Raw genomic sequence first — 140,722 nt, forward strand, 5'->3', positions numbered from 1 at the left:
GGTTGGTTTTTGACTGTAAAAAGTAAATGTAAAGCAACATTGTCATTTTAAACAATGTGTATAGTGCAAATATGTACAGGAGTGCATTTATTATGTTATATAATCTAAGATTTTTTGCTAACTTAAGTGTTTTTACGGCAGTTTTTACCAATCACTGTAGCCTAAAAATGAAGCAAGTAACACTAGACAATTAATGCTACCTTTTTAATCTTCAATTTTTTCAATTTTAATGTGTGCAATCTCTCTGTCTATGAATCAACTGGAGTATTTTAGAGTGTAGAATTGCTCATTAAATCTATGCCTTTATACGCATTCACAATCACTAACTGGAAAGTGTAAGAAATAATATGAATTGTTGGTGGTGGGTTATTAGCACACTATTAAGAATGTAACAGCGTGAAAAATAAAAACAACGCGAAAACTAATTAGTAGCTATTAGATGATCTCTTAAGACTAACCCCTAATATCCAATCAGTGAATGACAAACCACATTAATAAAAGAAGATTTTTTTAACACAATACATCCGTTTTCCATGTCTCGTCTTTTAGCTCTAAGTGTGTTTTAAACCCTTTTGCCTTTGTCCCTCCACACACAAGAGGGTCGGGTGGACTTTGAGCATTCAAAGAATTGTCTGTGCCTCCCAGTCTCCCAACAGGGCCCACCTGAGAGTATAAAAGTCTCAAGCTGAAGTACAAAAAAATCAGTCTCATTTCGGAGTGCTCGTTGACCCAAAAGGAGGGGGCTTCAACGAACCAATCATGGGGGACTCAAAGCTCTGCCTTTTGCTGCTCCTCAGTACATCTGCCTTGACTTGTGAGTAGTTCCTAAATTCTTTCAGTTTAAAAGAGTATTTTTTACAGCGTTAAAAAGGTTGCAATAGATATCAGTGTACTGTAGTCTTTGCAGAATTGTTGAATGAAGGTTAAAAAAAACATGCAACAAGTACAAAAATTGGGAAAACACAAAACATCTGATGGTACTCACCTATGTGTAAATCCTTGCTAGGTTATTATTAGGCTTGGTAGATGGGTTTAAGTTGTAGTGCACTGCGTTTTAGTTGTATTACAGGTGCTAAAGCAAATGATTAATCTTTGTTTTCCAGTTGCACAAGATCGGGATCAACCAACCTGTCTCTGTAAGTTCATTTTGATGTTGACATCAAGTTTGCACAGTAGCAGTAGTTTCCAAAAGATAACTAATAAATGATTTCTCATTACTCTAATCTCATCTCTCCTAGTGGCTCAAAGGTACAAGAGCCTACACAAGTATGAATACCAATATGAAGCTGAATCTCTGAATGCTATCAACGGAGCCTCACATCTCAAGAATGGACACAAGGCTTCCTGCAAGGTATGAGAAACACCTCACGATGATGCTAAATCATCAGTTTTCCCCTTTCCAATCCATGTATTTCAGAAAAAGAAATTTCCCTCCTCTCACAGGTTGAAATTGAAGTGCCTCAGACTTGTAGTTTCATTGTGCGCACTACTGGCTGCAGGCTGAGTGAAGTCGTTGACACGGACACACAGGGTAACCCTGTGTTTGCCAACAGCCCCAGCTCTGATGCCTTTGCTGCTGAAATGGAAAAGTATGTAATTTCTCCATGATAATTTAAACCATTGAAAAAAAAAAGTGGTATATTTGGAGACTGTGCACTGTTTTTTAAAGGTATCCCCTGAGGGTCGTGATTGAGGGTTTGTATGATGTGAAACTGTACCCTGAGGATGGTGAAACAACAACTGTCCTGAACTTTAAGAGGGGTATCATCTCTGCACTGGCTGTTCCTGTGCTGGAAGAAGACAAGAACAAGAATATGGTACAACACTTTAACAACATTAAACCACATTTTATATTTATTAAAAATGGTTTCGTAATCATATATTATACATCTTTATTTAGTTCCTCTAATCTTTACCATATTCGCTGCAGCCTACAATTCACGGCAACTGCAAGACCCACTACACAGTCAATGCTAGAGAAGACATTGCAACTGATGTCAGCCTAAACAGGGATCTGTCCAGATGTGACAAATTTGTCCCAATGAGAGATCACACCAGCCCCTTGGCTCTTATCACCGGCATGGTAAGGCACCCAAAGACAAGCTGTGAGCTGAAAACTTTAAACACTATGACAAATCAAAAGAGAAACTCTACCTTTGTTCGTTGTACTGTGGTATTAATGTGTCTTAACACACTGGTGGTTAAATTTGAGCTATAATGGAAAGAAAAGCCGAATTGAGTATCTTTTAAAAAAAAAAAATTGTAATGCCTTTACTTTTGCAAAAGATTACACAAAAATGTGCCAACACAAATATCCACAATGCTAACATCCTCATCTATAACTTTTAAGCACTACCCTCTTGCTCAGCTGATCAGAAGCTCCCAAACCTGCAATTACAGGTTTGACAATGAGAAAAAACACATGACCTTTGGGTCCTGCACCGAGAACCACATCCTCATTCCCTTCTCATATAAGTAAGTCAAACCTTGTACTAGACTCTATTGAATGCTCTGCTATGTAAGTACACACAGGGATATGCATTTGTTTTGTTTTTATCCCTGTTTTCTATATTTAAGGAGAGAATATGGAGTTGCCAATGTCGGAAAGCAAGAGCTCACCGTGGTTAAAGTTTCTCCTCACAATGACAGAATCTTTGCTCACGGTAAGCCTTTTCTGTTTAATTTGCTTTGTTTTGATTTGTTATAACCACAATGTAGTGCAGACTCATGATAATCTTTTTGTTTGTCTGCTAAGGTGTCATTGTCAAGGATCTCCACATGGAGGCTGTTGAGGACAAGAGTTTTGTACAGGATAAAGATGCAGTTCTGAATCTCCTGAGAGAACTGGACACTCTGTCTGAGAACGAGGGTGAGAAGAGAGCTCCCCTGTTCCACAAGCTTGTCTCAACGGTCCGTGGAATGAAAACAGAAACCTTGAGCGCGGCACTCCCTGAGGCTCTTGCGGTATCCCGAGTCCTCACCTACCAGGTACTGGCTCAATGTGGAACGCCTGAATGCAGCAGTGCCATCATGAAGATCCTCAGGACCTTTGACACCAACGCTCTTGAGGTTGATGCGACTGTCTTTGCTTTGGGACTCGTGTCCAATCCTTCTGCACTCTTGATCCACGATATGCTCGAGATGGCCAAATACAAACCCAGCAAGCCTGTCATGTATGCTCTGAGCAATGTTGTAAAGAGGTAAGCAAATTAAATCAGACTTTATTCAAGGGAAGATTTATCAATAATATTTTACTAGTTCTTTCTTTGTGAAATACTTTTAGAGGCTAAATATTGTGTTTTTTCTTTTAACAGGTTTTACAAGTCTGAAGGAAGGCAAATTCCTGAGATTCACTCTGTTGCGGAGTTCATGGCTTCCCAGTTGGGTGATTGCTCTGGAGACAAAGACAAAACTTTTATGACACTCAGGGTAAGTATTCTGCCCATAACTTCAAATTAAAATACTGTTACTGTAGAAATAAAGTTAGAGAATTACTTTTATGATAATTATGATTGTTTGAAGCAAAAATATATCAATACATATTGAATCTTGATGATACAATGTTTTTATTAGCTAGGTGGTTGCTAGGCAACAATGATTACAATGTAACATCTGATATTGAACCTTTAGGGTTCTCAGCTGTACCTGTCTGCCTATTTGTTTTCTCAACTCCTGATTGTGTTGGAGTAGTTCGCGACTACAGAAGCAAGCAAACACACACAGACACAGATTTCATGTATTATAGCAAAATAAACAGAAATCAATGATATACATTTAAAGGGTAGATCCTTTGGAGCAACACGCTAAAATTGCCCATTACAAAACAAGATATCATAATCTCACCTGTAGAGCATGTTGAAGCATGCATGAATTTTTATTCTTCTTCATGTGTTGATTATTTGCTTTACTTTTTATCTTAGGTTATTGGAAACATGGCTCCAGCTGTGGTACCTGCTAGTCCAGCACTCAGGACTGCTGTGATCAACTGTGTGAACAAACCTACAGCTTCTCTGGCCGTGCAACAAGCTGCAATTCAAGTGTACAGGCTGACCCCTCTCCCTGAGGAGGTAACCTATTTTTAAAAAAGTTTATTTTAGAAATTCTTGAAAAAGTAGTTCTCAAATAGTTACCTAATCACTTGCAGAAATTGTTTATTTGAAGAATTTCAGTCAAGATTTACCGTGCAACAAAGCACAGATAGAGCACTAGTGAAGAGTTGCAACTCAGTGTAGCATCTGATATCACTGATAACAAAAATGTATTATAAAAATTATCACATAGCAGGAGTATTAAATGAAATTTTTATGAAATTCGACAAAGTTCTGTGCGAACTTACAACATACATGTTTCCCTTGGATAACATTATTAGACAACACTACATACAATTTCATTGCTATGCAGATGACACCCAGCTTTATTTATGGATAAAGCCAGATGACACATGACTTGTAATGTTTTCTCCTGAATTTACCTTTTGACCAGGATATGTCCTTCAGTGTGAATATTAGACAAATATCTCAGACCTCTTTCTGCTTTCATCTGTGCAATATCTCTGTAATTAAAAATATCCTTACTCAGAATGAGTTGGGATACATACACTGTGAGCACTTCTTCACAATTCTACTCATCTCTTTTGTCTTTCTACATCATGGGCATGAATGTCATGTTAATTTTATGAGTTTAATGATTCCTTTAAATGCCAATAAACTACCAAAAGTATATTTGAGGTGCATCTTTCTAAGGGACATTTAATCAAATATTTATTGGGGTGTATTTATACTTGTATGCATATGTTTGATCCTGTGTAGATAATAGAAAATCTGAAATAAATTCAAATTTGTGTCCCCAAATCTTGTTTTTTAAAGACTTGAAAGATGTATGTTGTACATTCATTCCACCCTGGAAAAAGAACATTTCAAAGAAAGCATTACAAGTCCCAAATTACTGTGACATTCATGCCAATAACGAGTACATGTAAACTTTTAACCAACACTCTACCAATGCAGCATGTCATTAAATTTGGTGTCCTTTCAAGTCAGACCCATATAATTTATTTATTTATTTATTTTTTTACACTAATTTTTTTTTTATGTACTTTGGGCACAGGGCAGAGAGGAGTTTATGCAGGTTCTTCTGGACAGCACTAGTCCCATGCAAAAACGTATTGCTGCATATCTGGTACTTATGAAAAATCCTCAGCTAAGTGAACTTGCCCGGGTGCAGAATGCCTTGCCCAATATACAGGACCAACAAGTCAAGAGCTTTGTCATCTCCCACATTACCAACATTTTGTCCTCATCTGGGTCAGAGACTCAAGCGTAAGTGAGAATTATTGGTAATTAGAAAGTTGTTATTCTAATTCGGTGACAATAACTCGACTATTTTTTTCTACAGGCTGAGACATAAGCTTCAGGATGCCATTCAGGGTAATGAGATTGGGCCCATTATGGACCCCACAAAGTTCTCTCGCAACTATAAGTTTGGATCTTTGGAGGGCAATATGATCTTTGAGGGTACAAGCTACCTGCCTAAGGAGGTCATGCTTGAAATGACTCTCAAGGCATTTGGCTATGACATTGACATGGTGGAGGTAATGATTTTGGGCCATTTACTGCAAATTGAGACACTGTTTTGAAATGTTCGGTTTAACAGAATAAATCTGTCACCTTTGAAGATCGGTATGGAGGGGACAGGATTTGAGCCAACTGTTGAAGCTTTGTTTGGAGAAAATGGATTCTTCCCTGACACTGCCATGCAGACTATGTATTTTGTGTCTGACAACATGCCACAAAGGATCCGCGAGGTCATGCAGAACGTGATCCCTGCTTTCAAGGCGGACCGGATAAATAGACAGGTATTTCAGTTGGACACCTTTCACCACAACCTAGAAAACCCTGTAGCTAGCCTGGCCCCAGCAGTCAGTGCAGGTGAGGGTAGCTTAGCCACCATTCGCCCTCCCCCAGCCGACTGTCCCGAGCAGCCATAGAAAACAGGCTGGCTAGGGGACCACGAGGAGGAAACTTGATCCTAAACAGAAACCTACACACACGTTGAGGAACAAACTGTGGATATTGGTGAATCTGTTTTGAGAAGTGTGATGTTAGAGACACCTGCAGCAATAGTCAGTTATCTTCCTGGGGCCAGAGCAGGCGACATTGAAGGAACCCTGAAACTGCTCTCTAAAGACAAACGTAGACTCAGTAAAATTATAATTTATTGACTCCCAGTTCCATAAATTTGACATCTGGTGTGTAACGTTGCTAACACATGTTGGACTCTAGCTTTCTCTGTTTCCCTCCCCAATCAGATTAGGAGTGACATGTTTAGCTACATGTTGTCCTTAAATTGCCCTCTATCTGAGTGGTGTCCATAAAACAATGTGCGTTTTATAGACAATTAAGAAACTTTCTGGTGAATACCTGGTCTTGTTAGAAGGGATAGCATCCATCCCGCTTCAGACAAAGCAACTCTGATTTCTAGAAATCTGGCTAAATGTATTAAATCCCCAAAAACATGACTATGCAGAATTTAGACCAGGAAGTAGAATTGCAGTGTACACCAGTCTTGGTCAAGTTACTTGAAAAAAGTAATCAGTAACAAATTACTCATTACTTCCCCCAAAAAGTAATCCCGTTACTTTACTGGTTACTTATTTTCAAAAGTAATTAATTACTTAGTTACTTTTTAAAAACACGATTTACAACCTGAATAGGTGATAAAGCGATAGATCTTTCAGCCCAATTCTACTTTTTCTGCATAATCCATCATATAAAATGTAATCAAATGGAAAAGTCTCTTTTTAAAACTTGTTTTATTAGTTTTAATCTTTTAAAAAATGTAATTATATGCAACATTCTCTGACTGGAAGAAATTTGTTTAACATTTAAACCTATTTTCTGCACATTCCAGCACATAAAATAAAATAAAATATTTTTTTGTGTTTACACTCACTCTTTCAAATAGATGCAAGTAAAACACAACAGAAAATAAATAAAATCAAAGACTCAGCGGTCCTGTTGCTCTATTTTCACCTGTAAAGCAGGAGTGGGGTAGGCGGAGGTTTACCCTGGTGCAGGTGTGCCGCTGCAGGCAGTTGAAGAATCCGCGAGTTTCTCTGTGAATTTCCCATTACGTCGTAGCGCACTCAGTGCTTGCTTGGAAGTTTAGGGGGTTTTTTCGCAGTAAAAAGAAGTTTTCTTCCCAGGCACAACAGACACTAATGTTTTTGTCACTTTTTGTGGAATCAAACTCAAAATAAGGTCAGTACTTCCACGCTTTAAACGCTGCATGCTCATACTCTCTCCCACACTCGATATATTATCCATTGTTGATCTGCACACAGCTGTTATCACGAACGTCGCACTCGCTTATATCACTGTAATGAGATATTCTCGCAAAAAAAAAATCACGGTTTTAGTAACGCTGTAACGCAGTAACGCAGTGTGCTTATGGGAAAGTAACAGTAATCTAATTACTTTTTGCAATAGTAATCCCTTACTTTACTCGTTACTTGAAAAAAGTAATCGGATTACAGTAACGCGTTAACGCCCATCTCTGGTCTACACACATATCTGCATCTTCTCTCCTCCTGTTCTCTCCACCCCATCCCTATACCCCTTGATACTGTTGAGCACAGTGTTGTATTAAAAAGATTACAGCATTCTGTAGGAATTAAAGGTACTGTGCCACAGTGGTTTGAATCATATCTATTAGATTCCAATTTGTTTATGTAAATGGGGAGTCTTCTCACACGCTGAGGTAAATTACGGAATTCTACAGGGTTCCATGCTAGGACCAATTCTGTTTACATTACATTGCTCCTCTTAGGTGTAGCATACATTTTCATTACTATGCAGATGATACCCAGCTCTTTCTATCCATTCCCTACTTCTAAACTGATGTAAAACTTAAAAACCTTAGAAAAATGGTCTCTAATAAGATAACTGCATGAATGGCATTGACCTCCAGTGACACTGAGGACTCTTATGGTAATTTCTAACAAGGATATGTCCTTCAGTCTGTATATTAAATAAATATGTAGGACTTCTTTCTTACATTAGTGCAAGATCATTAAAAAAAAATAGGAAAATCCTGCCCCAGAGTGATGCTGAAACACTAGTTTATACACTTATTTCTTCTTTCCTGGGCCTGGTTTCTTCCGGTTACAAGGGAAGATTTCCTTCCCGCTTTAGCCAAGTGCATGCTCAAAGGGGTTGTTCGATTACTGGAGTTTCTCTATATTAGGGTCTCCACCTTATAATACCTTACAATACACCTTGAGACCACTGCTGCTGTGATTAGGCATTATATAAAAATTGAACTGAATTGAATTGAAGAGCAATCTGTTTTACGTTAGTCAGACTTTAAATTAATTATGAACTCTTTCAGTGGGTAACTTTTTAAATTGTTTGCCTATATTTTGGCCTCCTAGAACCTGATGAAGGAGATCGGACAAAATCTCAACAAACTGGTGAGAGAGCTGAAGACCATGCAGTCTCCAGAGGCAATGGTTTATCTGAGACTTTTGGGAAATGAGCTGGGATATCTGAAGACCAATGAAATGGAGGAGATAGCCTACTCTGCTGCTACGATGGTCAACAACATGTTAAAGATGTTCCCAACTGATGTAAGATAAAGTTAAAGGACATTCACAGTGAGCAATCAATTGCTAATGATTTAAAGATTCTATTATACGTGTGTTTTTATTTTCCACAGTTAATTAGAGCACTAATGGTGAACTCTGACAACACAATCTTTGCCCACTACATCTTCATGGACAATGAGTTCTTCCTGCCTACTGTCACCGGTGTGCCTCTGAGGATTGCACTCTCTGGTACTTTTACACCCGGTATCAAGGGTGGACTGAGGATTGCTCGTGACATGGTAATCCTCCATAAATATATTTAAATGCCACCTGTCATTTTTTTTCACCACATCATCACAGGTGTTAACCTTTCTCCTGTTTCCACACAGAGTGAAGTGACCTTCATGCCCTCTGCTGGTATTGAGTTTGCAACTCAGATTGGCTCTCACATCCCTGAATATGTCAACTCTGGATTAGAAATGCACACCAACATTTTCCATGAGAGTGGCCTGAATGCCAAGATCACCTTTGGTCGTGATAATATTAAGCTGACCATCCCTGCTCCAACAAGTCCAACAAAGCTCATCAAAATTACGTAAGCGAGAGCTAGATCTTTTATATATTATGTAACTTTTCTCCAATATGAATGCAGAGAAAACAGCTGATTAAATCTTATCTTGAATTATAAACTGGCCAATGTTTGTCAAAGTAAAATAAACAAAGCTTTGTTTATATGTATCTTTGATTAAATTCATTTAGGACAGAATTATATTTTTCCTTTGCTACAATTCCTACTTAGAAACAACCTTGTGGCTGTGACGGGATCAGAGGTGAAGACCATCCCTCCTATGGTGAGGGACAAGGTTGATGTTAGTGAGTGTAGTCCTGCCTTTGTGGGAATGAAATACTGCACTGCTCTGCAATACATTGACGCTTCCTCTCAGGAGACAGTGCCCTACTTCCCCCTCACTGGAGACAGCAAGTTTGTAAAATATTCTTAACCAACAGAAAATAACTGTGTCTTAAATGTAATTATTTCATAAATAAATACTGTCCATTTAACCTAACAGATATGTTGTGGAGCTGCACCCAACTGGTGAAGTTTCCGAGTACACAGCCACTATTGCCTATGAACTCCTCAGCGAGGGAGACAATGACCGGCAGAAAGTTGATTCCTTGAAGTTTATTCTAAAAGCTGACGGTAATGTACAATATTTGATTTTTTTTTTCCTTTTGATTTGTTTACAGTTAAATCATAATTTTTTGGACAAAGACAACATTTTTATAAATTTGTCTTCTTATACCACCACAGTGGATTTTAAATTTGAATGCTTTAATTCAAAGGGTTTTAACAAGTTTTGCATTAACTGCTTAGAAATTGCAGAGGTTGTCATACATAATCCTCCATTTTCAACAGCTCAAAGTTGATTGGACAAACTACCATAACTGTAATCATCCACTTGCACTGTGAAGACCTGTACAATCAGTGGCAACCCTGCAAACCTGTCCCATAACATTGCCTCCAATAGGTTTTACATATTATGTGGCATGCTTTGGAGCTTTTTCTTTCCTTCCCATACTTTTCTCTTTCCATCATTCTGTTGTCCAACAAATTATGGATGTAACTGTAACTTTAGTCATTCAATTGGTCAACAACAGGTGCAGAGCCTACAGAAGCCACAGCAGTCATGAAATATAACAGAAGGAGGCATGTCATCAGTGCCGACATCCAGATCCCCGACTACGATGTGGAGGCTGGAGTTAGGCTGGGTGTTGTGGATGGAAACACAAAGGGCAGAGGAACTCACGCCATCTTTCTCAATTTTTTAAACAAAAATGTTCTTCAGCTCTCCCTGGTTGGTCGTGCCAAGTAAGAAAGCAACTACAGATCACACACACATATTTTTTTTTAATCTCACTGCTATCATTAACAGCAAGATGTATATGTTCTTTCAGTCTGAAGGCTATGAAGGAAGGTATGCTCCAAGTCCAACTTGTGGTCCCATCAATCAGTGCTGATGCTACTGTCACAGCTACAATGAAACGTGATGAAGAAGTGGAACTGGAGCTTGAGAGTGAAATCAAGGTCATGGATGCCAACTCTCAACAGATAATCAATATCAAATATGGTAAATTGCTTTTTCAGTTACAGTGTTCTAAATGTCCCATCACAAGTTATTTAACAGTTGCATATTGTTGCTTTTTTGTATCAAGGTATGAAAAATGACATCCTCCTATCTGTAGAAATATCTGTCACTTCATCATAGTTAATAATTGCAGCCTAAAAAATGGTTTTACTGACCATTTAAAGGCAACTATGATCAAGACAGAGTGACCCATTTCTAATAGCTATATGCAGGTTATGATATGATCTTTAAAATAAACAATCTGAATTTGGTTTTTCTCATAAAGTTGTTCTGGATTTTATTCAGTGCTCTCTTCTTTATCATTTTAGATGCCACAAAAATTGAGGTTGAGGTCAAGTCGGATGTGAACGCCAAGACCACCATGTTGCCTAAAGGCGACTTGATTAAAAATTATGGCAATGATCTTCTTGACATGCAAGTGGCACAAACTGACATGAAAGTTCGTCATATCTTCAAGAAGTTTGTGGAGGTACATACATATTTGCTCAATTATACAAGTGTTTTTCTTAAAAAAAACATGAACTCAAAAACATAGTACTTTATTAATCCTAGAGGAAATTTTGTAACAGTGCATATAATAATGGTTATCTGTTTTTAGGCAGCAAACAATTACATGGAAAAGTATGGTGCTGATTTCCCTTACATTCAGAACTTCAGATTGCCTGAAATGCCAGAGATTTCCCTACCAGAGACACTATTCCTGAATACGTAAGTGTGTTAAACCTCATGGTAAATATTAAAACTGTCTAATTTTTCTCCCTAAACAACCAGATATTTACTTTTATCTTTTTAATAGTGAGGCAACAGCCATCTATTACATAAACAATAATCGCTTCACAATTGCTATCCCTGTGCCACTTGGAGGAAAGTCAACAGAAGAGCTTAACTTCCCACCAGCTTTGACCACACCAGGCCTGTCTCTACAGCAGTATGGACTGGAAATCCCCTCTATGGAGATTTCCATCCCAGAGTTTGTTGTTCCTGAGAGCATCATGCTATCTATTCCCTTGTTTGGTAGAGCTGAGGTTTCAACAGTGATGAAAAGCAACTTATATGACACAGAGGCCTCTGTGGCTTTCGGCGTAGACCAAGATGAATCACAAAGCTACTCAGCCAAGTTTGTCATCAAAGGAACCTCCCCAATTGACATTCTTTCAATAAAGCTTGAAGGTACTTCACACTGAAGATCACTGATAAATTTAAAGTTGCTAATGTGTAGTTCAAATGAAGTGCTGTTTTTTGTGTTGGAATAGTTTTCAAGAGATTCTTGATGTATATATGGATATTGTATACAAGCAAATGGATCTTTTCTGGTAAAGTAGTCACCATAGGGATTCTGAAGTTATTAGTCAGCAATTAAGCATTTTTTTTGTTTTTTGTCCTTGTGTGTGTTTTTTTAATCTAGGCTCTGGAAAAGTCGCCACTACCGATTCCATCAAAGCCCAATTTGAAAGTTCTTTGGCCCACAAATTCGTTGAAGCCAGGATTAGCATTGTTGAAGATGCAATCATCTCTGATGCAATTAATTTGAAAACAAACACCAAGATAGAAGCCAGAAGTCCACTTGGTTTCAGTGTTGTCACAGAGCACACTGGTATGGCTGGAATAAACCATGAGGAAATGTCTGTTGACAACAAATTTCAGGTGGCATTTGAAGCTGGACCCATTTATGGCAAGACTCTCTCAATCCAGTCCTTAACCATCTTCCCATTCAGGCCAGAAGTAAAGTTTGATTCTAATTTTCAGGTAGATTCCACACTTGTTAAGGCCCTGAATGTAATTACAGGAACCTATATCAATGGGGAAGTCTCAGTTGCGTCTAAAACCAGTGCCTTTGATGTCATCACTCACAATGCTGAGCTTTCTATCAGAGATAGCAGAGTGAAACTGATATGTGCTGCAAATGCCCTTGCTCTTGGCATGAAGATGCAAAATCAGATAGAAGCCTCTGCTGGTGCTGGTGAAGTCATCTTGAGGATGGAAACAAACACAGACTACTCTGAAAATCATGTTTACTCTTTGCTGACCGCCTCTCTTGATGTCAATGGTCTGGCTATAAATAGTGATGCCAATGTGAAGCTTCTTGAAAATGAGGCTACTCATAAGGTCATTCTGAGAATGAATAAAGATGGTTTCACCACAAAAGGAACAACTACTCTCCATAGCCCGCTGTCCATGGAAAACACCTTTGATGCCGAGGTTGATGCTACAAGAGCTACTCTAGCCATTACCAACAGGGCTGCGATGTATGAAATCAAGGTTGACAACACCAACAATTTTACCTTAACTCTCTTCGGCCTTAACTTCAACTCAAAGGCTGAAGCCTCTGCAAGGGATTATGCCTCTTACACTCATGATATCACCTTCGACCTGAACCCCCACAGTGTTTCTTCAAATGTTAACAACAATCTAAATCTCCTGAGTGCTAACTTTATTAATCAGGCACAGCTGCAGGTAGGGCTTGGCAAGATGGATCTGAGTGGAGTTTTGAAAGCCAACAATGGTGAAGAAGAGCTCAAGCACACCTATCAGATCAGTTATGGTGACATGAGTGCTAATGCAAAGTGCAGCACGACTGGAAAATTCCTTGGAACTCACATGAACCACAACACTGAAGTTGAAGTTGTCGGCCTTGTTGCCATGATTACCAATGATGTCCGCTTTCACTCACAACCGGTGCGCTTAAGCCACACTGTGCGTTGCAATATTGCTCCTTTTGATTTCAATTTGGATGCCATATTGAATGCTGAAGGAGATATGGCCATTTATGGAAGAGAGAGTGCCCAGATCTACAATAAGTTTCTCTTTAGAGCTCAGCCCATGGCTCTTGCCAGCTCAAATGAAGGCAGGGCATCCGTAACCCATCAACCGAATAATGGGTTTTCCCTTGAGACCACATTTGACAACAAGATGATTACTACTTTGTCACTCCAAGAGCAAAGGACTAGTTTTAAATTCAAGTCTAAAATGAATGAGCACACCTTTGATCAGAACATAGATGTTTATAACACTGCTGAGACAACTGGAATTGAGGTTTCTAGTACAATCCTTACAAACATTATTAACACAGCTTCCACAGACAACCAGGAGTTCACTGTCTCTGGCTTACTCAAATATGACAAGAACACAGATAGTCACATAATTCAGATTCCAAATCTGTTTGCCCTCCTGGAACACATCAAGGGATTTCTTTTGAATGTTGTAGATGAACTGCAGCACTACATCAACAATGATAATATAAGGGCTAAAGTTGAGGCTCTCCCGCAACATATAAGTGACCTACTTACTGAATTGAATATAGAAGGCAAGATAATTCAACTGAAAGAGCTTTTCAGTCATTTAATTCAGAAATATACTATCTCCATGAATGATGTGGAAACATTTTTGAGGAACCTAAATGTTACTATTAAGAAACTACTAGCTAATCTCTCTGTTTACATCCAGAACTTTGTTGATGCGGTGAATGAAACTATTTTTAGTGGCAATTTCCCTGAAACCACCATTCAAGCAATCCAGGAATGGCTGAATAACCTTAATGAGGAATATGATATCGAGCCCATTATTGAATATGCAACTGAAACCATAGGAGAAATCATTCAAGTCTTTGACTTGGAAAGACTAAAGGGCAGCAGCTTTGCATTCCTACATGATATTGCTGGCAAGGATGAAATCAAAGCCAAACTACAGTCAATCCTCAGAGGTATAAAAGAAACATTGGAGATTTTTGTTGCTGAGCTAAAGAGCTTCACGTCATCCTTAAAAGCTCATATCGAGTTATTAACGAGCTACATTCCCACGGAAATTGTCAGCCACATAACAGATTTTATTCAGAAAATTATTCAGGACTTTGATATTGTAAATAAGCTTAACACAATAACTTCCAAATTAAGTGAACTGATTGCAAAGCTTGAAGCTGAAAAAATTTTTCAAGCAATCTTAGATAAAGCTGTGGAGGTCGTGAAAAACATCAAGATTGACGAAACCATCACTAATCTCGCTACTGTCATAACAAACTTTTATCGTTTTTTAATGGATTGCCATGAGTTTACTATCCACTACTGGAAAAGAAATGAAGTAAAAGAAATAATTCAGGAAATTAACATGTTTATTGAAATGATTGTGGAAGAGCTTCAATCATTTGATTATAAAAACTTCCAGGAGTTTGTTAATCTGTCTGCACAGATCATGAATGAGATTATTAGAAAACATGAAATTCTTCTTGGGGCAATAAGAGATTTTGTCAATACGGTGTTATTGTCTGTTCGAGACCTTTCAGAACACTTAAGAGAAATCAAAGTAGCTGAAGTTTTTAAAACTCTAATGGATATCTTCGATGAAGTTGTGTTTAATACTCTTAAGAGAGTTGCCCAACTTGTCAAAGACAAAATTACAAGCCTTGATATTCCAACTCAGCTTGACATCCCCGAGTTCACTATCTTTGGGTTACACATTGTTAAAGCCACCACAATCTCCACTGATGACATCAAGCAGAGAATTATTGAACTTATTGATTTAATTGTAAATTTTAAGATTAGCATGTTTGACATGGATGCTTTCTTTGGAGATTTGACGATGAACTACTTTCCTTCCATCCCTGAGGTAACCCTCCCAGAGATCACTCTTTCTCAGATCTCATTCCCCAAAATTCCACAAGTCCCTACAGAAAAACTTGCCAAGTTTCTTCAAGTCCCTGAAATAAGCTTTCCAACCATTCCAACTGAAATTGTAGTCCCATCTTTTGGTAAACTCTTTGGTGAACTCAAACTCCAGACTCCCATCTACACAATGGAGACATCTGCTGAGTTTAAGAACGCAACTGAGAATGCAATGACGCCTCAATTCAAGGGATTTTTCACTTCCATTGGAAACTCTCCAAATTTTGAAATTCTCAATTACAAACTAGATTCCACTGCTCGCATTGCAATCCCAAAAATGAGACGCGTTGTCTTTGGAGAGACAGTAAAGTTCAGGCACAATTTTCTTGGAGTTGAACATCAGGCATCTGTGACTCTCTATGGCCTATCAGCTCAGGCCCAAGCAAAGACTGAAATTAAGATCACTACTAGACCTTACACTTCTACCTTTGTAAACACAGCCTTTATTGCTAGGGAAGGGGGAATGACTGCTTCTCTTGATACAACATACACACATTTAGTGGACATTCAATATGACAAGAATGTCATTCTCAGTAATGAGGTAGCTCTAAAACAGAAATCACTTGTTCGCCAAGATGGCTACACACTTACTCTAACAGCTGACAATACAGGAACGTTTAATGGTGATGACAGCCACAACAGCAAGTTAGAGTTGTCATTTTCTCCCAGCATTGTCACCATATCTTTCAGTGGTGACACAGACTGTTCCATGTTAAAGATGAAACAACATATTAGTGCTGAAGTTAGCACATTTTCCTACTTCAAGTTTAATGTTCGCAATGAAGCAGAAGCACCAATTATTAAGAACAGTCTTCTTGTTGCATCTGGATATGCAAACCTTCATGACATGAAGGTTGAGTTGAAAGCAAACAAAGACACAGAACTCTATGGTGCAGTCACTGGTAGACTTTCCAATGCAATAAGCGTTATAGCTCACCCTGGTGAGTTTTTCTTTGACTTTCAAAACAAAGGAAATGTTAAGGTCAACAGTTTTGAATTTTCGACTGCTAAAATAGAACTACAGAATGATTACTTGGCCCACATCAGTCCTGACAGTCAAAAGATGAATACAGTCATTCTGACTCGTTTTAACCAGTACAAAATCTTGTACAACTTCACTCTTGAAAATAATGTAAATGAAGTTGGAATCTTCGCTGCCATGGAAAGTGAGGCCAGTCTTGACTTTCTGAAATACCCCATCAGTATTCCTGAGATTGATCTGCCTTTTGTTGACTTTCATACTCCTGCCATCAATGATCTGAACTTGTATGATCAGGCTGGATTGGACAACATTTTGACTATCACTGACCAGTCTCTGGATGTGAATACTAAGATTGTTTACCAGAAAAGCAAGGCAGCCCCGCTTGCTGATATGATGGGCTTGATCCAAATTCCCTATGTGGGCAATCTAATAACAGAACTCTCTGTCAAGTCTGCCATTATTAATCTGATTGCTAATGCCAGAATGTATACAGAAGATGATCTTGTGTTCCGTCTTGAAGCTACCACAACCTCTATGTTTGAGGACCTTCAAGTCAAACTTGCTGGCACTACTAGTCTTACCACCAAGAGGGGATTCAAGATGGCTAACTCCCTGTCCCTAGAAAACACTCGTATTGCAGGAACTCATGACAGCACCATCACTCTGAGCGCTGATACTTATGATACTGAAGTCTCTGTGGCAACAGTTGCAAATATTGCCCTGCCAATACTAGACATGCAAGCAAACCAAAAACTGGATGCAGACACAAAAACCAAAGCAAATGCTATTTCCACCTTGAGGATAAGTGGTAATTTGAATATTCCTGTGATCAAAACTGTTGGAAAGGCTGAGGCAGACCACAGTCTGAAGCTTGAAGGAACCTCTGATTATATTTCCATGGAGTCCTCTACTAGAGCAAACATGGATGGCACAGTCTATGAAGACTACTTTCTTTATGGAATGCTAGATAACGAAGCTAATGTGTTCCTGAATAAAGACGCCCTGCGCTCAACTTCTAAAGTTATTAGTGATACCAAGTTTAACCATGGTACAACCAAAGTCATTGATATGGATGTAAATGAGAATCTTTCCATTGAAGCCTCCATGAGCCATTTGTATGCAGTGCTGACGTATACTGGCAACAATGAGGCAAACCTGTTCAACTTCAATACCAAAGGGATTCATATTGCCCAAGCCAAAATGGATTTTGCACCAGCCTCCTTGACTGTTGATATTAACATTGACGTGTCTCAGCCAACCAACATGGGTGACTTTGCTCTCTCTGAGAAGACTGTTGTTGAAGTAACAGCTACCAAGCAGCACATCTTTACTAATTCTACGCTTGTCAGCCCACTGTACACTACAAGCATGGCAGCTGAAGTAGAAAGCCGTGCTCCTGTCATCAGAGCAGTTGCCAAGTCCTCTGCAACCTCTGCTTTTGTGATCTTGGAATACAACATGGATGGTGAGTTGATTAAAAATCCCTAAAAACTTCTGTCTTTATCTTTTTTTAAGCACTGTTGAGCACTAAATTTGATGCAATTTCTTTATATAGCTTCTTCTACTGTAAACTTTGAGAATGAAGCTTTCAACATGATTAGCCAAATCACACTGACACATGCTGACCTGACTGTGAATGCCAACCATGCCATTATGCAAGCTATGAGGTAATAATCAATATGTTTGTTTTAAAATGTGTTATTTTAGGAAAATGCACAAAGCTATAATTCATGCTTTACTGTATATTTTCATATGTAAATTGCATATTTTTATATCTTTTGCATGTAACAACAGATGAGGAGCAATTGTGATTTCAATATTTCCTTTTGTTCCAGTGTTCAACAACATGCACTGAACGTGAACTTCACCAGTCATACTTTCACTGATGTGAACCTTCAATATGCTACACACAGCAATGGTATCAGTGCCTCAGTATCTTCTCCAGCCACTGGCCTTCTGGGCCTTCAGTTCAGTCGTGCGGTCCCATCCCAGATGAGTGCAAAAGTCTATGGCCGTTACCCTGTAAGTATTGTTAGCAAGATCATTTTAATACAATGGACACTAAGGAAGAAAGGCACTAGATCAAATGGCTAGACAGAGAGATGTGCGCAGATCACATGTGTGTGAATGAGAAGGAGACAAGTGGAAGGGTTAAGAAAAACAAGGTGTAGATGGGTAATAGATAGACCGTAGATGTCAAGATTTTTAGGGGCAACGCAGGTTGTGTGGTTTACATACAAAGTTAGAGACAGGATTGAGATGGTACAGAGGAGGGATAGTCGATATATTGAACAAAAGTTGTTAAAGATGCAGTTGCCAGAGACTAGGCCCTCAGAAGAGGTTTATAAATGTATTAAAGGAAGACATGGAGAGGGCTGGTGACACAGAAGAGGATCCCAAGGATAGTATGGTATGAAGGCAGATGAGCCACTGTGGCGAACCCTAAAAGGAGCAGCTGAAGAAGGAGAAGAAAAAGAAGAATGTCAGTACAACGATAAATTAAGATTTTGGTTACTAAATGTTACTTTCTTTTGTTTTGTTTTGTTTTTTCTTTTTTCTAGTCTGCCCCAGAGGTTGATGTTGACATCTTGGTCATCAGATCTACTCCCAAGGATAACGACAAGATGAATCTACAGATTGTTTACAACATGGAGACACCCACAGCAATACTCTCTCAGATCAAGATGAGACTTCCTTCCATAATTTCAACATTCAAAGACTTTACTGACAAGTATCAGTTCACAGGGTACATGGAGATGTTAAAGGACTCTGTCATTAACCACATCAATGAAGTCTATAATGCTGCAACCAATTATGATGTTCAAATGAGCCAGCTGTCAATTTTCTTCAGGAACATAATTGTACAATACCAGAAAACTGTCCAGGTCTTCCTAAATGCTGTCATTAAGGTTTTAAGGGAGACCAGGTTCAAAGTGCCTGGGTCAGATGAGACGACCACTCTCCCTGAGGTCTTAAAGAAGCTATCTAGCAGCATTGCTGCTATGCTAGAAGTAACCATTCAGATTATCTATGAAAAAATGGAGGCCACCTATAACTTTTTTGTTGAAAGGTTGAGCAATGTGAAAATGCAGATGCCGGTTGGTGATGCAGTCAATGGAGGGCAGATCATAGATCAAGTCAAAAAAGTTTCCAAGAAAATCTTTGAGGAAATGGTGAATTTTGTAAAAAACATGGAGAGTCTTGACACAATGCTAGTGAAAATAGGTGAGACCCTGGAGGCTATTGTTGAGAAATTGCAGGAATTTGTAGACTCTCTCAAGTCAGATTATTTAGATGAAATGTTTGGCAATATCAATCATCTCTATCGTAACTTTGTCACGGTCCTAAAGAACATAGTTGACCAGATCTCTGCTATGGAGTTCAACATGGTGTGCGAGTACATTATAAATGTGTTCATGTATGTAGTATATGAGTTCAATAATATGGTTCAGGGGGTTCTGCAGCAAGCTTCTGAGGAAGTTCAAGCCGACGTGACAGTCAGAGATGGAAAGCTTGAGATTGACCTTCCATTTCACTTTCAACAGTAAAGCATCAAAGAGTGAAGCCTAAGTACATAGGAAACACTACCATCCATTCAGAGCACATTCTTGGAAAGAATACGGATAAATAGCTTTTCAATATTTATAACAATAAGTTCAGCAGATACACCGGCTACACCATTAATGAAGATGGATTATTTTGTAGAAACACATGTAGAACATGTAAAATGTTGTTCAAACTCACCTTCCAGCATAGACTGAGAAGCATTAATAAAATCCATTAATGCAGTCTGTAAATGTCGGATTTATTGCTTTGTGATTTTTTTTATTTACATCCAAACTTAATTAATTAGGAAAACTGTCAAACTACACAAAAATAATTGTCTATGTTAAACTGTATCTTACAAGAGTGATCATCAGAACTGTCCGATAATGTCACTGTAGTTTGAATAAATATTCATATCTTTTAATTTCTTCAGATGCAACATTAGCTTCAGATATGGAGATCAGGACAAAGCTTTACATGAATTTCTAAAGCTGAGGTGTTAATTCATTTAAAAAATGGGCACATTGGAAACTGGGACTGTTGTAGAGGGCTGCAGGAAAAAGATTAACTCAGTTCTGCTCAATATTAATTTTATCTCTTCATAAACTGGTAAGAGTAGATTGACAGTTAAGCAATGAGAATATGAAATGAAAGGTAAGAATAAGAACATTTTATCAGTGTTTAATCAGCATTTCCAATAACAACTAGGAACAAAATGTGCAAGCTATAGCAAAATTTCAAAGACTTTAATTTTATCTATTGCTATTTTACTTGTAGTTTAACTACTTCATCTTCAGTTTTTCCAGAAAGTTTTTCTTTCTCCATGTTCTCAATGTTCTGGACTTGAATAATCCAGTGGAAATTTTATTTATATAGCACTAGTTCACAACCACAGTCACCTCAGTGCACTTTTTAGTGTAAAGTAAGGACCCTACAACAGGGGTCCCCAATCCCAGTCCACGAGGGCCAGTGTCCCTGCAGGTTTTAGATGTGTCCTTGATCCATCGCAGCTGATTTAAATGGATAAATTACCATCTCAACATGTCTTGTTCTCCAGAGGCCTGGTAATGAACTAATCATGTGATTCAGGTGTGTTGACCCAGGGTGAGATCTAAAACCTGCAGGGACACCGGCCCTCGTGGACTGGGATTGGGGACCCCTGCCCTACAATATTAGAAAGAAACCCCAAATAATTACATAACCCCCTTTGAGCAAGTACAGTGGCGAAAGTGTGGATGAATACTCCCTTTTAACACAAGAACCCTTCAGCAGAAACCGGCCAGGGTTATAACATCTGGAGTAAGTCTCTGGTTAGATACGATGTTCCTGAGATTTGTTTGGCGAATAACCTCAGTTTTATCTTTTATCTGAAGGGCGACCGTGGCTCAGGGGGTTGGGAAGCGTATCTGTAACCGGAAGGTCGCCGGTTCGATCCCTGGGCTCTCTGTCCTGGTCGTTGTGTCCTTGGGCAAGACACTTTACCCTACTTGCCTACTGGTGCTGGCCAGAGGGGCCTGAAGGAAAAAATGTCCATCCCGGTTTTCCCTCCAAGGCACGAGCGATAAGCAGAGTTCTGTCCTTTCCTTCTAAGATTCCTAATTATTTAAAGTAACACTCAGGTATGCCATTCAGCTGGGTTAGTTACGACGTCGGGAGCAGCTTGGGAGAACAAGGAAACACAGACTGCTTCAGGTTGTCTTCCCAAATCAACTCAAAGGTTTATTTAGTACATAACAGCTTATATAGAGAAAAAAAAGGTTCGTGTGTCAGCAAGTTCTCAGTTCAAACCAGTACAGACCAAATAAGGAAACGTCTTCCTGCCTTGTGAGCAAAGAAGTATCCTGTGTGTAGTTTATCAGTTCAGCTACAATTTATGATCATCCCAGCAAAATACACTCCTAGACATAAAATACAGAGTTCTTTCATTAGTGAATTCTGAAACAAACCACCTGGCCTTTAACGAGCCTTTTTCTAAGAGATAAGGAAGGGAGGATGGGAGTAAGGAAGTGGTCTCATCTCTGTGGTGTTTTCGACCTTCTGGTACCAGCTTGTGAGTCTTACACATTAATTCTTGGGTCAGAGAGAAAGAGAAAAACAACTAGTAGATGGACCTTATTGAGTAACAGTTTTCCTGTATAAAACAATATCCTGTAAATGCTAAACGTGGTATCAAAATATCATAACAGGGCCGATGGCGCGAAATGGCAGCCTCGCTTCTGTCAGTCTGCCCCAGGGCAGCTGTGGCTACAACCGTAGCTTGCCTCCACCAGTGTGTGAGAGTGAATGAATAGTGGCATTGTAAAGCGCTTTGGGTGCCTTGAAAAGCGCTATATAAATCCAATCCATTATTATTATTATTATCTTAAATTAGAAGCAGGAGGTGAGACGTAATCCAGGTCTTTATGTGATTAGACTTTAAACTCTGAGGATGCAACAACTAAAACAGTTGTTTTTTTACTTTTCCAATCATGGTGGAGAAGACAAAGAATAAGGTTTTCAAATGAATTCAAACTATTTCTAGGTCTTTAATTACCTGATAGCCTCTAGTGAAGAATTTCTGCCACTCCTCTTCATCGTGCGCTTTGAGTATTCTCAGATTTGGAAATGTAAAAAAAACACAGTGGAAAGTTGATTATCACTGAGAGGGGGTCTGTTTCTGGATTTGTTAAACTTCATTATTTCATGCATTTATTACTTCTGGGCTCAACACCTCTAATCCGGGTTTTTCTAAATGTTTTTTTAAAAGCCCTCAATTGATCAAGAATACTGTAGTGAGAGTAAAAAGAGACTAGAAAGGGACTAGACGGAGAGACCATATTTATCCCATATCAGCTTCTTGTCACTGGCTACCTGTTAAATCCAGAATTTGATTTAAACTTCTTGGCGATAGTCAGAAATAAAAGCTCCCTTTTAACAGGAAGAAACATGCAGCAGAGCCAACTTCAGGGAGTGTTCAATGCAGCCACTATATGTGATTTCTTGTCTGAAAATACCGGCTAACTGTTTGCTAAGCAGTAGTGAAAATGTGAAAATGGAATGTAAAGTGCAAACAGAGAACTCTCTGGATGTAAAGTTGCACATTGAGACATGTTGATAACTCTAATGGCAACCAATTTCACCTCGCAATGCCCTGCAACCATTGAGGCAATACAGGAAACCTAGAAACTTGTAGTTGCTAACAGGTTTCTAGATGCACCCTTATTATTTATGCACCCTTCAACTATGTTATAAGTTTCAATGTTGCAGACTATGTCCACCAAAGAGCCGCAACTTCCCAGTTGGCAGCAGATGTTTAAAACACCTCAAAGACAATTACCAGCTGATCCAAGCAGGTCCAGGAGAGAGTGTCAGTATATCAGTCAATATACCAATTTTTAAATTGCTAAATATCTGTGTTTGGTATCAGTTTTCAAAATCCTATATGAAGCATATATAACACATGGCCCTATAATTATCTTAATATTTCAGCTTTTTGGTTTTCATGCTAATAATGCAGAAATGCTTGCACATGGGAATATTTTATATCTTTTTTTTCTATATTCCGTAGTATGTGATAGATTTTGTCCTACCGCAGGGGTGGGCACCTCCAGACCTCAAGGGCCGGTGTTCTGCAGGTTTTAGATCTCACCCTGGGTCAACACACCTGTATCACATGATTAGTTCATTACCAAGCCTCTGGAGAACTTCAGGACACATTGAGGAGGTAATTTAACCATTTGAATCAGCTGTGATGGATCAAGGACACATCTAAAACCTGCAGGACACCGGCCCTCGAGGCCTGGAGTTGCCCACCCCTGTGGTTACCGATTATATATACTGCAATATTCCATTACTCAAAGTTTAGATTCAGCTACAGATGAGGACAGAATTATCCACCCCTCCCCCCATTCTTTTTGCTGGATAACAATCTGCAGTCAATTGTTCTAGTTTTTAACAAATCTCGCACACGTCTCCAGAGCAGTCCGAGCCCTTTCTTCTTTGGCGAATATCTAAGCTACTCCAGATTTGATGGTATTCTGACATGAACTTTGATCTTCTGTTCACCCCACAGATTCTTATTAAATGTGCCTTCTGCACCACAAACAGGACTGTAGACCCTATTCGAACATCACATTTTGGAACCTTTAAATCCCTGCTTTAAAGATGGACATACAGTGGCCCAGGGAGGCCAAACGGACTGCAACTTAAGAAAACACCAGCAATAAGAAAAACGCTGCAAAAGCACACAAAACAAAAACAGAAATAGGAAAAACGACAACGGAATTAGGAAAAAAGAAAACAGAAACAGGACAAAACTGATTTCCAAAAGCACAAGGGAAGTGTTTCTGGGGAGACAATAACCCGACGGACCAGTTGCAGGAACCAAAATATGCTAAGAATTGCGCTGGGAGACACTTAAAAGAAGTGGAGGATCTATCGGTTTTGTGAGGAAAGAAAAGATGAGAGGTAAGTGTGTTAGCCTAACTATTAGCCTAAAAATACGTCATCAGTAATATATGAATCATAATAAAACACACCTACCATATTTTGGGTTCCTGCAACTGGTCCGTCGGGTTATTGTCTCCCCAGAAACACTTCCCTTGTGTTTTTTTTCCTATTTCTGCTTTCGTTTTTCCTATTTCTGTTTTATTTTTTCCTCTCTGGTACTTTTACACCCGGTATGAAGGTTGGACTGAAGATTACTCGTGACATGGTAATGCTCCATAAATATGTTTATATGTCACCTGTCATTTTTTTCACCACATCATCACAGGTGTTAAATTCTGTTCCTGTTTCCATATAGATTAAAGAGACTTTCATGCCCTCTGCTGGTATTGAGTTTGTAACTCAGATGGGTTCTCACATCCCTGAATATGTCAACCCTGGATTAGAAATGCAAACGAATGTTTTCCATGACAGTGGCCTCCATGCCAAGATCACCAGAGCAGTCATGAAATTTAACAGAAGGAGGCATGTTATCACTGCTGACATCCAGATCCCTGACTACAACGTGAAGGCTGGAGTTAGGCTGGGTGTTGTGGATGGAAACACACTCTTGATTTTATAAACAAAAATGTTTGTCAGTGCGCTCTGGTTGGTCGTGCCAAGTAAGAAAGCAGATTTTCCTACCAGAGACACTATTCCTGAATACTTAAGTGCATGGTAAATATTTAAACAATCTAATTTTTATACCTCAACAACATAAACAATGCTTATTTCCCTATGCCTTTTGGAGGAAAGCCAACTTAAGAACTTAGCTCCCCACCAGCTTTGACCACTCCAGACCTGTCTTTAAACCAGTATGGACTGGAAATCTCCTCGATGAAGATTCCCATCCCAGAGATTGTTATTCCTGAGAGCTTCACTGTGTCTATTCCTCTGTTTGGTAGAGCTGAGGTTTCAACAGATGAAAAACAACTTAATGACAAAGAGGCCTCTGTGGCTTTTGGCTAAGTTGGACATTAAAATAACCTCCCCAAATAAAATCCCAAAGCTTGAAGCTACACACTGAAGATCACTGATACAGTTAAAATTAACTTGTAGTTAAAATGAGGAGCTGTTTTTATTTGAAGGATTTATTTGCGGTTTGTGACTTTGTTTCTTTTATAATGTTTTGGTACTTTAAATATCTACTAATAGATTTTGGTTATATAAACTGCAACACTAGTAACTCGAAAACACTTGCTGCTAAGCTAAAGAGGCTCTTTTCATCCGTTGACTTAAAAGCTTATATTGAGGAACTAGTGAACTACGTTCTTAGAGAGATTCACACTGACACTGATTTCATTCGGAAAGTAATTCAGGGTCTTCACATCGTGAGTAAGATCAACATAAATTCCAAAATGAGAAAATGCTCAAGCAGTCTAAAAAATTAAATATTGACAGAATTATCAATTATGTAGTTTTATGAATGCCTTTAAGGATATCAACATGTGGAAACCACTAAGTATTGTTTTCATGTTCAAACTTGAGGCCAATTTTATTGCATTGTGTGTGCATTAATTTGAAAATCAGGGCCCCTCTGTTGGTCCTCTGTGGGCTCTTGCTCTCTGGGGGGCTTCTAGGTTTCTGGGGCCTGGGTCTCCTCCATGCTTGCTTCATGTCCTGGGGGCCAGGGCTATGGCTCCCAATACCCACTAGTGTGTGTTCACAGACACAGACTATATCTTTCTTGGCTGCTGCCTCAAAGCATACATTGCATTTTCAGCCTTGTGCTTAGTAGCTGCTTAGTAGCATTCAGTATTTATTATCTATTGTTTCTTATACTTATCTAGGTTGTTGCTGTGATCTCCCTACTGTGTTGTTCTCTTTTTGCTTGTTCTTTTTTTTCTTCCGGCGCATGAAGTATTTTTACTTGGTTATTTCTCACCTCTGCATATGAAGGTAGATCCAAGGAGAACCAACATCTTCTAAGCATATCTCCTTATGTCTGGAAAGTTCTTATCTGTGAAGGAAGGATAAAAATGCAACAGTGATACTGACTTGAAAGATATTCTGGAACTCAAAGAAACCTACAGATGCACAAATGTAATGTCTATTTGCAACCAGAGGGGGTCACTGGAACCTTTTCTTCACAAAATATGTAAAAACAGTGCTACAAGGCTGTGATAGCGCATATGTTGTTGAATTAATGAGAACCAAAAATAGACTGGGCATTTGTCTTTTCATGTGTATGAGGTAGCATGCCGCGATACTTATTGTAAAAAACATAGTTAACTTATATATTAGTCACTCACAACATTTTTTTAATTCTTAACATATTTTGGTAATGGAATTTTGTGTTAGAGTGAAAAAAAAAAACATTTTAGATATAAATAGGTAACATGAAAAGCTTGAAGCTCACAGGGTTGTTGATTTTTCTCAAATATATTTCACGCGTGTGAAAAAGAAAGTATACCTTCTTGTTCTTCAGTGTTCAGGTTGTACATATCAGGACATAATAAAAAAAATTATCTGGTCAGGTCAGGTTATCAGGTTCTAAAATAATTGAAACACAATCACAAAAGAACAACAACAGAGAATTATTAAACTGTTTCATTATTTATTTAACAAAAATTAAGTCAAAATTTAAAAAAAAAAAACACGAAAAACTAAGTATACCCTTACTGCTCCCATAGAAGGGTAGGTATCAGCCCAGTGCTGCTAATCAAATACATTTAATTAACTGATCGTCAGCAAGTGTGAGCACCTCTATAAAAGCAGATGTTTGGGCAGTTTGCCTTCTGGTGTGTTAACACAGTGCCTAGTAGGAAAGACGTGGTCAGTAATCTTAAAGAAGCAATTGCTGCTGCCGATTAATCTGGCTAGGCTTATAATGTTATTTCTAAACAATCTAAAGTGCATCATTCTGCAGTGAGAAAGATTATTCACGTTCAAAACTGCTGTGTGGACATCCCAACAAATTGCAATGCAATGCTCAGAGAAACTGCAAGAAAACAACCAGGGGCTCTATTTTAATCTCTACAGGCCACAGTTAGCATCTTAAATGTTCAAGTTTACAACAGCAAAATTAAAAAAGACTGTGGCTTTTTTTTAGAAGACTTCCCAGGAGAAATATTCTTCATACCAGAAAAGAACATTCAAGAACCAAGATGGCAACACAGCTCAGGTGTAAAAGGTTGTACCTGAACAAATCACAAGATTTCTGGAATAATATATTTTGGGCAAACAAGACCAAGATGAAGATGTTTGGTCATAAAGCACCACGTTTAGTAAAAATCAAACAGCAGATTTGTACCAGCAGATCAAACCCACTGTCAAATATGGGGGTGGATGAGGGATGATTTGAGTCCTTTATATACCCAAGTATTCTAGAGTCGGATGTGAGGCTATCCAGCCTACAGCTAAAGCTTGGTTGAAACTAGATCAAACAGGTCAATGATCCCCAGCACAACAGCAAATATCCAACAGAATGACTAAAAAAGAAAAGAACAAGGTGTCTCAATGCTCCAGTCAAAGTCCAGACCTCAACCTGACTAAAATGCTGTGGTGAGACCTTAAGAGAGCTGTACATAAATCAATGCCCACAAACCTCAATGAACTGAAGCAACATTATAAGTAGGTGAAAATTCCTCCGCAATGATGTAAGAGACTTATAATGTCATCCACAAAATGATTACTTCAGTTTATTGCTGCTAAAGGTTGCTCGAAAGCTACTGAATTATGGGGTGTACTTAGATTTTCGCACTTTTTGGCTTAATTTTTGTTAAATTCCCAATTACACTGTGTAACATGTCTTGAGGTTTTTGTTCATCTGAGATTGGATTTAGATAACTGCTGAGGACCGTATGATTTTTGTTTTGTCCTCTTATACAAACTTTACAATTAAAAGAGGGTATACCTTCTTTTTTCATATGTTTGTAATTAACAAAAACATAGTCTCTGTATTTATTTCATCACCGGTGTACAAGACATTTTTTATATAAAATTAGCGTAAACAAGTCGTGGCAAACCAAGCACAGCACCTCTGATAAAACTTTGAGGACCATTGCCAGAAACTGAAATCTTTGATCCATGACTGCCCTTCCATAGCAGTACAGGAACATGTTATCAAGTTCCTGAAGATAGTAGAAGTTACTCGTCAGTGAGACGTAGGACAGTGTTTTCCCAGTGCTCTCCTTAAACAGGACAGTAAGTTTCCAGATGCTAAACAAATCAAGCCTCTTCTTGACCATAAACACGTGAACAAACATTGTGAAATTTACACAAGCATTACATTATGCAACATTTTGCAATAAATTAGACATCTAGTAAACAATAGCTGCAATTATTCATCATCTGGTGGGTTTAACATGTCTGTTGCACATCCCTATTTGGTTTTGTAAGACACATCCAAAGCCACCTTCCACAAGTTCAGTCTTGACCAAGGCAGAGAAACCTCAGATGCTCTCCTAAAGCTGCAACATCTGTAATATTCTTGTCTCTCAAGCTAAAGCAAGCTATAAAAACAAATATTGGGTAACTGCTATTACCATGACTCAAATCCCTTTTGTTCAAACATACACGCAGTAGCTGTTCAGTCGCAGTGTGTGTGTGTGTTTGTTTCTTCTATTTTAGTTTGCTGCTTTCACTGTCTTACAGTGTTGTACACAGGTTTTTACATTTTTATTTTCCGTGTTAAACACATCAAGTTCACGTATAACTAAACGTAATATTTAAATAAAAATGCCTGGTTGGTGTTTGATACCCAACTACACTGTATATAAAATGCTTGCCAAAGAAACACACAGGCATTACTTAATAGTGACCAGCACTGTGTTGTTCATCAGCTGACAGGAATCAACATGTCTGCATTGCTTTACTTTGATTCACCTGTTGCACATCTTGATCCAGTGTTGCAAAGGCCACCCAGAGCTATTGTCTTTTGCTGCAGCTGCTCCAAAGTTGTGGAATGATCTGCCCTTGCACGTTAGGCAGGCCTCTTCTCTTTCCGAGTTTAAGACTCTTCTTAAAACGTATTTATTCGATGAAGCCTTTGGCACTGTTCAAGGGGGTTGACTCAGTTTGTTTTAACATGTTTTATTTTATTTCATTTATTTAGTTATTTATTTTGCTTTATCTTATTATTTTTTATTTTTTTTATTTTACTTTGCTTATGCTATTTGTATATGTACAGCACTTTGTGAACCCTGGTTTTTTATAAATAAAGCTGGTATGGTATGGTATGGTATGGTATGGTATGGTATGGTATGGTAGTTCAGACCTAGTCAAAGAAACTGTAAAGATTTCTTCCTAAAGCTGGTTTATCTGCTACTCTGTTGATTTTAAACTCTGACATAAGTGTGGTAAGCTACTTTATAGGCCCAGTACTAATGATGTCCAGTACTAAGAGATGCATTGGTCGTTTCAGCTTCATTGCTAGAGTCATGATTAGATTTATTTAAACGTACTTAAAATAACTTTTAAAACATTTCAAAGCAAGGATCATGCCAAAAATCATTCCATTCTCAGACAGTACGCTTTAAACCTGAGTAATTAGGTTGATTTATTGTGCCTTTGAGGCAGTGATACATGAGCCAGTGTGATGAAACTTTCATCTGTTTTAAATCCTATAAAATGCATTCAGTGTACAAGGCATAAAGCTTCGAAAGGAAGTTAAGAATTAAAGAAACCTGAGATCTGAGTCTTATTTGGTCTCTGCATTAGTTTTTAATCCAAGGATTTTGAAACGTAGTTCTTTTCTTGTTGCTTCAGAGAATTGTCTGACTTTTCCAGTTCACAATGATGAGTACAATATTCATCTTGTTATGCAAAAAAAACCAAAAACATTTGTAAGTTATTTTAAGGCAGAATGACTAGCATGAAAATAAAGCACAGGGACGAGGTTAATTTGAGTGTAAAACTGCAACATGTTGTTTTACTGTCATTCTAAAAGGTTAATGAGTAGGCACATTTGAGGGTGGTATACTCTTACCTGACAATTTGTGATTACACTTTGCTAGGACCCCTGTTTACCTTTAGAACTACCCTAATTCTTTCTGGCATAGATGCAACAAACTGCTGAAAACCTTCCTCTAAAGTCTTGCTCCATGTTGACATGATAACATTACACAGTTGCCGCAGAATTGTTAGTTGCACAACCATGTTGGACCATTCCACCATCCCACGATGCTCTACTGGATTGAGATTGAATGCAAACTCATTGTCAATACTCTAGTAGCCTGTGGTAGGCAAACAATCCTCAGCTGGTGTGAAGGGGCCCACCACCTGAACACTTCATACAAAGCAGGATGATTTTTCCAATCTTTCCAATTTTGGTTAGCGCACGTGAGCTGTAGCCTCGGTTTCCTGCTCTTAGTTGTGTATTGGCTCATAATCTTTTATACTAAGTTATGTTCCTGATGTGTTGTCCATCAAATTCAAACTGAGCTTATATTTTTCTTAAATGGTACTATTTCTAAGTCAAACATTTCATATGTCGTCTGTGTTCAATTGTGGATAAAATGTGTGGTTTATGGTATTTTAATATCACTGAATTCTGTTTTTATGTACACAACAACCCAACTTGTGGAGAAATTATAGTATATTTTATTAATTTTAATATTTATCATGAAAATATATCAGGATTAAGGTTAAAGACAGTAAATCTTTAGTTATTGTGTTACATTTGACAGAAAATGCAAGATATTTCTATCTGCTTTGACTCTTCTCTGTATTTCAGTTATGTCATTATGACTCATGCCGGATCAACAACATACTATCACTACAGTATCAGAGGGGATTTTTCTGAGTGGCTCTAAAGCAATGAAGTGTCTCCTTCCAACTAAAAACTGTAAGAGTACAGATATCATTCACGCCATGATCTCATTCTTAAATCATATGTGTTAATTTTTAATGACTTATATACATATATCTCCCATGTTTGTTTACTGCTTTGTGGTTTTTAGTATTATTACTTTATACCTATTAACTAAATGTCCAGCACTGCCATTTCCCTCTTTCATCCACTAAACATCTGGTTCAAACGTATTAATCAGAGGTAATATGTTCACACTGGTTTTGATGAACTAAGGCGAGCACTTAAACCTGTTGAACCTTATTGATTTGGTAAGTTCTCCTTGTTTTCGGAGCTCAGCAGAAGATCAGTATCTCAGACTGAACTTTGACTTGAGCCCAAATGAAACAGGAGACAAACATCTTTTTTTTTTATATTTATTTAGGAAACTTGCTTTATTTTTAAAGTGATCATTTCATATTTCTTCCATCCATCCATCCATCGTCATCCGCTTTATCCGGGGCCGGGTCGCGGGGGCAGCAGCCTAAGCAAAGAGGCCCAGACCTCCCTCTCCCCAGCCACCTCCTCCAGCTTATCCGGGGGAATACCAAGGCGTTCCCAGGCCAGCCGAGAGATATAATCTCTCCACCGTGTCCTGGGTCTGCCCCGGGGCCTCCTCCCGGTGGGACATGCCTGGAACACCTCACCCAGGAGGCGCCCAGGGGCATCCTTGTCAGATGCCCGAACCACCTCAGCTGGCTCCTTTCGATGTGGAGGAGCAGCGGCTCTGAGCCCCTCCCGGATGGCCGAACTTCTCACCCTATCTCTAAGGGAGAGGCCAGCCACCCTTCGGAGGAAGCTCATTTCTGCCGCTTGTATCCGCGATCTCGTTCTTTCGGTCACTACCCACAGCTCGTGGCCGTAGGTGAGGGTAGGGACGTAGATCGACCGGTAAATTGAGAGCTTCGCTTTTACACTCAGCTCCCTCTTCACCACGACGGACCGGTGCAGCGTCCGCATCACTGCAGCTGCAGCCCCAATCCGTCTGTCGATCTCCGGCTCCCTTCTCCCATCACTCGCGAACAAGACCCCGAGATACTTGAACTCCTCCACTTGGGGCAGGAACTCATCCCCGACCCGGAGTGGGCACTCCACCCTTTTCCGGCTGAGAACCATGGCCTCACATTTGGAGGTGCTGATCCTCATTCCCGCTGCTTCACACTCGGCTGCGAACCGTTCCAGTGCGAGCTGGAGGCCCTCACCCGATGAAGCCAACAGAACCACATCATGCGCAAAAATCAGAGATGAGATTCTGAGGCCACCAAAGCGAAAGCCCTCCGCCACTTGGCTGCGCCTAGAAATCCTGTCCATAAAAATTATGAACAGAACCGGAGACAAAGGGCAGCCCTGGCGGAGCCCATCACCCACCGGGAACGAGTCCGACTTCATATTTCTTTTCCTGATCAAATATTTAACCATAATACTGCGAGTGATTAAAGTACATAAAAAAGCCAAGTAAAAAGGTTCAATGCATATTTCATATTACTCTTTTAAATAGCCCACATTTTTTCCATTAAACTAACTAATGATTGGTCACCTCATATCATCTTGTTCACTGCAACTGGCCTGTTGCTAAATTAGATGATCTGCTGTGTGGTAACTTGACTTTAGTCCAAAGATAGACTGGTAAAAAAAAGATTTTACAATTTTTGTTATTATAAAGGTTTCTCCTTTTCCTCTGACATTAAAATGGAATCATTAATAGCAGAGGCAAAAGAAACAGACATGTTAACAGGAGGTGTTGGTGAAAGGGCTTAAATAGCGTTTTTAGTATTAGTCCCAAAAATTCACCATTTTCTCCTATATTCCCATAAGTCCACATAGTCCATATAGTCTACATACTGTACTGTAACCCCTTTGCACAGTGCTGATGTTACTCTTGTGCAACATCAGCTAGTCTTCTTGTGTCTGATCGACTTATCTTGAGTTCATTTCTCCTGTGAGCCTTATCTAGAAGATTTCACAGGCTTTTCTTAGGAGGTGAAAGGTTAGCCATAAATACTGAGACACCACTGCTGAGATTTATTTGCATCCAGTCTGGTTCCCACTGGGAGTGACTAAAGCTCCAGGGGGCTCTGGCCTACAGGAAGCTATGAAACCTTGCCATAGTTACATCTTTCACCCTGTTATTCTGAATGCACCACAGCAAATGAGAAATCAAAGGGCAGGTTTATGGATTACTGGACCTTTAGCGATCTGAGAGGCACTGGTTATCATTCATTTAGCAGCTTCTGCACTTTACTACTTCAGGCCATTTGTCATATTATAATAATTATATTGCATAGTGCACATTGCAGTATAAGTCATTTCAGTCAAATTAGAATTAGCTAAAACTAAACTCTTCTTATTTTGTGAATAAACAGTTTAAAAAGCCACGGTTGAGGTTTAAGGCTATTACAAGACTACAAGAGTCTAGGGTGGATCCTAAAATGATGTTACACCCAAATGCAAGACATAACTATTGGAGTTGGGCTGAATATTTCCTGTTCAGGAAGATATGGTTTGAGTTTTCCATTCAGGTATTTCAAGGTTTCATTTTAATTTTATTCTATAAGTGAAATTACTCATTATAATCACTTTCACTATGTATTTTTTCCCTGGATGTCCAAGTGCCACCCTAGAGATCCCTGCAGATGCACTGCACTTCTGATGACTGGTTAGGCCCATTAGAGTCCTATCTACCATGTGCATGTCATAAAGCACCTAATGCTTTGAGACGTGCTTTAATATATGCTGATAACAAACTTTAAGCAGGAGCACACTAGCAGCAGGCGATATAGGTTCACATGCTTGAGTCATCTATGAGGCAAAGGTGAGCGTATGTGAAGGCGTTCGCATACTTGCAGTACATCATAGTGCCACAATTGTGTTATAAGCTATATTTTGAATCGTATGAACGTTCATGCAGTCATAAGTTTGAAACAAAGAAATAATACTCAGAAAAACTTTATTAATCCCAAAGGAAATTCTGTAAAATCAAAACTGAAACCTTTCTCGGTTTGAACTGATTGCCTCTTGGAATAATGGCACACAGCGTTGAAATGAAAGTCAATAAAATCCTGATACTACCAAATGTTTTTGTGACCTGAGCTTTGAATGCAACATACAAACAAAGTTATTGATCCATGAGGATTAGTACTTACACAACACTGATGATGGTTATTAAAAATGTTAGCTAGCAAGAGTATATTAATGTTGTAATAAAATAGAATGATATATGATAACACATTAGTATTATCCTAGTACCACAAAATCTATGTTGTACTGCACTATATTACTTACTAACACATAAAGTAGTACAGCACTAAATAATAAATTATCTGCTAGATACAAATTGTCAGGGGGAGGGGGGGGGGGTGTTTTTTGTTTTTTTAACAATAAGCATTAGCATTAGCATTCTATATTAATGACCTCAGGATGATCTCAAACCAGAAATAATAAAACAACAGTCATTTAGAATAATCACTGGCCACCCCCACCCAGTGCTGACAGACAGTCTTTTTACCTTTGACCTGCCACAAGGACTGCTCAGACTTTGGAACCAGGGCAACACATTTGCAAGTCCCTGCAATCACATACAGTATGTCTTGAAAGCTATAAAAGCCAAAAGGCGAAAGCACAAGAATTAGTCTTCAGAGAAAGAGGGGGACTCTTCTTACCTTAAGGCTTCCAGGAGCTCAACCCATGATGTTGGGTTACAAGCTCTGCCTTGTGCTGTTTCTGGGCACATGCACACTAGCCCGTGAGTACAATATTTTTTTCCATTTAAAGGCAGTGGATTTTTAAAACTTAGACCTGTATGTGAATTAAATCTGTTTGTTTAAAAATATGTAACGAATGCTTTTTTTTAGCTTTGTGAAAAGTTGGCAACTTGCTCTGAAATGGAACACATATTTTACAAATTTGAGACGATGATATTTGATACTGTTTATGTCTCTTACGTTTTTAAAATAGAGCAAAACAAATGTGTAGCTATTTAATTAGACTTCGACATGTAAAAATTTACAGTAAATATTGTTAGTTTGTGTTAAGTGTTTTGCAAGGCACTGACAAATAAAATTACTATGTTTTTTTATTAGTAGTATTTATTACTGTATTTAACATGTAGCTTAAACATTCACCAAACAAAAATCCCCGGTTTCCCCTCGGGTTGGAGACTCAAATTCCTTAGGGCTTGCATAAGACAGCGTATTTGGCATAAAATCTGCCAAATCAAATGCGCAGAGACTCACGCTTGGAATAAGATAGCGGCCAAATGTGGCATAATTACTGTATTCAATCATTTGCAATTGTGTTGTTGCACTGTAATGGCAGCTTGTGCGTTTGTTTGGGGTTTTTTTGTTTTTCAGAGCAAGATGTTGGAAGTGTTGAGGAACCATCTCCAGCCTGCTTTTGTGAGTGTCTTTGTTGTCATTGTTTAAAAGTAAATATTTTACAATGTGTAATTTAATATTATAAAACGGGAAAATCAAAATGGGAAGCTTGAAATATTTAATTTCCATTATACCTAGAACGTATATAGAGAACTACGCATTAAATATTTGGCTTCAGTTCCATAAGTCCTGGATGTAAAACTTTGGTTTGAGTGGAGCTAGCCTTGAAGTTTTTATTTTAGTTTAGCATTTGATAAACTGGCTGTTGTTGTTCTAACTATTGCTGTAAATGCTTTAAATACTTTTCAGTGGCCAAAAGATACAGGCACTTCAGAAGATTTGTGTATGACTACGAAGCTGAGACCTTTAACACTGTGAATGGAGCTACAGACAATAAAAGCGGCCCCAAAGTCTCCTGCACAGTAAGTCTTCGAGCTTAGATCATTGCTGAGGAAAAATAACAGCAATCTCATGACCCTGAATGTAAAACAAGAAGTCCAAACAAACTGTTTATTCTGCTGCACAGGTTGAGGTTGATGTGCCCCAGACCTGTAGCTTCATCCTCCGCACAACAGACTGCTCTCTGAGCGAGGTTGTTGGCGTTGACGATGAGGGGAATCCACTGTATCGTCCTGCTGCTGGAGCTGAGGCTTTCAAAGCTGCCATGGAGAAGTGAGTCATCTTGTTTGTAGGAAAGATTTATGTATTTTGTTAATTGCTCTCAGAAATTAGGGTCCAGGGTAACTGAGGAAATCAAAGAGTGACCTGAATGGCAGGCTGTAAATGATGATCTGTCCACGTCAACAGAAACACTCTAAAGATCACAGTTGAAGGACAGACAGATGTCAGGCTGTACCCTGAGGACAATGAGCCCGTCAACATCCTCAACATCAAGAGAGGAATTGTCTCAGCTCTCATGGTGCCTGTGATGGAAGAGGAGAAGAACAATGAAATGGTAGCTCCCCTCACTTGTTTATTACTTGATTTTTTCTTTTTTGGGAAAATTTTCATAGCTTCATAGTTGGCAATTAAATCACACCAAGTAGAGCCTGATTCAGTTTGTTGTTTAGTCATGCATAGATAAGTTGCACAAGGTGCAGATAAGCTGGCCCAGTCAAAGGAGATAAATACACTGTTGTAACAGCATGTTCCAACAATGACAATTTTCAGCAACAGGTCAAAGTCCTAGATAACTTTATCTTGTTATTGACATGCGCTGCTCTCATAATGGAGGTAATCTTTAAGAATGATTGATTACCTGATTTAAGAGATAAGTTAAAGGAAGGAATGCACGTCCATAGGTCCAGTTCTTACAGCTTGAATATTGAATTGTTTTGAACATCCTAATCATTTCCAGCCCACCGTGCACGGAGTGTGCTCCACCGACTTCACCGTCAACAACAAACAGGACATTGCTACTGATGTGACAGTCAGCAGGGATCTGTCCAGATGTGACTGGTTCACTGCCCGCAGACAGGACACCAGTCCCCTGGCTCTCGTCTCTGGGATGGTAAGAGTTCAACAAAAATCTGACACTGCCATCACAAACTCAGGCCAAGAGTCAAAATATCAGCACTCAATCATCAGGAAAAAAATATGGTCTGATTGCATTATTAAATGAACCCAAGCTATATTTCCATAGTATAAAACCACAAAGCAAACATCCATCCCTTTTTTCTTCCAACGTCAAGCCACAAAGTACATCTACATTTCCCAGCATTCTACATTCTCCAAACTTCTGACAAAACATTAATTTTTATTTATTTATTTATTTATTGCCTGTCAGAAATACGGCCTGTCCAAGCTGATCAGGAGCACTCAGAGCTGTAACTACAGGTTTGACAACCAGAAGAAACACATGACCAGTGGAACCTGCACAGAGAAACACATCTTCCTGCCCTTGTCCCATGAGTAAGTTTTATTTTGACTTTTTGTATATTTTTCATGAATAATTTTGTGAATTCTCTTTGAAATCTAACGCACATTTGGGGATTTCTCTCTTCTGAAAAAAGAAACCAATATGGAATTTCTGCTATGGTGAAGCAGACTGTGACTCTGAGAGCGACTGCCAAGATCAATGACAGAATCTTTGATCACAGTGAGTGCTTCTGTTGTGTGAAAACAAATTTAGTAAAAAATAGGGGGGAAAAAACAATATAAATATTTTACGTGTGTCTCTAACATCCAGATTCTAATAGATTTTCCACTGCTTGTGATTTATTTCTGTACAGATGAGGACAATGTCAGGTACTTGCCCATGGATGTTGTTGACGACAAATCCCCAGTGCAAACCATGGATGCTGTCGCTGCCACGATGCAGAAGCTGAACTCTCTGTCAGAGACCAACGAGGGCGAGAAGCGCGCCGGCCTTTTCCGCCAGCTGGTGTCAGAGTTTCGTGGCCTGAAGGGGGACACCCTGAACTCGGCTATTGTTGAGATGACAGACATTTCACCCTCTCTGACGTGGCAAGCTCTGGCTCAGTGTGGTACACCAGAATGCACTAGCGCCATGCTCAAGCTTCTCAGGACCTTTCATGAAGATGCTGTTGAGGTTGATGCTGTTGTCTACGCCCTGGGGCTGCTGCCCAACCCTTCACAGCAGATGGTGAAAGACTTGTTGGCAATGGCTCAGTACAAGCAGAGCAAACCCATCATGTATGCTTTGAGCAATGCAGCCAGGAAGTAAGTGAACATAAATATATGACATTCTGAAGGACGCTCTCCTCGATGCAGTAACACTGAATTGTGGTACCTGTTGTAAATTAATACATAATCCCTAATGTCTGTCTTTTCCTCTAGACTGTATAAATCTGAGGGAGTCACTCCAGAGATCACAGCTGTCTACAACTATATTGCTTCTCTTCTGGGTGCAGACTGCGCTGGTGACAAAGACCTGACTTTCCTGACTTTAAGGGTAGGTAACAAGACGTGAATAAGACTACATTTTCATTCAAGAAACTTTATTATATCAAGACAATACAGAGGGGAAAAAACACATGATCCCACATTTCCTGAGGACAAAGATAGAAAAGTTTTAAAGGGAACATTTAATTGCATGATTTATGATTTGCTTTCATATTCTGTCCAGGTTGTTGGCAACATGGGAGACGCAATGGAGGCCACCGATCCTGCTATTAAGACCACCCTGCTCAAGTGCATGAGACAGCCCGCAACCACTTTGTCCGTGCAGCTGGCCGCCATCCAGGCTTTCAGGCGCATGTCTGTGACAGATGAGGTAACTAACCACATTCCTCTTCTACATGAGGAGTCTCCTCGCTTCCCGGTTTTATAGTGGAGACAAACTGCAGCTACAAAGACCATTAAGTCACTGTTTTTTCAAATTGTTTTCCTGTCCAGATTCGTGCCAACCTCCAGAGGGTCAGCCAGTATCCCAAGGGCGCTGTGCAGAAACGTCTGGCAGCTTATCTGATACTGATGAGAAACCCCGAGGACAGCGACATTGAGGTGGTGAAGAAGCTGCTTAACCAAGAGCAGAACGAGCAGATCAGGGCTTTTGTGTCCTCCCACATCTACAACATCATTTCCTCAACTGATTCAGAGACCAAAAAGTAAGAATGAAGCATTTTTCAGCTTAATGTGTTGTTCTATACTAATATAGCGCCGATTTGGGCACCCATCTATTTACACTCAGCTAATAGTTTTACTTTTAATCTTCACTCCAGGCTTGGGGAGAAAATAATGGATGCCCTGCAGGACACAGAAGTTTCTACACACAGCGACTACACCACAAAATCTCGCAACTATGAGCTGGGAATGGCACATGAGAGCATGGCGGCCAAAATTCAAGGCAATGTCATTTTCGATCCCAGCAGCACGTTGCCAAGAGAAGTCTTGCTGGAAACTACCCTGAATGCTTTTGGTTACAGCATGGATATTTGGGAGGTATGTACAGTGCTTCTCACGCACAATTATTTATGCCATTTTTACACCTTTAACGCTGAACTTTATTCATGGGGATTCATTTTATTTGATGGGACCTAACCCCAACAACTCCTGGTTCATTTTTGTATTCATATTATTAAATTCTTTTTGGCAGGTTGGCATGGAAGGAAAAGGCTTTGAGCCAACCATTGAGGCTCTGTTTGGCAAGAATGGATTCTTCCCTGACACAGTGTCCAAGGCTCTGTACTGGGCTGAAGAACAGATGTCACCAAAGATCAAGGAAGTTCTGGAGAAATGGGTTGCTCCACTGAAAATAGAGGGGCAAAAGGTATATCACTCGCATAACTGTTTCTGTTAAACACTCTTATTCTTAATGAACGTATCATTGTCACTCACACCAACGTATCTAACATATTGGTCCCTTTTTCTTAAGGCTCCTGAAAACCTTGCAACAGAAATTGTCCGCAACCTCAACAAGCTGGTAAAAGACCTGCAGAACCGAGAGTCCCCAGAGGCCATGGCCTACCTGAGGCTAATGGGAGCTGAGCTTGGCTACATCAAGAGCAATGAACTGAAGTCTATTGCTGAAAATGCAATGATGTATGCAGACATTTTCATGAGGATAGTACCTACAAAGGTAGTGTTCTGCAGTCATTAATATAGTGTCTATATAGATTTATTTTTATTTGCAGCTGAAAAACTCTATTTGTTAACTGTATTTCTCCCTGTCAGGTCATGTCTAACCTGATTTCAAGCACTCGCAATGAGATTTTTGCCCATTACATCTTCATGGACAACAAATTCATGATGTCAACAGCATCTGGCTTGCCTCTGACATTTGCTCTGTCTGGCACCTTTGCTCCTGGTGCAAAAGGAGGTCTTCGCATGACTCCAAACATGGTAAGGTTTCCATCTACTGTATTTAACCTGTGTTTAGCACCATACTAAAACAGCAATTGTTATTACAATGTTGCTGTTTTAATTGTTTGTTTCTGTGACATGTACGTAGAATTCTCAGTCATATTAATCCTGACTGTTGGTCATTTTTTCCCCACACACTTCAATTTTTCTGTGATCCCCTTTGTTTCCAGGAGCTGGTGTTCATGCCCGCAATTGGAATTGAGTTCATGACTCAGATGGGAATCCATGTGCCTGAATTTGTTGTCTCTTCAGTTGAGATGCACACCAACATGTACCATGAGAGCTCTTTCAATGCCAAGATCACCATGGAGCAAAACCAGGTCAAACTTTCCATCCCTGCTCCACAGGGCACCATGAAATTCTTAAGAATCAGGTAAAAAAAAAATCTGATAACTTACTTTGTGTAATACAAGTAAATGGTATTAATTGATATTGATTATTCAATCAATATCATATAAATATTAATTATAAAGAACACTACCAACAGGGAGCGTATTGCATTTCATATATTCTGTGTTTTTAATAATGTTGTTAGAAGTTGTAAAGTAATTTTGCTGTTCTTTGTTTGAAATAGCAACAAGGTTATGATTGTGGGTGCTGGACACGCTACAGTGATCCCACACAGACTAGCCGACTCCAGCTGCAGCCCTCTCTTCTCTGGAGTCAAATACTGCACAAAAACACTTCATGGTGACGCTCCTGGCAAAACGGCTGCTCCTTACTTCCCTCTGAACGGAGAGACTGAGTAAGATGTCCTTTAAAAAGTCAGGTTTTGCTTTGTTTCTTTGTTAAATAAGAAATGGAAATGCCTTAAATATGATCATGTAACATATTTCCATTTAATGCTAAATATTGTTTAGTATATTGTGGTACAGTTGAAAAGAAGATGGTTAAATACAGATAAGAATAGGTCAAGATGAAAAGATTTTAGCTCATCTCAGATGGTGGTTTTAGCTGGATATATGCACATGAGATTATAGATTTTATTGCTGCACAGTACCAAATTGCATTAGAAGAAATAAAAATGTACTAAAGACTTTATTTTTACCCAAGGTTTGCTCTGGACATTGAGCCTACTAAAGAGGTCTCTGAGTACACAGCCAGTATCACCTATGGCGAAGAAAAGGACGGACGCCACAAGGTTAATTCTGTGAAGATGACCCTGAGAGCCGAAGGTATGAATATTGCTTTTTTTTTATCAAGAATTTTATTACATGTGCTGCCTCTTTCTTTTCTTTTTCTTTTTTTGAGTTATACAGATAAGTGATTAACCTTTTTCTGACTCTGTGACGTCAGGTGCTCAGCCTACTGAGGCTACAGTCACCATGACATACAACAGGAACAGAAATGTCTTCAGCACTCAGATCAACATACCTGACTTTGATGTTGAGGCGGGCGTCAAGCTCGGCATGACAGATAGCAATGCCGGAGGCAAATCTATTACCCTCGAGATCTCCAACAAGAACGTGCCTCAACTCACTCTGACTGGCCGTGCCAAGTGAGTAAACCCAGCAAAATATTTTCCTAAACTGTTCTGTTACTTTACTATAATTCCACTGACCTCATTGCAGAAATTAACTGCTTTTTTTATTATTAATTATAGGCTTCAGGCTATGACTGATGGCATGCTGCAGCTTCAGCTGTTAGTCCCCTCACTCAGGACAGATGCCACAGTCACTGCTACCATGAGCAAAGCCGACGGACTCACCATGGAGATCAGAAGTGATGTCAAGCTCCCAGAGATCTCCTCCATTCAGGCAGTCACCTTCAAATATGGTAATTTTGCTCAAGAAGAGTGGCAATGGAGCTCAAAGAATGGTCATGTCAGGCACAGTTTAAAACACTGTCTTTTTACTGTCACAGGCGAAGAGCAGGCTGAGGTTCAGCTGATGTCCAACATGAATGCTGAAACAAAAGTCCCAGTGCATTACACTAAGGTCGTCCAGGCCTGGCTGAGGAAGACTGCAGAGGATGTTATGGACCAGCGGGTTATCGAGACTGATATGAAACTACGACACATCCTCAACAAAGGAATTGAGGTAAAAAGAATTTTATACTAACTGAATGTTTATTTCGTAGTTTTTAGTCTGTCCAGACTGAATCATAAGAAATATGATGTGTTTTAATCAGGCCAGCAATATCTGGATGGACAAAGTCTCAGCTGATTGTCCCTATATGGCGAGACTGAGGAACAGCTTAGCTATGATGGAAATGCCATCTGTGCCTGAAAACCTGTTCATGAACCTGTAAGTGAAGCAAAAACATTAACTAGTATCTTCACAATTGTTATTATAATAAAAAAAAAACCTTTCAAACCTTATACTGAATAAATACAACATTTTAACAAGTTCCCTACTCTCACCATTTCAACAGTGAAAGCACACTGATATACCAGTTCAACCAGGACCGTCTGACTATCACCATCCCAGTTCCTTTTGGGGGCAAATCATCTGAGGAGCTGAGGATACCTCAAATGGTCACCACTCCACACATTTCCATGCCGAAGTTGGGCATAGATTTTGCCTCACGAGGAATCCAAATCCCAACTTTTAACATCCCATCTGACTATGATCTCACCCTGCCTCTGATGGGCATGGTGGAAATGGCTGCCAAGGTCGACACCAACTATTATAAGTGGGAGGCAACAGCGTCTGCTGGTAACAACACTGCAGAGTCTCCTAACTATGTGGCCAAATTCAACATTGTGGCTGACAGTCCAATCAAATTCCTCTCATTTTCAGCTGAGGGTAATTCTTTATTCTTTATTCTTATAAACTATACATTTGTTATTGAACAGTGCAGAAAAAACATAGACGCTGAGACGAATTGTTAATTTTTTTTATTTGTCTGTTCTAAAGGAGCAACCAAAATCACTGACACAGAAGTGGAAACTATGGAATTCACTCTTGATGGTTCCCTGAAACACATGCTGATCACCACAGGTTTTAATGTTCAGGAAACCATTGCAGTCACAGACAGTTTGATGTCAACTGGCCGCTACAACGTGCATGCTGTTGCCCCTGTGGGTCTGGACACCTCCCTGACTATTACTACCCAGATGACCCTTGACTCTAAAAAGTTTTTTGGAAATGTTAACACAAATGGAAGTGTCACTGTTGGACCCATGACCGCTTCCACCACCTATCTCTACACCTTCTCGGTCGACCCAGCGAAGAAAGAAGCAATAATGCAGAGTTCACTGAATGTGAAGTCTGAAGACCTGAAGCTTGAAAACAAGATGAAGGCATCATATGCAGAGGAAGAGCTTCTGTTTGACTCTAACACTAAAGTGAACAGCGACCCCATTGTGCACAACACCAAAATTAACCTTAGGTACAAGGATCTCAAGTTTACCATCCAGTCCAGCTCTGAGACACAGGCTGACGAGAGGATGCTTCGGAGCCAGATAGATTTTGCTGCCTCTAGAGGACAGGCCAGTCTCAGAATAGAGAATCTAGCCGATGATACAAGCAACCGTATCTACTCACTGCTTACCGGTTCCCTTAATCCCTCTGGCATGGAGGTCAACACTGAGGCCTCCATGAACATCTTTTCAAGCATCGCCTCTCACAAGGCCGCCTTTTCCCTGAACACCAATGGCCTGACCACCAGCTGTACAACAACCGCCCAGCACAGTCCATTCACATTTGAGAATATTTTCCATGGTACAGTTGACACTTCAAGTGCCACCATGTCTCTCACAACAAAAGGAGGCATTAAAGAAAACAAAGCAGAGCTCACCATTGGAGGCAAGATTGCAACCACAGAAGTCTACTTTAACAGCAACTTTGAGGCTAACCTCTTTGATATTAACAGCAGGAACAGAGTGAACTTCAGAGTGAATGAAGATGGCTTGACTCTCTCTAACAACATGGTTGGATCTTTCAAGGAGATGAGGACTGAAAACACAAATGCACTGTCTCTTACACTGAGATCTTTTACCCTGCAGTCCAAGACTGACAACTTGCTTGACAGCAGCAACTCTTACAAGCATGACATCACAGTCAACATGGGCCGTTCTGCTGCCTCAGTTATTGTGAAAAATGACCTGAAGATAATGGAGGTTAGCTTCGTGAATGATGCCCAGTTCAAGGCAGAGCCCTACAACCTGGAGCTGACTGGAACAGTGATGGGAGCTTTCTCAGAGGAAGAGCTCAGACACACCTATGAAATCAAGTTTATTGACATGGTCCTGTCTGCAAAGTATAACACCAACGGTAAACTCCTGGGAACTCAAATGACGCATACCACTGATATCGAGGTTGCTGGCCTGACCATGAAGTTCAACAATGTGGCTAACTTCAACTCCCCATCTCTTCATCTGGACAGCAAAGTTGCAACTGTGGCTGCACCCTTCACCCTGAACATTGATTCCATTTTCAATTCAAATGGTGCAGTGAATCTGTATGGAAAGCAGAGTGGCGAATTATACAGCAAATTCCTCCTGAGAGCACAACCCATGTTTTTCACACAGTCATTTGAGTACAGAGCTTCAACCACACATGAACTAGAAGGCAGACCAACCATTACAACAAATATGGACAACAAGTTCAGCAGCATGCTGAACCTCCAAGAGCAAAGTGTCGCACTGAAGGTGACATCTAAAGTAAATGAGCACGCCTTTGAACAGGAAATGAGTGCCTACAACAATGCAGAAAGAATGGGTGTTGAAATGGCAGGAGCAGTCTCCACTCTCCTCTTCAGTGAGTCCAGTCAAAATTATGCCATCTCTGGATTTGTGAAATATGACAAGAGCAGTGACAGTCACTCTCTCCAGATCCCATTTATTGAGCATCTGCCTGCATTCATTGAAAAGATGAAGAGCACAGTGGTGGTACTGATGGACAACAGCATTGAGATGCTAAAAGACATCAACAACAGGTATGAGATCAGTGCCAAGTTCCAGCTCAAGGTGGCAGAACTAAAGGAGGCCATTAACAACTTTGACTTCAACCTGTTTGTCCAAGACCTGAGAAAATTCATCAGCTCAATGGAAAACTACATCACCAACCTGACACCCAAGCTCCCAACTGAAAAAGTTATGAACATACTGAAATCTATCAAAGACACCATAATGGTTTGGATGAAGAAACATGACATTGAAAACAAGTTCCAAGTGATTTATACCAAAATTGAAGAGATTCTCTCTAGCTTTGAAGTTGAAAAAACGATTGGAGCCTTCATGGATGAGATTGTTAAAATGATGAAGCAGTATCAGGTCAGAGAAAAGATTCAGCGTGCATTTGATGCTCTCAGGTCAATTGACATTCAGCCTGTGATGAAAAACATAATGGTACCTGTTCAGGAGCTGTTGAATGAGCTATATGCCTTTGACTTCAAACAGCTAATTGATGACATGAGTGACTATTTCATCAGAATGATCCAGAAAGTAAGGTCCTTTGATTATGACACCCTCACCATGGAGCTGAAAGAGAAAGTGGCAGAAATGAGCAAGATCCCCTGTTTTGGAAAACTTTATGGAGAGTTCAGAGTTATTTCACCTCATTATAAACTCACAACCACTGCTGACCTGGAGAACACCACAACAATTTCTGATACACCAGAGTTCAAAATGAACCTCATCTCAAAGACTACATCTACTTTGCGAATCCTTGACTTCACTGTGGAAGCCAGTGCACATTTATCTGTGCCCAAGATGAGTCATGTGTCCATCTCTGAGCTCATCAAGGTTGATCAGTCGTCTTTTGAACTTGACCACAAGGGTCAAATGACCTTCTATGGTCTGACAGCTGAAGCTTCTGCTGATACTATTGCAGCAGCAAAAACTGAGCTCTACTCTGCAACCCTTGTTAACAATGCAGTCTTCAACATGGAAAATGGAATTTCAACCACCGTAGTCACTACGTACGTACATGGCATCAACATGCCTGCCCTTAACATCTTTAGTGAAATGGAGATTAAAGAAAATGTAGTTTTCCTGCTTAAAGATGGCTCCATCCAACTGACCTTTAACAATGTGGCCAGAGAAAAATATGCAATTCGGGACTTCTCAGATGAGGCACGCCACAAGAGCGACTTGTCAGTGGTCATGGATTTCCATAAAGCCAAAGTGAGTTTCACTGGAACAACAGACAGCAACTTTGTGAAAACGAATCAGAATGTTGGTGCTGAAATATGCATTTTCAGCCACGTAGTTGTTGATGCCAAGGCTGAGACTGAAACACCTTTCATTAAAAACAGCGTTGCAGAACTCAAGTTCGAGGCAAAGGTTGAAGACATGAAAATTGATTTCTCTGCCTCTCACAGTGCACAGCTGGTTGGTCAGGTTGAAGGAACTCTCTCAAACTCAGCCCTTGCTCTGGTCACACCTAATGAGCTTAAGCTTGATACCAAGAACACAGCAAATACCAAAATTGCCCTTCCATTAAAGCTGTCTGGAAAGATAGATCTCCAGAATGACATTGCTTTCACCGTGAACACCGAAGTGCAGCAGGCTAGTTGGACAGGTCTGGCTAGATTCAACCAGTACAAATACTCCCATTACTTTGCTGTGGACAACAGAGAAACAGAAATTAACCTGTATTCCCAAATCAAAGGAGATGCCAATCTTGATGTATTGAAGCAGCCTATCACCATTCCTGAAATTACCTTGCCATTTGTTGACATGAAGACACCAAAAGTGGAGGACTACTCACTGTGGGAAGACACTGGTCTGGGCAATCTACTAATCACAACAGAGCAAACATTTGATATGAGCTCCAAGCTGAAGTACACTAAGAACCATGAGTTGATCGCCATTAACATCAATATGGATCCAGTCATCAATGCGTTTAACACCAATTTCAAGACACTGCACAAGAAAATGATGAATGGCAAGGATAAGGCTGCTGCCATACTCGCTACATCATATGACAAAGCAAAGGAAGAGTATGAAAAATATAGCACTGAGTTGCCTAAAACTATTACTGTCCCTGCCTATAAGGTTCCCATGATGAACATTGAGACATCAACATTCACAATTCCCCTGCCTGACTTCACCCTCATCACAATGCCCACTCTGCGTGTGCCCTCTGCCCTGCGCAAGGTAACTCTTCCAAAAATCACCCTGCCCAAAATTCAGAGCATCAAGATCCCAGTTATGGGTGATATGACCTATGAGATCTCCATGAAGACACCAATGATCACTCTCAAGACTAACGCAAGCATCCTAAAGCAGGACAGCATCGCCATCAAACTAGATGCTTCTTCAACATCTGAATTTGAGATCCTGAATGGAATGATTGAGGGCAACACCAATGTGAACGTGATGGGTGGATTTAAAATGGCCTCTCTCCTCAATGTGAAACATTCAATGCTAGAGGGACATCATGACAGCACCATCTTCTTAACTACTGAAAATGTAGCTATCGCCATCACAAACACAGCAAAGGTCAACATTCTTGACCTGACCATGGAAATCTATGAGGAGATTACTGGAAATCCAGAAGAAGGCCTTATTGTCTCAGTTTCCAATCCATCTGCAGGACTCATTGCAGTTCAGATGCAGGCTAAGCGACCGGCACAAGTGAAAGCAAGACTCTATGGTCGTTACCCGGTAAGATGATAGTCTACTATCGATGCACTTTCTAATAAAAGCTGATTTTTTTTCCAACCTAAATGATGTATTATTTAAATAATTAACTTATTGGTTTTTATGTGTCCTGTTTAGTCTGAGCCATCCACAGACATTGATATCTTGGGTCTGAAGATGTCTGTGATCAACTCTGAGAAGCTGAACCTTCAAACAACCTGGAATATGGAAATACCATACGAGATGATGCTCGGAGCGAAGAAACAGGTGCCTGCGGTCATGGAAATAGTGTCTGAATCTGCTGTCATAACATACAAGGCGGTCAACAAACAAGTTAGAAGACTCGAAGGTTCCTTTGCACAGGCTAAAAAGCAGGGTAATGTGATGTTCAAGAGGGCTATTAACAGTCTTGAATCAGTAAAATCTTGCAAGATTGTGACCACTGTCACAGATAATACTGTTTTAATCCTCGAAAACTACCAGAAGAAAGTTGAAAAGTTCCTTGATGCTGTTGTTAAATTTCTGAGAGCGACTAGGTTCCAGATTCCTGGCTATAAAGAGAAGCTGTCTGGGCTTGAGGTCTATCAGAAATGTACTGCTTTTGTTGCTGATGTATCTGAAGAAGCAATCCATAAGATTCCAGAGTACCTTTCTTCCATGTTTGCAACGGCACTTGATTATTTCCAAGCCACTGAATTCACCTTCCCAGGTTCTAATCGCATCGTCAGTGGAAAGGAAATTCTTGACGATATGTTGGTAGCTTTAAAGAAAATCCAGGACCAAGTGGTTGTTACTGTGAGAAAATTTAGAGATATCCGGCTGGAGGACATTGTAAAGAAATTATCAGCAATCATGCAGTTTACCATCCAACAGAGTGAGAAGCTTCTCCAAACTCTGAAATCCCAGAATCTGGAGACACTTTCTGACTTTGTGAGTACTGCATACAACGATGCCATGAACTCTCCTGTTATGGCTGGCGTTATCAAGCCGGTTGAAGAGGTCTGCAGAGTTGTAATGGAATATCTAAAAGCTGTGACTGCTAAACTCCAAAATATTTTGGCTGACATATCTAGTAAACAACTCACAGCTGACATCCAGTCCTGGATTAATTCAATGGTGAAAGGCATTAATACTCTGCACAACAATGCCATTACATCCCTGAAGGAAAAAAGCAAAAATGTTGAAAAATATGTTAGAGTAAGTGACCAAAAAGTAGAGGTTGACATCCCTTTGCCATTTGTTGCCAAATTCAACTAAGCAACCATAGCTAACAATGATATAGGATATAGTGTCTGTATTGACTTTCTGTGTTTTGTAACCAACGGTGTAATAGTGAATCTATTTTCATAACAGCAAACCAAACTGAGCAATAAAAATTATGCCTGTATAATGTTTGTTCCTTTGTTTATTATTTCACAACAGACGCCCAGTGCTCCCTTTGTGTCTTGTACTATTTAAAACAAAAGCCCTGTCTGGGTATCAATAAATACAGTTTGTACTGCATTCATGTCTGTGCATTCTTTACATAAAGTTTACCTTGACTGGTTAAAAAGATTGGAAGCTAATGGACTATAAATATTTCTTCATGTAGTTTTATGTTTTCCTGTACAGATTTAAAACAATAAAAAGCTTACTCCCTAAAGATCACAGCAATACACCCTTGCTAGTAATTTTTATCCTCTGGTCTAATTTTAGATCGGACACAAATAGTTTCTGTGATATACACACACACACACACACACACACACACACACACACACACACACACACACACACACACACACACACACACACATTTCTTATAATAAAACAATCACAATATAGAAACAGAGTCATTTTGACCAGGGTTATAACAATAGTTAGAAGTCAAGTCTCAAAATGTACTGCCCCTTTGGAATAATAGGATTATTTTGTCTGGGGACAGCTACAGGCTATGTGTCATCATGAGAAGTGGTGAAATAAGTATACAGCTTATTGACTCGTGTAACGTGATAAATAAGTCATTAGAAGTATAAACAAACTTAAATCTTTAAAGGGTTTGCAAATAATATGAGAACGAGTAAACTATGAGACTCTTAAAAGTAAACATATTCATAATAATGGGAACGACGACAAATTTATCAGACTGTCTGTCATAAAAACAAGAAAATGCAAATATTTTTTAAATCTATCAAAAATATATTTATAACTAAAACAAATGATGCTGTTATTTATTATTTATTAGGCAAATGAAAAACTGAATCCAATGTTTTCTTACCCAAATATGAACAAGTACACTGGACTTCTCTGAGATCTCAAATATGAACCAAACATAACATTCAAACACTAAAATTGATTTTTCTATTCAGGAATGTTTGTAAATAACTGTAGTAAAAATAATAATAATGTGCTTTAAATATTTTTTCAGCTTTTCTGTAAAATGGTAAAAGTGGAAATTCATGGCTAACAACAATAATTATATTTTAGCAGTTAAAATATTTATTTTTAACATATTGTAATATTAACAAAAAAGGATTTTTACAATTACCAGTACTGTTCATTTTGGGCATTTAGGTCATAAATCTGTATAGTGGGGTATAATTATTCATTTTCGTATAAGTGTTATTTAATGTTGTCACTTGTTGAAGAGCAGGTATTTTGAACTAGCATAAATTTCTTTCAGCAAAACATACAAAAGTTAACTGCAAATACACAAGTACATTAGATTTACTCTTGTTTCAAAGGCCTGAATCAAAGTGATGGTTCAGTGGATCCTGATTAAAGCAAATAAAGAAAGAAATACTAATAGAGTGAATTTTCTAAATTTACCAGCAGGTTCCAACTATTTTATCAGTATACGTAATGTTTCTTTGTACGATAAAAGGAAAGAAAGTTGTGTGTCAGGAAAATGCGACAAGAGTGGAAAAAAGTGCAGTTAGTGAAACACATTGATTTTTTTTTTATTGACTTTCCCAGAACAGTACCACTTGTTCCCTTACATTCTGTTTTTTTTCCCCCTCTTTTAATTGTACCATTCTTCCACAGAAAGCATTGTGTAATTACACCAATGGCATCAAATAAACTCTTACAAAGAGATATGTTTGGCATATTCCACAATTTCCTTTTGTATGAGGAGACGCAAACTGTACCATCTTATCACAAATACTAACCTAAAATCATTGCAAATCAGAGGCACATGAGGGGGGCCGGTGTGGGAAATTAACCAGTCCAGCACAATGCATTCCTGTGCTGTATGTCAGCAAAAAAAAAAAAAAAAAAAAAAAAAAAGACAGCAACAGACAGCAGACAGGAGGAATGTGACTTTTAAATGCCACTGTAACTTCGGCTGGAAAGTATTTTTAAACACAGATGTGCCTGCAGCGCAGTTTCTTAGTAAAACACAAAGTAAGTGTTTAAAGCAAAAAAAATCCATCTTTTTTTGTTTCCAATAACAAGTAAAAAGAGCAAAACATGAACAGTAAGAGTTTCACCCTTAACAACAGTCTCTGTAACTGATGTTCACAGTCATATGAACAAACACTCCCACTATCAAGCAAGAGGACAGTTACACAACACTTATGTTGACACTGAAAGAAAAAAAGAAAATCTGAATCCTTTTCACAAGAATGAAAAAAAAAAAAAAGTCAGCTCAAAATACACTGATTTTAGCTTTCAGTAACATTTTTTGACAACATAAATTTAAGGTACATTCACTGTCATAATGGAAGACATTGAGATTTTAAGAAAAAGGGAAAAAAGAAAAAAAAAACTTTCTCTTTCTCAATTGTATTTAATTCAGTTTAACAGCTCTATAATCATTAGTACTTCACATTTACCGTTTTCTCATGTTTTAATAATCAAAGGGAAGCCCTTTAGTTTAAGTGTGTGTCACTATTACATAAGTGTTCTACTAATAGAATTGCATGAAACACTTCCAATAAAGTGTTGCCATCAGATGGCTTAATCCCACATGAGCGTGTGCTGTTGGGTCATAAACAGCAGTTTCATGACACTTTGAGAAAACGCCCTTCACCGAGCAAGACCATCACATGCCACACCGTCTCAAGTGCTTAATTGTGTCTGGGAAATATCCTCCGTGCCACTCTAAATGAAGCTGTGCCCAAACAGAAAACTTCAAGCTGTTTTTCCCCCCCCCCATGTGTTTGATAGAACAGAGACAGCTGGATGGAAATGGGACTATATACTGTATGTGCTTCAAAAGATGCTGTTCAGATGTGCTGTACAGAAGACAATGTGTTTGTATAAATTAGCCAAAATGAGTTAAAACTTGTGTAAAAGCATGCTTAGCAACATAAAAAACTAAAGTTGTAAAACATGACTCCCACTTAATACTGACAGAGTTTCTGTCTGAAAACCTGCAAAACTACAGGACATTGTGGTTAGCCCTTTTCAAGACTGGTCCAGGTGTAGTCTTGTCAACCTTGAATCAAATCTAACCTGCTGCATAATTTGAAAGGGAAAAAGACATTTAATACTGTGGAATCAAAATTATACGTTATTTTTAGCTGTGCTCCAAACTAACAAACTCTAAAAACATAAATAACCAATTACAACCTTTATCTATGAAATGTCTTTGCAAAAGTGCCCTAAAATATCACAACCCCCCCCCCCCCCCCCCCCCAAAAAAAAAACCCCCAACAACAACAAGTTGGCAATACTTGTAGTTTTAACAAGCTTTCTTTCTATGAGTTGCTGTAGCATCCTGGTCTTGTGCAAGATCAAACTTCAATTACCTCATATTAAAAATTACAGTGCATTTGTTCTTTTTGCTTTACTTGTTACACAGTATAACCTTGGCAATAAGGCTTGTGGCCTATGCAAACTTTAAAACACAAAAAAAGAGAGCAGAGTCATCTCGACTCTCCAGCAGGCCTTCTCGTCTACACGAGAAGATGCAGAAGGGGATTGAAAAGTCGCCCACTGAAATCAAACGCTTTGTGATTTTTTTTTCCAGTCAGACTGGGATCACGTGACCCCAAAAAGAACATGCCAACATGCCATAACCAGTGTATTTCCCCCCCACATTACACCCGCCATCAGATATTCGTGTGTGTTCCAATCAGCTCCGTTTGCAGTCATCGGTTTTGGTTCAAGCAAAGGCATCCGACTTCGAGGGAGTGTCCGAACAATGGTCACTGCCCTCACATGCCCAGACACAGACCCCAACGCAGGAAACGTCTGTTCTTGCGCGTCCCAGTAGCCCCCCGCCCAAGCCAGAGTCAGTTCACATTAAAACACAGCATTTGAAACAGCCACCTGTGGTTGTTTGTCGTTTCTGTAAAGCTGCCCGTGTTGCCGTTTCAAATACTTCCCAGATCCCCTCCTTGGTTTTAGCTGAGCACTCCAAATAGTCATATGCGCCAATGCGCGTGGCCATGGCCCGGCCATCCTCTGTTTTCACTGGCTCCAGCTTCAACCGAGACAGCTCATTCTTCACGTTCTCGTCGTTGCGGAGATCCCTCTTGTTGGCCACTAATATGATGGGTACGTTCGGGCAAAAGTGTTTCACTTCAGGGACCCACTTTTCAGGGATGTTTTCCAACGAGTCCGGGCTGTCCACCGAGAAGCACATCAGAATGACGTCGGTGTCCGGATAGGAGAGCGGCCGCAGCCGGTCGTAGTCCTCTTGTCCGGCTGTGTCCCACAAAGCCAGCTGGACTTGCTTGTTATCCACTTCTATGTCCGCCACGTACGTCTCAAACACAGTCGGGACATACACTTCTGGAAACTCGTCTTTGCTGAATACTATCAGTAGACATGTTTTCCCACATGCACCGTCGCCCACCACGACAAGTTTCTTTCGTATGTCTGCCATTGCTGCCTCTCCCAGTTCTCGCTCTCAAACGCGGCTCAGTCCAAAGTCGGCAGTTGTAAATATTTAGTCGTGTCAAGTCCAGTAGCTTTTAAACTCTAAGCAGATACTGGTCAAACTCGTCCCTCAAGTCAGTCCTTTCCACTAACTCCGGAGCCTTTTGCCACAAACTACAGCAATCTCTTTATAAAGCGTAAGGCGTTTTCCTAAATATAGCAATCCAATCGGAAATGGGGAGGTGAGATCACCGTCTGTAAAGGAAAAGGTGATTGGGTCCCGTCGGGTTTTTCTCGCGTTGGAGGAGGGAGGGGTCACTGACCACGAGGATCCACCCGACTGAGAATCAGGCGAAATCAACTAAAATCACAGCACGATGACGATAAATATACACGTACTTCTTCTTTGAAACCTCCCTTTCAAATAAGCTTCCCGGACACATTGGCTTGCTACTTTTATTACTGAGTCAGCATTTTGTTCACAAAATGACACGAGCCGGCTGTCTAATGAGGATTCATTCAGACTAAGCCAGTTTATCCTATGAAATGTGAGAGTGATTTTGGGTGGGGAAGTGTCTCTGAGACTAATTTCTATGATACCACATATTAGGTTGCCTAACACAGGGGGGTTTGGTGCTCAAAAGGCACGCTGGGAAGGCAAATTGATACTGACATTGTTATACGCATGTCTACGTAGTTCACGCTATTTACAGGGAGGGGGCACTAGCGTAGACAAACTGTTAGCTTTGACTACCAAGCTTTGCTAAATCACCGCTCTCTCTCCAAGGAAACAAAACAATATAGAATCGGGTTGACGGCGTGCAACAAGCACAGATCCTCTCTCGACACGACAACGCGTGAGTATGCCCTCACATCTGTTCACAACCGAATCCAAAGCTGTGTAAGGGGACTGCTTTGGAAGCGGTTGCTGCCGTGCGAGTATTTCCCCTTTTGTTTAGCGGTTAAGGCCCCTCTGTTTGGAACTTGAAGGGGGGCCATGTTGTTTAGCCACTCAGTGTTTGGCTGATGTTTTAGCTAACAACAGCAACATGGCTATTAGCGTTTGTTAGCTCTCGGAGATGGCCGTAACGTGTTGTGTACAGTGAATATCGGATAATAAGTCGAGAAAATGTGTTCTATTTAACATGCAAAGCCAACCGCTGACTATAAAACAGCAGTGAATTAAGCGAATTTCTTTGATGTCTCACCAATAATAAACACAACAGGCCCTTTGCGGTTAGCACTAGCTAGTTAGCTCCAGAGAACCAATGGTTAGCTTTAATCATGTTCGATTTCCGCTAGCAGAAATACATGAGGGGGGAAAAGTAAACAATAAAAAGAAGCGAGGCAACAAACCACAAAGCAAACACAATCTAATAAATAAATAAATAAATAAACATTTACGCAAATCCCCGCTGAAAGTCGTTAAGGTAGCTTCCTTATTATTACAGCGGCTTGCTTGCTGCTGGCTAGGCTAGGCTAGCTAGCCAAGCTGCTAATTGGTGTGCCACAATGAACAGTTTCAAATTTGAATACGTTGTTGCAAGCTCGTTACATCATCTCAGGAATCAGTCGTGGCTATCGCTGAATATTTGCATTTATGCGTGTATGTCTGTGTGGTAGTCGAAGCTTTATTGCTGGTATCCCCAGTCGTATGGTCACCAGCTAGAATTTGGCTAACGACAACGTTACCGAGCGGTGTTGCTCTTATAAGCCACCAACATCGATGTCAGTCGCTTGTTTCGTTCTTGGCCCGATCTTTTTAATTTAACAAAACATTACTAACCTGTTGTAGCACAAATAGTTAAGCAGAATTAGACAACTATATCCCTGGCGTGTTGTTAGCAGCTCGGGAATTAGTCTTGTCCCAGCGAGGAAAATTAAAAGCATTAGTTATCATTTTATTATTCTTTTGGATGAACATCTTTAATGGGATGTAAAAGCTGATTTTTGTCTGAAGGCTCAAGGAGGATTTAATAAGTCCACGATGGTCGCATTATAATAGCATGGGCTTTCATAAAAGCCAATTATGATGCCGTAAACACCAAATTGTAATGGGTGCTACATTACATTGTATAATGAAATTAAAATTACATCTGAGTCTTTTATAGCCTAGTGTTTCTTATTGGTCATTTATATGTAATTGTACAGGACACACAGAGATACTATATCCTCTAATAAGATTTCTTTCAATTTTATGCAAGTGAAATTGAAATAAGAAAATATACATTTCAGTGAGTAAATCTTACTTTGTCTGTTTTTTTGTTGTTGTTGTTTTTTAGGCTTTCCCGTGGAATGAGCATTCCATGCAGCATCCTAGGTATGAATGACGTGGCCTGGCAGGAGACGAGAGGTGGGATGCTGCATGCAAATGGTGCTCCTGAGTCTGGGGGTGTCCGAGTTCATGGCGGAGGGCCCCTAGCCACAGTTGGCGGAGCTGGTCAGGCTCCTGGAGGGCCACACATACAGGGCATGGACAGGGTTCCTAACCCTACCCCAGGTACCCCACAGCCCCCGCTGAGCGGGAGGTCTCAGGATGACGCCACAGTAGGGTACTTCTTTCAGAGGCAGCCTGGGGAGCAGCTTGTAAGTTGCACACCTAGCAAGCATCGCTGGCCTACTGGGGATGCCAATCATATCGATCAGGTAAAGAGTTGGTTTGTTTTTTGTTTTACTGAGCTAAGGCATGCGGTGATGTGCAGTTTAGTATAATTACCAGACAGAACAAGTCCTCAATTTTCACTGATTGTTATATTGGTATAAACAGCAAGTAAACAATCTGTTGTTTAAATGTAGTACTTTGTCATTATTGGAGTTACAGACAGGTCTGTCCACAGCCGTTTGCCCAGTCAAACGTGAGGTGAAGGTTGGAGTGCAGATTTCAGAGATCACCAGTCTGTTACTACAAGTATTAAAAAGCCATAGCACTGCTTCTGATTTACAACAGACATCAGCAAGATTATAGTTTTGGCCATTGTGTCAGCACAACAGGGGTGTGAGTCTCACCATGTTGACTGAGCCAGAGTTGTAATAGAAAGTGTGGTTATTAAATAATGAAATAAATGCTGCAATTAAACTTTAATGAAGAAAGCTTGTCTTTTAATTCTGTTCCCCTTCAAATTATTCCCCTTCTGCACCTACAGACTGCTGCACTCGGGGCTTTCAGTGATCAAAGCAGCGTAGTAAGTCTTCTTCCATTAGTGGTCTAAGAGGCTTCATGGTTTTATTCTACACTGTTGGATCAGACTTGGAAGTGCTTCTCTTAAACGCAAATGTGATTTTGAAGGAAAATAAATAAAGTTGCGTGGTACTTGGATCAGATTAATAAGGAGGATTGACATGTAGTTGGCCAGAAATGGCTTCACTAGGACAGCTCAGCATACTGATATGGATGGAGATATTTTCCCACAGCTGTGGCTTCTTTTTTGCTGACCATATATTGAGAAATGTCTATAATCTGTCTGTAGTAATGTTAAGCCAATGGTGCACTGGAAACCAATCCTCTTTTAATTTCAAAACCTGTCTTTGTGTTGTCATTTAATAGCCACACCTCACATTCTGTCTCAACAGTAGTTTAAGCTGCTCTGCAGCTTTTTTTGTTGCTACATACAAAGCCCCGTCTCGTGTTTAGGTTATTTCATTTTTTTTTTCTTTCAAACTTCATTCAAACTATTCTGTTTCATACAAGCAAGTTATTGTGCCCTGCAGAAGAACGAGTGTAATCGCCTCTCTTTATAAATCATCATGTGTAGTCTGTGCAGATGTTTTTTTTGTATTTAGCTCTGCATAGGTCCTAGTCTAAAAATGTTTTTTTTTAAAAAGGTCCTTCTCAGATTTTTATTTTCATTTTCATTTTTCCTTAACACATTGTGTATAGTGGGCCGGGGGGCGGTCATGCAATAACCAAAGCTAAATGATCGTGTCAGATACCTTAACATAAGTCGAACAGTCAGGACTATTTGCTTTGGGATTTCATGTAAGAGAATTAAACAACATTCTCTTATTGGCTTAACAGCATATTCAAAATGCTGTATAAGTCATAATTCATGTCTGGCTTATTTCACAAAACCAGAATGTTATGTAATGTAAAAACAATTGCACAGATTAAAGAATAAATGTTAGTTTTTTGCTATGAATGTTTATGTATTCTATTGAATTGTCACATATTCTTACAACAAGCACTCTTTAGCATTGCAGGTACAATTTTACAGTTTACATTTTGTTAAATCATTGCTGTTTAATTTAAAATGTTCATGAAAAACCTTTTTTTTTTTTAAAATCTGTCTCAGGTCCGTGCAGTGGATGAAATGAACTATGATTTTCAAGCTCTTGCTTTGGAGTCGAGGGGGATGGGAGAGGTAAGAACAGTTTTTGTCTGCATATCGTTCACTCTCCTCACTCTTATACAGTTTTCTGTGATTATTATTTAATTATTTTCTTCTTTCCCCGCCGCTCTAGAATTGAAAAGTGACTGTACACATCCGCAGGTTGCTATTTTACAGAAACTATAGAAATGCTGATCTAGTTTTAAAGCTTCAATGTTTGCACCACCACCACCACCACAGAGTCTTTAAAATACAGATTTATTGTAAACTAGTTCATCTTACCTTTGATTGAAATCCATTAAACCCTCACCTGTCCCTGTTTTATTGTTAGCAAGCATATGCACAATACAGAAACAACTGAACAACAATAAATGTTTGTTTTCCTAATAAAGGGTTTTCTGAAAGCTTTTTGACTTAACACTATTACAAATAAATTTTTATAAACGATAAACACCTTGTGCTCCTCTGTGTGCTACACTGATGTAGTTACATTTTCTCATATTTTATGTCTCAGACCCCCCCACCCCCCAGGCTGCTGCATGTAAATCTATGTGCAGTGTACAGTGATGGTAAAACTGTGTTGTATAGGAGTGTTTTTCTCATTTTATGAAACAAGAAGACTAAAATAGCCGGTTCGCTTAAGCAAATAAATTGTTTACTTGGTGTTTGGTTAAAGCATCAATTGCAGCATTGACTTTCTTACTAATGACAAATCTTGTTAACAATGGTCATAAAACTTGGCACGACTTTCCTAGAAATCTTCAAGCTCAACCAGCCTTTTTTCCTGGCAGTGTGGATTGGGTCATTGACTTGTTTGCCTCGCCAGAGCACTCTAGGGGGAAAAAGATTCCAGTTAGAATTTAATCTGTTTTAAGAGGAGTCTGAAGCAGAAAACCTGTACGGATTCTTTAGAAAAGCATTATTGAACTGACTTGAAGTTAACTGAGAGTTGCTCAAAGGTCTTGAGTGTAATAGCCCCAATTATAGGTAATTAGTGTCTATAATAGGTAATTAGTCCAACTTACACTAAATAATAAACATTTGAATCCTATGTCAATAAAAAATTCTTATGAATTAGTAGTCAGTGACTCCCCATGTCTGTGTACAAATACAGTCTAATTGAAGCTTAGATTGTTCAATTAAGTGATTTCTCCTGATATCTTCCAATTATGCCAATTAATTATTAGTGAGTTTAACTTGTCCTCAAAACATTCTGTTCTCAAACATCTCATTCACATATGGAGTCGAAAATACGTCTCCCTTTGCACTCGCAGTTTGGAATCATAAATGCAAATGGTTTTCTACACCATTCAGAAACGCTGTTTATGTTTTTTCTTAGCTTTTGCCAGCAAAAAAGCTCTGGGATTCTGATGAGCTGGCCAAAGATGGCAGGAAAGGAATGCTTCTTGGAGAAGAGTGGAGAGACAATGCATGGGGATCATCTCGTGAGTGTCTTCTAAAATGTCTTTTCTCTAATTAATTAATTAATTATTACATATGTGGTTAAGATATCTGTTCCAGTCATGTGTTTGGGAATGGAATATCTCAGTTTTCACAGGTGCCTGCCAGCTATAACGTTTTGATATAAATACTATTAGAATGATATAAATACAGTGGCAAGAAAAAGCAAGTGAACCCTTTGGAATTTGTCTTAAAATCAGGTCAGATCTTCATCTGAGTTACAATTATAAACAAACCAGGGTTTTTTTTTCTGCTTTTTTATTTTTTGTTGAAATTGCACACACACACACAATTATTTTCAATTATATATCATGGTGCATTTTGACTAGGCTATGTTAGAAAATGGTAAACATCTCCCTTCACGAATACCATCTATAAATCATTCCTGGTTAGGACAGTAAGGACTGATTCTGATCTGCAGTGAGTGTTTGTAGAGCCTGTGGTGTAGCCTGTGTAAGTGCCTGACTTCATTGGCGGCATTTACACTTGTGCAAAATACATTCTGTGCGGATTACCTCATGGTTATGTCCTAGTCATTTGTATGCGGAGTCATCCAATAGAAACCAATAAAATGGTGGGGCTTTTTGTCCCGTCTTTAATTCCCACTCAAGTTTTTTTTTTTTTTTTTTTTTCACCTGCTGCATTCCCTCACATCTATTCTGATAGGTTCAACAACCTGCCTGCAGGAATTTGCAGACATTTGTGAATCCTTACATTGATGCTATGATCATTATTCCTTATATTGAAGTGATGACAGTTATTCTCTCACTGATGAATTAAGAAACTACAGCAAAAAAGCAGCTGGACATGCACAGGAAGAATCGGCAGTACTGAACAGGCCAATCACAATCGTTGCGTGGACATGATGGGTAGTTAAATCGCTGGTTAGAACGCCACTGCTGTCCATAAAACCTTGCCTGATATTTGCTAAAGGAGTACTTTGATCCTTTACAGCACTACTGCAGTACTGAATGATGTAGCTAAACTGCAAAGTAAAGCCTGCGCTTCCTTTGCCTGAGTTCAAATTATTCTTCATTTATCTCATTTGTCCCTTTTTATCCAACATTTATCTGATTGGTTGTCCCTCGTAAACGGATGGTTAGAACAGCAGGTGAGTGGAGCTGCTGAGCTTGCAGCCAGATATGTGTGCATGAGATGACCATATTAAGCACATCTGCTCTAAGTGACCTCACACAGAGCTAAGAGTGGGGGGAAAATGAAATTAACCATTTAGAACAGTCTGAATCCTGAGCGTATGGCATTAAGGGATTACTTACTAACCGTAGCTGATTATTTGAAATAGGCATGTTTATTATGAGCACTGACCATTGTGCCCATTCACATATGGCTGAGAATGAGCTAAAGTATAATAGGTTCCTTTTACAAGAAGAAGGTCTAACGGTTCAGTCAGAGCCCAGTTTCTTAATCTAATAGAGGTGCTGAAGAATGACCTCGAGGATAATTCACGCTAGAGATTCATTCCTGACAACATGGCTGAAGTGAGACAATTCTAGAAGAATGACTCAAACTTCCTCCTGATTGTGGCTGCAGAAAACCTTTGAAATCACTGCTGCCACAGGAGGTTCAGTCACTTGTCAAATCCAAGGGTTCCCTTACTTTTTCTACCAGCAATCTAAAGTTTTAATAGAATAGAATAGAATGCCTTTATTGTCACTATACAGTTGTACAATGAGATACAGAGCATCTCCTACTCAGTGTAAACATGCTGGGGGGGGTGGTACAGTTCTGCAGCGCTATGTACATATGGACAGTATTAACATAGGGAAAAACCTCTTATGTCCTTCTAAGAAGGACATAAGAGATTGTTTGGGTCAAACATCACGTTTGTGTTTACTTGTGACTCAGATGAAGATCAAATCAGATTTTCTGACCAGTGAACGCAGAAGAACATGTAATTCCACGGGTTCACTTCGCTTGCCACTGTATTTGATTACGACTTTTCGTTCAGATCATTCAGTGTCTCAGCCAATCATGGTGCAGCGACGGCCAGGCCACGGTTTCCATGGCAATGGTGATGCCAATTCTGTGCTTTCACCTCGCTCAGAAGGCGGAGGTCTCGGCGTGAGCATGGTGGAGTACGTCCTGAGTTCGTCCCCTGGTGACAAGATGGATGGCCGCTACAGGAATGGAGGCTATGTAAGCCAAACTCATGCATCTCATCGATCTTACCAAAAGTGGAGATTGCATTTCTTTGTCTAAATGTTTTTCTGTCTTTCGTATTTACACAGGGTGCAGGAGATGCTGACCAAGATGGGAGAGAGAAAAGTGATGCGCAAGAGAAGGTGTCGCCTTTTGAAGACGACAAAAGCCCTGAGATGAAGGTGGGAGAGGAGAGTGATCCTACTAAAGCCAATGGAAGAGGTCTGCTGAACGGCATGGACAGAGACTGTAAAGACTTCAAGTAGGTTTTCCTTTTACAATGGTACAAGTTAACATTTTTTCCATTTTCTACTGGTTATCTCTAATATAGTATATATAGCTTTTCAGTTAAAAACTAAATATAAAATATCAGACTGTGTAAATATGAACATTTATAAGTTGATTTGAGGGTTTTTAGACTTTTGTTTCGCCCCCAAATAACAGTTGTGTATAAATATGGTGGTCCTTTTTAAACTCAACTTGTTTTTTGTTTTTGTTTTTTTGTTCTTTTAGCCCAACTCCTGGAAGCCGTCAAGCTTCTCCCACTGAGGCTGTGGAGAGGATGGGTCCCAGTCAGACAGGTTTGGAGATGATGGGGCAGCACCACCACCCTCATGCTCTCCAACAGCAGAACCCCTCCCAAAACAAGGTCCAAGCTGAGGATTTCCAGAACCAGGAGGCCCAGAACATGGGCGGTATGGAGCAGCAAGCTGGTGTGGAGTCCTTACAATTTGACTATGCTGGTAATCAGATTCAGGTGGACTCTTCAGGGACTCCAGTTGGATTGTTTGACTACAACTCTCAGCAGCAGGTCTGTTAAATGCACAAAGTCTGTTTGGTAGTTTGCTCTGCAGGTTGTGAGCAGTTTGTTGATTTTTATTTATTTATTTTTTTCCAGTTGTTCCAGAGGTCTAATCCATTGACTGTTCAACAGCTCACTGCAGCTCAGCAGCAACAATATGCACTGGCTGCAGCCCAGCAGCAGCATCTTGGTGAGACAGATTCTTTTGCAGTATTGTTTAACTGCTTTGTCTCTCAGGTTGTCTCTGTTTGAGTTGCGTAGACTTTTGAATGAGAATTATATTGTTGTTCTTCCTCATGTTACTCAGCTGGCCTTGCTCCTGCGTTTGTGCCAAACCCTTACATCATTAATGCTGCCCCACCTGGAGCTGATCCCTACACTGCTGCTGGGTTGGCAGCAGCAGCAACGCTTGCAGGTGATCACATGGCACATGTTCATCCGCAAGTTCTCATTGAAATCCAACAGATCATTATTATTTTATTTCTTTTACTCTTGATTATCTTCTGCCCAGATCCAATGTATAACTTCAGATGTGTTTTTTTTTTTTTTTTTTTTTTTTTTTTTCTCTCTCCCCTCCTCCAGGCCCCACAGTTGTTCCACCACAGTACTACGGCGTCCCTTGGGGTGTGTACCCAGCTAATCTTTTCCAGCAGCAGCCTGCATCTACTGCCAATCACTCGGCCAATCAGCAAGCATCCAGTCAAGGGCCAGGGCCAGGGCAACCACAGGTAGGAATAATTTCTCTAACCAGTATTAATTCCCTACTTCATTGGCCTCGTATGATTGTATGAAAAATGTGCGTCAGGATTTGGTTTCAGTCATCTGTCTGTGACCAGTTATCATGTGCAGAATGTTTATGATGACAGGATGACCCTGAAAATGAGTCATCCATGAAGACCTGCTGTTAAAATTTAGAAAAGTTAAAAGTGGGCGGGGCTTCTGCGGCGTAGATCCATCAGTTGTGCATTTGATTCAGAACTGTCCTGGGGTTGGTTGTATATGTTTCCAAGCAACTCGTGACGTCTGATCAAACCACACAGTCGTGGTAAAACACGTTAGCTATATTTTAGCTGTTCCTCATTTAGTCACTTGTTTATTTTTTGTTGTGACAACAAGTTGAGATTGCTTCCCTTTCAGTACAAAGCCAGTAACAGTATTTTTAACCGTTTCTGCCAGGTGATGCGCACTGGAACCAACCAGCGACCTCTTACACCTGGGCAAGGCCAGCAAAGCCAGCAGGAATCCCTAGCTGCAGCAGCTGCTGCAAACCCTGCGTTGGCATACACAGGAATGCCTGGTTGGTCTACCATTTCATACTTATGCTATACTGCAATGTAGCCAAAGACACTCACAAGCAAATACTTTTTTTTTTTTTTTTTTTCCCCTTATTGGTTCACATTAAGTGTATACAGTGTGTGAGTAGTAGTTACAAAATACTGAAACACTGTTTCTAACAACACTCCAAGTATGTTGTGTAGTAGTAGTAAACTGTAATTACTAACTCTCTCCTCTTTGTGTGTCTTGTTTCTTCCTCAGGTTATCAGGTTTTGGCCCCTGCAGCTTACTATGACCAGACTGGAGCTTTGGTAATGGGCCCTGGTGCCCGCACCGGTCTGGGTGGGCCTGTTCGTCTAGTCCAAACCCCACTTCTTATCAACCATGCAGCGGCACAAGCTGGTAGGAATTTTTTAAAACATTTGTTTTAATTAAGGAATTCTTTCCTCTCCTGTGTCACCAACTGTTTGCTCAGAGGGGATCTGTGGATGGTTTGTTGTAGGGTTTTTACATTGCATTCAAGTGCCTTGGGGTAACTGTTGTGATTTGGCACTATATAACTCACATTTAGCTAATCTAATTGCATTAGAGATGATTATTTGGAATTCGGTGACTGCATTTTATCTGATTCAAATCTCTAAAAAGATCACTCTCCATCTCCTGTGGACTATGTCTCCTATTTTGTCCACTGACACCTTCACAAAACCAAATGTGACGTTGATCAGATAAGCAGATCACATAGTTTGGTTTAAATTTGGTCTGTTCGCAGTGTTTGTCTCCTGCAGTTACCACTGCTGTCTCTACTCTGCGTGTGGGGAGGACACACACCGAGCAATGTTTCATTTAGCTATTTTAGTGAATAAATTCATTACTTTAATATGTTCCCAAGCCTCTTACCCCGAGTTTAATCACCACACATAAGCAGTAACCTTTAAATATAGGTAGAAAAAATGATTCAGCCAAGAAGTCCCAGCTTCTACAAAGTGTGTTCACGCTGATGGTTTAAAATGCAAAAGTGGCTCTCCCAAAAATAGCTGAATATGTTTATGTTTAATTCTGCTTTTTATTATTTGTTTATATTTGAGCTTGTCATTTGTGTTTATCTATGGTAAAACTACTTCACCCACTTAGCAGTTCTCTAGCAATCTGCCAGATCTGCTGTTTTGAGTAGGCACAGTTGCATGCACACATGTAGCGATCTGATTTGTATAGATGTCCTCTTCTCAAAATGATAACTTAATGAGCGCTTCTGTGTGGTGTGTTGTGCAAATGATGTGTGTGTGTATTATTAATAGAGATGGGATTTTTTTTTTCTTCTTAGATATGCCTACTATAATGTCTGTCCCGCACACCCACTTCTTTCTATTCTTACTTGATTAGTACCACTCATGTGATCTTTCCTCACTTTTGACCTCTCACAATAATCTCTCTCCATCAGCAGCAGCAGTGTCTGCATCTGGCTCCGGTAACAACATGTCTGGTCCTCCAGCCAACGGACTGTACCGCTCCATGCCTCAGCCTCAACCTCAGCCACAGCAGCAGCAGGCTCCTCCACCCAGCAGCGGCCTGCCCTCCAGCTCATTCTACGGATCTGGATCAGTCCCCAACACCTCTCAGAGCAGCTCTCTTTTCTCTCACACCTCTGCTGCCCCACCACCCCCAAGCTCCTCCCTGGGCTTCAGCAGCACCGGCGGATCTCTTGGCGTTGGCCTGGGCTCTGCTCTTGGGGGTTTCGGCTCTTCTGGTCAGTGGCTAAACAACGTGCTGCTTGGAGAGGAAAATGGTCTTGTGTTAAATTTAAGTTTTGTGTTCTAAAAGTGCTTTGTTTATGATTTTTTTTTCAGTATCCAGCTCGACCAGTAGCAGTGTATCCCGCAGGGATTCCCTGTTGGCAAGTTCTGACCTATACAAACGAGGTGGCAGCAGTTTAACTCCCATTGGGCAGCCGTTTTATAACAGCCTGGGTTACTCCTCTTCACCCAGCCCCATTGGCCTTACACCAGGTCATTCCCCACTCACTCCTCCGCCATCTTTGCCCTCTTCCCATGGATCCTCTTCAAGCCTTCACCTAGGTAAGCCTAAAGAAGGGATGTTTACCTTTTGGTCGACTGTTGCTTTTGAGGTAGAAAATAAAGAAGCATTTGATCCTGTTCGTAAGTGAGGATGTGACTTAAATAGAATAGAACTTTAAGTTGTCATCCCCTGTTAGGGGCACCTTCAGTGAAATTGATGCTTGTAAATGAAATATTAAAAATTGTCTTATTTAATCCTAGGTGGCCTGACAAATGGCAGTGGCCGTTACATTTCTGCAGCTCCCGGAGCCGAGGCCAAATACCGGAGCACAGGCAGCACGTCCAGTCTGTTCAATTCCAGCAGCCAGTTGTTCCCTCCCTCACGGCCCCGCTACAGCCGCTCTGATGTCATGCCATCTGGACGCAGCCGCCTATTGGAAGACTTCAGGAACAACCGTTTTCCAAACCTCCAGCTCCGTGACTTGCCTGGACACATGGTGGAGTTCTCTCAAGACCAGCACGGATCCAGGTGACGGACCTAATTTAATGCTTGAAAATGCCACCGCACAATTAAATATATAGGCTTTTGGGAAATAATGAATTTCTTTTAGGTCTCGTAAATTTAAGCCTTAGCCAAAAAAGAAAACGTGCAAAAAACTACATTGCAGTGTTACACTTTTTATAATGAGTCCACTCTTTGAAGTGTCTTTTTAATCGTTCCCTGCTTTCTCCAATCTAGATTTATCCAGCAGAAGCTAGAGAGGGCCACTCCTGCTGAGAGACAGATGGTGTTTGGAGAGATTTTGCAAGCAGCATACCAACTGATGACTGATGTATTTGGGAATTATGTCATCCAAAAGTTCTTTGAGGTTGGGAGTGTTAAAGTTCATCCATGTGTCTTTTGAGTAACTGCACAGTATAAACTAAACTCGATTCCATTTATAATAAATTACTCTCATATTGTAATAGATTCCGGCATATATATAATATATTTTTTATGTTGTCTCAGTTTGGAAGTGCAGAACAGAAACTTGCTTTAGCGACCCGTATCCGCGGACACGTCCTTCCCCTGGCGTTGCAGATGTATGGTTGCAGGGTCATTCAGAAAGCCCTGGAGTCAATTTCCTCAGACCAGCAGGTAATTGTAAGTGAGATTTCACTTCTTTATAACAGTTTTATTTTCTATTGAAAAGCATTTTATTCGTCCTTCATATTAAAGGCTTTGATTTAATTTGATATCATTTTCTTCCATTTAGAGCGACATTGTCCGTGAGCTTGACGGCCATGTGCTGAAGTGTGTGAAAGACCAGAATGGGAACCATGTGGTACAGAAGTGCATTGAATGTGTCCAGCCTCAGGCTCTTCAGTTCATTATTGATGCCTTCCAAGGACAGGTGGGTTTTTATTTTTTTGTTTTTTAGTGTTTGTTGTTTTTGTTTTTTAGAATAGCTGCCATACAATAAGCTGCCTTATAACGTAACTACCATTCAGTATAATTTATTTTTTGTAGACTCATGTGAGCTGTAGGGTTGCATTAATATCTAAATCCTCTGATGTTCTTTCACTACATGGTACAATAAGCACTGTTTTTATTTTCTAGGTTTTTGTACTTTCCACACACCCCTATGGCTGCAGAGTTATCCAAAGGATCTTGGAGCACTGCACCCAGGAGCAAACTCTGCCCATCCTGGAAGAGCTTCATCAGCACTCTGAACAGCTGGGCCAGGTGTGCACATCAGTTTCCTCTCTGTCCCATTTTAAACTTCACGCTGACTACCTTATTTTTGCTAGCTGCGACTGATCGTTGTTGACATTTATCATTTTATGTCGCGTATTTGCATGCGTCCTTCATGTTTGAACATTTCATATTTTTAGCCTGTCATTGTTCCTGTGTAGTTGTGGTCTGCTAAGTGTAAGGATGAATGTAATTGTGCTGTTAGCTGACATTACATCTGACATATGTGATTATTTAAACATCCACCTGCCCCCCTCACTTATTCCATCTAGAAATATCAAGGCGTTTCATTGGAGATGACACCCAAAACATATTATACAGTGTCCCGTGATGCACTGTTCAAGGTCAGAGCAATTTGCCTCTATCGCGGATGTCCCTGTGCTCACTTCCTTTTTCCCTCTTTATTTTTTTAATCTTTTCTTCTGTAAAGAATCTAATTTAACATTTAAATAGTTTTCCAACTCCCAACCCTTATGGTCCTTTCCTAACCCACTGAGCTGCCTGTTCTTCCTTTTTCCTCCCTTCTTGCTTTATGCCAGAGGATTTAGGGACATGCTAATCTGCTGTCTGATGATCCCTCTTTTGCCTACAGCATTTTTTGATCAGTCTGTTTTTCCCTTTTTTCTTTTTTTTTTCTTTTTTTTTTAATTCTCATTTTGCTAAAATTATAATTGTTTGATTCAAATCTAGGAGTTTGAAACTCTTATAACCAAATAGTTCACAAATGGTGTTTTAAAACCAACATAATGCAAGTTCATGTTAAAACAGATTGACAGAAAATGGTTTGGGAGGCAAATACTTCAAATTTAAAGGTGGAGTTCGCATTACCTACTCAACAAATTACCACTTTAACAAGCTTGGCAGTTGAGTGGTGTTATTTGTTGTTTGGTCAGTTCATTTTTTGTCTCCATCTTGCCGCACTAAAATTACACCCGTAACTGTCTATCACCCGTTTCTGAAGGGGCAAAGATGCTATTGGTTGTGTTACCTGGTCAGCAACACAAACCAGCAGCATCTGTTTTGTCTGACCTTCCGCAGTGATGACGTAAGGGTATTCGAAATACTACAAATGGAGGTGTCGCTCATTCATCGGCCAATCATTGTAGAGTTGCATGATTACCCTATCAATCGAGGCCAATGGGGGTGAAAAAGTAGTGCATGAGTATCAATCATGTTCAGTTGTATCTCACAGTTTGTTTGTTTTTTGTTGTTGTGATTAATCTTGTTGGGATGACTTTGCCTTGCCCTTACACCTCTGTTGCCTCCTGCAGGATCAGTACGGTAACTACGTCATTCAGCATGTTTTGGAGCATGGCAGACCAGAAGATAAGAGCAAGATAGTGGCAGAGGTGCGCGGGAAGGTTCTTGTCCTGAGCCAGCATAAATTTGCAAGGTAAGCTAAGCAGTCTGTATGGATTAAGAGTGGGCTGTATATTGTTTGCGGATTTTGACATTAACAGGGCAGACCGTGAATATTCTAAAGTTCATTTCGTGAAATGATTGTGAAAATAAATAAATATTCTGTTGTGGGAGGGAAAGCACTCACATTACTGTCAATATTAGAGCAGCTGTGTTTCTTCACACTTCTGCTGGTGTGAGGACAGAGATGTGAGTGATTTGCACTAGCATAACTAAGGAACATAAGTTGATGCATATCATCTGAAGATCAGTCGATACGCTGTTGTTGTTCTGCTACATCTTTCGAGTGTTTACATTTGTAAAAACCGGTTAATAGTAGGTTTATAACATGCAGTTTAACGACTCACGTTTGGACCTGATAAGAGATAATTTATCAGTAACCATGTGGTAACAATAGCAGGAAGTTCATAACCTAGATCTTTCTTGAGTCGAGTAGGATGGGAATGCTGAATTTTAGGTTTCTTTGTTTTCAAAGCAGAGATTGTCCAGGGCAAGTGTCCATTTGCTTAGCTTGGAGTAAATTCTTTTGTAATGTATAGGCGGTGGCATGATGGTACAGTGGTTACTGCTATCACCTCACAACAAGTGAATCTCCGGTTTGGCTCAGGCCTTGCTGTATGGAGTTTGTAAGTTCACCTTGTGCTTACATGGGTTTCCTCGAGCTTCCTCTCACACTCTGAAGATATTCATTTTAGGCAGGTACAGTGCTTGAAGTGTATGGCATAAAATTATGATTGAATGCTTGGTTAAGATGAGATATGCAGTGAAGTGCCTTGAGTGGTCCATAAGAATAGAAAAGTGCTTTCTTAATGTGAGTACATTAGGCAAGTAGATATTTTAAAAGACAAGTCTATGTTGAACTAAATGTGTCTGCACGAGTTGTTATGGCGGTCATGTTGGTTTTCGCTCTTGTGGATGTGATGTGTTTGTCAGTGAGCAAACATGACTTTAGGCCGACTTTGGACCTTTAATTTATATTAGTTTGAGTAATTTAATTACATGGCTCACGATAATTGTGAATATGCGGGGCAAAGGATGTTGGCTAAGTAGGCGAGATGGAGGCAGATGATCCACTGTGGGGATCTTTAAAGGGAGGTGCCAAAAGATGAGGGCAAATCCTCTACTGGTAGCCAGTACTACAAAATGACTTCCACGTTCAGTTCCTGTAGTTAAACAAAAGTGGTTGTCTACTTGTTTCGTAATACAAGGTTTTCCAGTCTTGCTACCATTAAAAATGGTGGTGTGTGCCGCCAATTTGTAAAAATACATGTCTGCTGGCAGCAGAGTGGTATATTTTATACATTTAAAAGATGAGCTGTAATATTAGGAAAAAATAAGATGCTCACAAACTTAACATAACTGCTGCAATTAAACAGCACTATACAAGTGTATGAGTGTTTGATGGGAAAAATGATCCTTGTAACTTGTAGAAAAGTGCTGTAAGAATGTGTAAATGACTAATATCCTCTTTAGTGTAACATGGAGCAGTGGGTAAGACTGACTCAGTGGGCCATCATTGCATATGTTTAGAGTTTTGTGTTTCATGTTTCATTTCTTTGGAAAAAGTTTGGAATTCTAATCAATAAATGTTCTCAGCTTTAGGAATAAATTGCTGTGTAAAACTGATCCTGTTAGCCAACAGGGGAAAAAAAAATTAAGCTTGGAATAGTGGTCCCCTCTCCTAAAAACCTGTCTCTGGTAGATTGTAAGCTGATAGACAAAGGGCTTAGACACTCTAACAACTAGATGCTGTTATTGGGATGGTCCAGTGGAGGATTAACTGGAATTTTCTATAGTCAGTAGGTGGTAATGTTGTACATGTTGTTTTCTTATCAAACATAACCTGTTCCTGCACGTGTCAGGTGTAAAACTAGGTCATAGTAATCCTCCTTTATATTTCCCAAATTCAAGTTTACCCCATTAACAACCAGCCCTTGCCTCACAGTTGGGGTCAGCAAAACCTTAAACGAATTGAGCTGTTTGAACACTTATCCAGTCCACTGTGCCCAATAATTACAGTTTGCTAACACACATGCATACATACACGTGATGCCAAAAACAAAAGAAAATGATTCTAATATGCTGGCATCTCTCTGCTTCCATCTGTTCAGTTATAAACTTGAGTAACAGTAGCTTATTTTTCCCCCAGTAATGTGGTGGAGAAGTGTGTGATCCACTCCTCGCGTGCAGAGAGAGCTCTGCTGATAGATGAAGTGTGCTGCCAGAAAGACGGGCCCCACAGCGCTTTGTACACCATGATGAAAGACCAGTACGCCAACTACGTTGTCCAAAGAATGATCGACATGGCAGAACCTGCTCAGCGTAAAATCATCATGCACAAGGTGAGTCGCCTACTAAATGTGCTCATGTTAGTGTTAATGATAGTGGGTGGATCGTGGTCCATTTGATCCAGTGAATTCTATCAGTGTTCTGTAAGGTTTAGCAAAGCTTAAAAAGTCTAATCTGTTTCTGACAAGTGGTCAAATCGACTTGGCTGGTAAAAGTTTAGCTGTGAAGTTTTATCAGTGGTATCCAGGAGGTTGACAGCTCATTCAGATCATGAAACAGCCCAAGTTCAAACAAGTGCCTGTGTTGGTGCTTTCAAGGACCCTTGATATGTGAAATATGACCAGAAAGACCTGTTTTTAGTCATGTTATCAGTGCCATTATGTGTACAGTGATTGTATTTTGCATGAAAACAAAGTAATAACTAGGGTGTGCACTTCCGTATCTATCTGCCAGCATTGTGTCCATTGTTTACATATTTTACATTACTCTTTGTGTACATCAGTGCAGGCTTTTGTCAAGGCTCTTGTGTTGACATCAAACTAGTTAATGCTGTTTTTGTTTTTTAAAGAACAATATAGCTTGGGTGCCAAAAATTTGCCAAAATATCTGCATTCTTTCTGCTGGCCAACAGGTGGCGACTCCTGTGGTTCCAAAATTAAGAAATTTTTGTAGATTACTGCAAGAAAATCACTTAACTCATGAATTCAGTAACCCTTTTACATACACAATCTCCATCAGCAGTTTCAAGACTTACTTAATGTAACATGATATGCATTTTGTAAATTATGCTACCCATTATTAAAAAGCATGCCCATTCTTTACCCCTACTTCCAGATTTAAACTCATTTGAGCTTCTTCAGATTTTAAATGCCTTTATCTTCTTCTCTTCTTTATTTAGATCCGGCCTCACATTGCCACTTTGCGTAAGTACACCTACGGGAAGCACATTCTAGCTAAGCTAGAGAAGTACTACATGAAGAGTGGATCTGAACTGGGTCCAATCGGCGGTCCCGCGAATGGTCTGCTGTAGTCACGTACACATCCCAGGTCCCCTGAACAAGTGGAGGAGTAGGAGCCCCAAACCCCCTGTTCTGTCTGAGATGTGCTCCTTAGCCATAGGGGTTAGCCTTTGACACCCTCTGTTATCCCATCAAGTGGGGGGGCAAGTTACCAAAAAAACAAGACAAGTCAACTTCACCTAAGAACGCTGTGACAACTGACCCCTGCCACTCTGCCACCCCTGGTGCAGGTCCCCAGCATGGCCCCCAGGGGGTGCACAGTCAGCAGGCTGTTTATTCTTTTTGTTTTTCTTTTGTTTTCCTCCTTTTTTTTTTTTTTCTTTTCTTTTTTTTCCCTGGGTAAAGCACAAGCCCATTGTTAATGATGTAATTGATGTATTTGACTGGTTTTCATATTATCTTGTACATTTAGTTTTTTACCTTGTAAATTCTCTGTAGAAAAAGAAATTATTACACATTTGCTGAAATTTACAGTTCTTACAATTAACACCAGCAAGTGACTTTATAAAGGCTAAACTGAGTGATCCTTTTAAAACACGATTCCATTTGTTTTTGTAAACAGACAGCTGTTCTTATTAAGCTTAGGCAATTTATTATAATATTTGTATATTATTCCACACACAGTTTAAAGAAAAAAGAAAAAGGAAAAAAAAGTGTTTTCCCATGCCAAAGCAGCTGATGGATTAGTTTTCAAATAGCATCACATAGTATGGATGGACAGAAATCCTTCCATCCACAAGCGAGTACTATGCGTCACGTGCCACAGTCACCCAGAGGTCTTTGAGGCCGCTTTGCCAGCTCGGGGTTTGGAGATTGGTGCTTTACTCTAGGGTAGCGTTTGCCAGTGGTGGTTTTTTTTTTTGTTTTTTTTTTTTTTTCTTGCCTCGTTTTTTCTTTTGTTTGTTTCTTTTGTTTTTTCCCCACCCTTTGCGGGAGTGTGTGCGTGTTTGGTTACTCCAGCAGCTCGTGGCCTGCATTATGTTTTGGTACTGACAGACTGAGCTGCTACATCCACCGAGCACCATTTGAGCCGTCTTACTCTCCCCTCATGCAGGCGATCACTTGATTTATTTTTTTTTATGCAGGAGGAAGTAAAACGCTACCATTTAACTTAAAGAAGCAGAGCATGAGGTTTGGTTGTACAGCGGGCGTATGACCTGGTTTAATATTAACATAAAATGACCATAGCTTTGGGTGGGGTGGGGTGGGGCTTTTTGCAGGGATAGCAGGGTGGGAGTGGGGTACGCGTTGGCATGCTGTAATAGGTTTTAATCCTTAGAATGATTTTTTTTTTTCCTTTATGTTTTGTGTAACATCTTATCTGTCTTGTAGTTTGAGATGAACACTGCCCTAGAAAACAGTATCTTTATGTACTGAATAATCATCTCGTGTGTGTAGAAGTAGTTGAGCAATGTATAGCATCTTTATGTATGAGAAAATTGTTGCTCTTTTTTTGGTTGAGGGGCTTGCAGCAGTGATGGGAACCCCCACCGCCTGAAGGTCAGAGCAGTCCAAAAGATTATTATTATTTTATTTCTGGAATTTGGTCAGTTTTGTACATTTGAGGTGAAATAAATTAGACGTAGCTGAAGAAAGGGATGCTTAAAGAACCTTTTTCTTTTTTTCTTTGGGTATGTAAGTGGATTGGCGGAGGCCGGTGGGGCCATCAAAAGCTATACAATTCACCTGTAACGCTCGTAGTGACGGCTTCTTTGCTTCATATGAATTGTAGAATAAATGTAGTATATGTGCAGTTAATAAGTGTAAGATTATTAGTTTCACTAAAAAAAAGTCTAGTTGTGGTGTTTGACAGGCCTTGCTCTAAATTTGTAGTGATGCTTTTATTTGTCTGTACAGTTGTACATTTGTAAACGTTTATGCTGTAAATGGGATGTCTTTTACACTTTTTCTTTTTTTTTTTCTTTTTTCTTTGGAGGGGGGAGAAAAAGGCTAATGTGCATTTAGATGTGTGTATATTCATCACTCCTTTCCCCTTGAATATAATGTATACAGGTTTTATTTGATCAAGTGTTATTTTAAAGGAAATGAAAACTTAATAGCTTCACAATCTGGCATGGTTTTTGTTTTTAAATCTGTTCTGGGCCAGCCTCTATTTGTACTGAAGCTGTAACATCCACTGTTGATAGTCTTTCTGATGTGTGACAGTTTAAAAAAAATAGAAAAAGGAAAAAAAGAAACACTCTGTACTAAAATCGAGGCTGCATTTAGTCCTCTCTGCTACCATGGAAACTTCACAGGATATGACGAGAATTATTTTTGTACAGAAGAGTGCTGTATTTTGAAACAGCTACTACCTTGTAAGCAAAAGCAATGTAAAATATTGTCAATTATATAAATATGAACATATGAGTTTTGTCACACTGTCAAAGTCATGTACATTTTCAGGTGGCCTTATGTACATTTCCAGATGTTAGATGAAGAAAACGAACTCCTTTTTCGAAGCAGAATTGTGACATTGTATGATTAAACTGTTCTTCTAACATTTGACCTTAATTATTGCCGAGTTGTTTTTTTTTCCTCCTTATATGTTAATGATTTTATAATCATTTCAAGACACTGGATTCTAAACTAATGGTGAAATAAGTGCCTAAAAGTTGGTTTACATCCATCCATCCATCCATTTGCTTCCGCTTATCCTTTTCAGGGTAGCGGGGGTTGCTGGAGCCTATCCCAGCTTTCATAGGGCGAGAGGCGGGGTACGTCCTCATCCACTTGTATCAGTATGTGCCAGACTGCGTTGGAAAGATTAACATTAATTTCTGCTTTCCAAAACAATTAAAAAGCCTTCACTTCACTGAAAACGCAGCAGCTGCAGAAGTTAAAAGGGAACTTGTACCTCTCCTGTATTGTTCTTCATCAGCTTTGTGGTAAATCAAAAGTTACATTTATATTCCTCCTCACGTATGAAATGCTGAATGACTTAAAGATATCTTGGCATTTATCTCAGTTTCCAGCCTTGGTCTTAGTTACTACAGTTACAAGTCTTCAGGTCCTTTTTATGTAGAACAGCTCCCACTCTGAATCCGGTGACCCTGAACAGTCCCTTAGTTATGCTGCTATAGTCTCAAATTGCTTATGGACTTCCTATGAAGCACTGAGCACTTCTTTTCTGAGGTGGATTGATGCTGGGGCAGCCATAGCTAGGTAGATAAGAGACTACTATTTAGTGTCCTTGGGCTGGACACTCAATGCATTCATCATTTAAGAGCACATGAATGTTTGAGAAGGAGTTTAGGCATGAAATAACAGAATAAATGATGCGTGGAAGTACAACCCCAGGCCCCAAAATGTTTAGATGTTGTGTAAATTAAAGTAGAATGCAATGGTTTGTAAAACTCATAAAGCCATGTGTTATTAATAATCAAACAAAGAAAACATCAAATGTTTATAATGACACATTTTATTATTTCGTGAAAAATATTTGCTCATTTTGAATTTGACGGCAGGAACACATCTCAAAAAAGTTGGTTCGCGGTGCACAAAATGCTTGAAAAATACTGAAAAAGAGAACATTTTTCAACTAATTAGGTTAACTGGAAACATGTCAGTTACATGATTGAGTATAAAAATCAATCAACGGAGAGTTTCTCAGAAAGGAATCTGAGCCGAAACTCGGTGTAAAAAAAGTCTAAGAAAATTTCAGGTAAAGTACAGGTATTACTGTAAAAGTCTTCTGAAAGCAGGTGACTCATAGTGTGTCATAGTATTTACAGCAAACATGTTTTTCAATGACTTATTAGGACTCATTGTAATCAATGTTTTTAACAAACAGACAGATAGGGAAAGTAGCGATGTTTCCCTTACATTTTTATTTCATTTTAGTTCGTTTTTCGAGTTCAAAAAATCATTTTTAGTTTCAAATCAATCTAGTTTTAGTTTAGATTTCTTATTACTACCATTTTAGTTAACTAAAATGTTTTTTGTTTTTTCGTTTTTTACATCTAGTTTTAGTTTTAAGTTTAGTTTTGGTTAAATAGATTTTTTTTTTTTTTTATACAAAGCCAACAGGATCCTCACGCGATATGATAGATAAAAAGATAGTTTTAAGGGTCAAACTACAGCACGAATAAACAAATTACAGTTTTGCTTTTATTTCCTCCTACGGTAGGTTAATTTATTAATTAACTTTTTATTCATTTATTTGCTCTTACCCAGGGGTCTGTCTTATGTACAGACTCCAGCGTATGAGCCCTGCCACCTGTTATCAGCTACAGTTAACGTGTGTTTTATTGGTGGGCGGGATTTGGACACAGTGACACCGGGAGAAGCTGGAAGTTCAATAAAAACACCTTCGCAGGCAGCTCCGGAGAAGAGCAAAGCGGACACCAGCTCAGCTAAAGCATGCGGCTATCTTTGGCAGCTTCTTTATTTCTCTCTCTGGGATTAATACATCCGGTGTGGACGTCGGTAAGTCATTTTTATCTTGTTCAACACTTTTAAAAAGCCATACGTGACGCTAAAGATCTCGCGCTCACCTTTCTCACTTCCTGAAGTTAACCGGGCTGCATTAGACTTTCGAGCAAGAGATGTTAATGTGTACATTTTCAGCTAAGAGTGTCTTGTGGTTTGTTTTTATTTTTAGGAAAAGTCAACTGAAGATAATACCAATTAAAGACCAGTTTCTGGCTTTTGTAGAGTCACGTGACTGCAAAAAACAATAACACACACCTATTATCCACCATATTGTTATCGGTAGCAGTGATGAAGTAGTCTAATTCTATTAATCAAAGCTGAAATTCTTAACTATAAAAAATAACATAGAAATAATCAAAAGTATTAGGAGGCTTCTCGCTTGTTTATAACGATGCATGGTGTAATGTAAAGGCCGTAAAATCAGATTATTGTATCTGGAAAGCAGGTTTCAATAAATTGTTCAAACCTAAGAATCCGAAAATATTAATTATTTATACAAGAAACCGTTTTTGAATCAGTCGAAATTTCTTTATGAGATATGGTTTGATCTTTTCATGTAAGCCTCGTTAAAAGGCAAACTTGTGTCTTCTTCAGGGTTTCGATTGGAGCCTTTAATCCTCCCTGAAACGTACATGATGTATGAGGCCTGTTATTACTAAGGCTATAAGCTTAAGTTGGGTTAGCGTCACGACTCTGATTTGGCCTCCATAGCATTAGTTTTCTTCTCGTTCAACCATTCTGTTGTTGATTTACTTGTGTTCATTATGTCTGGTTTCAACATCCAGCCTCTCCTTACCTCAGGGCATATACACCTGCTGTGACACATGACTGAAAAAATATTTTGATGTGGTCTTAAAATTAATTATGATCTCAGTGACTGAAAGCCCTCCAGGCCCTGAGCACCTATAGCAGGATTGTAAGACTGGTTCTTATACAGTGCTTTCCTACTCCGGTTGAGCACTCAAAGCACTTCCTTCTATGTTTAGGTGTATGCAAGCGTCGGAGCACTTTAGGGTTCAGTATCTTGCCCGATCATGCAGACAGGGATCAAACCATTAACCTTCTGATTAGTAAACAGCTCCACTTCCTGAGCCACAGCCAGAAAAGATGTTATGTTGTTGTGGAGTCCCCCCCCCCCTCACTTTTTGCCAAAATGTTAAACTTTAGTGTCATTTCTTCATGAGCATTGTCATAATGGTGGTGTAGAGGCTTCAACAAGTATTTTTCTCATAACCTCGGGTTCTGTTTACCGCCTTCTTGGAGGGCATCCACAATCTGGGAGAGCATCAAGGGTTCTGATTCCATCCATAATAATACTGTCTGTCATACTCAAGTCATTGAAAATGGTTTATTCAGTGAATGTTGTTCATGGTTCAACCAATTTTCTTGAGAAAAGCAAACTTTCCCAGTACAGACTCTGTATGGTGGGTCATGTTTACAACCCACGTTCCATATCTCATCTCTAAAACTGGAACACATGAATTCAAGTAGCTTTTGGAGGCTGTGCTATGACTCAGTGGAGCCTCTGTTTATTGGCTTAGTATGACTGTGTTTGCCTGTAACTGTAACAGAGCACATTTTATTTGTGATAATGCAGAATACCGGTCAAAGAGTACACAAACTCTTTCTTGCAGCTGTAGAATGGCTTCCTTATGAGGCCTGTATCTGTTCATTACACATAAACAACAGATTGTATATGTTTTATTGTACTTTGGGTTCTGAATTCACTGATTATGAGGACTAGACATTCCCATCTGATTCCCATCTGATTGTTCTAGCTAAAGATGTCACCTGTATTTATTATTACTCCCTGAAGTTGTATTTTGTTAAGTTTAATTACTTTCCAAATGGGTGGAGTTGTATTCCCGCTTAAAGTCATCTACTTGACACTACATGCCAGTAACAATCTAATCACTTGTGCCATTATGGGCTTGTCAGCCACAGTGTGTGTGTTTCAGGTTATTTATTTTGTTGTGGGACTTTGTATCCTGGACATGATTCATGTGTTTATTGGCTTCTTAAGGAAAGTACCTTCGTTAGCTTCCTTCACCTCTTGTATGTTTTCATATCTAACAATATAACAGGAAGCAGTCAGCATGTTTAAATACCCTCTTGTGTTTTTTTCCCCCCCATGATTAGCTTTCTGTCCCTCCAGAGGAATTGGAGGGATCAGGCTATGACCTGGATGGTTCTGGTTCCGGTTCTGGAGATGGGTCAGAGGAGGGTAATTCTTCATCTATAAAATGTTAATGACCCATTTTACATAATGTACATGACCACTGTATGTTTCATCCTCTCTAACTGCACTCTTGCCAGGTGTAACTGAAGATCAGCACAACAGCAAAGACGGCAGAATTCTGGCAGAAACCAGAGACGAGACCAAGATTACTTTCCATGTATGACTTACTTCAATCAGTCCCATGATTTCTTCACCTGTTGATGTTGGTGGTGTAACAGGAAGTGATCGTGTGTAACTGTCTTGTCTTTTGCTTTAGGGCTTTTCAGACAAGACGTTTGGCAACACGCACAGGTCAGCAGCAGACGATGACTCTGGATATGTTGCTATAGCAAACAGCAGGAGCTACTTTGAGAATAGTGAATTCCTTGCAGGTACTTTGCAATATGGCACAATGAGAAAGCTATAAGCTGCGACTTTCTAATATAGCTCACCTAGGTTTATGTTTACAGGTGTTATTGCAGGGGGAGTAACGGGATTGGCTCTCGCAGCAACTGTGGCAGGAATATTAATCTACAAATGGCAGAAGAAAGAGGAGGAGGACCGATACAGTCTGGGCCCAGAGAAGGCTTTAGATCATAATTATCAGAAACCAAACAGGGAAAAAGTATTCCTTGTTTAACCACACCTGCATCTGATAACTGTAAAGCTGTTGTTTGAAAAGTTGATGCTACTTGGCAATTTATGTACCTCAAAATCTACTGTAAATGCATACTTTACTCGTGGTCTCTGGAAGGAAGGTGGGGTTCATATTTCTTATGCACTTAAAGTGAAATATGTCTATTGTTGTTGAATGTATTTATATTTAAGATAAAACATGAAAGATTTTTGTAGTCGATGATCTTCCAGGTGTCCGTCTTTTAAAAATAATTGTGATTCCTTCGTCGTACACTGAGTAGCTGTAGCACTGGGGTCGTATCCTCTGAGTTTTGGGTGATGTGGGATTTTGTTACGATGTGTAATTTTAATTGCCTTCAGTGTGTTTGGTTGAATGAAGGTAAAGCAAAGATGCACCGTTTAATATGTAATTAGTTATCATTATATGAAAGTTTCTGTTTAATTGTTTTGAAGAGGTAGCTTATTGTAGCATTTATATTTGCCTTTAAATGGGCAAAAAAAAAAATATCTACTGCACTTCTAAAGAAAATGGAGTGAAGCAGGCCTGTCCACCAGACATTCTGACAAATCATAATGCAATAATAAAACACAAAAAAACAGGCAAATTAACATTTTTTGTAGAAACTTGGCTACTCTGTCATGTTTTACAGGGACGGGTGAATAAATGAGAATCATTGTTAAGTTGCCAGAGAGTGATAATCAAAATTTCTGTAATGTGGTGACCATTGATAGGCAGGAAAATCTCTGTCATTCACCATTACTTTAAGCTATGTGACCCATGTGATAGATATGAATTGAAGGGGCAGCTCATTTAAGAGTGCATAACACCGCTATAGCTGCTGTAATGCAACATGTTTTATGTTGCGTATATGTATGTCTATTTTTGCATGTAATAATCAATAATAAAATAACTTTGTAACAATTAAAATCTGATTTTTTTTTTTAATGTTTTCTGTGCAGAGGTGGTTTCTTTGAACCACACAGTTTGCTTATACGTGCATATGACTGAGAGTTTGCGCATTTTATTGCATGGCATGTGTTACTACTCAAAGATGATCAGAACTGCAGAGCCTTGTTTAAGTAGAATGTGGTTTTATACACTGCATCCTGTAGGCTCAATATGAACTGAAAGGCTTTAAATTGTAATACCCTAATGGGTAAATATCATCTGTAAGATATTTTGTGTTAGTGAGCTTGATTATTTGCAGCATGGCATTATTATTATTTTTTTGTTATTATTATTATCATCGGAGATATAAGAGCGACAATGACAGTAGTGTGGTGTGCAGTAGTAGTGATTTAATTTACAATGGAGATGGACTGTGGACTATGATGTTTTCAGATGACATAGACCAGGTAAAAGAGAGCGTGGGAAGGTGGGGATTTGCTCAGGAGAAAAGAAGAATGACAGTAGAGGAAAGTCAGAATATGTCTTTGGAGGGGGGAGATGAAGGTAGATGAGTTTAAAAACCTGTGGTCAACCTTCCAAAGTGAAGAAAAGAACGCAGGCAGAATGGAGCGGATGAAGATGTGCGTTAGGGATAGCAGCAAGTCTAAAAGGTAAGGTTTTTCAAGATGTTAGTGAAACCCGCTATCATGTATGGTTTTGAGACAGTGGTAGGACTGACAAAAACACGTGAGGTAGAGCTGGAGGTGGCAGAGTTGAACATGCTGAGAATTTCACTGTGAGTGACGAGGATGGGCAGGATCGGAAATATGCGCATCTGAGGGACAGCTCAGGTCGAGGAGTTTGGAGACAAAGTTAGAGAGGTAAGACTGAGATGGGTTGGAAATGTACAGAGGAAAGTTATTGGATCTTGAAGATAGAGCTGGCGGGTAGGAGGTTTATGGATGTAGTGAACGAGGATATGCAGGGGTTGGTATGGCAGAGGAGGATGCAAGGGGAAAAAGTGAGGTGTGTGCAGATGAAATACAAATAACAATTTATGAACATTTTTGCGTTGCGGAATATTCAGTAAAGTAAATCTATTTAGGCCTTTTTTTATTATTTCTTTGCGGCCAATGGTTGAATCCTCTGTCAATCAAACCCTGGTGTCTCTGCCTTTTCCTGCCCGTCAGAGGGTTTGTTTTCATGCGCGCTGCGCGCAGGCCGTCAGGGAAGTGGTGGGCGTTCCTCTTCATTCGCTCGTTGACTGTTGACGCTGAGAAGAATTTCTCCTCCGCAATCAGCTCTTCAGATGTTTCTCCCTACGCTTGTAGAGGACATGCATCATTTTAAACCCAGTCGAGACAGACTGTACACCACTAGGTGTTGCGGATGTTGCCACGTCCGAACGGGGACGATCATCCTGGGAACATGGTACATGGTACGTACTGTGGTTCGCAATGATAGGGGTCAGTAAGCTAACGTTAGCTAGCACTTTACCAGTTCCGTTAAGTTCCCCAAAGTAGGAAGTTATGCAACGAAGGATGTTAATACAAGGTGCAAATGGCTCTGAGAATTTGTTGCAGTAGTTTTTAGGGACTAAAATATGAAGTAGCTGTTACTCTGGACTCTTTATTCGTCGAGTTAATGTTAACAGAAAGCTAGGGTTAGCAATAACCCGCTACCGCTGTCATGTCGGATTTTGCTTTCTGTTAGTCTCAAACTCGCACAAGTTTGAAAAAAAAATCGCTTAGTAAATTAAAACAGAGAAGACGTAGTGGTTCATCATTTTTTCGAAGTCATCAGCAGCTGGTTGGTTATTATGCGTATTAAAATACATGAAATTTGACTTGCGTAGCTGACATTTCGCTAACTTGCTAACATGGCGTTTATCAAATAGTGGCCATAATAGCAACCCAAAAAAGCAAAAACGCGCATTTAACACAATAACTAATTATTGTGTCTCACATATGTGGTGATGGCAGTTGTATTAAAGTAGTCAAAAGTAAAGTAATTGGGCATGCCCACGTAGCTAAGGTTAGCCAACTGTTTTTTGCGCATCTTGTTGCTGCAGCTCTGCTGGCTGGTTAGAGTTAAATCGCTCACTGAATTAATCCCCTTTTCCTTTGCCCACACCACGTAGCAATGTTGCATGCTTTGGTTGCTTATGTAAATCCCGTTTTGCTTTTTTTATCCCTCTGCAGCTGCACAAAATTTGCCTGGTTTAATCACGTGAACTGCGACTCCCAAATCACTCGGTCGTGTCCATAATGCTCTCTACTGCAGTCGGATAAATGAATAACAGTCGTAATCGACCGGGGTGTCATTTTTACATTATTAAATCCCACCGTTACAACGTATCAGATCAATGTCTGGTAGATAAATAAATACTAGCAGTTACACACATTATACCAAGCTTATTTTCTCAAATTAATATCCATAAATACTTCGATGGAGTTTATAAAGTTAAGCCCTCCACTCTTTCCTTTGTTGTTTTGTTATTGTTTTTTTGTTTTTGTTTTTTTAGCCCAGCTCAAGCCGTATATTTATATGTTTGGTATTGCTCACTATTTCGGGTGGGTGATATAGCCTCAATATTACGTCGCAGCATTTCAAGAAAATTTGCAATAATTATATTTCTGACAATATAGAAAAAAAATACTAAACAGTGTGTTTTTTATATTTGCAGGCGGCTGCATTTGTAAATTGATGACCCAGTTCCTAATTTTAGGTGTGAATCAAATAAAACAAGACGCAAACAGCAGGATTATAGTTCAACAGTTGTAATATATCTAGTGACAGCATAAATCAAATGTCAGCACAAAAGTAGCTTAGGTAGTTTTCTCTTGGGATATTTCAAGTAAAAATAGAAAATGTCTGCTTAACACTTTAGTTTAGATAAAGTAGTTTAACCCTGTAATACTACAGGAGCTGTACAATATTGTCAGCAAAAAAAATCTACCTGAGATGTTGTATCTTGTGAGCTTTTTAACCAGCTGTTGAAGCCCTACTACAAGGTAACCACACGAGTAATTTCCAGCCACTGTTTGCTCTTCCTGTAATGTGTAGTGCATCTAACAAGTTGCAGTGCTGCTTGGTGGAGTCATTTGTTTATATTTACATTGAACTTCATCAGCTGTTAGTATCTCCTCCTTTCCAGAAATTTGATTCTGTTCATTTGGATTTTAGTAGGTGAACTGTTTAGTCACTCATCCAAGTGAGTGGATATTATTCATCCTTACCTGGATGATTAAGCTTGCATCAAGACATATATCCTGCCTTGTAGCCTGGTTGTACTCGACTGTGTATTTTTTATTTATTTTATTTTTTTCTTTTGAAACAAGTGTGTTGTTTCCACCTTTAGCGGGACCATTTTTCTAGCATATTTTAGTACTGCAAGTACTGCACTTTGTTGGAGGATGTTGAAGTAGCTTCCTTTTTAAGTAATAAATTATCATTGGACCCGTGGCTCTTGCTTTCATGTTCAAGCTTGTATCCTTGTTGCACACTGGGGAACTTTAACACATGATGTTGCTGTAGCAGTGCTATTGTGATATGACACTTTTATAACACGTGGTAAAAATGATCATGGCTGTTATAATATGGCACAGCTCTACTCACTGTGCATTCAGACAGCGCTACACAACAGCAGGCTCTGTAATTTTCTATACAGAGTATGTACTAACATGGTCTTTAATGTGGTTTCGGCGTCTCAGGCTTGTTTGTTGTTACCATTAATGTAAAAAGCGGAAGTAGAGTTACTGAGAGAGGTGACATGAAGACGTACCTACTAGCTGGGGACTTTATTATAGTTGATGCAGCATGGTGGTGCAGCAGTTAACAGTGTTGCTTCAGCCAGAAAGTTCCTGTTCTGAATCTGCTGGCCAGCTGGGGCTTTTCTGTGTTTAGTCTGCAAGTTGTCCTTTTGCTCGTTTGGATTTTCTCCAGGTGTACAGACTTCCTCCTACAGTCATGCACGTTAGGTTAACGGATCCTAAATTGCATGCATGCTGGTGTCAGCAATGATAGAATGATTTAAACTAAATATTCACCTCTTTGTCAGTAATTTTGATCTAGAAAATTTAAATATTGTGTCTCAGATGTGTCGGAGTCACTTAGTCTTACCAATACATATGTGGTCACATTCAGTAAAGAAACATTAGCTGCAAGTAAAGATAGCTGGTAGTACTAATTGGTAAGCTAGTGTCATACATTACAGATTTTAATTATTGAAAGGTGTACTTAGTTTTTTGTAGTGTTTCTTTTTTAACAATTTTGAACTGTTTCTGCTTAAATTGTGCTACTTTAAAATGTTTGGGGATGTTTTGTTTACTTTCAAGCTACAGTTTTCTCAAGTGCTTATCCAGCTGGGGCTCCCAGTTGTCAAATAGCAGGTGGAGTCCATGGAGGTCCATGATAAAGTCAAACTAGTTGAAAGTGACTTTGATCACTTTAAGATAAGGAGAGTGTTTTCCTGTTTCACTGTCCACAAATGAGTCACCAAAAACATTTTTAAAATGGTGTTTGGTTTAACCTGTCAGTATGTGGGCTGGTTTTTCAAAGGCACCGGGTCAGAACTGGTCCCGTGGCTCATTTGTGGGAAGTCGATAATGGTGTGTAGCAGTGATTAATTCGGGCATCCACATTTGGCATAAAAATGATTTTTCAAGCAGATGATATCAAAGGAGAATTTGAAGGCTACATAACAGAGACCCAGTGTAGGTTTTATTTATGTCAGTGAGTAATTGGAGCATAAGTTGAAGGGCACAGGTGTAAGGGGGCTTCCAGATTGGGTTAAAATGGCCTGTATTTATATAGCGCTTTACTAGTCCCAAAAGACCCCAAAGCGTTTTACACATCCAGTCATCCACCCATTCACACACAGGTGATGGCAGCTACATTGTAGCCACAGCCACCCTGGGGCGCACTGACAGAGGCGAGGCTGCCGGACACTGGCGCCACCGGGCCCTCTGACCACCACCAGTAGGCAACGGGTGAAGTGTCTTGCCCAAGGACACAACGACCGAGACTGTCCAAGCCGGGGCTCGAACCGGCAACCTTCCGATTACAAGGCGAACTCCCAACTCTTGAGCCACGATCGCCCCACATTGTATGTTCATCTACTTCACTTAATATCTTTGGGCTTAAACAGTATGTGCTAGACTCCTAATTTTGAAAGCATTCAAAGAAAACAAAAACAGAACAGTTTCTGAAAGATATTGTTGTGCCTTCTTGAATCATGGAAAAAGACGAATACCCAGATAAGGCAAAGAAGGAGGTTTTGCAATCTTGTTGTGATCTTTATCTGATCATACAAGTTTACTTCTCTCCCTTTTACATAACCAGTGGTTTCAGTTGATCTTTTTCAACAATATACTTGTTGCTGTGCCTTTCAGCTTCAGTGTTGGCATGTTTCTGGAATCTAAAATGTGTCCTGGTAATTGTATGTTCATCTACTTTTGGTGAAGGAATACATATCTATGTATTTTAAAGCCCATTTTAACCTTCTCTTTCCTCCACTCAGGTAGTGAACCTGTTGATGGGCATCCTGCTCACTGTCGCTGTGACCCACCCAGAGAACGTCCCCACTATCGACCTGCAGTATGAGGTCATTGACCACTATTTTGCTTCTGACCGGATGTCTGGTAAGTAAAAACAAATTGTCATAAAACTAATTTCATAACAAAAAAAACTGGATTGTATTCTGGTTAGTGGATCATACACCAGTATTAACTTTCAAAGGTTGGTCTTTGAATTGTACTGTGTCCTATGACAGTAAGGGCTTGTGCTCTGAGGTAGAATGAGTGAAACAATAGTGGAGCCATGCCTTTTCTTTTCAGTGCTTTTCACTAACTCATGAGTCGCTGTTATTCTGTGGTTGATCGTGTGATTCATTTTCCACTGGGAGATCAGCTCCACACTCACTGCAAAACAAAATTTACAAGGACAGCAGAACACTGTTAAGTTGTTTACGTGTCATCTTAAAATGTAGTTTGGGGTGTGGTGCCACTGGTGCTACTTCCTTTGTGATTCCTTGAGGATTTATGTTTGTTTAGATATTTGTGTGTGCGCGACGGGGCAGGGCTGGCAGGACTGAGTGCGTGTTCTGTTTAGCTGGCAGTTGTTTTGTTGGTTGGCTTGGTGAAGGCCTCTTCATTTTAATAAAACAGTGACTCAGCGAGAGAGGAGGGGCCATGTGGTGACCTTCCCATAACAGGCTTGTGCCAGCACACAGGACATTGGAGGATGTCCACTGCTTGCAAAGGCAATCTTAATATTCAGATGGGTTAAGTTGTTAAAAGTCGTGGCCATTAGGGCAGCTTCATCAGCCTCCACTCATTCAGCAGTTGAAGTCATTTTAAAACGTTGTGCAGCTGATAGAAAGAAGGGGTGAAAGTGGCTCTGTGGGTTTGAGGTTAAGGTCATTTCTTTAAATACTCCTTTTAGATATGCTGGTATAAATAGGAAATCCTGTGTTAATAATATCAGAATTATGAGTTGATGAAATTTTAGCTGTTCGTCTTCCTGCTTTAAAAAATATATTATAATATATTATTGCGGTGTGTGCGTTTGCCCCTATCAAATTTATTTTTCTTGAGCGGCAGTCCCCTGTCAGGTTCATGCATCAGTGAACATGTTGTTCTGCCTGAGCTACTGAATAACGGAAGATTTTGTCTGGACCGCATTTCTGTAGTTGCTCACTCACAGGCATCTCCAGTGCAACAGGCAGAACAGTTCAGTATGAGAGAGACTGAGTAAGTGATGAGGAGAGAGAGGAGGATATGAAAGGCAGACCTTTTAATTATCCCAGACTGAGTTTCATTACGTCTTTACTGACTGAAAGCGAGAGGCTTAATGCTCCCCAGAGCTGGCCTTTAAAATGGAGTGAGCTGGAAAGAGAGAATCCCTGGAGACTGTTCACTTAACACTGAATGCAGCTGCCTCAAAGACCACAGGCAAAATGTTTAACAATAAAGCCAGTGCTGTAGTAAAATGTAGTAAAATCTTTAACTGTATTCATTCAGTGTATTCCTTCTGTCTTTTTCTCATACAGAAAATGCCTGTGTTGGATTTGCCATCTCTCTCTTGATGCTCACTATCAGTGCCATGATGGTGTACGGAGCTATTACTGTAAGTGTGCACTGTAAATACATTTTTTTTCTTTTTAAATCTCTTTGACAGCGTGTAATATATTTAAAGTGTTGTCGTGGTTTGTTTTTTTTGTTTTTTGTTTTTTAATGCAAAAATGTAATCCCAAATGTCGTGTTTAAAAGTGTGAAAGAAAAAGAAGCAGGATAAGAGGTAACCAAAGGAGAAAAACATGCCAAATAACCCTGATGTCATGGGGCTGAAGCACACAATACTGTGATCTTATTGCCTGTCGTCTTTACCTCACAGGCTTGCCTGATGGCATCAAGACTGACAGGTTTGATAGCGTTTTGACGTGGACCTGTATTTAGCTGCTAGTATGGATGACTGCACAGTTAAAAGTATGACACCCATCTGCAGGCTGGGTATACTGTGCATGCTGGTTACTGTGCAGGTAGAAACCCAGAGACAAATGTGGCAGATACCCTTTTCCACTGTAGTATACCAGGTACCCCTTTTAGATTCCACCCTCCCCATTGTAATAAGTATTTAATTATAGTGTACCAAATCCAAATTCCTACTTAATGTTAGCAGTGAAGAAGATTTTCGTCAGAACCTGAGTACACTGTGCTTTGGTAGAAAGAAAATGTATCAGAAAGGACTGTTTTGCTGATTTAAACCTTCTCTGTATATATTTATGATAATGCCTGTTTATATCCATGGGTGCTTATTGTTAGCTGTTTGTTTACCTCAAAGCACATCTGATATTTCAATCTGAGCAGTGGAAAATCTCAGAATCGTTACGTTTAGAACTTGGAAGAAGACTTCTTAAGAAATGAGTAGTGCACCCACAGCTGTAAGATTTGTAGATCTAAATAACATTAATATGTTTAGGGTTTATCTTAACTAAGACAAGTGTTTAGAGATAAGGTTTGAATCTGCACTATAGTTCTTCCAACATTATAAAAGATCTGCCCAAGTGATTCATTCTTTTAATCATCTTTCTTTCTTTCTTTCTTTTTTTGTTTTTTTTTTGTTTGTTTTGTTTTTTAGCACCGTGAGGGCTGGCTCATCCCATTTTTCTGCTACCAGCTGTTTGACTTTGCTCTGAGCTGCCTGGTGGCCATCAGTTCTCTCACGTACCTACCCAGGATCAGAGACTACCTGGACCAGCTGGTCAGTTCAAAGTCCGATGTTATTTTTCACAATATCTCAATCTGACTACACCCTTTCCATGACAGTATCTTTACAACTTCTCACTTGGCCCTCATCCAGTATCGCCCTCTTTGCTCTCTCTAAAGATTTAGTGATTCACACCATGCCCAGTTGGAAACTGAGATTTCGGACACTTATTAGTCAACATTTTCCATAAGTGCTGTTGCATAAATGCAAAGGTTGTTAAGGAGGTAGTGTACTTTTGTGTCACACTGGAAGTCTCATGGACACTACAGCGTATAAATGTAACTGGCTCTCTTCCACAGTCTGTCTTTTAACCTGTCTTCCTCCCATCACCCCCAACCGGTCGCGGCAGATGGCTGTCGCTCCATGAGGGGAGGGAGTTTTCCTCCCCACTGTCGCCAAGTGCCTCTTCAAAGAGCGTTGTTCGATTTTCTCTCCATTATTGTAGCGTCTTTACCTTACCATATAAAGTGCCTTGAGGCATCTGTTTTTGTGATTTAGTGCTATATAAATAAAACTGAGTAAATGTTCACATTTATACATCAAACACTCAATTACTAAACAGTCAGTATTTATAGGGAGTCCTTTCAGATGCAGCCATGACCAATGAAGCAACAGTCAACAGTCGCCGTATCCACAACCTAAGCTTTTCATGCTTCTAACGATAATAAGAGAGAGAATTCTGATTTTACCATACGATTTATCTCTACACGTACAGAGATTATTTCCTAGAGGGGAAAAAAAATGTAAGAAAACAGATGAGCTCATTGTTATTCTTTCAGTAAGGGTGCTTCCAGAAGAAAAAAAAGAAAACGATAGTAGTCTTTTTACATTTCGAGTGTGGAAATGCTGACAGTAAAGTGAGTAAGAATCAACATTTTGTCTCCTTTTCCTCCTCAGCCGGATTTCCCATACAAGGATAACCTCCTCTATATGAACTCCAGCTGCCTGCTGCTCGTTGTGCTGGTCTTCTTTGCCTTCCTCATCATCCTCAAGGTGAATCTATCAATTATTCACAGTCAGACACAGTTATATTAGGATGTTTGTTTGGTTTTGGCATATGTGTTCATTTAGGAGGAGGAGACAGGAAGCTGTCGACTGTAACGATACAAATATTTTTCCCTCTGCTTTCCAGGCTTATTTGATCAACTGTGTGTGGAACTGCTACAAGTATATTAACAACAGGAACATGCCAGAAATCGCTGTGTACCCTGCCTTTGAAACCCCTCCCCAGGTATGCAAGCCACCTCAGCATCTATGAACAGAAAGTATTGAGGCACTGGCACCGTGATGCTGTAGTTGAGGCAGCAGGTGACACGGTGTCTCCACACTGAAAGCTGACCTGCTGAGAGGATAGTCTCACTCCAGATATTCTTTACGCCATCTTTAAAGAAACATTTAATATTACCGGTAGTTATTATTTAGGTTGCACTAAAACATGCTTCTACTATGGTAAAATTAATTCATAACTCAGGCTAAAATCGACAATATAAATGATTTAGTTTGCCGGTTATCTTCTCAGTTATTAGACTGAAAATGTGTCTGTAGACAAACAGAAGTTGCCAGCATTCACATTTAAAAAGCTCCGATTCACTTTGTGCATTTTCCTTTATTTTTAATCGAGTTTCAGAATAATTTCAAACTAATTTTAACTTCACTGATGCTGCTCTGCTCAGAATGTGCTGAATACTGCAGATGGGCCAGAGTTCTGATGTCATCGCAGCTTAATTTCATTTATTGATGTTGAATTCAACAAAGGAACTGAGAGTCACAGAACATGACTCTCAATTCCTTTTTTCAGAGACATGCTTGGTTGGGTTTTTGGTTTCATGTTGTCTTTTTCCCCCCTCCCTGTACAATGAGCCCTCACTACTCTTTAAATGTTTCTCTCTCTTCTTTAGTACATCTTGCCTACTTACGAGATGGCCATGAAGATGCCAGAGAAGGAGCCGCCTCCTCCTTACATGCCAGCCTAAACACCAGCCCTGTTGCCAAAACACACACGCACACACAGCCATCATATGCATTCCTTCTTGCCCTCACCTGATCCCCGACCCCTCTGACCTGTTGTGTAAGTGTAAGACCCCTGAAGATGTTTAGTTCAACCCTCCCACCTGCCCTCAGCCGCTGTATTTCTATAGTGTCTATAGAGCGTTCTGGAGATGAGAGGAGAAAGGTGGCAAATGAGAGCATGACTGAAAATGAATGAATGAATGTGTTTAAAAAGAGGCACAAGTGTATCCCTGTCCCACCCCATCTTCTGCCAACATTTTTTTTGTTGTCTTAGTAAAAGGGATATATGTGAAAGTTAAACTGCTTGAAATGCTCTTATCAATCCAGCACATCCCATTAATAGATTGATATATGAAGTTTAAAAGAAAAACAAACTGACAATCCACTTACTATAGCACTTATTGTTGCATTGTGTTACAGTTTTCCCCTCAATCATTAAGAAGTAAATGATTCTATCTCAGTCTTGAATGGAGTCTGTAGCATTTTTTGTCTGTTATTTATTTAGCTTCACTGTAATTAAGTTTTACCCCCACCTTAGACATCATCACCACTCTCTGCTGCCCCTATGTGTTGGCTAAGGTAGTAAACTGTGTTCCAGCTAAGATAAACGTGTGGGGGCAGAGGGCACTGATGGTGGATCATTTTCTCTGCTTTTTCTTTTTAACTTTTACCTGGTACCTGTAGAAAACGGCTAGTCTTGTGAAAATTAGTTGTTGCATGCTTATCGGCAAACCTTACCCTCGTTCCTATATTGGTCATATGATTTATCCTAGTAGAAATACATTTGACTTCAATAAACCTTTCAAAACTATTACATCTTAGTTCTCGTCTTTTTTTCTCATCATAAATAAACTGAAGGAAAATCGAGAGATATTAAAAAGGAGCTCTCACTACAAGTCTTGAAATAGCGTTAAGGACAAAAAAAACAACCACATGGTCTCATAGACTCATATGCTGGTGATTGATAATACTCATACGCCATCTAGTGTCAGCAGGTAGTAATACAGTGTTTAGGGACGTCCTCAACCCAGCCCTTATTTGTTTATTTTGTTTCCAAGTAGCCAGACTTTCTTTTAATTTTTGAAAGTGGTCTTAAACAGTAATTCTTCAGAATTTTTTAAGCTAATGTGTTATTGTCTATAGCTCCACAGGTTTTATAGTAAGTTATTCAAACTCTGGACTTTGTTGGTAGAGTGTATTTCAGACAGCATGTTTAGATCAACAAAATCACATATTTACCACTTTATTGTCCCAAATGTTTTTCAATATGCTAAAACAAGATTTGCATATTTGCAGCACTGTTGCAAAACATTGAAAAAGTAAGAACAAAGAAACATTTTTGGCTCTTCTATACACCTCCTGAAGTTCATGACCCACCTTTTTGGGGCAGACAGTTTGACGTGTCTCACTCAGGTCTCCTCCTACTCAGTGGCGGTTTGACCCCCTGATCCTCACAGACAAAGTGTTCAGAGAGGTCAGACCACAGAAGGCGCTCTGCACACTGAAAGGATGAAGGCTTTTCACTGGATCGTCCTGTACTGCGCTGCACCCCTGCTGTCTGATGTACAGGGCACATACCACCTCATGGCAGGGGATCCCGAGCTAATGGCTGCTCAGAGTTACGCTCAAACCAGAAATAATGGGCACCCACCGCTCAGGACCCTGAATCCAGCAAGTAAGTCTTTAATTTTTAGTATTCTGGTTTTACACAAAAGTCTAGCAGTGGTGGAATAGGTAGGCTAGGAAAAGAAATACAGCAGCTTACAAACATGTAAGACATTTAAAATATCAGAGAGCAGAGCAACTAGAATTTGACTCCCAAGTTTAGTGGAGTTGACAAAGTACAAGATACTTGAGTGAGCATACTTTGTCCACCGCTCCTTTCTAGCAGTATTATTTTGCTTTTTTCCACAAAAGATTAATGCACATTTTTTGTAGTAAAAATCATTCATTTTTAATATTACAGATATTTCATTCATAAAAATTCATTCTAACAAATAAATTTTACACTCTTCTCAAACACATCCTGCATGAATTCTCAGATCTTGGCTGGGGGTTTCACAAGCTCTGTGCAGACTATAGTAGAGGCTTGTCTGAAACAGCCCGGATGGCTGAATGCACATACTAATAATTTGTCTGTGATCCAAAGTAAACAAAAGAGATTATTGCACAGTATGTTTTACTTACTACACAATGTCAACTTACACAACTTTCCTGTTTACCTTCTACCAACCTACTAATGTTCTCATCACTTTTCCTTTCTGGTGGCCTCGTAGTTCACAGAAGTGACTACACGTATAGAGAAAGGTATCACTACCACTACCAGCCACCAAGGATCCCTCCACCGGTAGTGTATCACCCCTTTCCTCTATCTCCACCAGTGACTTACCACAGACCCCCAGTCCCTATATCACCTTTTCACCACACATTCAAAGGCCCACATATGCATCACATACACAAAGCTCTCTCACCACCACTGGTTCGTCATCCCCAACATGGGATCAAAGACCCGTTCCCTTACAAAGTGAAAGGTCTCTGCCCCTCACCTGTGGTACGCCCTCCAACTGAACCAGAACCGGCAATTCTACCAACCCTGCCAGCGAGTACAGTGCCACCGGTGACCGCTGTGCCGCCAGGGAAGACCACCACTCCTGTGACGCTACCGGTCAGTACCCAAAGCGGCTTCATCACCACCGTCAGTCCTGTGCCGACAGGTAGAATATTACCACTCAGGTTTGCTTTCCAAACCAACCAATGCTCTTTTTTCAGGTCAGATATTTTAGTTCCATTTCATCAGTGATGTTTATGTAAAGAGGTAAACACTCCAGAAATGATCTAGTTTAATGTATGTGTGTAAAACTGGACTGGCAGGGATTCTAACTGCCATTGACATGCCATTTTTCATGTGTTGGGCATCCTTTTCATTCAGGAAAATGACATGAAAGGATAAAGCATGTCTCTGATGGACTGTTGAATCCCTGAAATGATGCATAGTATGTAAAATAGCATACAATATCATTTTAGAGGAACCACCACGGCGATGCTCAATTGTTTCATTGAGTGCATCCCAAAGTATTCTTTCTTCTTTTGTGGATGAATAACTACATAATGACCTCAGAGAAAGTACAAATGTTTGTCTGAATAACGAACTGAATTTTTTTTGTATTATATCGATTTAATCCTGCCATGGTTTGATCACAGAGACAGACTCTCAGTGCAGAAGCCGTTCCCTGGACCTGGTCTTCATCATTGACAGCTCTCGCAGCGTGCGTCGAGGAGAGTTTGAGAAGGTTAAAATCTTTCTGGCCAACATAGTCGACACCCTTGAAGTGGGCTCAGATTCCACCAGGGTGGCTGTGGTCAACTACGCCAGCACGGTCAAGACAGAGTTCCTGCTCAAAGACTATTTTAGCAAACTAGACTTGAAGAAAGCCATCTCCCGCATTGAGCCTTTGGCGACTGGCACCATGACCGGCCTCGCCATCAAAACTGCAGCGAATGAAGCTTTCACCGAGCAGTCTGGAGCCCGGCCTCGTTCTAGGAATATCTCCAAGGTGGCCATCATCGTGACAGACGGGAGACCTCAAGACCAGGTGGAAGAAGTGTCTGCTGCAGCCCGGGGAAAGGGTATCGAGATCTACGCTGTCGGGGTGGACCGTGCAGACATGCGATCCCTTCAGCTGATGGCCAGCACCCCTCTGGAGGACCACGTCTTCTACGTGGAGACCTACGGCGTCATCGAGAAGCTCACGTCCAAGTTCAGAGAGACCCTGTGTGGTAGGACAAAGCCGGCCTGCAAGACCTTTTTCCATCATTAAGTCTGGGGGAGGCTTTTATGGGTCATTGACAGTTATTGGTAAAAATGTGAAAAAAGTATTAGAACAGATGGTCTCAGCCCCCGTATGGACTGCAGATGTCGGCTCTAGAACGTGCTTGTAGTCGCCAATTTAAACCCACGGAAAGTCTTAAGACTGTCAGCTTCTCTTTAAAAAGCGAAACGTTTATATGGTGATCATAGATTGATTATTTTTGCAATCAAAGCGTCCCGGTTCTCTGAATTTTTCCTTAGTCTGTGTTGAAAATAATTAAAACGTAGAGTAAAACCTCTCTACAAAACTTTTAAACATTTGGAAAACTGATTAGAAAGCATTCAGATGAACATAACATGATAAGTGAAATCCATCCATATAAGCTGATTTTATTCTTTTTGAAACATAAGAAACATCGAATTTTCAAAGTAAATTTATCAGACACAATGATCAACTATCAAAAACAGTTTGCTAACTTGTGTGACTGCTCTTCAATTACATTCGTGTACTAAAAGACAGATGTTGAAGGTTTGAAATGGATGTTTTGCTGTATTGTTTCTCCATATGTGTGAATTTGTGTGCGTCTGTTCGTTAACTGTCCAAACTGATGTGCTTTGTTATGTTACCTCAGTTGTCCAACACACAGCAGTTCACAGATGCGGTGAAGGTGTTTCCGCCACATGTGTGGTCAACTACAAATATCTTCGAAAAGTTTCCAGTCATACTTTTTTAACTCGTGCATGCAGAAAAAAAATCATAAAATTCCAAAATGTGAAGTAAAAAATAGCTTCTATCTTTTTTTAGCATAGTCTTACGTTTCACAAGCTACCCACCTTGCTTGCACGCAAAAAACTGTACCCATGCTGCCATCCCTTAATCCTGGCTTATTCTAGGTGTGGACCCCTGCTCCATGGGACACGACTGCGAACACATTTGTGTCAACAGCAACGCCTCGTATTACTGCAAGTGCCGGAAAGGTTATATCTTGAATGCGGACAAGAAAACATGTTCCCTGAAACGTAAGATCATACTGTGTGGATTCCTGCAGCTCTTTGGTGTCATACTAATGCTCCTCAACAGTTTAAAGACGTGTAGATACCCAGCTTGGATTCTGATCAGGGCTTCATAACACTACAAAAATCCTGAATCTGTAGCAGATGGTTTTTTTTTTTGGACAGTTTACATGAAATTGGTACTTTTCTGCCTTAAAAAGCTTCCATTCATTTAAGCTTTGTTTTGTTCTCCATCAGCAGTCTAGTGGGGGAAAGTGGCGTGGGTGGTGCTCTGTGTGCTTTTTCACTCTCTGCGTGATCTGTTACCCTGATGTGAAATTTGCTTTCTCCCGGCAAAGAGGTGAAGGTCGAGGTGGTGGAGGATCCCTGCAAATGCGAGGCTAGACTGGCTTTCCAGAAGCAGACGCAGTCAGCCATCCAACAGCTCGCAGCCAAGCATATCCAGTCTGTTGTTTCAGATGGATGACAGTTTATTATAAACAGTCTCTGCAGCTGACAGCTGATGGTTTCTTCGTGTTATTATTGTTACTGGTGTTATTGCTCCATTGTATAATTGTCAAAAAAAAAGTCCTTGACTCCTCAAACTTGCTGACGTGACTGGGAGAATAGAGCGTCTTGAGAACACGGTGGGCCGTGCCTGAAACTTTGCACGTAAGTAAGAGTCAGCGGCTTTTTCCTCCATGATTGGTAGTAAAAGGTTCCCACCCACTGGGAGCAATCTGACCTCCTGATTATTTATATTCCGCAGAGCCAGATGACTTTTGTTGCTCCCACAGACTACTGCATCATGGGGAGGAACTTCCTGCGATCCACTCTAACTTCAACCACAGACTGAGAGAAGCAATGACTCACAAATCAACCCCCCAGGTTACTGACTGCTGAGCAACAATGTCTACAAATAAACTTTATTTTAACTTTTTATTGATGATTTTTCCCCCCCCAAATCTACTGTAAATGTTACTTAAACTAAACCCCCAGGAGCATATTAAAATATATAGTAATCTAACATTTCTTTAATCTTTTTTTTCTATTTTGTATAAATGAATATTGTATATATTAGCCTGGTGCTGAATTACACGTAGCCTTAATAAATGTGCAACTTGAATTCAACTAAAAATACGGAATAATGAATATTTTCCCATTTATCAGGTGGTGACACAAACATGTATCATACCATATATATAGTAAAAAATTCCATTAAAATCTAATCTCATATTTGTACATTTGTTGTTGTATTATTTTTGAAATAATATTACATGATGCACTCTATAAAATACATATTTAAAAAAATACAATTACTATCTAAAGATGTAACAGCGTTATAGTAAATTCTTTAAGTAGTAAAATTCTAGCTGATTGACTGAAAGATGGCATTTATTTTGTGAAAATATTTAGGATTATAACTCTGCATTCCAGAATTGTTACAGTTTTTGTAATATTTTTTTTTAGTTTAGTTTAATTGTATTTACTTTTCAGTGTATTTTTCCTTGTTTAAGCGAAGCTTTTATTGTTTGGAAATGATTAGTTTCATTGGTTTTAATGTTAGTTTTAGTCTTTTGTAGATGTTACTGTATGGAGGAAATATGCTAGATGTAGGAAAATGAACACAAATGTTACCAAAAAAACCCAGAATTTCTTTGAAAGCAGGTATCTTAATTAAACATGTCTGTTTAAGCCTCACTGCTCACTGCTTACCCAAAAAGATTACTGTAAATGAAGCCTGGCGCTCAATGATTAAAAATCAAAATTAAAATTAAATGTATCAAACTGTCTCTGTAACTCTTCTAAAATTCATTCCAAGTCCTCTCAATGAACATCTATCTTCAAAAACTTGAAGGTATTTGGGAAAACATGTAGATACAAAAGAGTCTCTTACATAACTGTACATTTTTATGGCATACACATATTTCTATGTCAACTTAGAAAGGCAAATATGAAGGTAAAGCGCTAACATTTCTGTTTACAGTGCGCTGTAACACTGTTTGGCTTCACAGAACGGTAAAGATGTGTGGGGTCAGGGGGAAATTAGTTTTTAAACCTCTATTTTTTTTCACTCAGAAACATCTTTGATAGTAACATAACATATAGCAGGATTAAAGTCTACAGTTTACTTCTCTGACTGCTCTGAGTTGAAAACTTTCTGGTTTTGTACCCTGCTATCTTTTACGCTTTGGCTGGTGCCAGAAAAACAACAGACAGAGGTTACCGTGTCACCTCTGGAATGACTCTGCAGCACAGACAACAGAGCTTCTCTGTCTGCGCTGTCTGTGTGAGTCAACATGCCAACGTTTACCTCAGGTCTGCTCTGGATCCTCTCCCTCCCTCCTTTAAGCAGACAGCTGTTTTTGGTTTGTTTGGTATTTCAGTTCATAGTTACCCCCCACCCCCCCACCCCCCACCCCACACACACACACACACACACACACACACACACACACACACACACACACACACACACACAGGCACACAGAGGTGAGCCCACCAGTGTTTCGGGGGGGGAAAAGATGAATGGGACTCACATGCAACCGAGAAAAGGAAAAGACACTACAACGGATGTCTCTTCAGGAGGTTTAAATAGCAGAATCCTCTGCTTACATTCATTGATTACTCTGTTACTTTAACAGCTGCACATGTCCTCATTGAAATGCTTTTCTCGTGTCTCCTTATAATAAACCGTTTACCGTTTCTCACAAGTGTTAAGCTGGGGATGGTTTAAAGTAACCATATGTGCTCGTCAGAGGTGCAAAGCAGTGAACTCCCTGCTAGGTTTTTATTTTGGGAAGGGAAGTGTGAGGCCACTCTCATATCTACACACTAAATATTAAACAGCTTAGTATAAAACCTGGAAACAGGAAGAGAAGTGAAAATGACCATAATTTTCATGACCGAAAAAATTTGCCATCTGTCTCAGGCTCCAGAAATCAAATCAGCCTCATGGATCAGCCTCAGCCTCTTGTAATCACTAATCCAGACAATAACTGTTTTGTCATTAGAGCAATAACATAAAAAATGGACTTTGACTTGTGTAACAGCCAAATCTCATGATAAACAGTCTGTTCTGTAATTGCGATCGATGTATCTGAATGTATCACAGTGCAGACTGAGAGTTTTACATCAGTTGCACTTCACACGAGCTCCACATTGTCAGCGTTTTTCATCAGACAATTTATTTTAAATCTACATTTCTATATCATGTTTGTGTTGTATGATGCACGCACAGAAAGGTTTATTTTTATGTTGTTTGTTGCCACGGTTGCATTCATTTCTACTTAATTTAAAAATCTGCCAAAATACTCATAAAAGTGTAGACAGCTATATGTACGAATGGCACATATGTTTTACCTTCAGAGTGACTCTGTGCTGTAGTTCACCTTCAATAGGACCCTCTTATTGAAGGTGTGTCTTTCCTGGTTCTGTCAGTTCACAGTGATCTTGGATGTTTTGTGTTAATTCTCTCAGCAAACAGCAACATTTTGGGTGATGAGACTCGGCGGTGCTGAGATTTCTGAACATTATGTTTTCTTCATGATATCGCCGTCGAAATAAAACGGTTAAATCTTAAATAAAATGTGACAATTTAACACATAACCGCAAAGCCAACTTCTTCCTCTTGGATTCCTGTCATGTAATAATTTACAGTCACACTGACGTGAAAATTAGTATATTATATCCGTTTTCTCAGTAGTGTCAACAGACAGTGGCCTACATGCCCTTCCTCTGGTCCAAACTGTTTCTGTTTGATCCGTTTCAACTCGTCCACACAGTCTGGAGATAAATGGGCTGTAAAAGGGAAGTGCACAGCCTCTGAATGACCTTTAGCTCTTAGGGTGTAATTTGTTTTCAGCGGGACAGTTGACTTCTTCACCCTGGACATTCTTCCTTACAGAATTCCCTTCTTGTTGTTCACTGCAGTGAGAGTTCCCATTGTCTTGTTACTGGTGTTTGGGGTGATTAATAAGCAGTTTTTTTCTTTAAAATATAAAAAAAAACGTCTTTAAAGATATGAAGCCTCTTGTTGGATTTCCTACTCAGATGCTTTTTATAGATATAATCAATATTATTTGCACTAACTGCATCATTTACTTTTTAAATCAAATCTAAGTTGAGTCTGACACCTGCTGTTAGAAAAAGAAAGCACAGTTTGGTTTTCACTCACATGGTGTTTTGTCTTCTGTAACATCCATCCATTTTCCACAACATATCCAATTTAGGTTCACATTAGGGCTCGAGTCTATCCCAGCTGACATCACGGAAGAGGCGGGGTGTATCCAGGACAGGTTTCAAATCTATCGCAGAGCTAATACATAGAGACAGACAACCACTCACACCTACAGAAAGCCAGAGTTCCTGTAGAGAAGTCATGGAGACACAGAGAACATGGAAACTCCACACAGCCAGCTGGTGGATTCAAACCCAGGACCTTCTTGTTATTAGGCGATGGTGCAGGTAGATAGTTTGCCCCCTGAGAGGCACAGTAAAACAATAAGAAGATAATCTCTCTTCCACAAATGTGTGTACACATGAAAAATCAAGAAAAACAGAGAAAGCTGTAGTTTAGTAGTTATTATGAGCAAAGAAAATAATATAGGAAAGGTGCATTTCTACGACAACTAAATGAAGAAAATGGGAGAGAGAGGAGAACAGATGGAGAAAGGTTAGTAAGGAGGGGGTGAGGGCATCTATGAAGAGGATGGAAAGGGGACAGGCAGGTGGTCCTGATGGCACACCAGTGGATTTTTAACAGGTTGTTTAATGCGATTATTGGGAGCGATCGGATGCCTGAGGAATGAGGAAGGTGTACTGGGACCAGTTTTCAAGAACAGGGATGATGTGTAGAGCTGTAGTAACAACAGAGGGATACATGAGCCATACCATGAAGACATGGCAAAGTATTATTAAAGGTATGTTAAGAGGACAGGTGACAATCAGTGAGCTGGTTTCATAATGTGAAAGAGCACTACGGATGCAACGTTTGCTTTGAGAATGTGATGGAGACATACAGAGATGGTGCTTCACTGTGGCTTTGTGGCTCTAAAGAAAGCATGTCATGGGGCGCCAAGAGATGAGCTGCGGTACTAGATGAGGAATTCAGGAGTGACAGATAAATATGTCAGAGTGGTACAGGACATGTATGAGGACAGCGAGACTGTGGTGGGGTGTGCAGTAGGACAGACAGGTTCAAGGTGGGGGTGGTATTACATGAGGGAGATGCTCTGAGAAGCTTCAGAAAGTGGTGACGGACAGGCTGACAGATGAGGTCAGGCAGGAGTCTCTGTGGACAATGCTGTTTGTAGATGTCAAATCTGTAGTGAGAGTAGGGAAGAAGAAGAGGAATGAAAGTCAAGCAGAAGACCTGTTTGTGAATGATAGAGTAGAGACAGCGAAAGTAAATGAGTTTCTATACCTTGGATCAACCGTCCAAAGCAATGATTAGTGCACAAGACAGACAAAGTTGATGGTTTGGACATGTATAGAAGATAGAGATTAGATGAAGGATGTTGGCTTTATAAGGAGCTGCCAGGCAGGAGGGAAAGAGGAAGAGCATAGAGAATGGTGCTTCGTAGTATTCAAAACAATGAAAACGATTTTTTATTTTATTTTTTCTTACTAATAAAGGTTTTAAAACTTTATTCGTGTTTAGTACCATGAACCCTCACTGATCTACGCCGACATGTGAACCACGCTATGATTGGACAGTTTGTAGTGCAACGTCACATCCGCAGGTGAAAAACAAGAAAACCTTTCGCACACATGGAGGAGAATAATTCCCAGATACTCGAAAACGCCCACGCTGAGTTTAAAAGGGAGAATTTTAAAATGGCAGAAGAGCTGTACACAAAGTTTATTTCTTCCTGCTTACAGTCCAGGTATCGTCATTTTATTCTGGAGACGCTAAAGGCTAGCTGTTGTCGTTTATAACATGGTAGTGTTACGACACATTCTGTTACACATTAAATTTTGTGACCCGTTGTCGCTAACTGCTAGCTAATTTCAGTTCCCTTCCTCTCTCTCATGTTCACATTTAACTGTAGCCATGATTTTAAAAGGGGGTTTTAACTGTGTTATATTTGAACAGGGAATGTGAAGCAAGCAGTTTAGCAACTGCTTATAACAACCGCGGGCAGATAAAGTACCTCCGGGTGGACTTTCGTGAAGCGGTGGATGACTACACCTCTGCGACACAAGCTGACAGCCAGTTTGAAGTGCCTTTCTACAACAGAGGACTAATTCATTATAGATTAGGTAAGAAGAAGCAACAATTAAGCGACAGACAGCTCGCAGCAGCAAGCCAGTTCACATCAACAGCCAAAAACCCCCACCTCAGCTTCCGCCCATTACCTTCAAAATAAATGTCTTTTTCTCTGCTTCGTTTTTATTAACCTCTGTAGGTCCTATTTGAAAACAGTCCACTAACATTGTATACCATATAAAGAAATATAAGCACACACTGTGTATTTATATGTGTGAGGTCAACATATAGGTTGAACATCTCCATTATAGCAGACTTGCCTGTGTTTCCTCATAATCATCATCTGAAACACAGATGACACTACGTCTATTAGAAGAATGACATTACTCCTTCCAATTGCGTTGAAAAGGTGTTTTAAACTATTTTGGCTAGACAGTATTTATGATACAAGTACAAGTCAGGTTTTTAGATCCAATCATAGCACAGAAACAGCTGTTATCAAAGACTCACAGAGAGTTTTGTGTTTCAGGTAGTACATTTAGATCTGCAAAAATAAAAGCTCGGAGGTTCCTCCGTTCTTGGTCCATTATTCTGACATGCTCCTGCTTGGTACTATCATGAAGGATCATTATATATCCTATCACTTTTATGCATATGATACACAGCTGTACCTACCTATTTATCACCCTTTTCTCTGAAACACTTTGAAAAAGACAGGAGCCATGTTATCATTTTGATCTCAGTTTCGATCGCTAATTAGCATAATGTGCTTTCTACGTTTAAATATATATCAATAGTTAGAAAAATATCATCTCAAACTGACTCTTAGAAATGGGTCCGTGCATTCATATCGAGTAGGTTAGACTACTATAACGCTCTATTTGTAGGATTATCCAAATCATTAGTAGGACAACATAAACTCTTTCAGAATCTGGCAGCCAGAACACTTACACGTATACACAAATTTTAACATATTGTCACAAAATGTGGCTTAAAAAGAGATGTGATGATCTGTGGATGGCTGCACCTCCACTGAAAACTAAAGATGATTACAAGAAAGGACAAAGACAGCAAAGGCAAAAGACATTGTATATAAGAATAAATGCAAGACAGTAGAAACAGTAAAGGCTTCTGAAATCGTCAACTGTTATCCTGTAACTGTTTGGTGCTTTCTTTTCTATGACACTAGATGGAGCTGTGTATTTGCACTTGCAAAGGGTTGTGGCAAGTTGCCACAACCCTTGTGCTTTTACTGCTGACTCTTTAAAATCCAGCCTAGAAGTTTATTATAAAAGATACCCTTATATTTAATATGTATTTACAATTTTTATTATCTTACAGGCTTTTTTGACGATGCCAAGAGTGATTTCCAGCAGGCATTAAAGCTCAACCCGGATTTTGAAGATGCCAAAGTGAGCCTTCAACAGACACTTCTGGACCAGGAGCACAAGATAAACAGGGGATACTGACAGCTTCTGAACCTACATGTCACGTGTAACCTCTAATCCTGCTGATAACAAAATGTACACCAGTGCACTTAATATCACTAATTGTCCAACTGTTTTTATTCGCTTGTCATTTTTTTGTTTTTAAATATAAAATCATTTGCACAAAGAAAGACAGAGCTGAAAATCAGAGGATAATTGATCTGATGAAGCAGACGTCCCACTGGATCAGGGGTCACAGATGATGGATTTTTTTTTAAGAAGAGCATTAATATTCCTTTTTCACACCGACTCAAGCTCCTCTCAGTTAGTTAAAAATTGATATCCCTTTATAAAGGGCCGTATAAGACTGAGACTGGACACTGCAGACTTATCGACCCATCAGGTGAAAGCTTGATAAATGTTGAAGCCCCCTGTTGAAGGGTGTAGGAGAGGCTTTGTGACTTTAAATGAACCCTAATCAGAAGCTGACATAAAATAATAATGAGGAATGTCTCAGCTGCATAAAGCACACTTTGTGTCCTAAATTGAAGCTCAGACACAGCTTAAGTTTTAATACAAGGTAATGTGGTTTTAAAGGAAGGAAGTCAGCAAATATAGAAACAACAAACATACACAGAAGACAATATAAATATAATATAGACAAATGTAAATAGAATCACAAATCAATGACAATAAATTTTTTAATGACACATGTCTGTCTCGCGCTTGCTTATTCACACAAATACAGATTTTGTGATGTCCTACGAGAAGCAAAGGCATCATAAGTGGAGCCTCCCCACAGTGAGTGAGGCAGGAAGCATCACTGATGCGTTTCACCTGTGCAGAGGTGATTACCTGCTGTATAAAACAGCTGCTGACGCCTGAATGAAGCAGTCAGCTCTTTTGCGTCAGAGCTGGTTTGTTGGTGGTAGGTCTTGCTTGGGGTTTCAATGCCAAGCTCTGGTTGTGGTTGGTTTCAGTAAATTTTTGTTTTTGCATGGTTACATTGACACTGCGACATGTGGCGGCTTAAAAACATGTAAGTTTAAGTTAAGTCTTGTTTAGTTTTCTGACAGTTACTCTAATTTTTCTAAAATGTGCATTTTTTTTTTCTCCCTCTTCAAGTTTATTATGGAACTTGATGGCTGCAGTAATTGTTTTAGGTCAAGCATGGCCAAATACGAAGCTCGCTTCACAGTCAAGTAAGACTAACTCGTTAAACTGCTCCAGATCAAATTGAGGCTACACTACCTGACCATCGTCTTCTTTCACAGGCAGTGGTTTAAAGGCAGACTGTTTAGGAAATCTAATGAGGCTGTCAATGGACGAGGCTTTAGCAGTGGGGAACCAGCTTGTAGTGGAAGCCATCAGTGAGTTAAAGGGCTAATTGGGAACAGGCTGTGTCATTGCTTTGAGAAGAGATCCCTCATGTTTGCATGTCATCTCCAGATGGCACCCAGTGTGTCTTGTTGACACCCACCTTGGCTGCTCAGTGTGGGTACAGCATGGAGTCTGACCCCTGGGGTAACACAAGAATCTACATGTCTCTGATGGGCTGCTTTGTGGACAACAAGGTATGTTGAGCTGAGGTGGAACTTTTTCTTTCCAAACATTACAAATTTAAATATCACCTAGATTTTACTCCAACCTTCCATTTAATAGAAACCTTAAAAGTTTAGGTCTGCAAGTTTTGCAATTTTGCAAATGAGTACAGGTAATAGTGTATCAGGAACAGACTTTCAGGGGGAACTAACTGCTTACACTTCTCTTATAGGATGATGCAACATTTAAAATTGGCTTGAAACTCCAAATGTACAGCCAGAGGCCATCAGATGTGGTAACTCATGAAGTGAATCAAACGTGCAGCTACACTCGCTGGGCCCCTAAAGAGATTCTCTGTGACAGGAACTACATGGAAGTGGGTTACGTAACACTGCCAGGTTTACTTTAATACTTATGCCCTTCAAACTCTTCAATTAGCTTTGTCTTGTCTTCTAGGTGTCAAACTACTTGATGAAAGCTAATCCACAAACTAAGCGGCCGGCTCAGGATCAAAATGTTGACTCATATCTGCTTGAGGTGCCTAGATTATAGAGTTAAGAAAATTACTAAATGCAATCCAATGAAGGCTCAAAATGTTCCATTTTGCTGCAGGACTCTGGTGCATCACATGGTATCTGGAAGATGACATTTTTCACCCCTGAACCAGTGGTAATGGTGCCAAGGGAGGCTGAACAAGCTGGCTACAGTGCAATGACTACCTCTAACAGACTGATTATGCGAAGCCCTTACAATACACCAGAGACCTTCTCAGAGGATGTAAGGATTACTTAATAATGGATAATTATTTCTGGTAATTAAAACTGACAGTAAAGTCCATATATTTTTTTTTATTATTTTTCCTTAAGGTGGCTGGAATCCCCATGGAAGTCTTCAAGGTGAGCGTCTACAACAAGGCAGAAAGTGGTCTGGGTATCGTGAACTTGGCAGCAGCTTGTCCCACAGGTGAGCATCAAACCTTCTTCACAGTAAGCATTAAAGTGTAGAATTGTCAAGAAGTTGCTTCCTCTCTTCTAGGGGGCGTACTCTTCACTGAGAGTGTGATCTCTTGGTACATCCCTCGCCGCATGACCCCTCTAATGGACGGCACATTCAGAATTGTAGAGATGCACATGGGCATCAATGGGCAGAGGCTGGATAGGTCTCAGATGGCTGCGAGAGGGTACACACTATCCACCACAGACTTTCACATTGTTGCCGAGATCCCAGTGGGCTCACCCGATGGTTACTACAAGGTCTGGAAATCTACCTCAACATGCGACTTGTGTGTTTGTATGTGCGTTTTATTAAAATGCTATAAATAATTGCAGAGTCATGCCCCAGAATACCAGTACTATGTCACCTACACTGTGGAGCCAATGCTCGAGGTACTCTGGAGGGCGGATGGGACCCAAGATGATATAAAATACAAGGTTTTGTTCCCCATTACAACGCCTCTGATGCCCAGACCTCCCCAAGTGGAAGATTGTAAGTCCCACTTAAAAGTAAAGAACTGAAAGTCGAGCCTGCAGAAAAAGCCTAAACGTGTGGCTTGTTCCTCAGATACGGTTCCAGAGGACGGTGTGTTTAGCGTCATGTTGGGGGGCTTCTTTCATGATGTGGAGCTGAAGAACATCACCTTTGTTACTGGTGTTCTCACTGTGGAGGAGAGCAATGCCAGAGGCCTGATTGTCCAGGAGCACATCTACACCAATGGCACAAAGGGCTTCTCTTTACAAGTGTCCTTCAATGCCGATGTTGTCCTGAAGACCGTATGTGGCCAAATATTGGAAATTGCACTAAAGATTGTATTCCAACTGCCAACATAACTTTTTTTTTTCTCCCCCCCTTAAGAATCCCGAACCCTTGGTTACAACCTACTCTCTCCCTTTGACCGTTGGGCTGATCATCCTGCCTGATGGAACTTCCTTTGCTCATGAGGTGACACTGCAGGCGTCTCTGCAGGATGTTGGTGAGACTCTTTTCTAGAATTGCACATTGAGCTTTGAACTCCAGATTGACTTTTCTTTCCCTTGCAGTGCTGCCTGCACTTACTGGCACCTGTGATCAGAAGCACTTTTACGTCAGGGTGACATATGGCAGTCAAGACCGTAATTTTGAGACCGCGGTTGGAATGCGACAGCTAACCCCCGACCTGGCTAAAGCCTACAAGCTGCAGGAAAACCGCACACACTTGATCCTCAGAGTGCCCTACAATGCCCAAGACTCAAACTTTGAGGTGTATATAACATGACTCTTTGAAAACCTTCCAAGCACAGACCGGAAAAGCCCTGTAAATGCCAGTCTCCTTAGGATCCGAATTAAATGTGCTCTGAACATTTTCTTGCAGCTGGTTTCCTCAGTTTCCATCCAAGCCAGACTTGACATCGTGCTCTGGGAACCAAACAATCAGTGGGTGCTTGGTGACCTCTCCCTGGCCTGCAGCTTTCCTTTGATGACAACTAGTAAGATTTGATCACTTAAACTACTCATTAAAATAACAAACACAATCATAATAATGTCTACTTTCTTCAGAATGCTATCCTAATGGAACAATAACAGCAGTGGCTGTGAAGCTGGAATCTGTGCCCAGTCTCGTCCCGAGTCAGCTAACATTGAAGGACCGGTCTTGTAGACCAGTTTTCAGCAACGATCGCTTTGCCCACTTTTCTTTCTCTGCAGATTCATGTGGAACAAGTAGAACAGTACGTTTACAGACCTTTATCAGTTGAAAGTGCCTTTTGGGAAATGTGTTAATCAACTTGTGTTTTTTGTTTTAAGTTCTTTGACAACTACATGGTTTATCAAAATGAGATCAGCCTGTATCATAAGGTGACAGCAAAAACCTCACCTGCTGAACCTGGGTACAGGTAGGTAGACCTGACCAGTGAGTTATCCTGATGAACTGCTGATTCAAAGTTTAAAATGTGGTGGTTTTTTTTTTTTTTTTTTTTTTTTCTCCCCCATCCTGTTTAGGCAAACCATCTACTGCTACTACATGGTCAACAAAACACAAACTGTTGCATTCAGTCACAAACCAAGGAGCGATGATCCTAGAGCAGAAATTGGGACAGGGCTGCTAATGGTGCAAATGAGGCAAGCCCAGGGTAAGTCTGACAGTCAGTTTGCTACAAGGTGGAGAATTTGACATCTGTTCTCTTTAGGTGTATACACTGCCTTAGAGTTCTAATTGAGCTTCTCTTCCAGATGCTGCTTATCAGCACTTTTACAAAGCTGAAGATTATCCACTGAAGAAATACCTGAGAGACCCCCTGTTTTTTGAGGTGGTGCTGATGCAGTCAACAGACCCCCAGTTGGAGCTCATCGTGGAAAACTGCTGGGCTACTCTTCAAGAAGACAGGACATCTGTACCCCAATGGGACATCATTGTGAACAGGTGATGGCATAAGTAAATGCCAAAGTGGAAAATCTCCACTACTTCAACTATGTAGTCCAGCTAACTTTGCCATAGTCTAGAGTGGGTGGTTAATTCACTTGGAAAAATGAGTCTTCATGGTACATTTAAATTATATATTCTTCTCACTAGTTGTGAGAATCGCGATGACACCCATGTGACAGTCTTCCATCCAGTTAAGGATAATATTGCCATGCCATCCCACGTCAAACGCTTCTCTATGAGGATGTTCACCTTCACCAATAACAACGAAGTTCTGAGAGATCAGGTGATTCAGGCAATCTAGTCATAGGGCTGTCTAATGCAATACTGTATCAATGTGTGCTTAACCTTCCAGTCTCCCCACAGATCTATGTGCACTGTGATGCAGTGATTTGTAATACAAATGGCCCACCAGATGGCATCTGCAGAGGCCAGTGTGTGCATCCCACAGGCACAAAGGGCACTAAATTTCAAGGACTCAAAGGTGCTAAAAGGGGTAAGTGTTAATGGTGTAAGTAAGACTGGGACAAACTTGAAGTGCAGTTGGTGACTTTTTTCTTTCCCATTTGCAGAGCAAAGAAGTACAGAGTCAACCCACCAATGGCAGCTCTCCTCTGGACCCATCCTACTTTCAAATTGATATTTCAATAAAAATAAATCTTAAGCTATATGGTGTCTAAGCTTTTCAATTTGTAAGCTGGGTCATGACTGTTGTAGATGCAGGCCTCAAGTTCTAAACTGGTCTGACATCTTTAACTGGCTATAACAAGGCCTCAAATGTAAACGTATCAGTTGAATTAAAACGATGCCGCTTGAATTTGCATATTGCACTTGTCTGAACTCAGTGTTCAGACAAAAGGGCATTGAAATGTGAAGTAAACTGCATGGTGTAGTGTCATGGGCTGAGCTTCACATGAAGCATTAGGCTTAAATTACTTGTACAGCATTGCTAAAACTTTCCAAAGGGTGTAGTAACTGTTCATAAATGCAATACTGTGGATGGGGTGCTCAATTCACAACCCAGTGTGGCTGAGTCAACTTCGTCTTTCTAGCTGACATCTTGCTGTTTCCCATGGCTCGTAAATGCTGAGTGATTCTTAGTGACTGTGAAAATGGTACAGACTGTGGTTAATGCAGAACAAAGTATTCAATTGTGCTACTATGGCATATTACAGAACTTCTGTAGTTGAGCAAGTTCTAACAGAATTGCTTCTCATCATAATCATATTTTAGTGACAATGCATTTGTGCACCTTCATAGCTTTTAATTTGTCTGTGTAAACTTCTATACTTTAAACTAATCACCTGTAAATTATGATGGCAATTAAGCTACAATTTTGTGGTTTGATAATTCTGTTTAATCCTATAGTTTAAGTGGCTTGGAGGGGTAAAAAGTCTTTAATCAGATCTTAATGAAATAAAATTGCTCTTGATATTCACTAATTTGAGAATCAACTCGTCAAGGGTTAAAATTGCACCGCAAATCAAATTGGTTTCATTTTTATAATCCAGTTTTCACAAAAGGCAGCTTATGGTTGCCACAGATCAGATGTTGTCATAGTCCTTTAATTTATGTAGTCTTGTATAGATGCGCCATAAAATCACACCCTCACCCATAAACTTCTAATTGAAATGTAAGTGTATAGAGCACAACTCAAAATGCATGTGGAATAAGGACAATCACTGGCTACAGGGAAAGCCATAAATTGCTTTGACAAAACTTTTATGGACAAACTAAAGTACTTTGCTTGCTCTGACTGCCAGAAAGTGGAGTCAGCATCCATCTTGTGCTTCCAGGGAAGAAGGAGACGACACATTTACAGCAACACCGGCTCAGACGCCCCCGCACAGAAGTGGCTTGAGCAGATGGAGATAAGATAAGATAACCTTTATTAGTCCCACACGTGGGAAATTTGTTTTGTCACAGCAGGAAGTGGACAGTGCAAAAGTTATGAGGCAAAAATTAGAATACAATAAGAATAAATACAGTACACAACTGTACAGAATAGAATAAAATAAAATACTATATACAGTAGAATAAAATAAAATAAATATACAATAAGATAAAAATAGAATACAAATACAAATAATAATGAATAATGAATGAGTGCTGACGGAAAGCATCTTCTTTAACCAGATATGTCCTTCAACATGCATATCAAACAAATATGTAGGACTGCTTTCTTGCATTTGTGCAATATCTCTAAAATTAGAAACATTTATGACAGTAGGCGGGACTACTGTAATTGATATTACAAGGCTAAAAACTAACAGAAAAGCCTTTGGTTGATTCCAAATGCTTCTGTGAGAGCATATTTCTCTCATATTAGCTCTTATTAATTGATCCTTCAGCTTTCCAGCTTTTCTCTTCTGTGGAATGCTCTCTCTACTTTTAAGATTGGGTTTAAAACTTTCTTTTAAAGCATATAGTTAGGATGGGTTCAGGTGACCCCGAATCCTCCATTAGTTACACTGCTAATGACCTGGGCTTCTGGGGGCATCCCATGATGCTCTGAGTATTTGTTCTTCGCTCTGTGTGTTTAAGATAAGATAAGATAACTCTTTATTGTCATTGCACAGTCATACATAGTACAATAGTACAATGAAATTGGAAAACTGTCCTTTGTCGGCACTACATGTAACACAACACGACACGATACGACACATCACAACGCAACACAAACAACACAACACAGTATAATAACTTAGTAATAAAAAAGAAGAAGAAGTGTATGTGTATTGCACACTGTTATTATTGCACATTAATTATTATTGCACCTTGTTATAAATATAAATATTATTATTATTATTATTAACCCTAACCCCCCCCCCCAAAAAAAAAAGTCCAGGTATGTAGCCAGTCAGGTCAGCTATTTGCATTGATCAGAGCTATTGCCCTGTTCTAAAAGCTGTCCTTGAGTCTATTTGTTTGGGACCTCAGCAGCCTGAACCTCCTGCCAGACGGCAGCAGCTTAAACACCCCGTGTCCTGGGTGTGTACCGTCCCGTAGAATGCTGCGTGCCCTCTTGAGACAGCGAGTGCTGTACAGGTCCTTCAGGGAGGGAAGAGGATGTCCAATGATTTTTTTGGGCCATATTGATGACCCTCTGGAGTGCCTTTCTGTGTGCTGTGGTGCAGCTGGAGAACCACACACCGATGCAATATGTCAGTACACTTTCAATGGAGCAGTGGTAGAAGACGGTCAGCAGCTCCTTCTTCAGGTCCATTTTTCTGAGGATTCTCAGAAAGTGGAGACGCTGTTGGGCTTTCTTTAAAACCGCAGAGGTGTTAGAGCTCCATTGGAGGTCTGTGTCTATGTGCACACCCAGAAACTTGAAACTGGAGACCCTTTCCATGCACTCCCCGTTGATGCTGACAGGCTGCAGCTCAGACTTCCTCCTTCTGAAATCAACTACCAGTTCTTTTGTCTTGTTGGTATTGAGGTCTAGGTTGTTATCGACACACCAATCTGACAGCCTCTGAACTTCAGCTCTGTACGCCGTCTCATCTCCCCCTGAGATGAGCCCCACCACAGTGGTATCATCTGCAAACTTGATGACTGTGTTGTCTGGGTGGGAACTAACAGTAATGTGTGTACAGAGTGTACAGTAGGGGACTCAGTACACAGCCTTGTGGAGAGCCGGTGTTAAGGCTGAGGGCTGAGGAAAGATGATGCCCCACTCTAACTCTCTGTACACGGTCTGAGAGGAAGTCTCTGATCCAGCGGCAGGTGGTAGAAGGAAGTCCAATTTCCAGCAGTTTAACTATTAGTCTGTCCGAGAGTATTGTATTGAAAGCAGCGCTAAAGTCAACAAAGCGCAGCCTGGCGTAACGGCCCTGCACTTCCAGGTGAGAGATGGTGGTGTGGAGCGTTGTAGCAATGGCATCTTCAGTTGATGTGTTAGCTCTGTATGCGAACTGGAGCGGGTCGAGGTTGGGTGGCAAGCAGGACATGATGTGACGTCGGACCAGTTTCTCGAAGCACTTCATTATAACAGGTGTTAGAGCAACTGGTCGGTAGTTCAGGCTGCTAATGTTAGTACGTTTTGGCAGTGGGACAATTGTGGCTGACTTTAGGCACGGCGGGATGCAGGACTGGGACAGTGAAGTGTTGAAGATCTATACAACATCTATACGACACTTTGCATTTAATCATTAGTTATTAATCTCTGGCCCTCTTCCACAGTGCGTCTTTCATCCCGTCTCCCTCCCCTCTGACCCCCCTGGTAACGACAGATGGCTGCCACTCCCCTAAGGCTGGTTCTGCCAGGGGTTTCTTCCAGTTAAAAGGGGATTGTTTGACTGTTGGGTTTTCTCTGTATTGTTGTAGGTCTTTACCTTACAATATACAGCACCTTAAGGCTACTGTTGTGATTTGGCACTGTATCAATAACACTGAATTAACTCCAATCCTGTTGTTCCACCATTGAGAGCCTCCTGATAGCACAAGATCAGAAAGATGTGCAGAGGATGGCGAAAGTGGCCTCATTGGAACTACACTACTATGGAAAGATGCACTGGTCGACTGCTCAAGAAAGCAGAGTACTCCGTTTGATTTAATTAGCTTCATTTACCATTCAGGAGCTGCTGAATGTCATTTAAAAAAATAAATAAATTCCAGAGTATCTATTTATGAAGAAATATTTTGAAGTGGAAAAATGCACCCACCACACTACAGAAATCCTAGTTAATGCCTCTGAAAATATGTGTGGAAATTGTTCCTGTGGGCTGTAAAATGAGTCACTTTATACTGATGCATTTCGAAGACAACTACAAATATTTATTGGGCTTTCTAAAGTACAAAAGCAACTTTAAATTATTAAGATTCTAATCAGTCTTTTGGCTACTTTAGGCACCACGTTAGATCTTTCATTTGCATCCTCTGTCATACACTAACATTCTGGTCTTCCTCCTGCCTGACAGAGCAATTTGTCTCCAAGCTAAGCTGTCCTCCAATCATGTCTCGTCTGGCACCCCCCAATGAAAATATTGGCACCTTCATTTCTCCAGCTTTGACTGGAGTTTTCGTGAGTGCCACCATCTCAAAACCACACGTCTCTCCATATCATAAACCTTTCATTTGTCTTTTAAGACACATGGTCACTAGTATTCCTCTTGTGAATGCACACTCACCTCTGCAAGAGTCCTTAACCCAAAGAGGTACATTGAATTATGACTTCTCACATAATTTGATAGGTGAGGCAACACAACTGACTACATACTCAGAATTACAGGTGGAAAATCAAATTTCCACATGTAGCAAAGCATAGGAAAGAACAGACAATAAAGGTGAATTTAAAAAAAAAAAATCTTTATTGTATCAACTCATAATTACTGGTCCAAATGTCACAAATGATTTTGAACTTTGTTCCTCTGAGATATGTCTTTTACCTGTGGAGAGAAGAGAATGAGGAAAGTTAACAGTAACCAATTTCAGCAGGCTGAGAAGAAAATTAGTCTGAGACAGAAGTACTATGGCACACCATGTTTTCTTTTTCTGGGTCAAACCCTTGAAACAAAAGGTTCCATTATAAAAGACCTCATACTATACCTCTTCTGTACTCTGGGTCTGAACATTGCCCATTACAAATGCCACCTAATGGATTTCTGGTATCACAGATCACAACGTCACAGTGGACAAAGACCTAGAAGATGCAAGTGTTTTTATGAGTACAGATTTGCATGTGCAGTTTTCTGAACCATGGATTTTTTTATATATATATTTTTTTAACAGGCTGAGTTACCTGAGGACTTAGATCCTCTTCATTTTCAGTAAAGGCAAACATCTGGACCTCAAAGCGCTTTAAGTGAGAGGGATACTGAACCCTAGCATCAGTCCACACTGGATGGAAGACCACATGGTGTGGGTCTGTGTGTGGACAGCTGGACAATTTCAAAGATACATTAAAAAGTTAAATTTTGTCCCCCTACCCCATCCTTGCATCAGTATGAAGGAAGAGCTTATGCTAATACGCAAACACCAGCCTGAGCGTTACCCGTTTATGATCAGATCCCATCTGGGTTGGGACATCTTGTCCTCATCCAATGTCGCCCAGCAGTTCTCCAGCTCCAGTGATACTTGAGGATTTATTGCACTCATGAGCGCCACCTCAAAATACAGCGGCTGCTGGAGATGTTTCATGATGGGAGAGTCCTCGAGTCTGTAAAACTCTCTGAAGGAGTCGTCTAAGTGCAGAGAGACAGCATGAAATGACATAATGACAGGAGGCTTTGAACAATATAATCAGCTCAGGACATTGAGGTTTTTCCTCTCACAAATGCTGCATATACACCCGCCAATTATGGCCATGCACGGACCTACTTACTTGGGAGCTGCCAGCTCCCAGAACAAATTCCTGATTTGCTTCTTGCATAAAGCTCAATATCCAAATTTTCTGGGATGTTAGAATAAAAACTAAGATTAGTTAAGGCTTAGCTACTTTAATGAGAGCTGCGCCTAGGGATAAATTCAAAGTAGAATGACGAAAACTAATACCAACTCCTTACACGCAATAGACAAGGCATTTTAGATTATAGGAGCTCCTGGAGTAAAAACCATTGAAGCTGATTGTCAACATTAAGCAGGAAAAATTAGCCACATGCTGATGACAGCAACCTTTAAAGTCTGAACCATCTAGTTGCCAGAAATTTTAAAATGTTTTCAAAAACTATTAGATCTTCTAGAGATAAAGCAGTAAGGTTTAGTTAGTAAAGGCAGTTAAAGATTAATTTAAAATTGCTTAATGATTTGAGGATGACTTCCAGTTTAAGGGAGAAGAATCTTAAATCTCTCCAGTGCTGGAGTTGTATTTGTGTTGTGGAAAAATGAAATTATGCCAACTTCATACCCAAAGAAAGTCTCATTGCCACTTGCAGCTGGCCTTTTGCATTTTCAGCATATGGTTCACTCCTGCGAGGTCTGGTGTGGAAGGACACAGCGTGGGTTGTGTTGAGGTCGTAGTAACATGAAACCTTTAGCCTAGAAGACAAGCCATGAGATTTGAATGCAGTCAGAAGTGCAAAGACCAGAGAGAAAAATTCCTACAGACACTCATCTTTGTCTCAGGATCAAAGATTGAATAAGGGATAACGCAAAGCTGAAGGAGTCCATTTAATCCAGAGATTCAAGTTACTTTTAAAAACTTTAGTCTCCTAATTTTCCTAATAACGATCAGCCACTCACGCAAATTCTGCTTCCTCAGAGTCTGATGTACTTTTTGTTTTGAGGTCATGTGGCACAGAGATGTCATTTTCATAGAGCATCGCATTGGGCAAAAACTAAGGGAACAAAGTTAAAGACAATACATCAGATCAGCCTCACCATTAATAGTCTGTATTAGTCATGAAGTTGTGCAGTGACAGTACCTTTCTGGTAGTCCCACAGGAGTTAGCAGTGAAGACAAAGTAAGCGTAGCGGTCATCACTGTAGACTGGACCGCAGGTGGGGTCGAGCAGCGTGAGCTCACTGGGGTTCAGGCTGGGAACAGACTCCAGTTTCACAGCCAGAGTGGTTATGGTACCGTTAGGGAAACACTCTGAAAAGAAAAGTTTAAACACTCGACTTGAACTCTCCAATGAAATTTAAACAACAAGAAACCCAAACCAACCAGTAAGCGGTGAGAAGAAATTGCAAGCCATCGAGAAGTCACTGATGGGCACGTTAGATTCTGGATCCTTCAGGATCACGTCAATTCTGGTCCTAATGGAAGTTGGTGTAATAGCCTGAAACATTGTTCAAGTTAGAGCAAGCAGGACATTAAACAGAAGATTCTCATCTACAGCAAAGCACAAAATACCTCAAACTCAACATCAGGGGCTGCAAACGGCACAACAAGATTGAAGTGAGTTCCATTCGCCATGTAGCCATACTGCTGAGCCAAACCTGGTGTCAGCAGTCGCTTTCCCACCATGGTATGAAAGTTGAAGTCTGAGGTTCCATGTTCCACAAGGACATAAAAGTTCTGGTAATCACAGCTTCCAGAGACTGAAGGAGGAACTGCAGGTAGATTAAAAAAGGCATCAAGAACCCTGGCCTGCAGCTGGTGCAAGGTCATGACAAACATTTCAGGCTTGTGTGTTTACATTTGTATATAAACAGCCATACAGACCCTTTTCTTCCAGTGTGGCTTCCAGGTAAACCGTGTGAGAAAATGGAGCAAACTCATTCAGCACCAGCAAACCAAAGGTCAGGTGAAGAGAGTAGACTATAAATCCCATTCCTCTCTGTAGGGAAATGGAAAGATTAGCAGTCAAATTAAATATGCATTAATATTCTGCCCCCCAAGCTGAAATTACATCTTACCGATTGTAGCACGGCAGGGTCTGTGAAGGGCACTTCAAGTGTAAAGACTTTCAAGCTGCTGTTAGGGGACACATGCTCTCTGATGTTAAAGCCTCTGGCATGGCACTGTGCTATAGTCAAAACCTCAGAGGGGAAGGTGATGTTCATCAGCGCCACGTCAGGAGCAAAATGCCCAAGCACCAGCTTAAACACTTGCTGTTTCGGAACAGTCTCTGTAGGGACGAGAGAAGAGGAATTCAGTGAGCTTGCACTTTACACAAATCATAATATATGATAAGTGGAATGGAGAGACTCGCCGTCAAAAACTTGAAGATTCAGTGACAACAAAGGCGTCGTGATGGGAAACAAGACTTTGTATCTTGTGTCTTCTCCATCTTCAGTCCAGAGCAACTCCAGCATGGGTTCGATTGTATAGGAGAGGAGATACCGATTTCCCTGGATATGGCTCTGTTTATCATTTTAAAACCAAGAATTTGTCATTATAACTACTCCTAATGGAACATATTTAAAAGCAGAACAAAAGCTGTAATAATTCTTTATAAGATTCCTGCTTTAATGCTTGTAGAGCAACTCTTTTGGAGGCTCAGCTTTGGAAATGGGCCCTCATTTCACAGTGAGAAGTGGCTTTTACTACTTTGCCATCTTAAAAGGCCAAGGAAGCCATTTATCAGTATATACTTGATGCAAATCTTGATTTCTTATAAAAACAACTGCCTTTCACCTTAAAGTATCCACCGGCGGCCCCAACAGGAAGCTGAACAATGATGTACGAGTCGTCGATAGACAGCTTGGCCGGCATCTGAGTAGGATCAAGCGTCTGACCGTTGATTCCTAAGTACACCTCCAAGAGCTGAACCCGCCCAGAGGACATTAAGGGGTCAATGCGTTGGGGCAGGCGCCAAGTGATCATGGTGGGCGTGAAGGAAACACTATGACCTGCACATAAGGCATAATATGAGGCCAAAACAGACACTACTATAGAGGATTTAGAGGCTACAAGGTCTGCTGGCAGACAACTTTGCTAACAGCTTAGCATTTCTAAACCACACATGCATACAAGTCTTCATATTAAACCTGGGACAGACAGCAAGTTAATATTTCTAAACGTCCAAATGCATCACCACCCTAGGAATAATGAAGACTAGAAAAAACAAATTTGCAGATTTAACTGCTAAAGCCTTCAGGTTTTAAACACAAGATGACACAGGCTCCCTGCAGCTTTCACATGGTTAGAGTTTAATTACCGTCCAGCACTGGACAAGCAGCTACAGCATCAACTCGAGCAGTCAGCCACTGCTTCTCAAAGATAGTCGAGGTTTTGAACACCTTCATGGGCACCCCTGCTACCTGCAGGGTGAGATAACATTTAATACATTGAAGATAAAGCATGTGTGCAAAAGAGCAGTTCGTTAGAACATGGAAATGTAGGCTAATGGGCCATATGTACTTTATCTTGTCAAATGTCAGACCGTAACAAGTTTAAAAAGGTAGTCTGATCATATAATGAATCTAAATCCAATTGGTTACTGACTGCAAGTGTGAGCCATCTAATGGGCTACAAGTACTTTAACCAGAGTCTGTCTGTAGAACAAGATGCCAGGTCATGTCAGGCATGTGTGAAAAGCATGCGATCTGCAGTTTACTCACAGTCTGGGTGTACGTTGCCAGTGCAGACTTTGAACTCCGGAGAATCACCCTGGTGGGAGTGTTTCCTACCCCGTACCCCCTTTGGTGGGCCTCAGTCACCTTCATGATCCTCTCCTCAGGTGTGAAGAACACAACTGTTGTGATTATGTATCCTGCGTCTATGGGGCGTTTCTGTAAGGCAAACACCAAATCGTGACTTTACATGCAGAGATGGGGTCTGAGAATAGACTAGAGGCCAAACGAGCTCCTCCAACCTTTGCGGCTTGTCGAGTAGAAGCAAACTCTGGACTGCCCTGTTGCTCTGAATATGCAGGAAGGCCATAATCATCTGCAGCTGCCCTCTTCACGGACACCTAGAAACAAGACCCTTCGAGTCAATGATAAACCATCTCTCACCTCTCTAGGAACTGTTTTAGCCTTGATGCTCTTATGGGCTATAGCACCACTGTCATATAGATGGGAACATGACCACAGAAGGTTTTGCTGCAGTCACTTGCCTCCATATAGCTGTGGTCACAGACGATTTCCCTGAAGGCCCAGGGAGTGTAGCGGCAAGTTTTAACCACCTGGTACACCTCGTCTTCAAACAACTGGTTTCCATGCAGTCGAACATGCAAAGCAGTGGTGAATTCTTTATCGTCCTACAAAAAAATAAATATTTTTAAAAAAAAGAAAAAGTTAATACTAGAAGCATAGGACACATTGGGTGCTTTGAAAAAAAAGAAGAAAACAAAAAAAACCAAACAAACAACCTCTAATAATTCTGGCTTTTGTCTTTGTTACGTTACCACATTGTGAGCAAAACAGTTTTGAAGAGAGGCATAAATCAAGGCGTTTCCCAGCAGATCAATCTTCACACTGATGCCACACTGCGAGGCTAAACTTGGCGTAAGAGGAATTGCAGTGTTATCTGAGGAGAGGATAAGGAACACAAACAACAAAAAAAAAAAAAAAAAAGTGGGAAAAATTAAGCTTTAAGAGGCAAGAAGCCAAATTTTTTTTTTTTTTTTTTTTTTTTTTTTTTTTTAAGCTTACTCATGACGGCAGTAATTTTCATAAGATTTCCTCCAAGTGGACCAACATCCACACGCATCACATTCCCCAGACACTGAGCGGTGATATCTGGAAATAAACATTGACGTGAGTAAGTAGGCAGTAGTTTGATTAAGTGACATTTTTAGGAAAAATTAAAAATATAAATAAAACTTACTTAAAGGGGGCCTCTTTTGAGCCTGTGTGTTCATAACAACTACCAAAAGAATGAACCACCTGAAAAAAACTTAGTCAGTTAAAGACAAAAATCTGAAAGTTTGACTAAAAAGGTTCTTAGAAAAATAAAGCTACAAACCCCAATCCTAATGAGTGACCCATGGCACAAGAGGTGGGGAAGTGGTAATCTTAGCGTCTCTGTTTTTGCCGTTTTTAAAGAAGTTTGTAGGGGACCTAAAGGCACCTCTTTGGGTAAGATGAGGGAGGTTGCAGCCACACACAGGTGGATCTCGTTGGAGCCTGATGAGGTTGATTGGGTGGAAGTGAGTTTTAACCAGAGCTGCAAAAATGCTGACGGCACTTGTACTGGAATTAAATTCAAATATGCTTGTCCAACCAAATGAACTGTTGTAAAGTAAATAATTAATAAAATGAAGCATGTGTGTTTGTTTTGTTTTCTTATATACTGAGAATTCATCCAAACTCTGAACAGCATTTAAAAATTAAAAGTTATAGTACAAAACCAAAGCAGAAATGAATTTTAAAAAGGCAGCAGTGTTTTGTACTATTGCTAATAATTGCTGGTTTTACGTTCTTCAGTTGAGGGAGCAAGTCTATGTGAATAAAGTAAAATAAAAATGAAGGTGTGAGATTTTTCATACAATCTTCCAATAACCTGCCGAAGTTGAAATGAGTGGTGCAAATTCAAAAATGTCACAAATTCATTTTGACTTTTTCTAAAACCAATTAGAAAAAGTCTAAATGAAGTTGGGGTCTTGAGAGGTGCCACTGAGGTCAGAAGATTGTCCTTGTGCAGGTTGTGAGTTCATGATGGTTGCGCCACAGAAGAGCAGAATAACTATAAACTTCTGTAGCCCTGAACTGTTGTAAACAAATTTATTCAGAAAGCATGGATATTAAAATGGCAAATTGAGTTTTTAAGTCCTAAAGAGCAGGAAGCACTCAGGAAATCCCCTGTGCTTTTAGGAAGTGAAGAAATTGATTTTATGGTTATGATTTCACTGCTAAAAATCAAAAATTAAAACAAACAAAGATACTTCAGACAAATTATCATCAAATGCACCATAAAATATTATTATAGTTAATTTAGAAAGCATGAAGTAATTTCATATTTCTGTATTATTTAGGTTTTCATCAATCCCCCTATTTATTGTTTAGTTCATTTTATTATATTATTTATTTTCCTCCACTAAAACATTATTAATTAAATTTAAAAAAAATACCTTAAGTAAATACTTATACAATCCAGCAATAAAAGCAAACAAAATAAATTATATCAGTTTTTTTTAATGCCTGCATTAATTTATTTTAATTTTATTTTTTTATAGCATATGCATTTATTGTGTCAAATTTTTTGTGCTTCTTAACCTTGGCCGTTTTGGTCTTCCGTATCGCACACAGAAGTTGTGGGAGATGCTGAGGTTTCTTTCTTTGAGGGGATAAAAAACACGGAGTTTGGTAAGTTATAAAACCTGATTTATAAACGTTGAACAGCAGCTGTTTGATGAGTAGCGTTTTAGAGTCTGGTTTGGCAGTTCGCCTCCCGGCAGCGCTTTCTCAAAGTGGATTCAAATGTCATTTATTAGTTACTTCGCTCTCTGCAGCCAGTGCGCTGTCTCCGCGTTGGTTCAACTGCAGCTGTTTCACTCAAATACAGAACAAGTGGGGTTTGTAAGGGACATTGAGCACATCTGAAGTGACATTTAAAGAGTAAGTGATAGCCCAGGACAGAAACATAATAATTTTGGAGGCTCTTTTAAAATAAAGCGACTAGGTTACATACGTTATAAATTTCTCAAGAGGTGTTCCCAGTCTCTCGCTGCCCTCTCCTCTCCTCCCTCGCCCCTCCCTGTTCCCTAGAAAAGGGAACAAACTGCCTCCGTGCTTCTGTCCCGCCTCCAGCTCTTCTTGTCCCGTCCGGGGAGCTGCGGCGCCTCACTCCCTCGCTGACCTGCTCTGTGCGGCATTTCAGGAGAAGATGAAAAGCAAAACGGCAGGATAAAAGTTCTTTTTCATGGAAAGAAACGCTCCGAATACAGGTATGTTTTTCTACCTTTGCATTAAGACCCTATAATTAACAGACTTATCAGGTCCTTATTAACCAATTTAAAAAAACAAAAAACTTTAATTTGAAAAACTCAGCTTCGCTTAAGTGTCTAGAATTCAACTGTTTAAAAATATCTACACAAAAATGTAGACGAGGGCTGGAAATCAGTTTGTAAAATGATATTTTTCTAGTGGTAATCCTGTACATGTGACAGCACCTCATGCCTCTCTGCTCTCTCAGTATAAGCCATTTCCTGTGTGTGCTGTATTGATCCCCCTCCCTCCTTCCGAAGACTAATGTATTCTACAAACAGTGCAGTCAAATGTGTCTTGATAGAAACCATCCATTTAAACGTTACAGTTAGTCTTCACTGGGGAATCCTTGTGGGCATTTTAGTTGTCATAAAAAAAAGACACAAAAAGTCTGCTAGAATGAACTGACTTCACTGTAAATGTCTTTTCAGGATCATGGGGTATGGGCAAATCCTCCACCGGCGAGGGGATGAGGAGGACCAGGTCCACCTCAATGTGGGAGGGGTACGGCATGAACTGGATCCTGATATGGTGCTCCGCTTTCCTCACACGCGTTTGGCTCGTCTGCTGTGCTGCCAGAGCGAGGCGGCAATCCTGGAGCTGTGTGACGACTACAGCCCGGCTGAGAAGGAGTACTACTTTGACAGGAATCCTCGGGTTTTCCTGTGCGTGCTTAACTTTTACCACACGGGACAAATCCACATGATGGAGGAGTTGTGCGTTTTTTCTTTCTGTCAAGAGATTGAGTACTGGGGTATCAAGGAGCTCCACCTCAGCCCCTGCTGCAGCAACTGGTACCACGAGAGGAAGGAGTACATCGAGGACAGAGACTGGGACATCAGGAGCGAAGACCAGCAGGAGCCGAGCTTCGACTCCTCGTTTGAGGAGCTCTCTGCTCTCGATAAAGACCTCGCCAAGTTCAAAGGGGCCTGGTGTGCAGAAATTCGCAGCTACATGTGGCTCAGACTGGAGGATCCGGGTCACTCGAGAGCCTCGAAGATCATTGCTGTGGCTTCCCTCAGCGTGGTGTTGACCTCCATCGTTGCCATGTGTGTTCACAGCATGCCAGAGTTTCAGCGTGTGGATGACAGTGACAGGCCCATCGAGGACCCCGTGCTCACTAGACTGGAGGCGGTTTGCATCGTCTGCTTCTCCGCAGAGTTCATAATCAGGTTAATTGTCGCGCCCTCCCGACGGAAGTTTCTCGGAAACCCCTTGAACATAATCGACGCCGCTTCGATTTTGCCGTTTTATGCCACTTTAGCTCTGGAGACCGCCGACGAGGATAGCGCAGAGGAGAACGAGGACATAGAAAACGTGGGGAAAGTGGTGCAGGTTCTGCGCCTCATGCGGATTCTCAGAATCCTCAAACTGGCTCGCCACTCCATCGGACTGCGAGCGCTGGGGGCCACCGTCCGCCACAGCTACCAGGAGGTGGGCCTGCTCCTTCTCTTCCTCTCAGTGGGAATCTCCATCTTTTCTGCTCTCATCTACTTCGCAGAGAAGGAAGAGGACACCGATTTGGGGACAATACCTTCAGGTTGGTGGTGGGCCACAATCACCATGACCACAGTCGGCTACGGGGACACCTGCCCCGTGACGGTGGCGGGGAAGATTGTGGCCACCGTGTGTATCATCTGTGGCCTGCTAGTGGTGGCTCTTCCCATCACCATCATCTTTAACAAGTTTTCAAAGTACTATCAAAGAAACAAAGCCATGGAGGGACAGTGCATCACCAAGCCCGAAAGACAAGACCCAGAACTCCCTCATTACAACATCAGGGAACTGTTAACGGGAAGCGTGTACCCCTTTATAGGAAGCATCGCCTTTAGGAACAGTGGGAGCAGCGGAGGGGACGATACGGACGCCTCCAGTCTCCAGGACATCGAGGTGTACGATAATGACGCTTGTGAAAATGGAGCAGCCAAATGAGATTCCTGCCATTTCACCGAGCATCACTCCCTTTATGACTGCGAGTCAGTCTCTGCCTCTCGGGGCAGAGTGCTCCATCACTGACCCTGCCTTCCTGCACTGTCTTCCCCCTGCAATTTGACAGAGAAATATTGTGGCCATGAAGTTTTTTCCCTCCTCTATCTCTCTCTCTTTCTCTCTCTCTCCCGCTCTCTGTCTACAGGGGAATAGCTGTGGCTGAAATATACAGCGTCGCTAAAACCGGGAAATCTAAAGGGAATTATCTGAACCTTGCTCAGAGGTTTGAAAGCCCATTTTCTGCTTGAGAAAACTGCAATGATGCATGTAGGAGGCCATAATGTTAATGTTTTTCAAAGTAATGTCCTTTATTGATTTCCTGCTTGCTGAAAAGTTCAGACAGAGAGTTTTCCAAATGCAAAAGTCTAGGATGACAACAGCACAGTTTGATGTTTAAAAATGGCGTTATAGATCTCAACGTTGGCTGCATGACCAAAAATAAGTGCATTTTGAAAGAGAGTAATAAAAATAGTAGAATTAGGCACAAAAATTGATGAAGAGAGGTGTCACATTCCTCTCAGAGCACCGTGGAAGTCGCTGATGTGCCGGGTTTTTATTTCGTTTTTGTTCGTTTTGGACAGTTCTGGCATCTCGGTGAAAGGGGAACTCATGTGGACATGAAATAAAACTCACAAGACAGGTGCTGCTCATTTGTGCCTGTTCAGATAAGCTTAAGATTCAGGCGTTTGCATTTATTTCTTCTCGCGAGTTTAAACTCACATCAGGTAATCAATGTGTCGAATTTAATTTTTGAGGAGTGCAACACTTTGAAAATGCAAAGAAACCTTCTTTTTTGTGGTATTCTTCAGCCTTATCTCTCCCTGAATGTATTGATCTCCTGTCCCCTGTTATAATTTCTGCTTGGATGGACGCTGCCCTACCAAACTTTTCTCTGCAGGCGTCTAAAGGTGCTCATGCAGCTGAACGGAAACAATTCAAACATGAATTTGATGGCGGTTGAGGAAAAAACATTTAAAAGCACCTTAAAAGGCTGCACGAGAAGCCGGTTTCTGTTCAAACACACAGACTAACTGAGGCTTAACCTGAACAGATAAACGCCATTACCGTCTGATTATTCCTTAGAAGTAACAAATGAGTTTCGATCACTTGGTTTTGTGTATCAGGTGTGCTCAGTAACCAGATTAGCATATTGCTTATTCCACACTTTGGGTTTATTGCCTTTGTCAGTTGCATTTTATTGTAATGACAGAACTGGCGCAGACACCTACTGATTATCAATAAATTTACATGCACAAGTGAAGAGCACAGTTGATGGCATACAGTACGTGACAGTGATTTTGCAGGCATGCATGCAGTGTGCATCCTTCCATAGGCACGACTGTCCGTATTTGTCAGGATATCTTTCTAAAAAACAAACAAAAAAAACCATGTGAGGAGTCACCACATGAATAAAGGGAAATATTGGACGATTTCTGCTCTCCGTTCAATTCTTGTTTGAACTGCTCACACCTCATGCCCTTCACTGAGAGGTCACAGTTAAACATCATTCACGTTAAAGCCCCGAAGCATCCGCTGCAACAAAATGAAAGGAAGTAACGATCTCATACATTTGAGGCACTGTTAGAATAATGGTTACAATAAAATGGTAGTGCTGCTTTTCTGAAATGTAGATTGCTGTGAATATTGCGCAGTGATAATAATAAGGCACAACACCTCTCAACAGAGTAAAATACTAAAGTCGAGGTTCCGTTATTCGGCCACGATACAATTTCTTATGACTTCTTGATGCAGACAAAAATAAACATCAAAAGAACACTAAAAGTTTTTGTAAAAAAGACTTTTTATACGACTGAAAAACCTGTACACACTCATATATGTCTTTACACTTAGTCGGTGAGGACAATATTTAATTGAAAACCAAATCTGTAATCTTTATTCAATGTATGTGTGAGCATGTATATCTCTGTATGTGTTAAGAAATCTGCCCCAGGACATTCAGCTGACAATGCAACACAGTTGGCAACAGATAACTGCACAGATATCTGTTCCTCACCATTACTCACAGCCCTGTGGCTTCTTAGGCTTTGGTTTTGAAGAGGGAAGTGGATTTCAATATCTTGTATAGGCTTCCTATATAGCCCATTTCCCATAGCAGGTGGTGTCTCTTATCTATTTATTAAGTTTGCACTGTAGCATGACAACAGTTGCACCTAGGTTCAAATGTTTAGTTGATGTTGCTCTTAGGTTGCACATATTTCTGCAAGCATTTCCATTTCCAGTCCTCAAATAATTCAAATATTACAGTTTTTTATTTTAGTGTAAATGCCTGGATGCCAGAAAGTTTCACAAGAAAGAACCGGCTGCCAGAAGCCAAACAGTTTATTATTCAGCACCTGTCTCATAACTGTTTGCAGATGCTTCCATTTTTTTATGCAGACCTTTATACTTCTGTATTACTATTTGGACTCCTTCCCTCAAAGGTCAACACAGTAAAGATGAACAGTTATAGAGACAGAGTGCAGTGGAGTCATGGCTTCTACTGGAGGAGAAAATTGCATGTGCTGGTAAAAATGATGGATACCTCAAAATAGAGCTGGGCGATATATCGAGTTTTTAAAACATATCGATATATTTTTATACGAGATATAAGATGTGACAATATCCTTTATATCGATATAGTCTATGTTACGTTATAATTATAGTTGTGGAGCCGCAAGTTTGCCTCTCTTTCGTCCACTTTTGTCTCTACGCAACGTTACTCCGCCTCGCCTTCACTGAAGACAACTCCCCCTCCTACCCCATCGCTTCACGTGCAGGCAGCGACAAGACGGACACGGCAAATCTCCGTTAACGAGTTACTGCGCATCGCCCCATGCGTGGGGCTGGACGGCGTCAACGTGCTAACGAGCTAACCGCGCTAACGAGCTAACCGCGCTAACCCTAAAATCCTTTCATTCTCTCAAAAGTTGATATCGCGCCTTATGTATGAATTCTGGTTGTGCTTGGTGGCCGCGAACCGATTTTATGTGGTACACGGCGTTTAGCAATCTGTCAAAAATGTTTGAGTACGACTTTGGTAAGCTACGGAGCTGCACCGCTTGATAGATTGTCGGCGCATTACGGCTACCGAGGAGCTTCGCGGAGTGATACGTACTGTGCTTCAACGTAATATTACCGTATTGTGTGTGTATAAGGACCATAAATGGCACCTGTAAGAGACGTGGTTATGAAGCGGATTTCAAACTCCAGGCTGTCAGTCACGCAGTAAAACTTGGGAACAGAGCAGCTGTAAAATCTGTCTGTCTTTGTTATTACGCTCAGCGTCTTTTAGTTTACATTTTGACTGCACAATTGTGAGCTCTTTGTTTAGCACAAAAACAACCTTGTTTTCTTTTATTTATGGAGCATTATTATTTAATGAATGCTCATAATTTAATTTTGAGTAATTTTTCATGTACATCTGTGCTGTATGTTAATAAAAGTGCCTGTGTGACATCTGGGACACAGCTTTGACTAAGAACTCTCTTTTTGTTCTTACTTTATGGCTTAAAAAAAATATCGAGATATATATCTTATATCGCCATCCAGCTAAAAAATATCGAGATATGAATTTTGGGTCATATCGCCCAGCCCTACCTCAAAACTTCTGTGTGGTGAGATCAACTGGAATTAATTGTTTATAAGCTGAAAAATGAAGCCTTTCATGAGGTGACATCGGGTGATTTTCAGGTGGGATTCAGAGGGATTCTGATCTACTGGATTGCTACTGATTGTGTAGCAGAAAGCATTTTATCCTCAATAAGCCAAAAATGAAAATTTGTTAAAAGTGCCTTAGTTAACTACAGTAGTAATAATAGGTTTCATATATATAGTTGGATGTCAGCTAACTATATATGAAGGGTGTAAACAGAGTGGCAGCAATGTGGTGATGAGAAATTTCAATGAAATTCAGCAACTTATAGCAATGACAGACAAAACAACTGACCGACAGACTTAGTATAAGGTGGATATATCAGCCATCGGTTAGTGCAGACCTGTCATGAAGCCCTGACCTGAGTGCTTTAGATGTTTTGAAACCAAAGGATGGATTAATGAGCGCTAACCCTGGCTATTCCTCCTTTCTGACTCGTCATGATTTACAAAATGAACATCATGGTTTATTCAGTATGACCTGAAGGTAGCGACTGAGCCTGTAAAGTTATATCACAGAGCAAGAGAGCTGCAGACGTCTATACAAGTGGAAGTCTTTCTGCAATCAGAGCAGTTGAACTCTTCTGGCCATTGTTAGGTGGTTGCTCAGCAACGTGATGATAATACGTCGTGCATATTTCAAATTTTGTGGATATAAATTAGATGTTAGTGTTATGACTATAGTACATGCTTAGAAGCTACAAATGGGTCATTTTAGCCTGTTGGTTGGTGGTCGTTTATGCTGCCTATACTGTGAGGTGAGCTGGTGAAACTACTAGCACTGGGAGTAAGGAGAACCATTGATTGACATATGATGGCGTGCTGAACATTAGAGTTGAAGTTGATGTTCATTAGTGGCTTTATGATATATGATGATGAGCACTTTAAAAATGGACAGAGCTATAGGCTGACAACGCAAAACATATTTTTTAGCCTGTTAAAAGGTTTGTTTGGGGGGGGGTTTGGTTAGAATATGAGCCCTCATTTCTGAAACTTGCGGCTCTCACTCTGTCTGTTTTGTTAGTTAATCTTCGGCTGTGATTCGATCCCTGCGTGCTCTAGTCGGTGTGCCAAAGTATTCTTGGGCAAGATACTGAACCCAATGCTTTCATTACATTGCGTGAATGCGTGTGAATGTTAGATAGAAAGCACTTAGGCATAGGGGGAAAGTGCTTGTATGAATATGTGTGTGTAAGTGGGTGAATAAGACATGTTGCATAGAGTCCTTTAAGTGATCAAGCAGGGTACAAAAAACTACAGAAGAAGCAGTCCATTTACCATTTACAGGAACAATCTATGGTGATCTGTTTTTCTCATGGAATCAAATAAATCAATACAACTTTATTTTGGTATTTAAATATGCCTACAGCTCATTTATTTTAAACCGCCTCGGCAGTTTTTTTTTATAACTGGCACTGCATCCAGCCATTAAGTAAACCTTGAATAGATGTAACTGTGTTACTTTCACTCCAGCAGAACTCTCTAACAGGTACTGAAATTCTCCACTGCATGTAAATGCATTTACTACAGGAACATGTCATTTTGCAGGACAGGGTGACGTTGGGCAGGGTGTTGCTGGTGTAAATAATAAATGCACTTACCTGTTAAGGTCACATCGAATGTGTCAGCAGAAATGTCACAGTGAGTTTCAGGGAGTTCCAGACTTTCCCGTTAGGCTTTTCTTTTTTTAATTTTAAATGAAACAACCACCTTCATTACATTAAGGCTGAAGTGAAACTGCTTACTACAATACTTCTGTTGGGCCAAAGAAAATCTTAATCCGAGTTAATGTAGAGTATTAAAGTACTGGGATAAAAGGTGTCACTGGACAATTGAACTCCTGTCAGAAACTCTGTGACTACTTTCATTAGCTGAAAAATAAAAGCAAATCAATAAAATGTATTTAAGGAGCTTCCCCCCCTCCTCTGGATTTATGTCCATAATCGCCAGTCAGCACTTTGATGTTAATTTGAAGTGAGTTGTTTGTGCGCAGTAGAGACAGTGATGTCTTTCAGCTGGCAGTGCTGTCAGGAGGGGATACTTCAGCAGCGTCTGGTGGACATTAATGTTAAACAAAAGTCACCGAAAAGAATGATGGAGGGCGGAAAGAAGCATTGCAGGCTTTCACACTTATCCATCTGTGTGGCTTCAGTGTGTTTTGATATTTCAAAGAGAAAAACAGAAATCTACACTTGAAATATCTGACATTTGTTTTTAGGTATGAGTTTAAATCTGTATATTTAAAAACCCTCTGGGTCTATAACAGCATCTGTCAGTGAACCTCTCACATGAGGAAAAGGTCACTGCATGCAGTGATGAATGTGCAAGAGGCAAAGGGGACTTTTTATGTGGTGTGAAATTCTGCTGAGGCATGCTGCACCAGCCCACCATGCATTAAAGTTAGCCTAGTATAGAAGTGTTATAATATATATAACAGTGTTATAATATAAATAACAGTGAGTTAAGACTTAATGAAAGATGGTAGACGTGCATGTGGGCTCCAAATGAAAAAGAAAGTCCAGATTTGTAGATCCTAACATGTTCACAGGTGATGTCCTTAAAAAATTAAGTACATCCTGTAATTCAGTAGTTCATAGAACCACCTTTAACAGGAATAACTTTAAGTAATCATTTTCTGTATGATAATAACAAAACACGAGCTGCTTATTTGGCTGATATAAGTCCCAAAATACAAATACAAAACAGAGACAAAGAGATCCCCGAAATACAGAGTAACAAAATCCAGGTGGCTCATGAAACACACGAGGAAACAGTACAATGCAATAAAGAAAACAAATAAAAACTGAAGTTTTAAATACACATAGAAACACAGAGGGCAATCAGAGAGGAGTGGAAACACCTAGATAACAGAAAACAGCTAAAACTAATCGAAAACAGTGAGCTAGGGGAAGTAAAACTACATGACACAGTGACTGTCAAAATAAAACGGGAAGAGACGAATACTTAAAATTTTGTGGAAGACACTGGGACGACTATTAAAGTACAAGGGATCAAAAATATAAACAATATCAAACACTAACGGAAACCAGGTAAAAAAACAAAACAAACCATAGTAATAGGTGCCAGCTGAACTACCTCCAGATCAACACTAATAAAACCAAGGAGCTGGTGGTAGACTTCCACAGGCACAAACATCCTCCACTGCAACCACTGAACATCCAAGGTATGGACATTGATGCTGTGGACAGCTACAGGTACCTTGGTGTTCATCTGAACAACAAACTGGATTGGACTCATAATTCAGACGCCCTCTACAGGAAAGGGCAGAGGAGACTGTACCTGCTGCGGAGACTCAGGTCTTTTGGAGTGAAGGGCCCACTCCTGAAGACCTTCTATGGCTGTATCCCAATTCAGGGTCTGCAGCCCTAAAGTGCGCAGCCTCAACGATCCTCAAGGGCCGCGTACTTAAAGACCGCTAGGGCCGGAAGTGCGAGGCTTGTGAAATGGAACGGTCTAGCCTCTGTTGCGCTGCCCAGGTTGCCTAGCAACCATGATACTAACAGCTGGAAACGTTTCATACAGCATTGCTTGACAGAAATGAAGGAGGAAATCTTTTGTTCATTTGTTTGTTTGTTTCTACATGAGCTTTGATCATTCTCTGTAAGATTAAGGTCAGCTATTGAACGGCGTATATTTTAAAGTAAAGGCTTTAAAACCAAGTTAGTACAAACGTCACTAATGTCTCTAATGTCACTAATGTTCTTCGTTATTAAACATTTGCACATAAATAAGTGACGTAATATTCAGTACTTACTTAAAGTTTACTCTTCGGGCGGCAAAATTATCCACACCCACCGCTGCGCTATGCATTCTGGGATATGTTGGGCCACGAAGTCTACACCGCCACGTCCTTAAAATTCAGGGAAATGAAGGACGCATTTGAGGGCCGCATTTCGAGCAGCCTTCGAATTGGGACAGCCTTCGTCGTGTCGCTGTGACGTAATCGGCCTTAAAATGCGGCCTTTAAGGCTGCAGACCCTGAATTGGGATACAGCCTATGACTCTGTGGTGGCCTCAGCCATCTTTTATGATGTGGTCTGCTGGAGCGGCAACATCTCTGCCGGGGACAGGAAGAGACAGAACAGGCTGATCCACTCTGTTCTAGGATGCCCTCTGGACCCAGTGGAGGTGGTGAGTGACAGGAGAATGGTGGCTAAGCTGTCATCCCTGTTGGACAACATCTCCCACCCCATGCAGGAGACTCTGACAGCACTGAGCAGCTCCTTCAGTAGCAGGCTGCAGCACCCACGCTGTGGGACAGAGAGATTTCACAGGACTTTCCTTCCCACTGCTGTCAGACTCTACAACAAAGACTTTTGCAGCTGATCAAACACACACAAACTCACACATGTGCAATAAGACTAAGTGCAATAAGTGCAAAGTTGTATTTTTACTCAGTTGTATATAGCATTTGTATTCTATTTATATCCTATTGTATATATTTTATTTTATTTTGATGTATATATTATTTTATTTTATTATATTATATTCTGTACAGTTGTGTACAGTATATTATTATTATTGTATTCCAGTGTTCTCTAATTTTTGCTACATAACTTTGCACTGTCCACTTTCTGCTGTGACAAAACAAATTTCCCACGTGTGGGACTAAAAAAGGTTATCTTATCTTATCTTATCTTATCGTATCTTAAGAAGACTAAATATGGAGAAATTATTAAATTAAAGAAAAGCCTGAAAGTAAAAAACTAGAAAATTCTAAAGAAACTTTTCAGTGACCTGTTCCTGTAGGGATCTAACTGGATTCTAATCACGGCAGCAAAATGTCCCTCAAAGCATAAAAGAGCCACTGAATTTCCTCAGTGTAGGCGTCGAGGGTTCTTGCTTTCCCATTTGTCATCCCTTCTTTATTTTGTCACTTTACCAAAGTGCTGCTCGTAGCAAGGTTAACAATGACTTTACACTACAATTCACAGGAAAATAAAAGTAGTGCACAAACTGTAATCATTATGGTTGTAGCTATTAGATAAATTCATCAAGTTGCTATTATATTTCATGGTCCCAGGGCTTGTTCTTGTCTTCCAGAAACTTTTTTAATATTATTGATTGTTTTGTTGTAGTTATTCTAGTTCTGAGCTTGTTTTTCTATGATATAATTGTTTCTTGATTTTATTATTTTCTTCCTATCCCAACTGCCATAAGGCAACAGGTCGCCAGTTTGTCTTAGGGCTAACATAGAGAGACAGAAAACCAGTCATACTCACAATTAAGAATCACCAGTTAACCTAACTCCGCTGTCTTTGGAAACCTTAGTATCAACCAGGCCAGTTGGTGGATTTGAATCCAAGATCTTCTTACCCTCCCTGACATTATGACATTATATATATATATTATATTAATGCACACAAATGGGGTCTTTTGTAGAGGTTAGGAGTCCTGTGGTAGGAATGTTAACTGTTGTGCAGCTAATATCAGTAAATTATTTATTCATATCGAGTCAGTTTAGTTATAAGCACATTAATAAACCTTATATAGTGACAAAATGCTCTGACAATGTGACAGAACATCCATTATGTCACGTTCCTGGGTCTGTTGACCCAGCGTTTTAAGTTTTAGTTTATTTGGATGTTTATGTTTATGTTTAACTTCTTTAGGTTAGCTAATCTTATTTGTTTATTAGATTCCCATTTGTCTTTTCTACCCCTGTATTTAAGTTTCCCTCACCTTTTATGTGTTTCATGCTGCGTGTCTTATGCTGTCAAGTTTGTGTTGTCATGTCTGCATTCCATTCTGTTTCCTGTTTTATTGTGAAATTCCCTGTCCTATGTGCAGTGTGTCTAGTTTTGCTTCCCCTTGTCTCATTAGGTCTGATTTGTCCCAGCTGTGTTCCCACCTGTTCCCAATCCCCTCATTATCTCTCGGTGTACTTAAGTCCTCTGTCCTCCTTTGCTTAGTGTCATGTCGTCTGTTGTCCTTTGTGCCACGGTTCCATGGTCCCACATCAGGTTTCATGTTTTGGGTCTTTTTTATGTTTACCTTCAGTTTCCCCAGTTTAGGTTATTTTTTAAGCTTCACCTCTGCCTTTTGTTTTGTAATGTTTTTACCAGCCTTAATAAACGGCTCGCTTTCTGTTAACATTCAAGTTTTGTTCCACGTTCCTTGGTGTCTGCATTTTGGGTCCTCTTCGTCACTCTATACAGTCTACCTCCTCCAGACTGTGACACATTCATCTAGTGATGGGCAGATGAAGCCCCATGAAGCACTGAAGCTTTTCATCCAATTGGTTCACCCCAACGCGAAGCTTCATGAAGCTTCATTTGCTCTAGCAGGACACCTACTGGACGTAAAAATAATAGCTGGCATGAATTTGAAGAGTGTGGCATTTTGCACACAGCCTGTAAATGTCAACAACAAAAGGAGTGTGTAAAACATCTATATTGTAGTGATGGCAGTATACTGTGTATATTTATAGTGGCAGTATGGGAAATGATTATTTGGAAATGCTTGAAATGGAAATGATCATTTACTGTGAGGTGAGGTGTGGTTGGGGTGTGGACAGTAGTTGTGCTTTTGTAACGTTGAGGTATGGACAGCTACACACTGAGGCTTTGAGCCTCAGTCCTGCCTGTTCACATTTTATTCTGTAAAAACTAAATTTTCACTGCTTTTACGTCCTTTTTAGTGGGGAGAACATAGCTAGGATTTAATGATTTAACAAATCTTTTGAATCCTTTGTCCTCCACAATGCTAAATGGCTGGGAGTCCTCAATCACCATGCTGACCAGGTCTTCATCTATTTGAGATTGTTCTCCTGAGGAAAGACAATAAAGACAAAGCACAAATATAAATATCACACATGTAACTTATTACAGTTGTATAATATTGTTATATCATTTAGTAACATTACTGCATGCTATATTATCATTGCATTTGATGGCTCACCTGGTCTTGCTCCACAATCGGTGTTCCTCTTATTCTCATGCAAAGCTCTGTAGTGCCTAAGCATGGATGAGGTGTTGTTGTTATATCCCAGCTCCCTGGCACATAGCAAACACTTCACCTTGTACAAAAGTCAAGACAGCTCAACATAAATTGTATTGCACCATCAGTACTATGAAAATACATCTTCTGTAGAAATTTACATACCTTGTTGGGAGGAATAAAATCAAAATGTTCCCACACAGGGGAGGACATCCTCCTCTTCTTAGCTGGCTCCATTCTCTCCTGACTTTCTCTCCTCACTCTCATAAACCTCCAAACGGTCTCCAAACTCTCTCTAACCGCAACTCTCCATCAAACACCCACATTTTTGAATGAAGTCTGAGGGGTTTATATCGCTGTCATATCTCGCGGCAAAGTTCGACCCACTTCATGAACCAGTCACGTGGTACAGCCGGGCAGCGAGGCTTCGGACGTCATCATTTTCAGCTCCTCCCATAAATGAAGCAAGCCTCGATACGCGCTTCGCAGAAACGCCCCCTCCATTACTCGACACACGCTCCGAAGCCTCGATACAGAACGTCCCATCACTACATTCATCCATGCATTATCTTATCTGACCCATCTAAAGTGTTAAAATAGTCAACAAAAATAGTTTTTATATTGATCTTACATTAATTTTGTGTCTCTCATATAAAGGTCTTACACCTGTTGTACCTTATATAAAAATTCAAGCCAAGCTTTAGTTTCCAAAGCTTTATAAATTGTGCCAAAAGATGGGCTACATAGGGGGAAAGGGGTTTTATTTCTGGTCCTCCATATTCATTCAATGTTCTATCAAACAGCTTAAATTTCAAATTGCAGGTTTATGTTGGCTGATTTAGCCAAAAGTGATCTGTAATACATTTGATTACACTCTCATACATGAATTTTTTTAATTTGAATGGGAGTGTACTAAAAGAAATTAAAATTTAAGAAAAACAATTGCAGTAATAAACCATGTCCCAAAGTTACAACGAATTATCCACTTAGGTTGTTACTGGCCTTCTAAAACCGAGGAACAGCTCTTCACAAACTGGATTCACTGATACATTTCTGCATTTACTGACGAAAACATTACGTTTAAATCTGTTTAAGAACATTTGTAATTGGTAGTGTTTACTAACAAAAAATCAGCTTGAATGCTGTTTACCCTGCAGGTCGATGGCCAATTATAAAAATCTATATTGGGAAAGAGATATTAGAGAGGCAAAGCTGAGGTGGTTGGGACATGTGCAGAGGAGAGATGGTGAATACATTGGAGAAAGAGTGTTGACGATGGAGCTGTAAGGCAGGAGTAAAAGAGAAAGACCACAAGTGGACATGCAGAGAGGGATGGAGTGAAAGCCAGCGATAGGATGAAATGGAGGCAGGTGATCCACCGTGGCGAGAGAAGCCGAGAGAAGAAGAATTCGGCGGTATAGTTTAATGCAGTAACTTGGGCAACAACACCATAATGAGCCAACTCTAAAATAAATATATAACTTTAATGTTTCCACATTTGTGAAATGTTAATGAGCCGGAACATGATTTTGTCAAGTGAGAAATGAAGAGAGAAGTAGAAGAGTTTTTTTTCTTTTTCAGTTCCTCGTGTGAATCAGAAACTGCAGAGACGACAGCTTGGAGAAACTGTTTTAATACTTCCATTAGCCCTTGCACTTAAATGTATATATAATGTTTTGATCAATCATTACATAGTACAGCCAGCCACAGAGTACAGCCACATCACATTCACTCTGCGGCAGCAGTGGTTTCTGCTAAGGTCACAGAAACAATTTTGTTTATATTTCTCTCCTGCTTTTCCCCTCTTGTGCAGGGATACTGAGACTGAGTGAAAGTTGTTATTATGTAAGTCTATAATCATTTATTACACTGACAGAGGTTTAGTTTTTAACACCAAGACCCATAAATCTTCAGCAGTTTATTCAAAAAACAACTGAGGGTTTTTTGGGGTTTTTTTTAATTTTTTTTTATCTTCAGTTACATAAATAACCATAGTTTCCTAAAACCACTTAATTCCAGAGTTAGAAAACCTTTATTGTAAACCACAAAAACAAACATTTTTACTTGATTATTATTTAAAGAGTTTCCATAGCATGTCTCTTTTCCATCTTTTATTATAAATTTATTAGTCACCACCTGACAAATCTCTTTTAAATAAAGTGTAAAATAATCCAAGCGATTTGGATTACAGATTCTTTCTGCTGATCTCCTGATTAGTTTTAAAAAATGAATTCATCGACACATTCCCTCAGCCAATAGTTAGATTCATGCTTTATTCACTTAGTGCTGCAGTTCCTCGAAGCAATCAGTGCTGTTATGTTAATACCATTGGCGGATGTAGTTTGCTAAGCTGACATGAAGATGATGACTTTGAGGTCAGTCATTATTAATTTAGTCGCCATTAATAATTCAGCCTAATGTCCATATTCAAACCCTACATGAATTTGAAATTGTTGAGCATTATAAATACTTTGAGCTCTGTCTGAATACTAGACTCGGTTTGAGACCAATGTGGAGTAATGTTATGGGCAGCTGAAAGTATATACTGGGCTCTCTGCAAAGCTGACATTTTCCTCAGTCAGCTCTTCTTTTGGTGACAAGTAAACTCACCTGTCACGTCATAAGTTTCCACATAGACTTAGACATTTCTCTATCATACCTTCTTGTTGCTGTTTCTCACATGTATAGGGTACGTGTTATTTATCGATGCCATTTGCACTATTGTTTGTTAAAATTCTCTTTTGCACAAGTGGCACCTCTTACACTGGGTTCAAATAGTTTCCTGTCTAAATATAGAATGAGTGCTTTTTTATTATTTCACTGGAAGGTTTTATAAGTAAGTAAGTGAGTACTGTTTACATAAACCTAGCATAAAATGTAAAGAAATTAGTGTTTGGTCGATTTTTTCTTTGTTGTTACAATGCTTCCTGGCAATAAATCTTATTTTGTTAAAAAAGCCTATTTATTTCCCCTCAAATAGTACCACATTTGTAAGGAAATGCATTTGTGGGTTGAGCAGCAGAATTGAGTATGTGGGTTCCATCCATGAAAAACTTCAAATCTTCTTCCAGTGCTTTGAAAATGATAAGAGTTTCTGTTTTGTCAGAGTGTAGAACATTTGCATTCAACCAAGACTAGATGCCAGTCAAACAGAAAGCTGAACGTCATCTGCATAAAAATAGTAAAACATGTTTTTTTACAAAAAGGAAAAAAAAAGCAATTGAAAGTTAAAGATATACGATATCTAGGTTAAAGTTTATGGGTCCCAAAATTGTTCCCTGTGGAACTCCACAGGACTAGACAGCTTCTGACAAGAAATACTACTGCTACTACTAACAATAATAATAATGCTAAGGAAGCTGCAAATGGTGAAGTAGAAGATCTTCATGACTCAACAAGCTACCTTAACAGCTATATTAAACTTGTAAGCAAATGTGAACAAAACTTATTTTTTAATCATCAGGCATGTAAAATTGTATTTCACATGGTTCTGGGTTCTTGTTTAGTTTCTCTTTAAATTTTATTGATATTTTCTTTAATGTTTTTAACGTTTTCTTGTTCCTGGTATTCCTGTCTTGTTTATGTCTGCATGTCCCAGTGTTACTATTTTGTCTTCTGGCTAACTTCTGTTTCTGTTTCAATTCAATTCAATTAAAATTTATTTATATAGCTCCAAATCAGAACAACAGTTACCTCAAGATGCTTTATATTTTAAGGTAAAGACCCTCCAATAATACAAGGAAAACAGAGAAAAACCTGACAATCATATGATCCCCTATGAGTAAGCACTTTGGCAACACTGGGAAGGAAAAACTCTCTTTTAACACGAAGAACCTCCAGAAGAACCAGGTTCAGGGATGGGCGGCCATCTGCTGTGACCAGTTGGAGAGAGGGAAGCAGACAGGACAAAGACACGCTATGGAATAGAGCCAGAGATTAATAATGACTAATAGCTAATTGATTGTTGGTTTTCTGATGTGTTGTTTTTGTTTAACCCTTTTCTTTGTCTTTGTCTGTCACATCCACTGTCTTCTCATCTGCTATTAATAGTTTCCATCTGTGTCCTCTCCCCAGCTCTTTGTCACATCTACTGTTTGTACTCTCCTGAGAGGTATGATGAAATAAGTTCTGCATAAGTCTATCAATGCTTAAAACCCCAGTCAGAGATAATGGGTATCATGATAGTGGTTCTCACCTGTCTTTGTTAACTCAGGCGTTCTGCTTCAGACTCTGTGCTCTCATGAAAGGGGGTGCTGAACATGCCATTTGACTCTTCTTAAACAGGAAATGGATCAATTGAGCAATCCTTACTTAAGTCCGAAACATTATTAGATGACCAGGTGAGAAAGATCTTTAGAGAGCATAAAGAAAAATATTGCAGTATAATGTATTACTTTTGCTGCCAAGAAGACAAGAGCAGTTCTGTAGAAAATCATTAATCTTGTGAATTCATGATCATCACAAGCACAGCAAGAAAAAAAAAGAAAGATATTATCTCACGTTACATTTTTTTAGGGCTTTGGGCACTCTCTGTGCGGCTTCACATTAGAGATCTGAAACATTTTGATACATTTAAACATTAAAAATTACTCAGTGTGTTAAGGTGTGACACTCACATAGCCTAATAAAGGAGATGTGGACATCACTTAAGTTTGTCACCAGATCAAAGTGGAATTAATCATAATGATTAACTGATTAAGTGTTTAATCCAATACAGTAGCTGCAATTGCAGTCATATAAAAACAGGGTGTTTGGCAGAAGAAGGGAGCCGAACAAAAACTTTTATTTTACAGACCATTTGAGTACATTCCTGTGACAATGTGCGCATAGTTTGTGCTGCTGTAACTTTACAGCATTCATTTGATGTTTTTTATGGTTGATTATTTTAAAGCAAAATTCGGAACATAACCTGCTCTTGATGTAATATACCACTTCAGATCAATTCATGCTTATTTTGGGCTCCTGTCCCATTTTATTGATTTATGTTTTATATACGAACGTTCAATAAGGAAAATCTGCAATCAGCCATCTGCCTGCTTTCCTGGGTGTTAGGTTGCTATTCTGTTCTTTACATCACTACCACTTTCCCACGCTGTCAATCTCAATGCTGTCATCGTTACTCTAGTCCAATAATCTTCCTGCACCCCTTCTTTGAGCCAAAAAGCCTCCACTTTGTGTGGTTTAAATCTGTGCTTGCTGACATTCTCCATTTCAAATACTCATTTGTGAAACTCAACCTTGCAGACACCTCAGTTAGAGCTCCATCCAAGCTTCAATCTTTACCTTCACCACCACCAGCTTTTAGACTCCGGGGTGTACTGTCCTAAATCTTAAAAATGCCTGGAGTCTAATTGTCACGGCTGGCGGAGTGAGCCGTGTGGTGTGGAGGAAAGGGAGGACCCAAAATGCAGCAGTGACTGATGATACGAGTGATGTTTATTTACAAAGTGACAATGGCAGAAACAGGCAGTGAGGCATGACAAAACAACTGAAGAAACCTAAACTGGGAGAACTAAATGACAAACCTGAGACCATACAAAAGGGGTGCGGGGCAGAGAGACGCAGAGACAGGAACACCATAGACCGCAGATGAATGTAGATTAACGCAGTGATACATGGATGAACGCAGACGAGCCGACGACAAACACAGACCGACACCCACTAAATATACACACACAAGGTAATCAGGTAATCGCACACAGGAGGGAAGAACAGCTGATCTGAATACACATGATGACTGGAGGACACAAGCTGAACACAATGACAACAGACACAGACTTTCAGAACAAAACAGGAAATCTAGAACCCGAACCGGACACAAGGGGGGAGGACACAGAATAACTAGACAGAGGGAAATAATCACAAAACAAAACGCTGGGTCAACGACCCAGGACCATGACACTAATTGCCAAATACATGGATTTCTGTATCTCAATAAGTAATTTTCAATTCTTCCAAGTAATTTATCCTTATTAAAATATAGTATATCCAATGTAGGCTTGCTTTGTCTGTTATACTTGTTTCCTGTGTTCTACATTTGGGTTCTACACTATCATTAGGATGCTTTTCCCACTCTGTTCACTACTTTTTCCTGTTTCTTTTTTACATTGTGGATGGCAAATCTATCCAAAACCTAATGTGTTGTTTCCTCATTTTCTAATATAGATTTTTTAAACTTACAATACTTTGATATTGGCTGAGCTTTGGAGGAAAATCACTCAATATAGAGCTTTTACACACCAGCAGACTTGTAACTTGTATGCAAACAGAAGCATCTGTAGCATTTTGTATCACAAAACAGAACTTTTATTATTGCACTCAGCATGACCTAATATCAATAAGAAGAAAATTGAGTTAAATATAAAACAAGTGACTAAGATATTATCTTCCTGTGTCATGACTGAACTGAATTTAATCATTAAAAAAATATATGGATTCTTAGCCACAGCCAAACTCCCCTTCACCTCATCTCAATCACTGCAGTGTGACTTATCCTATTTAGAGGTCGAGGAGACTGAAGCATTTCAGTAAGCCTTTTTGGTCATGCCTCGACTTCTCTACCCTTTCACTCATACCCAGGAAACCCTCAGTAATTACGAATGCAGAGATAAGCAGATAATCCAGAGTCCCATGTGCAGCCTGCTGTTCGTCTCAGAGGGGCCTGACCTCAGTCCTCAGCTCCAGTTTAGCCCTCGCAGTGACAGTATTTGCTCCTCCAGGACCTGTGGTATTTGCCTTTGCACGCAGATACAATTTCTGTTTGTTTAGACGAGTTACCTGAGGTCAAAACCTAAACGCTGCAGGGTTGCTCCATAGCTTGAATCACCGTGATGC

General features: G+C 40.0%; 11 protein-coding genes across 21 annotated transcripts; 9 read left to right on the plus strand and 2 right to left on the minus strand.

Annotated features, from left to right (window-relative positions):
* Nucleotides 1-665: 665 nt before the first annotated feature.
* On the plus strand, nucleotides 666-20,027 carry apobb.1 (apolipoprotein Bb, tandem duplicate 1). The gene is made up of 28 exons (XM_080882798.1): nucleotides 666-814; nucleotides 1,104-1,136; nucleotides 1,239-1,351; nucleotides 1,444-1,589; nucleotides 1,670-1,817; nucleotides 1,931-2,083; nucleotides 2,351-2,475; nucleotides 2,578-2,663; nucleotides 2,756-3,200; nucleotides 3,315-3,429; nucleotides 3,921-4,067; nucleotides 5,107-5,318; nucleotides 5,395-5,590; nucleotides 5,675-5,854; nucleotides 8,432-8,626; nucleotides 8,716-8,883; nucleotides 8,974-9,179; nucleotides 9,384-9,566; nucleotides 9,655-9,785; nucleotides 10,244-10,454; nucleotides 10,541-10,713; nucleotides 11,040-11,200; nucleotides 11,330-11,439; nucleotides 11,528-11,901; nucleotides 12,137-17,833; nucleotides 17,924-18,035; nucleotides 18,204-18,390; nucleotides 18,930-20,027. The coding sequence occupies exons 1-28, from the start codon at nucleotides 760-762 to the stop codon at nucleotides 19,914-19,916; spliced, it is 11,049 nt and encodes a 3,682-aa protein (XP_080738924.1). The 5' UTR covers nucleotides 666-759; the 3' UTR covers nucleotides 19,917-20,027.
* A 14,733-nt stretch (nucleotides 20,028-34,760) lies between these two features.
* Nucleotides 34,761-49,435, plus strand: LOC308396560 (apolipoprotein B-100-like). The gene is made up of 26 exons (XM_080881963.1): nucleotides 34,761-34,910; nucleotides 35,518-35,562; nucleotides 35,851-35,963; nucleotides 36,068-36,213; nucleotides 36,349-36,496; nucleotides 36,899-37,051; nucleotides 37,328-37,452; nucleotides 37,554-37,639; nucleotides 37,773-38,223; nucleotides 38,341-38,455; nucleotides 38,630-38,776; nucleotides 38,899-39,110; nucleotides 39,225-39,444; nucleotides 39,599-39,772; nucleotides 39,878-40,081; nucleotides 40,177-40,344; nucleotides 40,536-40,738; nucleotides 40,940-41,110; nucleotides 41,419-41,540; nucleotides 41,662-41,863; nucleotides 41,969-42,141; nucleotides 42,229-42,404; nucleotides 42,496-42,611; nucleotides 42,739-43,112; nucleotides 43,224-47,920; nucleotides 48,035-49,435. The coding sequence occupies exons 1-26, from the start codon at nucleotides 34,853-34,855 to the stop codon at nucleotides 49,151-49,153; spliced, it is 9,918 nt and encodes a 3,305-aa protein (XP_080738089.1). The 5' UTR covers nucleotides 34,761-34,852; the 3' UTR covers nucleotides 49,154-49,435.
* Nucleotides 49,436-52,505: 3,070 nt separating this feature from the next.
* LOC308396940 (rho-related GTP-binding protein RhoB) lies at nucleotides 52,506-53,956 on the minus strand. The gene has a single exon (XM_080882588.1). The coding sequence runs from the start codon at nucleotides 53,709-53,711 to the stop codon at nucleotides 53,121-53,123; it is 591 nt and encodes a 196-aa protein (XP_080738714.1). The 5' UTR covers nucleotides 53,712-53,956; the 3' UTR covers nucleotides 52,506-53,120.
* An 85-nt stretch (nucleotides 53,957-54,041) lies between these two features.
* pum2 (pumilio RNA-binding family member 2) lies at nucleotides 54,042-73,394 on the plus strand. 8 transcript variants are annotated; one of them, XM_080882557.1, is made up of 25 exons: nucleotides 54,042-54,099; nucleotides 54,492-54,561; nucleotides 55,987-56,350; nucleotides 56,848-56,886; nucleotides 57,994-58,062; nucleotides 59,369-59,474; nucleotides 61,460-61,647; nucleotides 61,740-61,912; nucleotides 62,164-62,461; nucleotides 62,549-62,642; nucleotides 62,760-62,867; nucleotides 63,035-63,180; nucleotides 63,629-63,749; nucleotides 63,989-64,129; nucleotides 65,166-65,471; nucleotides 65,572-65,799; nucleotides 66,001-66,268; nucleotides 66,479-66,608; nucleotides 66,749-66,883; nucleotides 66,996-67,133; nucleotides 67,340-67,465; nucleotides 67,747-67,818; nucleotides 68,746-68,867; nucleotides 71,043-71,235; nucleotides 72,081-73,394. In XM_080882557.1, exons 3-25 carry the CDS (start codon nucleotides 56,000-56,002, stop codon nucleotides 72,210-72,212), a joined length of 3,684 nt encoding a protein of 1,227 aa, XP_080738683.1. In that variant the 5' UTR covers nucleotides 54,042-54,099; nucleotides 54,492-54,561; nucleotides 55,987-55,999; the 3' UTR covers nucleotides 72,213-73,394. The 8 variants fall into 8 exon arrangements, with proteins under 8 accessions (XP_080738683.1, XP_080738682.1, XP_080738685.1 ...); XM_080882556.1 differs by lacking the exon at nucleotides 54,042-54,099 and adding an exon at nucleotides 54,234-54,252; XM_080882559.1 differs by lacking the exon at nucleotides 54,042-54,099 and having other exon boundaries at nucleotides 54,321-54,561; nucleotides 66,749-66,877.
* Nucleotides 73,395-76,488: 3,094 nt separating this feature from the next.
* On the plus strand, nucleotides 76,489-80,417 carry LOC308396942 (uncharacterized protein). Its single transcript, XM_080882590.1, has 5 exons — nucleotides 76,489-76,629; nucleotides 78,775-78,859; nucleotides 78,952-79,031; nucleotides 79,131-79,245; nucleotides 79,324-80,417. The coding sequence occupies exons 1-5, from the start codon at nucleotides 76,564-76,566 to the stop codon at nucleotides 79,491-79,493; spliced, it is 516 nt and encodes a 171-aa protein (XP_080738716.1). The 5' UTR covers nucleotides 76,489-76,563; the 3' UTR covers nucleotides 79,494-80,417.
* A 1,177-nt stretch (nucleotides 80,418-81,594) lies between these two features.
* laptm4a (lysosomal protein transmembrane 4 alpha) lies at nucleotides 81,595-91,467 on the plus strand. Its single transcript, XM_080882583.1, has 7 exons — nucleotides 81,595-81,816; nucleotides 85,900-86,020; nucleotides 87,430-87,506; nucleotides 88,518-88,640; nucleotides 89,544-89,639; nucleotides 89,779-89,877; nucleotides 90,545-91,467. Exons 1-7 carry the CDS (start codon nucleotides 81,688-81,690, stop codon nucleotides 90,617-90,619), a joined length of 720 nt encoding a protein of 239 aa, XP_080738709.1. The 5' UTR covers nucleotides 81,595-81,687; the 3' UTR covers nucleotides 90,620-91,467.
* A 635-nt stretch (nucleotides 91,468-92,102) lies between these two features.
* On the plus strand, nucleotides 92,103-97,239 carry matn3a (matrilin 3a). 4 transcript variants are annotated; one of them, XM_080882576.1, is made up of 7 exons: nucleotides 92,103-92,331; nucleotides 93,230-93,370; nucleotides 93,858-94,433; nucleotides 95,359-95,484; nucleotides 95,817-95,914; nucleotides 96,063-96,129; nucleotides 96,227-97,237. In XM_080882576.1, exons 1-6 carry the CDS (start codon nucleotides 92,166-92,168, stop codon nucleotides 96,117-96,119), a joined length of 1,164 nt encoding a protein of 387 aa, XP_080738702.1. In that variant the 5' UTR covers nucleotides 92,103-92,165; the 3' UTR covers nucleotides 96,120-96,129; nucleotides 96,227-97,237. The 4 variants fall into 4 exon arrangements, with proteins under 4 accessions (XP_080738702.1, XP_080738701.1, XP_080738704.1 ...); XM_080882575.1 differs by having other exon boundaries at nucleotides 92,933-93,370; nucleotides 96,227-97,235; XM_080882578.1 differs by lacking the exon at nucleotides 93,858-94,433 and having other exon boundaries at nucleotides 92,933-93,370; nucleotides 96,227-97,239.
* A 3,955-nt stretch (nucleotides 97,240-101,194) lies between these two features.
* On the plus strand, nucleotides 101,195-103,786 carry ttc32 (tetratricopeptide repeat domain 32). The gene is made up of 3 exons (XM_080882591.1): nucleotides 101,195-101,345; nucleotides 101,555-101,721; nucleotides 103,010-103,786. Exons 1-3 carry the CDS (start codon nucleotides 101,230-101,232, stop codon nucleotides 103,135-103,137), a joined length of 411 nt encoding a protein of 136 aa, XP_080738717.1. The 5' UTR covers nucleotides 101,195-101,229; the 3' UTR covers nucleotides 103,138-103,786.
* Nucleotides 103,787-103,969: 183 nt separating this feature from the next.
* On the plus strand, nucleotides 103,970-108,696 carry zpax1 (zona pellucida protein AX 1). The gene is made up of 21 exons (XM_080882568.1): nucleotides 103,970-104,134; nucleotides 104,221-104,297; nucleotides 104,370-104,465; nucleotides 104,545-104,669; nucleotides 104,870-105,013; nucleotides 105,094-105,174; nucleotides 105,250-105,414; nucleotides 105,504-105,600; nucleotides 105,673-105,890; nucleotides 105,966-106,122; nucleotides 106,198-106,406; nucleotides 106,489-106,606; nucleotides 106,674-106,873; nucleotides 106,985-107,099; nucleotides 107,170-107,339; nucleotides 107,416-107,504; nucleotides 107,611-107,741; nucleotides 107,842-108,031; nucleotides 108,182-108,317; nucleotides 108,398-108,527; nucleotides 108,604-108,696. The coding sequence occupies exons 1-21, from the start codon at nucleotides 104,115-104,117 to the stop codon at nucleotides 108,669-108,671; spliced, it is 2,736 nt and encodes a 911-aa protein (XP_080738694.1). The 5' UTR covers nucleotides 103,970-104,114; the 3' UTR covers nucleotides 108,672-108,696.
* Nucleotides 108,697-113,350: 4,654 nt separating this feature from the next.
* On the minus strand, nucleotides 113,351-119,450 carry LOC308397083 (uncharacterized protein; the record flags this gene model as incomplete). The annotated part of the gene is made up of 21 exons (XM_080882799.1): nucleotides 119,328-119,450; nucleotides 119,190-119,248; nucleotides 119,015-119,101; nucleotides 118,768-118,889; nucleotides 118,477-118,620; nucleotides 118,234-118,332; nucleotides 117,980-118,150; nucleotides 117,577-117,679; nucleotides 117,054-117,268; nucleotides 116,629-116,779; nucleotides 116,333-116,544; nucleotides 116,139-116,253; nucleotides 115,827-116,026; nucleotides 115,638-115,752; nucleotides 115,396-115,565; nucleotides 115,214-115,308; nucleotides 114,879-115,009; nucleotides 114,027-114,216; nucleotides 113,775-113,913; nucleotides 113,582-113,675; nucleotides 113,351-113,421 (listed from the first exon to the last, which is right to left on the minus strand). Exons 1-21 carry the CDS (start codon nucleotides 119,348-119,350, stop codon nucleotides 113,351-113,353), a joined length of 2,706 nt encoding a protein of 901 aa, XP_080738925.1. The 5' UTR covers nucleotides 119,351-119,450.
* A 1,669-nt stretch (nucleotides 119,451-121,119) lies between these two features.
* Nucleotides 121,120-125,256, plus strand: LOC308396931 (delayed-rectifier potassium channel regulatory subunit KCNS3-like). The gene is made up of 2 exons (XM_080882573.1): nucleotides 121,120-121,248; nucleotides 121,720-125,256. Exon 2 carries the CDS (start codon nucleotides 121,724-121,726, stop codon nucleotides 123,218-123,220), a length of 1,497 nt encoding a protein of 498 aa, XP_080738699.1. The 5' UTR covers nucleotides 121,120-121,248; nucleotides 121,720-121,723; the 3' UTR covers nucleotides 123,221-125,256.
* Nucleotides 125,257-140,722: the final 15,466 nt, after the last annotated feature.

The sequence above is a fragment of the Rhamphochromis sp. 'chilingali' genome (assembly GCF_963969265.1).
Source record: "Rhamphochromis sp. 'chilingali' genome assembly, chromosome: 5".
Classification (NCBI taxonomy): domain Eukaryota; kingdom Metazoa; phylum Chordata; class Actinopteri; order Cichliformes; family Cichlidae; genus Rhamphochromis; species Rhamphochromis sp. 'chilingali'.

Coding starts and splice junctions, on each gene's coding strand:
- apobb.1 (XM_080882798.1), top strand. CDS start 760: ATGGGGGACTCAAAGCTCTGCCTTTTGCTGCTCCTCAGTACATCTGCC. Junction 5,319..5,394: donor TCTGGGTCAGAGACTCAAGC/GTAAGTGAGAAT, acceptor TTTTTTCTACAG/GCTGAGACATAAGCTTCAGG. Junction 18,036..18,203: donor GCCATTATGCAAGCTATGAG/GTAATAATCAAT, acceptor CTTTTGTTCCAG/TGTTCAACAACATGCACTGA.
- LOC308396560 (XM_080881963.1), top strand. CDS start 34,853: ATGATGTTGGGTTACAAGCTCTGCCTTGTGCTGTTTCTGGGCACATGC. Junction 35,964..36,067: donor GCCCCAAAGTCTCCTGCACA/GTAAGTCTTCGA, acceptor TCTGCTGCACAG/GTTGAGGTTGATGTGCCCCA. Junction 47,921..48,034: donor GACTCTATGGTCGTTACCCG/GTAAGATGATAG, acceptor TGTCCTGTTTAG/TCTGAGCCATCCACAGACAT.
- LOC308396940 (XM_080882588.1), bottom strand. CDS start 53,711: ATGGCAGACATACGAAAGAAACTTGTCGTGGTGGGCGACGGTGCATGT.
- pum2 (XM_080882557.1), top strand. CDS start 56,000: ATGAGCATTCCATGCAGCATCCTAGGTATGAATGACGTGGCCTGGCAG. Junction 62,462..62,548: donor ACTACAACTCTCAGCAGCAG/GTCTGTTAAATG, acceptor ATTTTTTTCCAG/TTGTTCCAGAGGTCTAATCC. Junction 63,750..63,988: donor GGCATACACAGGAATGCCTG/GTTGGTCTACCA, acceptor TTTCTTCCTCAG/GTTATCAGGTTTTGGCCCCT.
- LOC308396942 (XM_080882590.1), top strand. CDS start 76,564: ATGCGGCTATCTTTGGCAGCTTCTTTATTTCTCTCTCTGGGATTAATA. Junction 78,860..78,951: donor TGGAGATGGGTCAGAGGAGG/GTAATTCTTCAT, acceptor CACTCTTGCCAG/GTGTAACTGAAGATCAGCAC. Junction 79,246..79,323: donor GAATAGTGAATTCCTTGCAG/GTACTTTGCAAT, acceptor TTATGTTTACAG/GTGTTATTGCAGGGGGAGTA.
- laptm4a (XM_080882583.1), top strand. CDS start 81,688: ATGTTTCTCCCTACGCTTGTAGAGGACATGCATCATTTTAAACCCAGT. Junction 81,817..85,899: donor TCCTGGGAACATGGTACATG/GTACGTACTGTG, acceptor TCCTCCACTCAG/GTAGTGAACCTGTTGATGGG. Junction 86,021..87,429: donor TGCTTCTGACCGGATGTCTG/GTAAGTAAAAAC, acceptor TTTCTCATACAG/AAAATGCCTGTGTTGGATTT.
- matn3a (XM_080882575.1), top strand. CDS start 92,166: ATGAAGGCTTTTCACTGGATCGTCCTGTACTGCGCTGCACCCCTGCTG. Junction 93,371..93,857: donor CGTCAGTCCTGTGCCGACAG/GTAGAATATTAC, acceptor GTTTGATCACAG/AGACAGACTCTCAGTGCAGA. Junction 95,485..95,816: donor GAAAACATGTTCCCTGAAAC/GTAAGATCATAC, acceptor CTCCCGGCAAAG/AGGTGAAGGTCGAGGTGGTG.
- ttc32 (XM_080882591.1), top strand. CDS start 101,230: ATGGAGGAGAATAATTCCCAGATACTCGAAAACGCCCACGCTGAGTTT. Junction 101,346..101,554: donor TCTTCCTGCTTACAGTCCAG/GTATCGTCATTT, acceptor ATATTTGAACAG/GGAATGTGAAGCAAGCAGTT. Junction 101,722..103,009: donor ACTAATTCATTATAGATTAG/GTAAGAAGAAGC, acceptor ATTATCTTACAG/GCTTTTTTGACGATGCCAAG.
- zpax1 (XM_080882568.1), top strand. CDS start 104,115: ATGTGGCGGCTTAAAAACAT. Junction 105,175..105,249: donor TTGACTCATATCTGCTTGAG/GTGCCTAGATTA, acceptor ATTTTGCTGCAG/GACTCTGGTGCATCACATGG. Junction 106,607..106,673: donor GGCGTCTCTGCAGGATGTTG/GTGAGACTCTTT, acceptor TTTCCCTTGCAG/TGCTGCCTGCACTTACTGGC.
- LOC308396931 (XM_080882573.1), top strand. CDS start 121,724: ATGGGGTATGGGCAAATCCTCCACCGGCGAGGGGATGAGGAGGACCAG.